This window comes from Platichthys flesus, chromosome 8 (assembly GCF_949316205.1).
Source record: "Platichthys flesus chromosome 8, fPlaFle2.1, whole genome shotgun sequence".
NCBI classification, from domain to species: Eukaryota; Metazoa; Chordata; class Actinopteri; order Pleuronectiformes; family Pleuronectidae; genus Platichthys; species Platichthys flesus.
Window position 1 is genome coordinate 25,790,377 of NC_084952.1, and position 143,304 is coordinate 25,933,680.

The window sequence follows — 143,304 nt, forward strand, 5'->3', positions numbered from 1 at the left end:
TGTGGTACATAACCTGATGATAATGACAGATTGATAATGTTAAGTAACGAACTATCAATTAGGGGCAGAATGTCTTTAAGTAAGTTGGTAGGAATGGGATCTAAGATACAGGTTGTTGGTTTAGAACCTGAGATTAATTTGGTAAACTGATCACGGGTGATCAGAGAGAAGCTGTCTAAGTAATGGGTAGGATTCTCAGCCGTTTCTGAGATCTCTGTTGTTGGGAGGGTATTAGTGCCAATTGAGGGCAGGAGATGGTTGATTTTATTTCTAATAGTTTGAATTTTATCATTAAAAAAGGTCATAAAGATATTGCTATTTAGGGATGGAGGAATACTGGGTTCGGTGGAGGTGTGACTCTCTGTCAGCCTGGCTACAGTGCAGAAGAGAAACCTGGGGTTATTTTTATTCTCTTCTATTAGTTTTGAATAGTAGGCGGCTCTTACTTTGTGGAGAGCCTTTTTATATTCTTTAACACTATTCTTCCAGTCTATGAGGTTTTCAACATTGTTGCCGGAGCGCCACTTCCTTTCTAGTTTTCTTGATAATTGTTTTAACTCATTTGTCTGGGAATTATACCACGGAGCTAATTTACTATGTTTGACATTTTTCTTTTTTAGAGGCGCTATTGAGTCTAATGTTAATCGTAATGAGTCTGCAGAGCTATCGACGAGGTGGTCGATCTCAATGGAGCTCAGGGTTTTAAAGAATTTGTTGTTTATATCTACTGCTAATACGGGTTTAAATGTAATTGGGATTATTTCCTTAAATTTAGCTACAGCACTATCAAGTAGACATCTAGAAAATGAATTTTTTATTAGTGGCATATATTCAGTTATTGAAAAATCAAAGGTTATTAAATTATGGTCTGATAGAACTGGATTGCGCGGAAGTACTGTTAAATTTTCAATTGCGACACCGTACGATAATACAAGGTCAAGTGTGTGGTTACCACAATGAGTAGGTTTGTGCACACACTGACTGAAACCAATAGAGTCTAGTATTGAAATAAATGCTACGCTAAGGCAATCTTTATTATTATCAACATGAATATTAAAGTCACCAACAATAATAATTTTATCGGTCTTTAGGACTAAGTTTGATAAAAACTCAGGGAATTCCTTTAAAAATTCAGTATAAGCCCTGGGAGCACGGTAAACTACGGCAAATATGATTGGCTGTTGGTGGTTCCTGGATTGGCGTGGAAGACTAAGAACCAGACATTCAAATGACTTGTAGCTGAGTTTAGGTTTAGGATTAATTGATAGACTGGAGTTAAAAATAGCAGCAACTCCACCTCCTCGCCCAATTTCTCTAGGAACCTGTGAATTGATATGACTGGGGGGAGTAGATTCATTTAGACTGACATAATCATCAGGATGCAGCCACGTCTCAGTGAGGGACAATAAATCTATGTTGTAATCAGAGACTATTTCATTAACTAAAAGAGCCTTTTTTTTCCAGTGATCTAATGTTTAAAAGACCACATTTAAAAGTCTGGGTTTCCTGTATTGTTTCAGAGGTTGTTTTAATTTGTATTAAATTTTTGTGTGGAGTTCTCGCTCTATTATTGTTTAATTTCAATAATTTAATCGGACGGTGAACAGACACAATCTCTATGGGGTTTTGTGACTGATCCAGAGGGAGCGCAGAGAAGTGTTTAGCACTGCAGCTCTGCTTCCTGGTCCCAACTATGGGTTGTCATGTTATAGACTTAGTAATATTCCTAGATAAGAGAGCTGCTCCATCCCAAGTGGGATGAACGCCGTCTCTCCTAACAAGACCAGGTTTTCTCAAAAAAGTTAGCCAATTATCTATAAATTGGATTGCATCCCCCAAAGTGTTTTGGGGGATGCAATAAAAACTTTTGTATCAAGCCTTGTATCATAGCTTATCTACTTTTCTATATGAACTGGCTGCTTTGTGGAATTGACTACTTTAATCCAAGTTATACTATATCTACTGATGAGAGAGTTATCTGGAGACATTAGCTGACAAATGTTCTCTGTGGCCCACCAACGTCCTGTGATTTTCCTATTGGGCAAACTTGTTGTAGAGGTTGAATAATCCTGCCCTACTCGTTCTCACCCTCTTTGTTGTTCCTGCACCCGTTTTTGTATCAAACTTGAACAGATGTTACTCTATGTAGTAGAGCGGATGGATTTTATTTCTCAGAGCTCTGTTAAAAAATGGTGTCTAAACAATCTACTAAACAGTCTCTGATCATTCACAATTATCACTTCTTAATGCTTGGACTCTGTGGCCATAAGCAAAACAGATCCATCATGTCCCAAACGACATGACTCACCATTGAAACTTCGTTTACACAATCGGAACTATGTGTAAACTCACCTGGTTTCTTGCTCAATGTGATGCACAACTTTAGAACAAGACTCTGCATTTTGCTAACGCAGATCTTTGTGTGATCTTACAGTCCTTTTCTTAACCTTAAGTGTCTAAGAACTGCCAACACCCTTCTGGCCATGCTGTGGAGTTGTAAACACTCCAGGTTCCTCTCTCTAATTTATCAGCCAGTAATGAGCAAATGGTTAAATCGAAATTATGCCCATTCATTATAATTTAGACATGATTCCATCAAGAGCAACACAGGAAAACATGAATGAAGGGAATGAAAATGCTTTGTCCTGTTGGAATCCTGTTTGTAATTGAAGTTCATTGATAAAGAACATTTTGTTTTGAGACAAAACTCTCTTGCTCTCTCTCGCTCTCTCTCTCTCTCTCTCTCTCTCTCTCTCTCTCTCTCTCACCACATCAGTTGTGGGAATTGTTTGTTTTTCTGTAACTTTAAGGTCTTGACCTGAAGCATGGCTGTTGTTCCTCAATAACAAGACCTGGGGCAAACTGAGCTGAAGAAGCCGCTGTGCAGAGTTTGAATGAAGCGTCAAAGTATGAAGGAGTTTGAAAAACTATATATATATAAAAGCCCATTGTGCAATTTCTGCGCAGAACCCCATTGCGCACATCCTGCGCAGAAGTCTAATGCACACATCCTACGCAGAAGACCATTGCACACATCCTGCGCAGAAGACCATTGCACACATGCTGAGCCGTAAACAAACAACTCCACTCCTGCAGTGTCAGTGTTCAACGATCAAAGGAATCTTTATGTCTGGCAAAGTTGACGTCTCTTTCTCTCTCTCAGAATTGGATATTTCCTCAAACTATGTAAACATTGAGGTACGGCAAAGGTTCATCCGTGGCCAGAGGAGAGGATGTTGTCATAACTCCACTGTGCATTGTCCTATCACCACCAAAGTTCTGTCTCATCAGAGTCCAAGCCTGAACAGCTCTATGTGGAAATATTTCCCCAGTCATTATTAATTTTTTTCAGGCAAAATTATGCAACACTTCAAAATGCATGCGCTCGGGCCAGCTCAGTGATGCTTTGCAGTCCTACAAAATTTCTGAATCGTATTTATATTTATTTTAAAATGTTCCCTTTGTTACCTGACTTTTCAAATAAAATAATATTGATTATTATTTAAAACAAGTTACATTCACATGATCATTTAGAAATAAAGGCTGCAGATGAATACATTTAATTAAGCAGTATGTACATATACAGTTTATGTACGTATATTTTTAATTTGTGTTTTTACTTGAAAATCTTTAGAAAACAGGTGACTTTCCTCATCTTGTCCTTTGCTGCAGGTCCTCTCTTCAGCCTCTGTCTGAAACACATGGTCTTTGCTCCTGTCACAACCCGCAGGGGCAACAGACAGATCTTGGGAGGAAGCATAAACATTATTCTAATTTCCATGAGCTGCGTATACCCCCACCAACCTCCAAAACAACCAAGAGCCACTCAGCTCTGCAAAAGGGAAGACCCGCCCACCTCTCAGTCCGTCTCAACCGAACCCAGAAAGGACAGCACTCATTTTAACCCTCCCCAACCCTTATCCCTGCGCTAAACTTAAACCCAACCCCGACTCCAACCCGTCAACATGTCATATCACATCATTAACATCTAAAGTGCCTTGGCTCAAAATGTAGAGCGGGTTGTCCACTAAGCAGAAGGTCTGTGATTTGATACCAGACTCCTCCAGTCCGCCGAAGTGTCCTTGGGCAATACCGAGAACCTCAAATTGTCCCTCTTCTGGCAGTCTGTGAATGGTCTTTGATGGAGAAAAAGTGAATTTGGTTTGTTCTGAAAAGGGTAATTCTATATAAATACAGTCTGTGAATAATAAAGCTGACCAGCAGAGATGATCTGCAATACAGAATAATCATTGAGGTGAAAAAATCCCAGAGTCAAGGCTAAAAGGCTTAAAGGAATCAGAAGAGCTGTTTAACATCTCTGTTCATCTGTCTAAAGAATAAAGTCATAGTGGCTGTCTGCCAGCTACAGCTCAGTAGAAGCTGGTGAAGCAGAAGAACAATGACGCTTTAATAAATGTAGCACAGAATGACTTCAAACAGATAAAATCCACAGTGGACCAGTCAGAGCTCAAACTTTAACCTAACAGAGAATGAGCTCAGCTGTGGTATTGGCTCAGAGAGCCGTTCACACCAGACATGTGACCGATCTGTTGCCAATATGCTGAATGAGTGTGTTCAATAAAGACTTGACGGATTATAAACTTTTGTGAGTAATTAACCAATTAATAAAAGAGAATCAGAACATTTCCTGATATCACTTACATTTTTTGTTGTGATATTTGAGCCCATAATGAAAAAAGATAATGTATCTCAAAATATAAGGCTATAAGACACAAATTTGATGACCAGCTTACACACACGAGTGCTTCAAAGATATTTCTTCAACCATGAGAAATGTGTCCATCGCTTCAGTGGATAACGCTGAACATAATGATAGGCCTCTGCATTTAAATCATATTTTTTTCACTATTTACATGTTGGCTTCAAAAGAGTCACTGTTCAATGTTCAATAGTTTGCCAGCAAACATTTGAGTAGAGTCAAAATAACTTCCAATGTAAAGACTGACACCACAAGTTTTGGGTAGTTTGCTTTATACAATTCCCCATTGCTTTCAAATTGTATTGTTGAACATTGGTCCATGTTTAAAATACCAAACATGACTAACATATAATAACTTTTGGTAATCTCTGTTAAAATCTAACATAATAAGAGAAGAATTGCATAAAATCCCCAATATCTTAAAAACGAATCTCTTTAGAACTGTGAAGGCTACAGAAATTAAATTCAACAGCTGATCACTTGCAAAATATCTGATTTAGTTGTCACAATATTCCACCATGTGAATTCTGGATTTTCAACTTAACATTTAATTTTAAATTTTAAATTGGTGGGATTTTTATGCATCACCAATGGCACCATGCATTTTCTACAGAAAGTTACAATTATTTATTTCCTGTCACTGTAGATAAAATTGCTCAATCATAGTCTTAATGATCACCCAAAACGCTTTACAGTGCAAGTTTATTCAAAAAAAAGGGGGGGGGGGGTAGCCTTCACACCCACATTTATACAGTGTATCTATGGGCAGCACTATTCCTGTGCAAACGGCACAGTCATCAGGGGCATTTTGGGGTTCTGTATCTTGCCAAAGGACACTTAGGAGAATAAAGAATGGGATCGAATTGCAACCTACTGGTTAGAGGACGATCAACTCTAACCCTTGAACCACAGCGAATATTACTGAGCAAACATGCACTGTTCTTGTCAGTGTTACAGGCACACATCTTCACATAACTCTCAGCTATGTCCTCAGCAGCTAAACTTTTAACGTTAGGCTCAGTATTTTTGTAGCATTGTCCTGAATATGAGTTTTTTGCAGATAAGCTTCACTCCTGTGTTTCTGCTTGTTAAGTCAGATACTGGTTGCCCTCAGCTGTATCAGAGCTATGTGGAGTTACAACCGCTGCAAACCCAACCTTTCCTAATCTTGCTGCTACAAATTAAATGGATTTCTTCAATAAAGCTCTGGGATATCCTGTGAAGGAGTTATAGGAAATGCAGTGAGATTATCACAGTGATAGCAGAACTTTTGTCTAAAACAGGGGTGTCCAAACTACGGCCTGCGGGCCATCTGTGGCCTGCCATCCATTTTAGAGGGTTTGTACCCTCAGGGACCCTTGAATGCATTTATTGTAAATCACTTTGGATTAAAGGGTCAGCTAAATGAATTGTAATGTAATGGTTTATGGCCCACTGTATTGTACTTCTCAGTTTAGACACTAGGTGGCGCCCATCTCATCCCTGACCTGCCAGCTGTCCCTCAGAACGCCGCCACGCCCCCCGCCCTAAGTGACGCAGTTGAGGCGCACTGTCAACGGTCCGCTCCAAGGTAGGGGGGCCTGGCGGCGTGAGTGGCCCAGACCTTCGAATTTTTTTCTGTATGTGGCCCTCGGGAAAAAAAGTTTGGATACCCCTGGTCTAAAACAACCTTGCTTTATGGCCCAGTTGAAAAAACCATGGACCGTGTCACTGCAGCTTAACTGCTCATGTTCGAGTGCTACCACTAGCACTGTTTGTGGTTCTACCAGCTCCATTGAGAGTAACTGCTGAGGTCAGAGGAAACAGAAAAATAAGCATTTCTTTGTTTATTTTGCTGTCCAGACTGATCCATAATAATGGCTGCGACCTCTGCCGTTCCGACAGGTCTCTTTTGTGCCTCCAGGGGTTAATGGATCAAAATATAACTGTGGTGACTCACGGAGGCCACTGGGGTTACCGTAGCAACTGTACTCCAAATGTGTCATCTCTAAGCCCCAGTGATGTCAGTCATCTGAGATTCTAGGAGACTAAACAACAACCACTGTCTTCGACTGAGAGGATGTGTGTGTATGCAAGATCAACCCTCAGTGTAATATGAGCTGTTGCTTTCACCAAACCAGGCCGAAAGAGCTGCTTCAAGTGTGTGGCCATACATGTTGAAACTGGTGTTGCAACCTTTTCTTTGTGTTGATCTGAATCATTTTTGTTTAATTATAGGTGGTACAATTATTGGTCATACCGCACTGCTTCTGAATGACTATCAACAACACTTTGTTTGACTGTGTGTGTGTGTGTGTGTGCGTGTGCGTGTGTGTGTGTGTGTGTGGATGTGTGTGTGTGTGTGTGTGTGTGTGTGTGTGTGTGTGTGTGTGATTTATTTACAGTGATGTTCTCTAAGCATTTCCGGGTAATGTTACCTGTGGGGCAACAATGCCCTCTGCAGGAGAACCTCATGTTGGACTGAGGAATCCATTCTTTAATGATACCTGTATGAAAGTGTGGGTGCTTAGTGAAAAGAAATGGCAGAGGACCCATGAGCTTATTGAAGTGGTGCACCCCGGTTCAATGCAGTTTGCCGGAGACTTGTTAAGATACAGTATTCCTGGAGTACTGCGACAGGCTACAGGATTGTTCTTGCTCCAAGGAGTCCCCCTCGGGAACATTCCATCGAGGAGGACATGGTGACGACAGATGCTTCCCTCACAGGTTGGGAGCAGCCTTGGGGTGGCGAACACATCAATGTTCTGGAGTTGAAAGCGGTTCACCTTGCTTTGAAGGCTCTCCTTTCCTCCATCCAGGGCAGGCATGTCTTGATAAGAACAGACAGTTCTTCGACTGTGTATCATATAAATCACCAGGGAGACAACACCATCACCAGAAGGTGGACTTGGGACTTTGTTGCGTGTTTGTTTGCAAAAAAGGAAACCGACTAAAACCCAGCAATGTGGAAAAGTTATAATTTTTAAATAAAAATGAATAAAATGTTGTCCATCTTTTACATGTTATATGTTGTCCCTAGTAACACAAGCACATTCACATTACAACCCTCTACTCCATATGTTTCCACTTTCCCTTTCAATCCAGCCATTGTATCATAAAGACAGACACCATATTAATAAGTTAATAATTTATCGATTAGCATCACAAAGATCATTAATTAATTTATTCAATTCAAAGCTTCACACACCAAAGCCATGGTGTCTTTATAATCACTCTGCCTATTTCACATCATTGTCCGCTTGATGGTGCAGTAGAGCAAATGAAGCATTATGAAGCTTCGGCCCATAAGTGAACCAATAGTATGGAAAGTTTCACTGCTTCATGAAGCTTCATCTTGCCATCACTAGTATTTATCATAAGTTGGAATAGATAATAGATTATCTCCTGTTCCACCTGTTTACTCCTTTAGTTATGTTGTAGTTGTTTGGGAACTGAACCCAGTGATACTCTATGGAGGCATTCCTGTCACACCAGAAACAAAAAATCTGTATCATATTTAGTTCAATTTAATTTGTAGGCACCAAATCATAACATACAATATCTCAAGGCACGCCAAAGCAGAGAGCTGAGAAGTTGCTAATAAGTTATGGAAATCAATCAGACTGGATTGTTCGTGGAAAGAAAATGGCTCAACAGCGCCCCCTAGAAGACAGCCCCTGAGTTCCCATTGACCGATCTTCACAAAAATCGATACTAAGGTGTAGCATGACCAGACAAACAAAAAAGTCTGAGGTGCATTTGAAAAACGCAACAGAAAGCCCACAGTATTGCATTTAGTGGCCATTTTGTCAAATTTTCTAATTTTTAATTTGACGAACTTGTCCCAGGGCTTTCATCAGATCAACTTCAAATTGAGATGAGTGTCATCTAAACAAGATGGAGTTTGAAGTTTGATTACACGCCATCAAAACACAAGGTTCTGTATCTCGGACATACATGGACCATGAATCCTTTGATGCTGACAATGCTGGAGCGAAGTTGTTTGTTGACGCCTCAGCATCGAAGAAGGCTATGATATATGATGTCGTGATATGTGATATGTGAGGTTGTGATATATGATGATGATGGCTTTACTGGTGCCATATACTTGGCCCTATTGTATTTCGAAGGATTTGTATTTCCCTTTTGGGGCTTTGCTCAGGCCTAGCCATTTCTCAAATTTTTCATTTTATTGTTATGTATTTTTTACATGCAAATGAATTGGCTTTTTGAGGGCTTTAACATGCTCAAATCGTTACCAAAGTTTGAAGAAATGTATCATTTACGTATTCTAGAGTAATTTTAAACGGGAGTGGCAAAATGGCTCAAGTTCTTCTTATTATTATTCTCTGCCAAATTAATTGGCTTTTACAGGGCTTAAATTTGGATGTTTTTGGCTTACAGATAATAAAAACCCACAATTCTGTATCTCAGAAAATTTGAATATTACATAAGATCAATAAAACAAATTATAAAAAAAAAAGAAGTCAGCATCTCCATAAACCTTGTCAGCGGAAGGAGGCATGAAGTGCTCTAAAATGTCCTGGTAGACGGCTGCTTTGACTTTGGACTTGTAAAATCACAGTGGACCAACACCAGCGGATGATATGGCTCCCCAAATCATAACTGACTGTGGAGACTTCACACTGGACGTCAAGCAACTTAGATTCTGTGCCTCTCCACTCTTCCTCCAGACTCTGGGACCTTGATTTTCAAATTAAATGCAAAATTTACTTTCATTTGAAAAACGGACTTTGGATCACTGAGCAACAGTCCAGTCCTTTTTCTCCTTAGACCAGGTAAGACGATTGTGACGTTGTCTCTGGTTCAGGACTGGCTTGACACGAGGAATGTGACAGTTGTAGCCCATGTCCTGGATACGTCTGTGCGTGGTTGCTCTTGATGCACTGACTCCAGCCTTAGTCCACTCCTTGTGAATCCCCCCCAAATTCTTGAATGGCCGTTGCTTCACAATCCTCTCAAGCCTGTGGTTATTCCTGTTGCTTGTGTACCTTTTTCTACCACACTTTTTCCTTCCACTCAACTGCATATGTTTGGATACAGCACTCTGCGAACAACCAGCGTCTTCAGCAGTGACCTTTTGTGGCTCACCCTCCTTGTGGAGGGTGTCAATGACTGTCTTCTGGACAACTGTCGAGTCAGCAGTCTTCCCCATTAATGTGTAGCCTACTGAACCAGCTTTAGATACCATTTAAAGGCTCAGGAAACCTTTACAGGTTTTTTGAGTTAATTAGCTGATTAGTATCTATTTTCTGAGATACTGAATTTGGGGTTTTCATCAAAATTAAAAGAAATAAATGCTTGAAATATTTCACTCTGTGTGTAATGAATCAATATAATATTGACTTTTTGAAAAATAAGCGAACTTTTCCATGATATTCAAATTTATTGAGCAGTACCTGCAGACGATAGCAGTATAATAATAATAATTTTCTTCATCAATTATTTTCCTTCTCTTTTCATCCATATTTTCATCTGAACAAACTGTCTTGTGGGCAACATGCAGCCGGGTGACCAGAGGTACCTACCTGTGTTGTGAATAAAAGATCCAAGTAGTTCTTCACAAAGCTAGTGCCACTGTAAACTTGTATTTTCTTTCTCCCCTCGTTCTTGAAGTGAAGCTGCAGGACTCCTCTGGACCTGAATGACCCTGCTGTGAAAGCAGACATTCTGAAATCAGCAGGTTTCCAAAATCCACCCTGAAACACATTCATATACCCAGGACAGATGTAATACACAGTTTGATGACATCAAATAACCATGAGGGAGATGAGTGAATAAAAAGAACTCCTGCCAGAGAGGATTTACAATTCAGGCAGTCAGACTAATGAAAAGAAGAGTTTTCATGTTGACCCCTTTGAATTATTTCAGGATGTCGAATAATTATTCCAGGTATTGCTGTTGTAGAGCTGCTGTTTTTGGTTGAGATCAGGAAACACGCAACATGCTGGAGCTGAGTTGGTGAAGACATGCTTCAATATCCAATGGGGTTAAGCCTGAGGATATACAATTGGGTAATTCAATTTTATTTGTTTAGCACCAAATCATAAAATAGATTATCTCAAGGCACTTTACATAGAAAAGTTGAGACATTTTAAAATTATAGAGAAACCCAATTTTTCCCACAACGAGCAGTCCTGACGACTGTGGAGAGAAAGTGAGAGAGAGAGACCAGGAACTATTGTCAGCCTGGTTGTTATAATGAAAATAATGCATAGATGATAGCAGTATAATAATAATAATACTCAACATAATTTTTCATCCTTATTTTTATCTGATCTACGTATTGGATGGAATTAGAGGTGATCACAACATTAATAGAGAAACATTTCAAACATCCCTGTCACAGAGGTATCATCGGATCCAAGGTGTGAGCAAGACAAACAGACATTCATGCACTCACCACCTGCACAGGGGAGGAGGCAGAGACCAGTTTGAGTCAGATAGGATCCGAATCTGCATTTGCATAGTGAGATGCCTCCAGAGATAAACAAGATCAAATTTGTTGGTAGCATGTTTGACTTTTTGCATAAAGACTTCAACAGAACACTGACTATTTTCAGTAGAAGAGGAGGAGCTGGTGTTACATTTCCCTAAAGCTGCACTAGAACTAGTTAAGTTAGGTGTTAGTGGTGAACACTGGCACAGACAGTCCACAGAGCAGCATCAGGATGGAAGGGATCTTCACTGGTGTCTTGTGTCTCTCAGGTCAGTGAATTTCACTAATTGTATGATGTCTAACAGGAAATCTGAATTGAATATGGAGATTCATTTGAGTCCTCAAACATAACCAAAATAACTGGTTTCATCCTCAGGGTACCTCACCTTCTCCACATGCCTCCTCCATTAGTACCACTTTGTGCCTGATGCAATGAATTGGAGTGAAGCTCAGAGCTACTGCAGAGCGACGTACACAGACCTGGCCACTATTGAAAACACTGAAGAAATTAAGAAACTTAATGACACAGTTTCGGCCGCTGGTCACAGCTGTGATGTTTGGATTGGCCTATATTTTGAATGCAATGAGACATATCCATTTGTCTGCTACAGAGGTAATGATGTGCTTTATATTGATCTTTACTATACAACATAATGTATAAGATATGATTTTGAAAACCATTGTGTGATCTCAACTATCCCTCTTTTGTTCTCAAACTTAACTGCAGGAAAATTAGAGGATTCTGACTTAATACCAATTAATATATTTAAGACTTGGTCTGAGGCTCAGAGGCACTGCAGAGAGCACTACACAGATCTGGTCAATGTCAGGAACTACGCTGACAACAAGAAGATACATGCATCGATAAGACATCTTGTATGGGCATGGATCGGTTTGTACAGAGATCCTCAGATTTACTGGTCCGACGGGAGTATATATTCATTCAGCTCCTGGTATCAGGGTGACAACCCACTTGGCTTGATAAAAGTCGGATGTGGTGTTGCAGATTTTAAGAAGGGAGGAAAATGGACGTTATGTTCCTGTGCAGAAAGAAAACCATTTGTCTGCTACAGCATCCGAAGTGAGAATCTTTTTTATATATCTGTGTCTATTCTTTAGTTTTCTGACGGGCCTGATCAAACTGTCTTGTAGGCAAGAAGCAGCCCAGAGACCAGAGGTTCCTCAAACAAGGTAATTGCTATAGAAGCTGGCTGTTCACAGAGTGCTGTATTCAAGCATATTCATAAGGTTTAGTGGAAGGAAAAGGTGTTGTAGAAAAAGGTGCAGAGCAACAGGAATAACCGCAGCCTTGAGAGGATGGTGAACCAACGGCCATTCAAGAATTTGGGGGAGATTCAAAAGGAGTGGACTGAGGCTGGAGTCAGTGCATCATGAGCCACGACGCACAGACGTATCCAGGACATGGGCTACAACTGTCGCAGGAATAACTGTAGGTTTCACAAAGCTATACACCACATAAAAAGTGTGTTTTGTTTCTCTCCTTGTTCTCTGTCTAAGCATCAGTTAAGACGGTGGTGAAGGTGAGGGTGGAGCTACAGGACTCCTCTGTGAAGCTGAATGACCTTGATGTGAAAGAAAAAATTCTGAAAGAGGCAAGTCTCCAATATCCACCCTGAAACATGGACAGATGTATTACAGAGATTGAATGTAGTTTTGCATTTTTTTATTAGAGACCAGGAAACATAAAGCCAAAAAACACCTTGTTAGCTGAGCTCCTGCTCCTGCCAGGAAAGAGCTGTGTCCATGTAAATATCATCTTTCCAATAAAGAACAAAAATGCCTCAAAAGAGAAAGTTACTTTAGGTCCCTATGCTGTTTGTGTCCAGACCTACAGGATTCAGACAAGCAATTTTAAACCTTTTTATTATTATTATTATTATTATTATTAATATTATTATTATTATTATTGTTGTTGTTATTGTTATTATTATTACCATATTATTATGAATTATTATTGCTGTTATAACCGGTTTCTCTCTGGTGGTGATATTCTCTGCGTTGTGTCTAAAAATGGATGACCAGGACTTGTTCTTTTCTTGACACAGGACTTTTATTTCTGTTCAGAGGTTCAGCAAAAGAACAGAAAACATTCATCATTTGGTCACATGTCTAATAAATAATTCTCGTGTCTAATAAAAACAAAAAGACCTATATAAAAAAATAATAAGTTCCAAAATACTCAAAGTATTCATAAAAATAAATAACAAAACTATAATTTACAATTGCCTATTTACAAAAATCAACATGAGTCTTATGCAATAAAACATACCCGTTCAGAGGTTCAGCAAAAGAACAGAAAACATTCATCATTTGGTCACATGCCTAACAAAAAAAATACACAGTTCAGAAGGCATTCTTCAGGACACAAAATGACGGACACCTATGCACTTACACAAGCAAGCTAGCAAACTTAATACATGTTTGCTAGCTTGCTGTAACACTCTGAACTAACTCAAAAATGAAGAAAAACATAAAAGAATGAAGCAACTCGACTAATATGATCGTATGAAACACATGACACATTTTAAACAATTTACAGATTACTTAAATTACAAACTTTACACATTTGTGTCGCGCTGTAAACGATACGTACCGGTCTCAGCCAGATCTAGAACATTCTGGTGAAAACCGGGAGGATAAATACAATAGCCACTCGCGACCAACAGAGGGCGCCAAACACATGTGAAACACACAGTACAAAATCATTAATTAACAAAAACAGAAGGATTTCTGGCGGAATTAAATAATACTTTTAATACATGCTACACTGTCAAAACATCTTTCCATTAATAATTATTACTGTTTGTGTCGCTCTCTACTCTCTCTCCCCCTCTCGTCCTTCTCTCGCTTTTCTATCCCCTCTTTTCCACCCTCCTCTCCTCCAACTATCTCTCTTCTCTTTTCTTGGGTTTCCTTATACATTCTAAAGTCTTGACCCTCTGTATAAAGTTCCTTGAGATGATGTCTATTATGATATATACGCTATATAAATAGAATTGAACTAACACACTAAAAACACATAATTCTTTGTCTTAGAGAGCAAAGGAATCTGTTACAATTATCTCAAATAGCCTCCATTTCTTTTTTTTCAGCTCCAGGACAGATTGAAGGAGAACGGACTGAGTGGCGTTAGCTTGAAAAGGAAAGAACAGGCTGATGGGAAAGTTTTTCACAAGGAGGAAAAAGGTTCTGACAAGAAAAAAAAAACTGAGCTTTAAAAATTTGTTTTCAACTTTTATTGCATGTGCTAATGTTTTATGTCTGCACATGTACACACCACTATCACTGTATTCAGTTAGACCAAACCAATGAATGATGTTGTAGAAAAACTAGCCTTTGTGTGCTTATATGCTTGAACTGAGGAACTTTATGCTGCCTGGGAAGAATGTCTAATTAGCAACAGACACAGGGAAAGTCTCCATCGGAAGGAAAATGTAATTAGTTACTAGGCAGGTTAATAATGGTACAGCTGATTATGTCTTATACTAAGGGAATGACAAAGACCCACAGCACAGGTCAAGCCCATGCAAAACAGACTTTGGTTGCAACTGTACGCTTTCATCAGACAGCACCATATATCCAGCATAAAGAAATGTATGTATGCGCCCTTACTGGAATGATTGTTTTTTTTAACCTATATTACAGTTTTTCACAATTGTTAAACCACGTTTTTCAAAACAATAACGGCTTTCTCAAAACTGCACACAGAAAACTGAAAACCTCACACACAAAATGCTAAACCTGACACTCCCTTTGCAAGATGACTCTTTGCCATCAAATCTCTTACCTGTTCACAAAATGGAACTCGTGTTTTCATTTGGTACACACAGCCATTTTTTCAAATGACACACACATACCATTCATTGAGTACACACAACTAAGCATTTACAGCACACTGAAGTGCAAAACTGAAAACACAATCATCAAAATGGAACACACCATATGAATGACAGTGACTCTGGAGAATGACCCATTTCTCTTTTTGTAAAATGTCCCAGTGTAGGCCTACTTTTTTCATAGTCAAATATAAAACAGCACACAAATATACACACAAAGAACAGTACAGTACTGTTAACCCCCCCCCCCTGTGTAAATGAGGTGAAATTGCTCAACAGACGTGAATGTTTAGAGATTTGTGTATTTGTGTTTTGTAGGTTGATGCTTTGAGATTTTACTTGAGAAGTGTGTGCAACAACTGAGCATTGTGTGTAGTGTTTTGACAACAATGTGATGTGTAATTGACATCAGAGTGTAAAGAATGAAAGTCAGAGTCTAATGCAGATAAGGGAGTGTGAAGTAGTGCCAAATTGGGTCGATTGATTGATACATGAAGTGATGGTTTTGCAAATTGTGCCGAATTTTCGCTTTTTGTGTTTTAACAACTGAGAAAAACTGTAATAGTGTGGAAATGTAATCATTTAAAAAAAATGCAGATAAACATTGCCCGAATCTATAGGAGTCTGGGGACAGGACCTTCTAAATCGAGTAAGGCCTGAAACAGAGGCCTCCAAAACTCCAAAATGTATAATGGTGTAAAAGTTAGACAAGCAACCACAACATTAATAGACCATTAGAATCGACCCTGACGTAACTGTAGGGGGGGACAACGTCAACTTGGGAATGTATTACACCATTTGGTTTCGGGACGAATCAGAAGTTTTGAGCCAATCAGGAGGTGGAGAGATTAGCCTCCTGATTGGTTGAACGGGCAACAGCAGAGACAAGGATGAGCATAAAAGCAGAGGGTTTGAAGCTCAGTTTTCAGTTTGGTTCCAGAGCCAGCTCAAGTATACATCTTGTAAAAAAAATAACCTCTACTGCATTGAACTCTGACCATCTCCAGTGAATTCTTTTGACCGCCAATTGAGACTCCAGTAATAGCAATGTATACGTGTTGGAAAAGAGGTCTCAACTTAGCACTGGCCCCGTATTAGACTTTTTATCTCCAACAATTCATCCTGTAGAAGAGTCTGACCCTCATCATAAAAACTGTTATTTACACATCACAAACAAATCCTTTGTTTTCTCACTCATAGATTTGCATACTCGTAAGTTCAATGCTTTAAGACAGGGGTTCTCAAACTTTTGCAAGCTGGGCCCCCCCAAAGCTGCTTGTTGCAACACGGTGGATGATTGAAGATGTAAAGGTAGGTGTTAAGGAGAAAAGGGCTAGCTGAAGTTGGCAGAAGTTTGCTAGCTAGAAGGCTAGCTCTTGGGGCTATAAGCTTTCTAAAAAAGACTGTGGAGCAAATTACTCCTTAGATTAGGCTACGAATAGGCCTGCTGCAAGTGCAGGAAGGTATTACTAAGGAAGGAGTGAGTCTTTTTTTATAAAGCAATGAACATCTGAATTATAGAGGAAACAAGAGCAAATTCACAAACTCTGCAGGGTGTCGTCTCAGTGAGGGTGAACGCTGACCATGCCTGCAGTTACTTTTATACTCGGAAGCGTACGTGCAACTAGTGTTCAAATGATAAAACTCCTCTTTTGATTGGTGGATCAGGAACGAAACAGTATCTGATTCATTTGTGTCATTCCAGCCTCTTGCGGCTTTCTATTTGACTCTGCGAACCCCTAGGGCAGGGGTTTTCAACCAGGGGTCCGCGGCCCCCTGGTGGTCCGCGGCGGCATTGCAGGGGGTCCGCGAAATTCAATTTGATATTTCAACACATTTCCAGATTACTCAAAAATAATATAAACGTGATGAGAGTAACCTTGAAACCGTCTTGGGGCTAGAAACTGCCAGTAGTTTTCCCCTGTCTTGGAGATGTAGTTTGTATGATAGGAATTTTTAAATATTTATAATTTATAATGAAATTATTAAATAAAACAAAAGAGTGAAAATACTTTGTATTAAAAAAATAAATTGGCATAGTAGCCAAAACAATTAATTGCAATAACAGTCAACTTTACCACGTTCGCTGGTTGAGAAACAATTTCTTAGGAGAGCTCTAAGACACACACACACAGAAGTACTACTCTACCCCCAACACTAGCAGTAGGTGGGATTTGCTGCTGGTGATCATAAGGTTAAACTTAAGTAGGCCTCAATTGTTTGTGTGATCTACATTTAAGTCATGAACGTTATAAATTGATGTACATATGGTTCAGAGATGCAGTACAACTACAAACTGCATTTAAATTTTGTTTTCAATTCTTAAGCACTGAAAATCAACCGTTTTTGTGGTTTTTTACACAGATTTTTCTAGATTTGTTTGAGGTTTTTAAATTAAACCAACATGGAAAACCAAATGTTAAAACTTCCTTCTAACCACATGCACGTACGCAGACACACACACATAAGCACGCGCGCGTGTAGGCACATCAGTGGGCAGTGGATTACTTTCTAGTCAGAATGGTGGTCCCTAGGACAAAAAACAGTTGAAAACCCCTGCCCTAGGGGAATGACCATAGACTGCAGTTTCTATGTATTCAGTTGCAGGCCCATTTACCCAAACATTCCCAAAACAGGAACATACGTGCAAACTGCATCTACAACACACAAACACACAAACACACACGCTCACATACACACACACAAACACACACACATACAAATTTATATATACATACACTACCGTTCAAAAGTTTGGGGTAACTTAGAAATTTCCATATTTTTCAAAGAAAAGCACTATTTTTTTCAATGAAAATAAAATAAAATTAATCAGATATTCACTCTTTGCAATGTTAATGTGGTAGATGACTATTTTAGGTGGAAAAGTCTGCTTTTAAATTAAATACCTACATAGGTGTATAGAGACCCATTTCCAGCAACTATCACTCCAGTGTTCTAATGGTAAATTCTGTTTCCTAATCACCTTAGAAGACTAATAGATGATTAGAAAACCCTTGAAAACCCTTGTGCAGTTATGTAAGCTCAAATGTAAACTGTTTAGCTCTAGAGAGGAGCTATAAAACTGGGCTTCCTTTGAGCTAGTTGAGGAACTGGAGCATCATATTTGTGGGTTCGATTATACTCTCAAAATGGCAAGAAAAAGAGAACTTTCATGTGAAACTCGCCAGTCTATTCTTGTTCCTGGAAATTAAGGCTTCAATGCGAGAAATTGCAAAGAAACTATACATTTTCTACACCGGTGTGTGGGAGGCCCCGTTGCACAACTCAGCAAGAACACAAGTATATTAGAGTCTCTAGTTTGAGAAACAGACGCCTCACAAGTCCTCAACTGGCAGCTTCTTTAAATGGTACCCGCAAAACGGGTACCACGTGTCAACATCTACAGTGAAGAAGCGAGTCCGGGATACTGGCCTTCTAGGCAGAGTGTCAAAGAAAAAGCCATATCTGAGACTGGCCAATAAAAAGAACAGATTGATATGGGCAAAAAAATACAGACATTGGACAGAGGAAGATTGGAAAAAAGTGTTATGGACAGATAAATCAAAGTTTGAGGTGTTTGGATCACATAGAAGAACATTTGTGAGACGGCGAAAAAGGTGAAAAGATTCTGGAAGAGGGCCTGACGCCATCTTTCACACACAGTGAACGATCACAACTTACAGACAAAGGCTGTTGATGACGTGTAGAAAGGACAGTATTTGCTGAAATAAAGTGACACCCAGCGAGTCAAAATGCTTATGTTATCGTTTCTTAGCGCAGCGGTTCCCCAGTCTTGTTTCCAAACTGCGTTGCTAATTCAACAGCTTGAAGCTACACAGAGGCAGCTAGATTCCCCTCCAGCTTTCACACACAGTCAGCAGAGACTCCGGATACTAACTACTACCAAGTGTTTGCTTTTAACCTGACGGTATTTGAGAACCAGTGTCATGATAGCTGTGGAATTAAAGTCGTGACAGCGGGTTTTTGCGCTGTTACCACCGCAGTTAGCATGGTGGCTAGCCCGCTAGCGCCGTTATGACAGGGCGTTATAACCGTATGTGACCGTACACACATGCGGTTAGTGCTCTGACCAGTTATTGTGCAATAAGAAATGAAACAGGAAGTTTGAGGTCTAAAATTACGCTAACGGTCTAAAATTCCTCCCAAGTGGAATTTCAGCAAGGACCCTGATCACTTGTTGTAACACTTTGGTCTTAAGGCATGTTTCTTTGTCTTGTAGGACACTTATGAGAGGAGGACTGCTTCTCTGCTTGGTTCGCCACGTTATGTATCCAGCAAATAAGGTTTCGGGATTTAAGACCATAACTATTCCAATAATTGTTTTGTTTTTAATATTATTTTCTCATATCGTCATACAATCTGGCTAGGATATGTATTTAAGGGTGAATTGACATTTTTCAACCACCAGAGAGACTGCAATGAAAGGATAAAAACCCTGGAAAAATTCTGAAAATGTATTTGTTTATCTTTAGTGTTAATGATCAGAATAGATGTCATTCAGGCTGTTCTGGGAACAACCAATGGACAGAATGGGGGAGGGACTTTGATGCTTTATTTTAGATGATAGTTATAACATGGTTAGTTATGTTAACTATGTTGTCATATGTAAATATTAAAACATTTACATATGACAAATAGCTTATTACCAGAGTACCCTAGGCCGAAGATCAATGATCGATTTTGTGATTGTGTCATCTGATCTGAGGCCGCATGTTTTGGACACTCGGGTAAAGAGAGGGGCGGAACTGTCAACCGACCACCATCTGGTTGTGAGTTGGATCAGGGAATGGGGGAAATTTCCGGATAGACCTGGTAAGCCCAAACGAGTAGTGCAGGTGAACTGGGAACGTCTGGAGGAGGCCCCCGTCCTAGGTATCTTCAACTCACACCTCCGGCGGAGTTTTTCTGGCATTCCTGTGGAGGTTGGGGGCATTGAGCCAGAGTGGGCGGTGTTCAAAGCCTCCATTGCTGAAGCTGCGGTGGCTAGCTGTGGCCTCAGGGTCTTAGGCTCCTCAAGGGGCGGTAACCCTCGGACACCGTGGTGGACACCGGTGGTCAGGGAAGCCGTCCGATTGAAGAAGGAGGCCTTCCGGGATATGATATCCTGGAGGACTCCGGACTCGGTTGCAGGGTACCGACAGGCCTGAAGGGCTGCAGCTGCTGCCGTGTCGGAGGCTAAGCAGCGGGTGTGGGAGAAGTTCGGAGAGGCCATGGAGAAGGACTTTCGGTCGGCACCAAAGTGTTTCTGGAAGACTATCCGGCACCTCAGGGGGGGGAAACGGGGAACCATCCAAGCTGTGTACAGTAAGGATGGGACTCTGTTGACCTCAACTGAGGAGGTCGTCGGACGTTGGAAGGAACACTTTGAGGAACTCCTGAATCCGAATAACACGCCCTCTATGTTGGAGGCAGAGCTCGAGGTTGATGGTGTTTCGTCGTCAATTTCCCTGGTGGAGGTCACTGAGGTAGTCAAACATCTCCGCAGTGGCAAAGCCCCAGGGATTGATGAGATCCAGCCAGAAATGCTAAAGGCTCTGGGTGTTGAGGGGCTGTCATGGTTGACACGCCTATTCAACATCGCGTGGGAGTCGGGTACAGTGCCAAAGGAGTGGCAAACCGGGGTGGTGGTTCCCCTGTTCAAAAAGGGGGACCAGAGAGTGTGTACCAATTACCGGGGTATCACACTTCTCAGCCTCCCTGGTAAAGTCTACTCCAAGGTGCTGGAAAGGAGGGTTCGGCCGATCGTCGAACCTCAGATTGAAGAGGAACAATGCGGTTTTCGCCCCGGACGTGGAACTACGGACCAGCTCTTCACTCTCGCAAGGATCCTGGAGGGGGCTTGGGAGTATGCCCATCCGGTCCACTTGTGTTTTGTGGAGCTGGAGAAGGCGTATGACCGGGTCCCCCGGGAGAAACTGTGGGAGGTGCTACGGGAGTATGGGGTAAGGGGGTCTCTCCTCAGGGCCATCCAATCTCTGTACTCCCAAAGCGAGAGCTGTGTTCGGGTCCTTGGCAGCCAGTCAGTTTCGTTCTCAGTGGGTGCTGGTCTCCGCCAGGGCTGCGCCTTGTCACCAATCCTGTTTGTGATATACATGGACAGGATATCGAGGCGTAGTCGTGGTGGGGAGGGGTTGCAGTTCGGTGGTCTGAGGATCTCGTCACTGCTTTTTGCGGATGATGTGGTCCTCATTGGATCATCGGCTTGTGACCTTCAGCACTCACTGGATCGGCTGGCGGCTGAGTGTGAAGCGGCTGGGATGAGGATCAGCACCGCTAAATCTGAGGCCATGACTCTTAGCAGGAAACCGATGGATTGCTTACTCCGGGTAGGAAATGAGTCCTTAGCCCAAGTGAAGGAGTTCAAGTACCTCGGGGTCTTGTTCGCGAGTGAGGGTACTATGGAGCGTGAGATTGGCCGGAGAATCGGAGCAGCGGGGTGGTATTGCGTTCGCTTTACCGCACCGTTGTAACGAAAAGAGAGCTGAGCCGCAAGGCAAAGCTCTCGATCTACCGGTCGATCTTCGTTCCTATCCTCACCTATGGTCATGAGGGCTGGGTGATGACCGAAAGGACGAGATCGCGGGTACAAGCGGCCGAGATGAGTTTTCTCAGAAGGGTGGCTGGCGTCTCCCTTAGGGATAGGGTGAGAAGCTCAGTCATCCGTGAGGAACTCGGATTAGAGCCGCTGCTCCTTTACTTAGAAAGGAGTCAGCTGAGGTGGTTCGGGCATCTGGTAAGGATGCCCACTGGGCGCCTCCCTTGGGAGGTTTTTCAGGCACCCCCAGGACTAGGTGGAGAGATTATATCTCAACACTGGCCTGGGAACGCCTCGGGATCCCCCCGTCAGAGCTGGTCAATGTGGCCCGGGAAAGGGAAGTCTGGGGCCCCCTGCTTGAGCTGCTCCCCCCGCGACCCGACCCCGGATGACGATGAGTGAGTGAGTGAGTGAGAAATAGCTTATTAAATTTGCCAGCAAAAAAAAATAACCAGAAAAATCCTCGATATTGATGCTGCAATATTGTGTTGGTCATGTATTTTGGTGCCCCTGAGCAAGGCAGCTTACTCCCCCAACATCTGCTCCCCGAGCGCCATACATGGTCGCTCACAGATAGGTCAAAAGCAGAGATTAAATTACCTGCATTAGTTTGCCTTTGCATGTCTGTGCATGTGTTTGGGACAAATAAATGCATCTTAATCATCTTAGCATGCATGGTTTGCATATTACACAGGTCATCATGCAGCTTTATGAGTAAAACATGTATGAAGGAATGCCACTTTGTCTTGCTGTGGTTTCTTTCACACAAACTGCCACTCACAAATCTAACAAAATATAGTTGATATAATTGCCGTGGACAGAAGACATGGATATGTGATGTAGTATGTGTTCATTCGTTTTTAATAAATTTACAATGGAGTCATGCTTGACCAAATATTATTATAAAGGAATTCATGTTTTACACCTTTTATGTAAATAATAGATATAAAATACAATGTAATTGTGTGTGTGTGTGCGTGTGTGTGTGTGAATGTGAATGTGTGCGTGTGTGTGAGTGTGTGTGTGTATGTTTGCGTGTGTGCGTGTGTGTGTGTGTGTGTGTTTGTGTGAACCAAATAGATTGCATAACGGTGCAGACAGATGGGGTTAATAAATGGCAATAAAAACAAAATCTACAGGGCAAATTCAAGATGAGTTCATGGGACTTCCTACATGGACCCTGACAGTGAGAATAACAAGATCCGGTGAATTTATACAATCCTTTGATTACCAATTAATATAAATGTGTCAAGCTACTTTAAAAGTACCTCCATTATTATGTCACTAGTTGTCATTGTCTTAAATTTGTAATATTGTATTATTATTTAATATTTTATTATATTTTTATAATTTTCTGAATACCTTGCGCATATTTTGTTTATGATCAAAAATAACATATACCAATAGTAATTTTCTTGATTTTACCCTGAAGTCACAATCCTGACATGTGTAAATACATCTGTATTTTCTGCTTTCTTTTTTTTCTTTGCTTGTGTTTTTCAGTGTTGTTATGTATACATATGAAAGAGACTGTTCAGAAAGCATAATTTGAAAACAGACCCAGAACACATGAAACTGTGGAGGCTCTGTTTTGTGTTTGAGTTGGTGAATAATTAACAGAGAAAGTGGATCTTGACTACCGACCCTTTGTCTACTTATGTAAGAGCCTTAGGCATTAGTTTGCTCCCAACTAATCCCAGTGATACAGAACATGGGAGACTATTAAACACTTCTCTAATGTTAATGAACTCTTAAAATTCAAATTTTGAGTTAAAATGTACTTATTTCTGGTAAACTGGTATTCAGACAATACAGTTTCTGACATCTTGTAAGAGATAAATAGTACTGATAATAATTATACAATTACTACTAAGAATACATATAGTAGTAATGATTATAATAATAAGAGTAATGATGAGAGATGGGCAACTGATCCTGCTCTAGTTATTCTTGTTTATTCTTTAGGTTGACAGACCAGAGCAGACTGTTCCTTTTATTCCGGGGAACACTGCGTAAATAGCGTCGGAAACGACGCGGATGGCCGTATAGTGTACGTCATTCCCATCTCCCACGCTACTGGACGCTGATTGGCTGGTTTATGAAAGGTTAACACATTATACCCGCCTCTTTGGTATAATGCAGCAGCCCGGCTCGAACCACTAGTCAGGAGGGGGGATTCCTGAATGTAGCTTATTTTAGATCTAGACTTTTTTCCGTTTCCAGCAGAAGAAAAAATAGTCTCATACATTTTAAAGAGTCATATCAATGTGTTTATTATATGGTGGATTTCAACGTATTTTATTCCCTTTTTAAACCGACACAGATTATACCATTGGGTTTAAGCCCCTCCGTAACCGGTGTTCCGTGAGTCACCAGGAAACTGATGTAACTTTAACCGGTTTCTGTTACATCGACAAGTACAAAGAGACGTGAGGCGTCACGTTCCCACTTCTTGTCGAGTCCATGATTTAGTCAGTGCTGACTTTCGCGTGTGTCTTTGGTGGATTCAGCCAAACATGAATCCAGCGCGTCGCTGCTCGGCTCTGTTGAACCAGCTGTGCTCGCGGGGGGGACCGGCAGCCAGAGGACGCTTTCCAGCGGGACCAGCCTCCAACCCGGCGGGACGACGCTGCTCCGGTGTCGGGGGCAGTGAAATAGGAGTCAAGGGGACCGGTCCCCAGCTGAAGCCGAGCGGAACATCCCCCTCGAGTGCCGCAACAGGTACTGTTCACCTCAGTTTACTGCTCAGTGTTATATGGGGCCATAGAACAACATGTTCCGACAGTTGGAACGAGTTCACTGATTCGTATCTGACGTGTCATATTCCATGAGCCAAAACCTGGTTTGTGTAGCTATCTCATCGATTGTGTCGATCATCGGTCATCACAACCCTCGTCCTCCTCCTCATCGTACTCTGATAACAGCGTCTGTCTGATGAGCGAGTGGAAAGGAAATGAGACACGAGAGAAACGTTAGATTGAGTTGAGACCACACGCTCACATACTTCAAACAATCATCATCCAGAATGATTTAAGAGATGTTTCTGTGTATTGATGTCATGTTGAAATATGGTTTTATCTTTTTACACTGACCTCTTTCATTGAGCTACAGAGCTGGTAAATGCTCTGTATTTATATATATATATACAGACCTCTCTACAGTACCGAGAAAGAAATACGCCTATAAGTCAGACACACATGTCAGCCTGACCATGTGATTGTGGTCCACATGTGAAGCTGATGATGTAACAAACCCCCCACCCCCCTTCTCGACCTATCACAACAGCATACAACATATCCTATGTTGTGTTGAGTCCACTTTTCAGAAGACTTGTACGACAAGAAGTCCTCTATTCCTCCCACAATGGGAAATGTACAAACTTACAATCCCTAAATAAAAACAATTCCATCAAAGACATGAGGTAAATACCATACATATAGGATACATATTTATATGCCTCCTCACTTGCAGCAGCTTTGGCTTGGAGGCGTTTTTGTTCAGCATTGGCCGTCTGTCTGTCCCAGTTTTTTTAATAAAATATCTCAGGAACGCCTTGAAGGAATTTCTTCAAGGTTGGTACAGATGTTCAATTGGATTTGAACACGAACCGATTAGATTTCTCACTTAAGAAATCCTACACAACTACACACGTTTAAGAGGAAAAAAATTAACCACGTGCTGATATCTTTTATTAAAAACATGTTTTGCAAATACTCTTAGGTGGTGGACTAGTGGCATGAAATTGGGAAGAAATGTTTGGATTCAGTGATACGCACCTAAACAAACTTTGTCCACGAGGTCAAACAAACATGCTAAATTTTATATAATTCAAATTTAATTGATAATATACTTTTTACCTAGCCCTATGCTCAACCTGTGGATACCTTGAACAGCGAAAACTGTGAAATTTAGGTTAAATGTATCCCATTGTCAAATTCAAAGAAGTGCACTACCTATGTGCACACCTTATGTCACTTGATCTAAATAATTAACGTCCTCATTCCGATCTGTTTAGAAGTCAAACCTTAATTATAGATACATTATGGTGCTGTATACATCTGGGTTACCCTTTTCTGTGACACATTCAGCTTAAATATTTTATCAAAACCCAACCCTATGAATATATTTTATTGGCTGTATTGACAGACAGTAAACATGTATGTGATAAACAGAATTTTTTAAATCTTGTAATCTTATGCGCAACTGTAGGAAAACCTTACTTAAAACAAAAGATCCGTTATGAAAAACTCTAGCTTGTCTAGCACAAGCCAGGAACCAGCGGGTCTTTAAGCAGTTCTAACCAGGTTGTCTATTTCAGGTATTGTCACAAGGAAACAGGTCGGGTCTCAGCCTGAAGTCAGGTCATCCCCACCCAAACACCAGCACATACAGAATCGTGGGCATTCCCTCATGGCCTGGGTCAACTGGAAATGGTGCCTTAAATTAGCCGCTGCAATCGTTCCTCTGTTTCAGTCCACTGGAGGCTAAAACTCTTAATCTAACTCCATGCCGATCTTTACTGGCCTCCACCTGTAATGGGATCTGTCAGGCTCAGTTACATAACCATCCAGTAAAGAGGTCACGGGTCACATACCATGATTGCAGCAATGAGTCAGGCCTATTTTACCTTCTCTTTGTTTTTATGTCTTGGGTTAAAGGTTCAGTATGGAGGATTCAGTGGCATCTAGTGGTGAGGTTGAAAATGTATATGATCTGAATTCCCCTCCCCTCAGTATGTAGCGAAACTTATGATGGTCTTCAGGTAACATAAAAAAGATGAATGACCTTCTCTAGACCCAGAATTTGGTTTGTAGTCAAGCGATCCTAAACTGGATCTGATGACCATGAAGTTAGATGTGTACAAGTATAAAATCAATACTTAAACTAGTAAAAAAAGCATTTTACTGACATTTATAGTGATGATTGTGATTATAAGTCAAATAGCGGTTGTGTCTTTGTTTCAGTGGAATTCAGCCGTTTCAGCTCAGTGTCTGATTAACAGGATATTTGCTCAGGACAGTTGGTCATTCACTTCTCGCCCTAACCTTTAATCTAATATGTCACTGCTGTAATGAAGTTAATTGTCATGTGGTTTCCACAGTTTAGGAGAATATGACCTAGAATTGGATCTGTGTGTAACCAGCAGCACATTCTGGATTATTACTCAACAGTAGCTTGGTCTCTGTCTCTTTTCTTTGGCTATTAATAAAAATAGTTTAAGTGAAGACTGGGAAAAGGTGCTGCTCAGCGTGACACTACCCCTGTTCGTAGGTTTTTAGCTTTCAGTATATTTTTTACTGGGCTTGTCTGTTTTGTTGTTTTAATCTAAAGTGCATGCTAATGGTGAGTTGTTACTTTAACATGGTGTATGCGACGATTGGCTTTTTAGAGTCTGTTTGTACTTCTTGAGTACTTGTTGGTGAGCAGCTATGGCTCCGGAGGTACAGCAGGTCATTCACTGAGAGGAAGGTCGATGGTTCGTTCAATCCACATGGCCATGTGTTCTTATGCTGCAAGAAACAGCTGGAATTTTACCCTTAAATGTGTCTCTTTCCATTTGTCTGTGTCAACAAAGAATTACAAACAAGGAGAAAATTAGATCAAATAAAAAAAAAGCTCATAATATAAGATAGTAAGAGATTAAATAAATTAGGTAGTGTGTCAGTACTTTCTTGGAACATATATGGTGTAAATTAATTCACAAATATAATGTGTGTGACTTCTTAGCTTGTCTGACAGTGACATTCCAGTTTACTGAGAATTCTCTGACTATACCGCACAGTGTGTGTGCATGAGAAAGAGAGAGATGGGGTTTTTCTATGCCTAGAATATTTATAGACTAAAGTCAAAAGCTTTGGAAAAGTAATGGGTTTACATTTCATTGTAGGTAATAAAATGAATTACAAGATGTAACAGTAATCTTCCACATTGCGTCAGTACATGGTAACATTGTGCTACTTCACTTTCACCATTAGTTAACAGCCCACGAGCTGTCTTTATGCTGCTTGGTCAAAAATAATTTCTAGTCAGTGTGAGACATCCTGAGCTAAAAGTTAAATTCATGGCCGTTATTAACTGTGTTTGGATTTGAAAGAGATTCTGTATTGCATGCAAGGTTCGCTGATAGAGCTTCAACATTAGCAGTGTGGGGAAAAGTGTGAGGGAGAGAGAGAGAATGAAAGAAAGAAAGAGAGAGAATTGTTGAATGAGCCAGTCAATGACAGAGTTACTCCTTCTGCTGCATCAGCATTTACTGGGAGTCAAACTGTCTCTCTGTACCCACGTCCAGATAACGGCCTAATCCCACTCAGCTCAGCTGGAAGCAGGAAGAGAGGGGGATGACTGAGGCAGGAGAGAAGTATGTTGTGTATATAACCGCAGACAGGCTGAAAAACTAGTTTTGTGCTTCCAGTTTCCGTTTTGTTTCATGTAAGTACACATTTGTATTCATGTTGTATAAGGCTATCTTTATTTATCATAAATCTGGAGATAACTAACAGAGGGGCTGGATCCTGTTTTCGGCTGAAGTTAGAGGTGTTGTTTTATACTGTGTTCTTTAGAGTTAGCTTGCTCCCATGAGAGGTGTTGGGATGACAGTGATCTTGCTTGAGGTTCGTTGTTTTGGATTTTAACTTAAATATTTCAACAAATTGGCTGCCCCTCAAGGCATTCATAATCTAAAAACTTTGTTTCATCCTTTACTCGTATATTGTACATTATAAGTTGTCAGTACTTAAGCTTCAAATGGATTAGCTGCATAATAGACATTCCTATCATCCTCAGTTGTGTTTAGTGCAAAATATTAGCATGTTAACACACTCAAGTTGAACTTAGCATTTTGTGCACATTAACATTGTCATTGTGATTATGGTGAACATTTGAATCAGTTTTACTCTGAGAGTATTGATGAAAAAGGGCAGGAGATATACTAACCACAACTTCTTCTTAGGTTTCAGCCCATTACCCCAAAACCATATTTCTCCGGGATTTTATAAAGTATTTTTGCAACTCAGATCCAGACAATATTTGACAGAAAATGGCAAACACTGAAATCAGATTAGTGAATTTACCAGGTTATCTCCACCGTATGTGTCCAAGTAAATCATGTGCAGAAAATGTGTCAGTGACGATGAGAACAACCCACGTACTGTCTTCTCCGGTCCTCCTCTGTCCCAAGTTTACCAGAGAACAAGTCCATTGTGTTAGTGTGTGTCTGTTTGTGTGGGTGTGCGCACAAACTGGATAGTCCTGCCATCTCCACAACATGCCCATTCTTATCAAAACTTCACCCAGTTTCCCTAAACATGCCTCCTTGCTTGCACAATCTTAGGATGCATCCTGTTCTTCACAATAAGCATCTATCATCACTATGGTGACTCTGAGACATAGAGGTGTCATTATGTCTAACAGCCAGTGAGTAGGAGGCACGGAGGGTTAAGAAGTGATGATTCAGAGAGAGAGGGAGACTGGTGTAAAATGGAGGATGAGACGGATAAGGGATGAGTCACTTTGTAGATGTACGGAGAGAGCATGATGCTCAGGTAATGAAAGACGATAAAGGGAAGAGGGCAGCAGTGAATGCCCGAGACAGAAGAGGACTGTGCTCATTACACCTAGAAAGAACAGGGAAGAAAGCATTAGAGCTGATATGGAGACCATAGGTAAGACGTTTATTTACAGTTACTTACTGTGTTAAAGTCAGAAAGCAGGACAAATGATGGGGTTCGATATTTGTATCAGGGATTGGACTTCTGTCCATCCTGGGAGAGGAATCCCTCACATGTGGCTCTCTCTGAGGTTTCTAAGTTTTTTTTTACCCTGTTGTAACATTGTTAAGCCCTATCAGACAAATTGGGCTTTGTGAATATGGGCTATACGAATACAATTTGATTGATAAATTACTTATTTTATTACACCCGCCAAAAGCACATATTTGTTTTTTAACATGAACAGGTTGCGGAGAAGTTTGCATATTGCTTCTGACAATTCAGGTACTAGACGGTCACCAGTAGCTACAGATATCAAATGATGCTCAGCTTTACATTTGAAATCATCAGCTTCACAATGTGCAGAGTCGTCATTAAGTCACACACAGGCTGTTCTTACCATGTTTTAGTGTTTGACTTGAATTTAAATAGGATTACAGGATTAGATATTTCATATCTGCTACTCTGTAATTATCCTAAAATATTACTAAACTTAACATACACTAATGAGTTGCAGAAGGCAATCACCATACATTTTTCATTACCCTTTAACATGGATTATCTTGTTTGTTGAAATATTCTTGAAATATAGCCATCAACAAATACAAGTAGTTCAAGTGCTCTCACTGCACCTGACCAGAGTTATTATTGTTCTTAATTATTTAAGGGCAATACGTCTAACACTAAAATGCCAAATCAAAAATTAATAATTAAAAATAATCAAAAACTAACATGAGTCTTTAGGGGAAGAATGAGCACTTTCTTTAGCGACATCAGTCTACTTGTAAATAAATTGTGCATTGTATATAAACATCTGACGTCTGTAAAGTAATGGCACAGGTCTGAAGTGATGTGTATAGTTACTACCCAGGACCTGGTACCTGTCTGTGGAAGGGTCTAGTTGGGTGTCGGCCCAGGTCCTCCAGCTATTGAGAGTTAATCACAATTTCTGCGTTTGGTGTCCACTGAGAGTTGCGCACTTGTTCCCACACTTAAATTTATATATAAAAGATTCCATTCCAGAAGGTGGAATGGTTGCACCTGGAGCATAAACTCAGCACGTAACACATTTTGGGTTGCACATGAACATTTTAACAGGGGTCCATGCGTAGCCTATCAAACATTTACATCACAAGGACCTGAGAACATGCACACTATAAATTTGCCTTAACAATGTTAAAATTTTCTCCTGTCTCACATTGAACACGTCTCTCTCTTAGTCTGAAATGCTCTGATCTCCTTTTGATAGAAAGAGGAATGAGCCTCCTACACTAAACTAAAAGTAGTTCAGTGTACTGTATGACTGTAATCCACTGTGTTATGTTATTCTTATCGTATGGATTCATTACATCAGACCAGTCGGCTTCCTCTTTACATAATGAACCGTTTGTTTTCCCAGCGGTTCACTGTGTGGTCTGATCAAACGTTAAGTCACTATGTTCTAAAAGAGCAATAGAACCTTTGTACTGTTGCATGTCTTTGTTTAAGTTGGCAGTGATAGGGGACAGTCCTGTCAGCTGAACGCAGCATGGCTTACCCTCACTCTAAGGCAGAGTGAAAGGTCATTCTTAAGCTTGATGAGGCTAAGATAGAAAGATCTTCATGGTTTTTGGATGATTGAAGGTAATTTATGGAGTAGGCACTGCATAAAGTCTGGTATAATATGGAAACCAGAATAAAAAAAAAAAAAAATGGTATGATAGCTGATGGTGGCTAATGTTAGCAACAAGTACAAGGTTCACAAAGTTCACCACCATAGATGACCCTTACTGACCATACATTTTCCTTTCTTTGTTCCTCTCCACCAGTTAGTCCAATGGGGGCCAGCAGCAGCAGCAACAGGTTGTTTAGTACTCTGACCCAGTCACTGAACAGCTCATCCTTGGCCCAACCAGAGCTGTACCCGGAGGAGAGCCCAGACCAGGACCTGGCCGAGGTAGACCCAGACCAGCTGCTCAGAGAGTGTGAGGATGCCCTGCAGAGGCGGCCAGCCCGGCCACAGCGGGATCTAGTCCATCCCAGCGGCACAGGGCCCTACCACCACAAGCACAACCCTTCCATACGAGTCATGCAGTGGAACATACTGGCACAAGGTACATTTAACTTAGTTAATGATAAAATACCAGAAAATATAATGATACAGTATTTACGTCATACTCAACTGCACGCTGTTTAGTGCCAGTTACAAATGTTAGCATGCAGGTATGCTAAACAAAGATGTCTTCACCAAGCTGCCAGCATTATAACATCAGTGATTCTGTTTCCAGCTCTTGGTGAGGGGACGGACGGCTTCATCCGCTGTCCACTGGATGCTCTCAACTGGCAGGAAAGGAAGTACTTGATCCTGGAAGAGATTCTCACCTACAGACCAGACATCCTCTGTCTACAGGAAGTGGACCACTACTTTGACACTTTCCAACCAATCATGAACAGCCTGGGTTACCACGGAAGCTTCCTGCCAAAACCCTGGTCTCCCTGCCTGGATGTAGAGAAGAATAACGGTCCTGATGGATGCGCTATATTTTATCGCCATTCACGCTTCTCCCTCCAGTCTGCAGCTCACCTGCGGCTGTCAGCCATGATGCTGCCCACCAACCAGGTCGCCATTGTTCAGACCCTGATTTGCAGGGTAACGGGTCGGCAGCTGTGTGTGGCTGTAACTCATCTGAAAGCTCGCAGTGGATGGGAGAGGCTGCGGAGTGCGCAGGGTGCTGACCTGCTGCAGAACCTACGCAGCATAACATCCCGGGCTGTCAGTCCGAGCGAGTCAGCATCAACCACCGTCCCTTTAATAGTGTGTGGGGACTTTAATGCAGAGCCCTCAGAGGATGTTTACAGACGCTTCAGCTCTTCCTCCCTCGGCCTTAACTCTGCGTACAAGCTGCTGAGCTCTGACGGGCAGACGGAGCCAGCCTATACCACATGGAAAATCCGCCCCTCTGGAGAGAGCTGCAATACTCTTGACTACATCTGGTATACCCATAATGCTTTGAGTGTGAACTGCCTGTTGGACATTCCCACTGAAGAGCAGATCGGCCCTGACCGCCTCCCCTCCTACCACTATCCTTCTGACCATTTATCCCTGCTCTGCGACGTCAGCTTCAGGGAGGAACCCCATAGGCTTACATCATAGCAGCTCTGGACCAATAGGAGAAGCGAGTGGAGAGAATGCTGATCCAGAATGTATATTGAGCACTTAAATAACATGATCAGTTTCTCAGTAGCTAACGGGGTTGACGAGGAAGACAACTGTTGTTTCCAACACATAAGAATCTTAACTTAATTTTTATTTAATTATTATTTATACTTTCATTTGGTTTTACCATAATCAACAGATTTTAGAACAGTGTCTTTAAATTATCTACTTTGCACTTAAGTATTCTAACGTGGTTCTTCCGTTTTACAATGGTAATCATGACAGTGTTGTTGCTGTGACAACTTCATGACGACATGAGCAGTAGTGCTACATTTTAAAATATAAATAAAGAAATGTATTTTACTGTGCCTAGTTCGTGGTCTAGTTATTTTTGGTCAACATACACACAGGTTTACACTCACCATTTACTACCATTCATTGTGAACAGCCTCGTGAAAACCTTATTCCTAAACTTAACCGTGGCCAATTCACACCTAACCTGAACTCGCATCTTGTGATATATACCAGAAAAGTCCTAAGGAGACAACAAATACGAGCATGAATAATTGTTTAGTAGTGGGGGGTGGGGCTTCTGCCTTACATTTTTCAGGATCTATCTCAGAAGCCCCTCACTAAAGCAGCATAGGAACAGATGTGTGGGCGAGTTCATCACTGTTCCTACAGAGCCTTCAACATCTTCGAGTGGGTGCATTTAAAAACAGTCCTATAGACGAGCAGTGGATGGTCTGCATCCTTCCTACCTTGATTGAGAGGACAACGTTTTGGGCAGAGTGTGAGGGGGAAAGGAGACTGATTCATGTGTTCCTTTCACTGTATCACAACAGAGATTTGAGGAATCATGCTGCCTGGTGGGATAACAGCAGTAGAAGTACAGTGCTCATGGCATGCGCAGGATTGGCCCTGGGAAGAACATACACTGTGTGAATTCACAGGGTAAATGATCTGTTTTCACATGGTGCTTTTCTAACGCTTTACAGTACAACCACGTGTAGTTGAACACATCAACAATATTACAATATTTACTACATGGATTAGAAGAAACTAACATAATAAAAAGGTGTGTCAATGTTTATAGTATTTTTTATCAAAAGAAAATGTCTGATAGAGATAAAGGGAGCAGCAATGACAATTGAAATGGAAGAGTTATAACCAGTAATGGTAGAATATGTGAGTAGGCATATTGTATATCAAGCAGTCTTGTTGTAATCATCTGTCCACGATCACCATCCATCACACTCCACCGACATCAGGTAAACTGACAGTCTGACAGTCAGAGGGAAGTTGGCACGAGTCCTGCTCTGTGAGCTAAATCTCTGTGAATGATATGATACAAATGTCTTTAATCCTAAAGACAACAAACATTTGCTAATAGTTCATCAAGTTTGTTCCTAACAGGATGTCTCCTGTAACTGAAGTATTTAATTCTCAATTCAAACTCCTCGGTATGATGTATAAATCTCATCTCACTGACTTTGACTGTGATATGATTTCTGATTAGAGTTAAGACCTCTCCCATCTACACAGAGCAGCTCTGTGGTTTAACTGGTTGGAGCTGGTCAAAAATACTATGGTGAATCAGATTATCACTCTTTACACCTGGGCTTTTTTCTGCTCACCACGGGTAGACCACCCCAGCTGCCTCTCCTGTTAGCCCACCCACCCAGTTACCTCAGGACACCACTGTGTGTACACAGTGTGTGACATGGTCTGACAATTCATCTAACCCCAGTCTGCATGTCTGCGGACTATAGGAGGGTGCTGGAGTACCTGGATAAACACCCACCCGGAATAGGGGAGGGTCACACATCACACATCCTTTGATTGGATTCTTGATAACGTAAACGTGCATACGTACGCAAGTCATTTCTACCAGCTGTAAACTGATCTCTCCTTTTGTTTAGTATAACCAAAAGAGATCTTGGTCTTTTAAGGAGATCTGTTTTTAAAGAGAGTGTATAACAAAGTGTGCACCCAACAGAATGCTGCATCCATGTTTCTATGTGTTAAGTGTTCTGTCATGTTCAACCTTCTTCATTGTGGAACATCATTTGTAAGTCCAAGTGTGTTTCCACTTTTAACGGTACTCTCCCACATGTTGATCCACTGTCGATGTACAACAAGTATCTTGAGAGGTTTTTATTTTCACGTTTTTCTGTTCTGATTAGTGAAGGTAAATATTTGTGGTTCCCTTCAGATTTTAGGGGCAGTGCTGAATACTCGGGATGTAAAATTATGACTTTTTTTGATGAATTTGCTGCTTTTAAAGTTAAACAAGTAAACAGTTATCTCCCAGCACAGAGCTGGTCAACACACTGAGAGTGGGGGTCTCACATAGTACCTGATCAGACCTGGTATTAACATCCATCCCAACGCCAGTGGACTGCTCTAAGCTCACAGTTTGAAAGAACCCAAGATGCACCTAGGACACATTTTATATCTGGTCAGTCAGACCATATTAGGACACATTCTTTTAGCTGGGTGAACATCAAAGTGTCCTAGATTACTCTGGGAATATTAAAGGACTTATAAGCAAGTTATACCACAGCATTACCTCATTGAAGAAGGATTCTACAGACTATGTGAAACAACGATGGGAAAAATAGTTGAACATTGTGATAAGAGGACATGTGGCTGAACGCTTGGGAAACGCAGTCATCCTCCAACAACTCCTGGACTTGGAGAGACTTCTGTTGGAAAAGCTTGATTCGTTTTTTTATAACTCCCAAGCAAAAGGCCAAACAGACTGGTGCACAACTGGCCTGCTGGAGAGAATGCGGAGAGGTCTTTGCTGATCATGCCCATATTTTTTGGTCTTGCCCCTCCATCCAGTCTTTCTGGAGAGAAGTGGCAACAATTGTTTCAAAGATTCTATGCTTTAATATGAATGTATTATTCACAATTATCTATCTTGGGAATATGCCAGATGGTTTGAGTAAATCTGATATATACCTACTTAGGGTCTTGCTGGCTGCAAGTAAAAAGGCCATCACAAAATGTTGGCTCCAGAAAAACGCTCCCACACTCTTTTGTCAATATTGTAAAACTACATGTACTAGAGCAAACGACTTATTCAGTCAGACTCAAAAAAGATTTAGGTGAAAAACAATGGCAGAAATGGCAAGCCTACTTGGCCAATGAGTGAGACTGTATGCACGTACTGGGTTTCATACTTTGTCTTTTGGATTTATTGATCAACCCTGGACATTGAATTTGTGTAATTGTTCAATGTTTTGTATTTGTCTTTTGTTTTACCTCCCTGTACTAAAAGATGAAAATGATCTATAAATAAAGAGTTTAAAAAAAAAAAAAAGTGTCCTGTAAACGGACAGTCAGAACTAAACACTGATCTGAGGTCTCATGACAGATGCTAATTCCAGGCCTGAACAGGGCCATAGAAGTGACTTGAGACCTGCTCATTCCCAGCAGCACAGTGCCTCTGTGTGTATTGACCAGTGAAGGGTAATGAGTTCATACAGCTGCAAAGTGTCTTTAAATAGACATGGGAACATGTCACTTTTCAGATGGCTCAATAAAACAACTTCAGACAGTTACAATTAACATTTGTCTTCTTTTATAATACACATTAAGTAAAATCTACTTCAATACATTGATAGTACAAGAAAAATAGTATATCATACTTCTAATGTGGAGCACACCATTAAGTTCTTCCATCTTCATGCAGACATCCTTTTTACTCTCTTTTGATGACCAGTAGAAAAAGATGCTGTACGTTGGGAGAAGGTGACAGTGCTGTTGAGTAACAGAATTCTGCAGACAAACAATTAGACTGAAAAAAAAGGAAAGAGAGAGATGAAGTCAATCTACGCCTGTACTGTTACATACCTGCTGAGTATCAAAAAATGCTTTTTACATTTTTGTTTACAACAAAGTCTCATTGGGCTTTTATATTAGGTTTGATTACAAAAGGAGCTTTTCATGTACAATCTAAGGCTGGCCCATGTTTTCTGAGCCCTGAACCACCTGTTTAAGTGTGTGTTTACAACAGTCCCTTTAATCCTTTGTGTGGCTTCAGTCTCCTTGGAAACCAACAATAGGCTGAAAGTCTGAGAGCCAATGAGAGAGCAGCTCTGGTCTGAGGCGGGGGATGTGTGGGCTGTGCCCTGCACCTCCACGGCAGCGTCCACAGTCATTTCCTGTACTACCACCCCCTCAGGATGATGGGGAGTTTCCTGAGGCTGTTGGTGGGCTGGAGGGGCGCGGCACCTCTACTACTATAACTTCTGATTGTGCTGCCTCAGGCTGACAGTCGGTGGGCTTCAGGGGCTGAGTGGGGATCTTCACCAGGGTGGGGTGAGGCTGGCTCACCTGGAGCTGAGGCAATCGCTGAGCCACAGCCGCTGGTTTGGCCAGGATGAGCTGTGGTGCTGACCGGCCAGCGATTACCTGAATCGTAGGTGCAGTGCCGGCTGCAGGCTTAGTGGTGACCTGCTGTGTCAGCTGTGTGGCCAGATGTTTGGCCTGGATGAGCTGCGTGAGCTGGCCCGTAGAATTGGCCTGCAAGAGCGATGCGAGCTGGTTGGCCGGGATGGTGATGATGGTGATCTTCTCTCCTGCTTTGGAGCCGGTGGATAGCATGGTGGGCAGAGCCTGGATCACCAGTTTTGGGGGGGTGCTGGCGGAGGTGTTCGCTACACTTACTGGGACTCCTGTGGTTGTGGTGAGAATGGACGAGGAGTTTAACGTCACCTGACCTAGAGAGTTGGTCATGACCACTGGCATGGTTCTGAAAGGTCTGCAGGAGGAGGCACAGGGCAGAGAAGATGACACCATATCAGTCATCAGTACATTTCTTGCTGGTTAAATGACAAGATCAATTATCTCTTGGCTGAACTTTAAACACAATCATGTTAAGCATTTCCTTCTGAATATTTAAATCGATAAAATTGTATCTTATAGCCCAAATTCACAAATCAGTTTGTGTGATAGAGCTTAACGGTGCGACATCCGCTGGCCTTAACCCTCAGCAAGAGTAAAGAAGAAATATGAAAAGCTAAGCTCAAAGATATATAAGTGTCCTCAGTCTTCGCATCGAATACAACAGCAAGTAAATTTCAGTGAAGTTTCAGGTTAAACCCAATACATCTGTACTGACAGGTTCATATTATTTTAAGTTTTGATGGAGAATGGAGTAATTATTGTGATCTTCTAATGTAATAACAAGTAAAGGGTTGGTACCTACACATGACGAACTGGGCTATATCAATTAATTAAAATCACTTCTTGGCTGCTGAATTGTAGTTTGAGTAATATAAACTAAATAAACCAGTTTTACAGATCAACTCTGAGCTAATCAGATTCAACATGTGGTATGAACACATGTGAAAGCCAAATAGACTTCTCATACCTTGTGGTGGCATTGCTGGGGATGACAGTGACGTAGGTCTGCTGGGTTGGGATGACAGCAGTGGAGTGGGCAGGGCCCTGCTGGTGAGCCGGGTGCTGGGCCACGCCCTCGCTGTCTTCCAACTCTTCGCCATCCTCCTCGTCGATCACGCGAATATTCTTAGGCATGTCTTTGAACTGGTAGGCCAGACGCTGACCCTCCACCTTTGCCAGGATGCCACGCTGGTAGTAATACCTAAATACATACACACGCACATCAAAGCTGAGTTATTACGAGTGACAGCAGAAACAGCATTCAGCACTATGAGGCATTTGTGTAGAAGAAAGTGTAACCTCAGGGCTCGGCCCATGGTCTCGTAGTTCATGTCGGGCTTGTTCTTGTGTTTCCCCCAAAGTTTGGACACGGCCTTGGAGTCGACTAACTTGAAGATTCCCTTCTCTCTCTGCATCCACTTAATGTAGCGGGGACAGGTGTTTTTATCCTGCAGCAGCTCCAGCAGGAACTCCCACAGATAGGTGGTGTTGCCTGGAGGACACAAAGCACAGCCACATGAACTTCTGAAGCTCCACAACATATACTGTAGTTATTATCACTTCATTGATGGTCAGGGGCAAACTGTAGAAAAAGACTCACACAGGCTAACTGCACCTTAAAGATCCTTTCAGTGATTAGTAACAAATGAATTAAAGGGAACAATGTTTTTCCTTGAGTTGGTTTTCAGGCCTGGTTATGTCACACTATCACCAATAAAAGAGAAAATCAAGGTGTGAGCTGAACATACTGAAAGCACTGTAACAACCGCAGGTGATTTTTCACTCACTCACACTAACTTTCTCCCTCTCCCCCTCTGTGTGTCTCTCTCTAAAAGCAGCAAAATATCCATCTTTATGGCTTTCGTCATAGTTTTGCTGTGCCTGTTTCTGTGAGAGGCGTGCAGTTCTTAGTAGGCAGGCACTTGCCGTCTCTGTATACCTCTCACTTTGAGTATCTAGTGCATGACAGCGAAATGATGTAAAACCCCATAACCTGCCAGGACAGATGGAATGGAATTGTGTGCATTCAAGGTTTCTCACACGTTTCCCACTCCATTTTATAACATAGACATCTCCTGAGAGAATTTAGACCAGCAGTCAGAATGCCGCAGGCTGTCAACTTCACACGCACAGCTGATACCAACCTTTGCCCTCCCTCTGTCTCTTCTTGATCCCCAAGTCAAAGGAGCCATTGGAGGCAGGCTGTTGTGACTTTGGCTTACGTCCGCCTACATTCAAAACAAACAAACAGGGACAGTATTGAAAACAATACCCAGAAATTATAACACGCTGGTTAATGAATTTATGGATTTGTCTTTAATCTCATGAATGTTATTGTAGAATAATTACAGACGCGATGAATTATCTAAACAATAACTATTTATAACAGGAAAAAAAATATTCTGTTTTATCTCTGTTGGGTCCCCCCTCACATTGAATCCAGAAAATGTAGACAATGCCATTCTATTAACAATGATCTACAAATGATCATCCTTTATGTTATTTAACTATCCCACTGAGTTGGGTTCACTGTTTGGTTCATGTGGAGACATTGTCTAACATGGTGTGAAATGATAATCTCAGAGCTGAACACAACTGCAGGTTAGAATGGTTCCTGTGTGTAGCAGGGATACTGACTTCCTCTCTTCTTCTTGGCAGCAGGTTCACAGTCAGGAGGGATCGGGAAGGATTCCTCCTCTATGGGCCCACACTCTGTTGACACCTCCACCACCGTCTCCATCATCACATCCTCTGCTGGGGTTAAACAACAGTCACACTATTACCTCTGATATGGACATTGTATCTGTGTTTTTATTATTATTATTAACATTGCTGAAAAGCCACTAGACCTGTAAATACTGACGTAGAAGTGTTTCTTTTCATATGTATAGGAGAGACATCCATGACAGCAGATCTTTACATTAAATATCAGCACAAGTCTCATAGTCATAAACTACTACTTCGCAAGACACGGAAAACAACTGGCTTAGATATTCGCCATAACAGATACTTCTTTTCAGATTGCTTGTTCAAATGCACACATGGACGTGTCCACAAATTTATATTTCATACAGCCAATGAGACATATTTTATCTTTATTATATCCATTAACTGGATGAATTAGGACAATAGATGGTGTACAGTGATGAACCCTGATGTACTCAGCCTGATTCATATTAGATATGTCAGATAAAGCTTTGAATAGATATACTTATCTACCTGTTAAATCCTCATTCATGTAATAAACATCAACAAAAAACACAACCACTCACTGCAGCTCAGGCTCCTGTGTGTTACTAACTGTGTGTTACCTGTGTTGCGTTCACTGTGGAGTCCTCCAGGAGACTCCATGTGAAGAAGAGCTTCTGCTGCTTCAAACGTTTTGTCAAAACACACCATGTCATGACCTGACATCTCCACTGAGAAAAGAAACACACAAACCTTTGTCAGCACATGGCACACTCAATGAGGAGACAGTAAGACCAGACCTGAGTCAACTGGTTCTGGTGTGAAAATGAAACAAACACATCCAGTAATGCAGTGCTGCAACCTCAGCTACTTTGAAATGTTTACTTCCTTGTTTTGGGTTTGTAGTGACAATGTGTTCCTCCCTTCCTGTTTCCTGTGATCTAGTCTAAAGGGTCAGGCATAATTCCAGCCAGCCGGGGGCGCTGTACTGCTGTAATACACAACAGCATCAGTTGAAGTGCAAAGACAGAATTTCTGCGTGAAGCATTGCAAATGTGGATGAGTATGAAACAATACTAAGCTTGTGCAGATTTCAGACAGTAATATGCTGTTTATTTTCCGACCTGGAGCTGAATTTAATATATAGCATTAATATTATCATTATTTAATATATACTAGAAAAACTAAAGCTAATGACACAAGGCTTATGCAAGACCGATGTGGATGGAGTAGGATCTGACTTTTGTTTGAGTCTGATGAAGATCATTAAATCTTACTTACAGCAAAATGCAAAAAAGCTAGACGGCCCAAAGTGTGGCTGTATTTCACACAAAAGATTATGACACCAACACGTGGATCTAATGATTGTAAACAATTCAGTGTAAAGGGAGGAACAAGCATCAGTAGTGTGGCCGCCCCACGCCACAACGGTAGAGAGAGACAATTGATAACGAGTTTGGAGATGGAGTATATTACTGTATTACACTGAAACTGTTATTTTTATACATTTGCAAAGAGTTTTGTGCCTACTCATATTTGTATATTTAAGTTAAGTATACTTTAAACTGTTAACAGCTCACTTTTTATATTAAAAACAAATGGGAGCTGGAATTAAATATTATAATTGAGGATGGGGAGTGGGAAACAATGTGCATTGGATGTCATAAAGGTATCAATAGTAACATGTGGAAGGAGTTTGATTGGAAGATGAAGACTAGATTCATTAAGACGCCCTTCGTGGTCTCTAAATTTGCAGATAATCCGGAGGCAATATACTGCTGGATACGATGTGGAATGGTTGGCGACCACGCACACATATTTTGGGATTGCCCAATGATGCTTCCTTTTTGGAAGGGGATAAAGAGCGAGATAGATAAAGTTTTGGGAATTACTATACTATTCACCCCAAGTCAGTTTCTTTTCGATCTAACTCCTGAAGGCATGTACACAGGAGACCAAGTGCACTTGTTACATATATTCTTGATGACTGCTAGGAAAATGGTGACAATAAAATGGTTGAATCCACAGCCACCCACAGTGGCACAGTGGAAACAGAAGCTGAAGGAGGTGTATGGAATGGAGGCTTTAACTGCTTAATTACAATTAAGGTCTGATGTTTTTGTGAGGAGGTGGCTACCTATTGCAGGATACCTCACTAACTGAGGGGAATCCTGTGGTACGATGGAATGTCTAAACTGTCCATTTATCTATTTATTATTTTTCACTAATCAGTCTGTCATATATAACTTGTGATGTTGTCAAGGAATGTTTGCGTTTCTATTCAGTAAAAAAAACTGTTAAATTTCAATATCCAATTTGCCATAGCAATAAAAGGCTGATCATAAACTATAATTTTGAGTTTGTTGTGTATTTTTCAAGAAAATGTGCCGGTTCTGGCACTGGAAGTGTTTTAAAAATGTAAATTTAGCACCACGGTCAGAAAAAACTCAAACAATATTTAACAGGCTCAAATTCAATATGTGTTTTGCATCCTACACAAGAGACATGTCAGAAAGTGTGGTGATCACAAGGTTTGAATTTGAAATGGCTTTGCTGGATGTGTGTTACTAAAACAGAGAAAATGACTTCTCGTTGTGTTCAATCTGGACAATCAATAGATTCACTTCCAGCATTATAATCTCATTAGAGGGAACACAAGCAGAAACAAACAGTTCTTACTGTTGTTCATTTTGAAAGCGTTTGGGTCTGGAAATAATAACTGGAGCTGGAGGGTAAATTAAATGTGTGTGAATGGAAGTGGAATTATTCAACAGAATTTGTAGCATGAATGTCTCTAGCATATGTAAAAAAGTTAGAATACATCCCATTCCAACCCCACAGAATAATTTCAACAAATACCCATAAATCAACCCAATATTTAGCAAACTTCACATTACAAAGATTCAACCCACTCACCAGTCTCAGACACTTCAGTGACCACCTCCTGCTCATCAGCCACATCCTGCATCAAATATGTTTCGTCGTCATACACCAGGACCTGAGCTGAGTAGCACTCCTCCACCTGGGCACTGGGCACCTCCTCCACAATCACAGCTGGACAGCCCTCATCTTGCAGCACCACGCCCTCCTCCTCATCCACATCTTCCTCCACCTCCTCGCCACCCTCCACGATCACCGCCTCTATCTCCTGCTGCACCACCTCTTCCTCCTCCTCCTCAATTGGATGCTGCTCACACTGAACACAGTTTTGAAAGAGACAAAAAATATATATATATTTAGTGATGTCAACATGTTGGCAGTACTCAACAAAAATAAACCTCACAGAAGTAATGAATAAACATCTTCTAGAGAAACCCTCCCAAGTAACTGAGTTAATTATTAAAGGCCTCTATTTAATGCTAAGCTATAACACTTTTTGAAGTTAATACAGCCTCAAATCTTGAGTATGACTCTTAAATCCTCTTAAAGGATTTGGGGATTTGTTTTTGCCATTCTTCTCTGCAGATGCTCTTGGGCTCTGGATGGGGACTGAAAACAGTTATTTTCAGATTTCTGCACAGATGTTTGATTTCAGGGCTCTGGCTGTGCCACTTGAGCACATCCACATCTCTGTCTCTAACCTGCTCCTGTGTTTTCTCTGCTGTTAGCTCAGGATAGGTGTCCCGTTGGTTGGAGAGTCTTTGGCCCTGCCTTAGGTTTTCCTTAAGGACTTCACTGTACTTCCCTTCAATAAGCTTTTCCTTAACCCTGACCATTGCCCCTATTCCTGCTGCTGAAAACCCCCTTCACAGTGTTCTGTCACCACCATCCTTCACTGATTGGATGGTATTGAGCAGGTGATGAGATTTCCTTCAGACGTATATTTAAATCTCAGGCCCTGTTCAGACTGGGTATTAACATCCATCCTAAGAGATTCGATAGTAGGTAAACATTATTATAGTTTACAAGGTAAATAATCACATTACTTAAGGCTCCATCTAAATTGAGCACAACTGGTTTGAAGAACTCTTCCATTTTGATACATCACAAGAGAACAGAGACGCATTCACTGTACTGTTAACTTCTGCCCTTTCTCATTACTCTTTCTAACCTGGTGTTGTGCTTATCTGCCTGGAGCTGTTAAGATGTATGGAGTGGACTCACCTGCTGGGGCTCCTCTATGACAGTGACATACTCCACTAGGTTCCCTCCACCGTCTGACACTACCACAGAAGTCATTACTCATTCCTTCCAACAAAAGAGAACAGCATACTGAGTCAGGATGGAGAAGGTAGCACGAACGATAAGCAATATTTACATTATGAGTAAATTAAAAAAAAAATCTCACATGTAAACAAGGTTAGAGTGTGTTTGTGTGTGTATGTGTGCAGAGCAGTGATCATGTGAAAGTTCCAGGGGCGCCTGCTCTCCTCATGACCTAGTACAAGTAATGTTGTGGTCTTTCTAGTGACTACAGAACAACAATTTATATCCAGTCAAAACAATATTTTTTAACCTCAGGCTCATGCTTAATTCAACTCACAAGTGATCTAACAACAGACATTTATTTCCATCAATAATTGATTAAACTTGCATAATAATTATGACTTTTATAATTATGGATACATATGTTATGTTATATTCTCGGACTTGATGCCTGCTAAGAAAAAGGAACTAAAGTGCTGGATTGCAAAGTGTGATGGGAATTCATGGCACACTAGCAGATATTCCTGAAATCGTCTCTTCTGTTGCCACAGTGTGGTGGGTGAAGTCTAAACATAATAGATTCAACTAAAAAATATAAGATCTGAAATATTGCTCGGAAGATAATAAGCAAATTGGGGGCTGAGAGGTCTAGTGTACAGGATAGTTTATACTTGGACACAAACTGAATGGCTGAAAGCAGCAGCCGGTATGGGTTTAGGCTTATAGGACAGAGGGGCTTTCTCTGACAGTTCCTCCTTCACTGTAAACAACCAGCGCGGGATGCAGAGAGGAGAGGGGTTGGCTTAAGCCAGCTAGGCTTGATTCAACAATAACATACGGAGAGATAAAAAATGACTCTTGAAATGATTCTATAATGTGTAACCCGACTGGTTGCTTGGACATGACAGAAGCTGACCTTTCTCCTCACATAGCCTAATGTTTACTTTCTCGCCTCGCTGGGAACCTCCTGCTAACTAGTTATCTAATAATTCCGATAGTTAGCCAAACGAATCCAACGTAGCTACTATATAATGTACTTTAAGCACCGCAAGCTAATCAATAAAATACAAAACAAACCCCGCTACTTCTTTAACGAGGAGACACCCCACTACAACCATATAACTCAACGGCCGTCATTAGGGTTAGTTGTTGAGCTCGAATTGGTTAGCATAGAGCTAGCGAAAACACATTTTAAAGAAGGAGAACACTGTGGCTGACCGGCCAGCAGAGCAAATCACATCTTTGTGTTGTGAGTTTGTGGGAGACAGGCGATACAACGAGTTTCCCCCCGCTTACCTTGTTTTGCTTTTGGTAACGGGAAAGTAAGCTCCGCGGCTAGCACTAGCGGGGCCTGATGCTAGCTACTGTTAGCCGAGTTGTCGAGGCCAGAGCGCTGACTCGTGTAAACAGGCGCTTGCAGCTGCTCCGTCCGACGGGAATGACTTCAGAGACACCTGAAGAAGTAACGCGTTAACCTGGAGCCGGGGAGCGTCGCTGCACACCTCCAGGTTGGGTTCACACCTGCTAGCTTCTTCCTATCCTGTAGCTTTCCGACGCGCCGCCTCTTCTCTACAACACAGGGTCAGAGCGCAGACGTTCGTGGCGTCATGAGGACAAACCCCATCAGAAGCATCGCATGTGTGACATCATCACAACGACCAGCAAAAGCTGGTGGACACAAATATTATTATCGTAAGTGGCCGTTGAGATGATTTATTGTTTAGTTATGATCAGTTACTCATGTAACAAGCAGGTAATTCTATAATGTGAGCCACGCGGTTCCTTTTGGTTTATCCCATCTAATCAAAAGTCATCTTCATCAGAGAACAGAATGATGATAAGTGGTATTGACGGAATCTGAACCCTCAATGGAATAAACATATACCTAGTACAATTTAGGAGAGAAGGGGAATAACTCCCAGAGGAGAAGCTTTTTGGATAAAGATATTTAAAGGTACAGGAGGTGGTATATATAGCATGGACAGGTCGCCAGCTTATCACAACAGAGACAAGACTAAATCAAGAAACCAAAATCAAGAAAAAATGTACCTACTTCTCACACCCCTGCGCTAACACTGCTCAAAAAGAAAACGGAACACTTATTCATCACAGTATAACCCAAAGTCAATTGAACTTCTTGGACAGCAAACTCCATTTAGGAAACAACCAATTTCACCTGCTTTGGTACAAATTAAAAGTAACAACAAGTGGTTGTAGAGGTAACAGCAAGACAAACCCCAAAAGGGATTGGTTTGCAAGGATTGTTACAGATCATTTCTCTCTCCTTATCCTTCCTGTTGGATTTTTCTTTAGTTTAGCACTTTGCTAATGCCATTTTTGTAATTGATAGCATGATAGCACCCAATCAGGTTGCACATATTGTCCTTTTCCTCCAGGATGGCATCGCAATCATTTGAGTTGACTGTGTCTATCAGCAAAGTCTAAAGAGCATGGAGGAGATACCAGGAGTCGGGCACCAGGATGGAATCCGCAGTGCGATTGTTAGACTTTAAGCTGCTGCAGTGGGCCCTGGGTTCCTCCTGGGGCAGGACAATGCACGGCCTCATGTTGCCAGAGTGTGTAGGCAGTTCCTGCACTGATGCAATTGACTGGCCCTCACATTCCCCAGGCCTGAATTTGATTGAGAACTTCTTGGATGTTATATATTGTGTGTCCAGTCTGTAAACCACAGACTGTCCAGGAGTTGCAGTAACTGATGCCCCGATCCAGGTCTGGGAGGAGATCCCCCTCAACATGAATATTTTGTTCAATGTGATCCTGTTTGTGAATTGTTCCCTTAATCTTTTGGAGCAGTGAATATTAAACTGACCTGAATAAACTTGAATTGTATCCAATTCCTTTTTTGTGACTCATAGCCTAAAAGGAAACACAAAAAACTGATTGTCTTCTGTCACCATGCATTAAGCTGAACACTGCTCCTCCTTGTAAGATTATGGTTATTATTATTATTAATAATCTTCGAGATTAATTTACTACTAGCTTTGGCCTTATCTATCAAGTGGAGATAAAAATGACTTTCGTTGTTCTATGAGGGCCAAAATCAGGGTTCAGCATCTTGCCCAAGGACACTTCGGCATGCAGATGGGGAAGACTGGTGACCAAACTACCGACCTGCAGGTTGGAGGACGAACGCTCTACCCCTCAGCCACAGCCGCCATGGGGTCCTTTTAAAGCTGATGTAGCCCATCAGTGACAGGTAAATCTCTGTATTTCGCTTGTTTTAGGTCTAGTTGAGGTAAAATTCTCTTGCTGGTGCACAAGGAATGCTGAGTTTCTTGTCAGCGATGACTGGTTTGCCAGAGTAAGAGATGGGACTGACGATATTGACAGAGGGAAAGCTAAAGTAACTAGGAGTATAGTGGAATGGTGTTCATTATTTTTCTTTGCTTTTCCCCCCCAATGATGTCAAGGTGAGATCCACTTTTTACCTGTTGGTTGGTCGACATCAGTAAACATTTATTAAATGTTCATGATTAAGTAACCAGCATTCATTAAACATCTTAATGTATTTATTTAAGTATAAAAAATAGATCCAAAAACTAAGCTTGACACTCTTAAATGTAGCTTTTTTCCAAAAGATGATCAGAGCAACAGATGATCACAGTAAGTGGATTCAAGTGTTCGTTGAAAAAATGACAATGAAAGACAAAATATTGAATCCCTTTTTATTTACTGAAACAAGAAAAACAGTAATGTCTCACAGACACAGTTGTTGCCCTAGGTTTAGTCTAAGGCTTCTACTCACAGCTCACTACAGAAACCTGCCTGTGAACATTAATGACAGAAAAGAGGAACTTTCTGAAACTCATTTCCATTTTTTTTAATTTACACAAACAATCATGTTCAATCCTCTCACATCAGTTTAACATTGTAGATGCAAAGCTAAGAAAACAAGAAATTCAATATAAGAGCTGAGAGCACGTGAAATAGGAAATCAAAGACAAGAAAACTAGGACAGAGCTTTCAAAGCATTTCACACCGGAGACTTTTCTTCAGACATACTGCAACACTTCCCAAACACACGTTTCATGTCACACTAGCACATCGGTCATAACTGTTCACTCTTGCTGCAGGCCTTGAAATGACATCCAAACAGTCGGACTGCCACAGCAAAACAACAACACTCAGCAAGGACAGAAGCAATAACTTACACATCAGCTTGATAATTATACTCTCTCCTGCCTTTTCCTTACTGACGAATGCTGCTGAGCTAAATCTTCATGTAAATTTGGACATTCACTGTATAGCCATCAGATTATCTACAAGTAAGAAGGAACAAACTCACTTTATGCAGTGAAAAACGGAGGTCTGAAGTGTCATTTCAAAGACTGAGGAAAAATGAGGTAACAACACAACTACTCTGCACATTTTTGCATTTCATCATGAAAGATAAAACGAGTGTTTCCATCTGTTCATTTTCACATTGATAGAAGCAGAGGGAAGACCTGAGGTTGGGTCATGTACAGATTGCTGGTGACTCACTTGAAGAGGTAACACTGCAGTGGCGGGCCAGTGATTGGGTGAACAGAGTGCAGTGGTGGGTATTAGGATTTTCCACTGTAGTGATTTTTGAGGGAGTAAACTGTAACAGTGAGAATAAAGGGAGACTGAATGGCTCAGTTACGTCCACATCTGTAAACAGAAAGTAATAAGAAGGGTTACTGAATGATGGATCAGAGATCTATTATACCACTGACTGGGCTCATCGTGACACTATAGAGTCAAGACATAAAGGTCAGTGTGGAGTGTCACAGTAATGGGCTATGTGGACCGCTTCTAATATAGTTGGATGACAGTTCCATAAAGAAAGTATTGATCTAAACACATTCTATTCTGTGTCTTTGCAGTAAAACTGCACAGGTACTTGGGTTTCAGGGTAAAAGGACAGGAACATGTTGGAGAAAGGCACATCCTCATCTTCTGTACGAGACAGTCGTTCAATCTTTCAGGAGCCGTTTACTGTGATGGAGGACAGTAAAACATATGTGAACAGGATTGTACAAAGTGTCTATATAAACACATCCAAGATAGTTTTCTGCATTCCTAGTGCATATATGAATCCACAATGAGGAAGTGAGGGGGAGGGATGTTAAGGTACATCATGTTCACAGCCGTCTCTACCATGGGAGAAATAACCAAAGGCTCAGTACCTTAATTGGAACTACTGCATTTGCATCCTAAGAAGACGTCGCCTACCCTGAGTAACAAAATAAAAAATCCACGTTAGAGTAGGTGTAGGAGGATTTCATTAAGTTTCTTTACAGCAAGTATATCTTAGTTATACTCAGGTATACCTATAGTGAAAACTGGCCACTTGAACCTTTTTTGTTATACTGTAAAAGTAAGGCTGGACGATGTACAAATTATGTTTTGTTACTTTGAGTACATAGTGGAAGTTTTCACATTTTGTTACGTTGCATCCTTATGCCAAATCCAACATGAATTTTTTCCTCCTCAATCTACACTTGATAGCCTATAATAACAAACTAAAATCAGATTTTTGCTAAATGTCAAGTGGCAAAAATGAAATTTCGACATATATTTATACTTTTTAAAATATATATAAAAAATTCTGTTTCTGTTTAGTCATTACATAAGTTGTTAGAAAGTGAGGGGAGCTGAATATTTTCTAAATGCATAACACGTACTGATCAGCATTCTCATTGAGCCCAAGTGATCAGTCTGACAAAGTTACCTCAGTAGCAGGGAGGTCGTCATCATCTGGCGCTGGGATGATTCTACCACTCATTGGCCCCACTCCGAGCACCCTAGGCCTCTTCTCTGCATTTGGTGTTCCTTCCAGAACAACAACAATGTACTCTCTCTGAGGCTCTTCTGCCAGGGACTCAACAGGGGCTGCCGCTGCTTCCTCCACCACAGCACTGGCTACTTCTGCAGTGACGGCTACTGCAACCCCTTCTACAGCTGTAGCAGTGAATGGTTCTTCAGCTAGAGCTGAGGAAATTTCAGGTTCTACTTGAGCCGGTGCCTCTTGCACCACCTCTACTGGTCCAGCCTCTTCTACAACTAGTGCAGGAGCCTCCACAAGTGGTGCCAAGATCTCTTCAACTGGTTCAACCTCCACAGGTGCAGGGGCCTCCACAATAACTGGTGCCTCTTCTAGAGTTATGACCTCAACTGGTGCTTGGGCCTCCTCAACAACTGGGGCAGACGCTTCTTCTGCGGGTGCACCTTCTACTGGTGCAGGGGCCTCTTCAAGCACAGATTCAACTTCCACTTGTGCAGGAACTTCTTCTGCGGGTACCAACTCGTCCTTTACTTCTGTCGTCGTCAGTAACTCTTCAATTGAGGCAGCTACCGGCAGCACTGTAACAAAAAAATCCAGCCATCCCAGGTTTAGCGCACACAACTTGAGGTACTTGAGAAACCCTAATAATTGTGTGAGTAGGTGTTTTGGGATAGTGAGAGCACATGCAGGTGCAAGGTCAAACCCCAGAAGAGAGTTGATGAAAAACAAAAGTGTTTCCAGGAAAGGTGCGATAGTTAGCAGGGTCCCAATAGTGCCAGAAGGTACTGGCAGACTAATGTGATGACACTTCATCTTTGTCATTTCAGCATTGGAATTTCTAGGACAATTATACAGCATTTCTTATATACATAGCATCTGTAACAAAGTACAAAACACCCAATATATCAGCAAAACCGATTTAAAATGTTAATGCCAGTAAAGCCAGACTTTCAGCTTGATGACCAGAGGTCCCACTGCGTCGGTACTTGTGCAAGAAAGTGTCATGCAGAAAGTGTGGATAGGAAAATGCAAAGGATGGCCTCAGTTAAAAATTTAATTACAACATGTGGTGCAAGATGATAAAACAAGTTATTTCAATTATTGTAGGAAAAAAGTCAAGACTAAATGTCTAATAACTCATCACTCTTCCAAAATAGCTCATCTTTCTTCGTAAGGGAATGGGAGATGCCACTCTGCTTTGTAAATAAATATTAACATGTTGCAAACATTAAGATCGACCATGATCTTCATCACCAGCTCTCGCTTGGCTACTAAAATACTGACAATGAGCAGAGCCTTGTTCTCTTGTTTTTTTGTTGCTGCTGTGGTGAAAAGAAGGGACCAGATGTTTGTTTTGATGGAATGAAAGGAACAGTGTCCTTACTAACAAGTAGTGTAAAAAAAGATCAAGTCAGACAAATTACAGACGGCAGTATATCTTTCCAGTTTGAGAAAAGCTTTATTGTATGGCTCGATGTATTACCGTTAACTCTTCACAGTGCTCCTTATCCAGTTATAAGCAAAATAAAAATATGATCACATATTGTTTCAGTAACTTTCTTAATTGATACGATTTTTACCAGCTTCCCTGATCATATGATTTCTCCGACAGTCTTACATTACACTTACGAAAAAAAACAACCAACAACACTGTAGCGGTTACAGAGTTTGTACAAAGCCATCTACTTTTACCGTTTGATGTAACTAACTGCACAACACTAAACAGATGTGTACCTGCTCTGTGGTACCTGGCAAAGTTGTACAGCATTACAAAGGTTAATATCAAAGACACAGCGTTTTATCGAATATCATAAAACCTCTGAACATAATGAAACCGACGATGTCACATTTGAGGGGATTTCCCGCTTGTTATTGTCCTCGCGTTTGATGTAACCTGAAATAAGGTTGTCTCAGATGAATAAGCAAGTTTACAAGTAATCTGCTTGATGTAGTGATCACATTTATTTCACCCATAACTGCAAATGAGCGTTGCATAAAGACCTAACTGCCACTTTGGATATGATTTACTGGGAATGCGTTACTGTGGTGTGCAGCTGTAAATCACGAGCCCGGCTGAGAAGATGATCTCGAGGCCATATAATAAGTGGAACAAATATAGACATCATACACCGTGATCTATGCTCAACACACCACAAAAATCGGAAGGTAACTTGAGATCCCTGAAGAAAAGATTTGCACACAGTGCTGCCCTTCACACCCACTTCAATAAATAAATGAGAAAATATACATTTAAGGACAACATAGGATAAGAGGTGATCCCAGGCACCTGAGGAGTAGCAGCTAACCTCTAGTGGGTCTAAAGCCAGTGACTGCAAGTAACTAGTTTTATTGTTCTCAGTGTTAGAGGAAAAAGATCTGTCTGGGGCTCTTTGCTTAGTGATTACGAGTTAAGTGTTTATCTGGTAGTGTGCGTATCTCCCTGTCACAAATCTGTACTAGGTCAGACTTAAGAGGTAGCTGCCTCCTCCTCAGATGAAGAAGTCGTACCATTTCTTTCTGGCTCCTCGGCAGCGATTGCGGGTTCTGCAACAGCTTGGGCGGCCTCCTCAATACTTTCAGCTACTTGGGCTATTTCTTCGGCGACACTCTCCACTTCCTTCGCAGCCTCAGCAACACCCTCCGCCACCTCAGCGACCACTTCAGCAGCTTCAGCGACTACCTCTGCGACTTCCTCCACAATGGTTTCAGCCTCACTCTCAGCAGCTGGAGCGTCCTCCGTTTCCCCGACCTCGGCCTCTCCTTCTGCAGCCACAGCCACTGCATCTTCCTCTGCTGCCTCTTCTACTCCCTCTTCTGCTGCCTCCTCTTCCTCCTCCTCCTCCTCCTCCTCTCCACCTGGAACACAATGACCACAAGAGTATTGTCAGACCAGACACATTATATCATCTGCAATAGTGAGCAGACAACAGTCTTGAAGTTCCCTCTACAGCTCTGCAGCCACCCAACCTAGAGTATTTATCACTGGTGCAGCCATTGTGTGCATTTTACAGATGCATGTAAAGCAGTTAAATGATAAATAAAGCAAAGCATCAATATTTTTAAGTCTAATATGTCTTGATTATATTCAAAACCAACATAAGAAAACAATATTTATACATTATCAGTAGCTGAATTTCCATCCAAGGTGTTAAACTTCAAAATGGTAAAATTTGTTATTATTATAAAAACAGATTAAAATGCTACATTTGATCTGAAACTCAATTAACTTAATACCAATCTAAAATGTCGCCTGAAATCGATTGCATGTTCCACTTTCTTGTGAATGACCAGATAATACTCTAACAGATAATCATTACACTGAATAATCTTATAAGCTTCAAGTTGAAGAATTTTGAAATATGGCAGTTTGATACCATGATAAAACTACAGCCTGATCATAACATTCACACCTCTTTCTGGCATCAGGCTGCTGTATCATGTGGGAATTCATTATAAAAGCTACATGTTCAATCTAATCCAAACTCATTTTTTAGGAACAGCCTGAGAAAGTTGAGGACATGATGCATTTAGTTATATTACATGTCCACGTCCACCTAATGATGTCCCATGTCTCTGTAGGATTCACTGGTTTATCAATGAATGCAATTCTCTGGTGAGATATCCTTCAGTTGTACTGTTAGACTGGAGTCAATATGAAACACTGTCCATATGAGCAGAAGGAGGACAGTTGGATGGAAACATATCTACCAGCAGTCATTCACTCTCTTTCTTTACATGCCGCCCGAACCTTACCAGCCCCGCGGAGAATGCTTCATCTAGAAATACAAAATCACCACACAACACGCATGCAAACTGAAAGACAGGAAAAAGCACAACAGACGTTAGGGAGGTTGGGGGAGGAGGGAGGGCTAGGAGAGGAGTGGGGGGGGGGGGGTTGAGGTGTGGACAGAGGGGGGAAGTTGAATCTGGTTCTTACCATCCAATTAGCAAGCTATGATTTATCTGGAACTGTGAAAGTGAGTCTGACAGTCAAACAGACACTGAATTGAAAAGCCTTGATAGGTTGTGCATTTTAATGTTTAACTCACAATTTGTTCCAAAATTAACCATCAACACAAAAAAGTATTGTGAGACACATCCAGAAATCCACTTCGACTCTTCTGCTAAACACCTGAGCGTCGAATGGTGTGAGTGACATAACCTCCATGTTGGCTTGTGAGATTTTATTAAAGATGGGCTGAGCATAAACACTTACACACCTGTGATTTGCTGAGTTAATGTGGAGGGGATGCTAGACCTAGGTCTATTCTTCTCCAATGTGAGTTTCTATTTGACTCCAGTGCTCTTCAAAAGTCTCCTGGACAAAGTAACAATGGTGTCTACAGGTTTATGTTACGGACATTAGTTTAAATTACTTTACCATCAGTCGGTATGACAAGGAAACAATACCCATAGGACTATGGTGAGGAAAAGGCTAAATCTAACCCTAAGCCTAACCCTAACCCAGAAGCACACTGTTGAAATCTACACAAGGGCCAAGGAATCATGGTTAGAAGGAGGTGGCATGCAGTAATTGTATCTGCCAGCAACCTCATCCTCCATCTCAATGTCATTTTATTTTTTTGCTCACAGTCAGAGGTACAGCTGCTGTAAAAGATTAGCTAACATAAAAACAATATGATTCACCGCTAGATAAATAAAGCTTACTTTGGATTCAAACTAGTGAAACACTATCCCTCACAGCAGTGGATCCTAATGTGTTAGCAGTGATCAACTGACCAATGTCCCACAGAAAGAAAGATTTGGTTAACATTGAAAATCTGCATGATGTTAACAGTAATATAGTCCATTGAAAAATAAAGGACAGAAGTAGTTTGTGGATATTTCTGTCCAGTCCAAGTATTTTCTTCAGATTTCATTTAGCAGTGTGAGGTAAAACGAGTGTAGAATCAATATCCTTCACAGTACTGTCCAGAGGTTTTAGGCGGAGTAGAAGACTCTTTGATTCTTAGGAGTACAGGAGAAGAGGAAAGGAGGAGACAGGGATTTTGATCCAAAGATTCCAGTTCTATGATGAATATCCTTTGCGGACACAGAGGACCTTAGCTTTAGCATTACACTGAAAAGAGTAAAGACACAAAGTTAGAGAAAGGGAAGAAGGAATTTAGATTTATTTAATTAAGGTTCAATTTACACAATGTCACCGTCAATCTAAATTCAAACACAGAGACTGTGTAAATGAATGTGAAAAATGGATAGAAGCTGCTGGAGAGATACACTTGATGTCAATGGTGAATGTCTTATGAGAAAAAGTCTGGAGGCCAAATGCATAGGTTCCACATAAACATAGATGCACATGATGTAAATTCCATTCATTTGCCTATGTCAGGAGGTTTGTAGTAACATCAGTGGAACATGTCTGATTGTATAATAAGCAGAAATTTTAATTTGTCTGACTGCAAGCCAAAAACACAAACTGGCCTTTAGATCTAAGGCAATTGTAACAAGTCTGTAGTTCGACTGGGAGCACAGGGCCTTCAAATTCAAAGTTGGATCAAGGATTAAACTTTAAAGTATTAGTAGAGACAAATCCAATTGAAACAAGAGGTTTAAGGAAAAGAGTGAGAGGGAGAGAGATGAGGAACTGAGTGGTGTCAAACGAGGGGATTGGTTCAGGGACCGAGCCTTTTGGTCAGCACAGTCAAATCAGTAGAGACTCTGTTCACAAAGGATGACAAGTTTGTCAAAGTTAACAGTGTAAGTGTAATCAAGCACTGGAGGAGGATTTCAATGTGTGTTCAGACAAGCAAGTTCCTAAACACTGCTGCAGATAAAACCTACAACCAGAGGACAAGGATGAATTTGACTGTGGAAAGTCAATCAGATCAGTAACTGAGCTGGTTCAACAGAATTGGGAGGCACCAAAATTATTTAGAGCATCTTGACAATTTATTATCTAGAAATATACATTTGCGCAATGTGTGTAAGTGGCTGTTACACCTTTGCTTTTGTCCTTAAATGTTTGAAAGATACGAGCTTTGATGTTTTTCATATGCTCCTCCGGTTGAGGTTTCGTTCGAAGATTTATTTAGATTTTCTAACCTTGCTCCGCTCTTTCGAATAAAAACATTAAAACACAGAAGCCGTGATCCACATGGCATCGCTGGTCTACTTTTAGTCATTTGTGTAGTTTCCTTCCCACTGATGGCTGTCATTTTGGAACCATGACTGATTCATGAGATTATTTCTTGGTGCTCATTCAAACTCAATTAAGAATCCAAAGATCAAACCCATGCTGTCATTTCATTGAAACCATGTCAAACATTTCAGTGAGTGATATCAGGCAGTGATGATGATTTAAGAAATTATCAGTGACGCCATAACTTACCCTCTTCATCATCCGCACCTGCAGGCAAACACAAACACGTGTCAGTGTCAATTAGTTACAGTCACTCAGTCACACATTGAGCTTTAAGCAGTCATGAAATGCTCAGTTTAATGTGGAAGAATATACACAGGTTTTTTTTTTTCAGGCAGCTTAAACACATTTTCAAATAGCTTTACATACTACAGTGTATTTAGAAACTAAGTTAAATGTGAGATCAATTGAAAAATTGTATTCATCAGAAACAACCTGAGTATTTGGTCAGTGGACTGGCTATACTAACTATAATAGTGAACATCATCTTACAGCTTATAAAAGATTATATAGAAGTTTTAACCAGTTGAAATAACCAAACTTCAGTAGCTTTTTTTAATAAAAAGATAAAAGTATGTCCCTTGCAATATAACATTCTTATTTTAAATTGAATTTGGGCTTACTGTTCAGCCCTACATTTGTTTTCATTTAAGATAAAGTCACAGGTCAAAAAATGTTTGTCTGTGGAACGTGTTTTTTTTCTGTTCTCAGTCCTGCATGTGATTGTTTTTAATTTACGGTGAAATATACTTGGTTCCTTCTGATCACAGCAGGGGGCATGACTCTGTTGAAGTCAGATACCTTTACGTGGAATCATCCTCCTCTATGCAATAGTGACTGTGCTGCTGCAGTGGTGATTTCTTTATTTACTCTATTCAGAGTTATTTAACTAGATCAAATAAAGTATTTTTCTTAAATACAACAAGGAGCAGATAAGATCCAGCTAGCAATAACAAATCTTATACAAGTATCACAACAACTGATATATAGTCAGACAGTGGCTGCTGGACCAGATTATGTTTACATTCAGCAGGAATCAGTGCTAGTGAGGAGCTTGGTTTATAAAAGTCAAATGTGCTCATTATAGAGGTGGTGTATTCGCTACTAATCTCTTGGCAGCAGTTCACCATCCAATGGTAGTATATTCAGCAAATTCGTAGTTTATTCAGCAGCAGTTTTATTTTTTGTGTCACTGAACAATGCTTCCTAATAGACTCCAGCTAAGAATCAACTTAATAAGAGATTAATCTGAGGAGTATTTTAATCATTTGGTCTATAAAATTTAAGAAAATGCTCATCACAGTTTCCCTAAGCCCAGGTTGATGTGTTCAATCTACTTGTTTTGAATGACCCAACAGACCCAGGATATTCACTTTCCTATCATATCAACCAAATCAGCAAATATTCACAACTGAGTAGCCTAATATTAGAAGATGTGCTTTTAGAAATAATAGTAATTGTCACTTTAATTGAAGGTTGTGACTGATCTGGTTTAAAAACAAGAAAAAAAAATGTAACCTGAATGTTTTGAACATGAAACAATAAGGGAAGAGAACATTTCACAAAGGATTCATTGGCTTCAAATGCGGATACTTTTAAGTTAAAGTGGGTGCCCTGAATTAAACCTAAATGACAAAAACAAGAGAGCACAGACGTATCAGATTACTTTGCTCATGCTTTACGATCACTGCTGGTGATAGCCACCTGTTTTATGGTAAAGGAGGTGAAAAATCCATGTAGCATGTGAAGGATACTTACTCTTTGGTGGCCATGGTTTAGGTTCCCACTCTGTCTTGGGCCTGGCTTTGATTTCTGCAACATTACTATTGTACCTATCCTTGTCGCCGGTCATGGTCATGTATGTCTGTGGACAGAGGAAAAGTCAGAAACCATCCGAGGCCATATAAAGTCTGAAAAATTTCAGGAATGAGACTAAAATATCAGGTTAATGCTTTTTTTAAGGCCTTGTTATCATCAAACACAACTTACATATGACACAGAAGCGACAAAGGCTCCACCGCACAGTGCGGCGTATAGTATGTTCTCCCCGGAGCCGCCAGGGAGTGACGACATAGGCCGTCGCTGCACAACTGAAATGGGTAAAGAAAAAGAAAAAAGGTCATACGTTACATCGTTCTCAAATCGGATTACTTGATGACTCAAAAGATCTAGAATTAAGCATGTGTTTTCACTAAAACACCATCATATGACAAACTTACAATGAAGAAACAAAAGGTAGGATAGAAAAAATAAAGTAATAAAAAGTTGTATCATAAAATATGTAACAGCAATAATAGAGGCTTGTGTTTTGAACGAAGAAAAAATATAAAATACTCAAAGAGATGTATTTAGGCGAGTAAAAAAAACAGAAAAGTCAGGTGTCCAGAAAAAATTATATTTAAGGATATACAAAAAAAAGGTAGGTCTTAAGTTCATTTTGGATAATAGAAGACCTGATGACAGTAGGTGGTTCACATGATAAAAGACAGACGGATAAAGAGGTAGGAGTTGGAGAAAGACTACTGAGAGTTTTATAAACAAATGAATGGATGTCAAAATCTCATAATCAGACAGGTGGACAGTGCAGAGACTTGGAACTGGTGTAATATGTTCCCTAAACCTGGTCTCACAACCTCAGGACGGTACCACCATCAACTACCTGAACGAAACAAAATGTGCTGCACTGGTCCATCAGCTCTCTCAGTCTCAAAGCTCTCTGAGCATGCAACTGGCCCACGATGCCTCTCCCTCTTATTGGATTTAACGCATTTGATTTAGATTTCTAAAAATATGCCTGTCAACACTTGTTTAAACCTGCAGGGTTATGCTTCCTGCTCCACACCCTTGAAACCAAAGGGTACAGTTGGGTTTGTCCTGTTGTACTAATTGAATGAGCTCTAATCCCTGCAGAAAGGTACGGTGAATCCAATTCTGTCATTACAGGTGAAAAAAGTGAAGTAAAGAAAATTCAAGTCAACTCATTCTGGAGCAGACGTCACATTCGGAACAATTGGACTAGGTGCTACCCATGAATTCGATTGGCACATTCCTTCTATGATGGAATGTTTGGCAACAAAAAAAAGCAGGCAAGCAAGTTTTGTTTTCTGGCAGCACTCATGACATCAACAGGTTTCAACAAAGTGTCTGCAAACCTGGCTGTCAGAATAAAACACTATAGACCTGGTGGACCAGGGAAAAATGTATCGTGAACTCAAGGATGAAAACTGAACGCTGCCGTTTGTAAACCAAACAATACTGGAGAAAAACTGGCAATTCAGTTTTACTTATATCATCACTTAAAATTTGATTTTACTTCAAAGCTCATACAGCATAAATTATTTAATAACCTCAAAGTAATGAACACTTTGACTTAATGTCCTCAATGCCTCCAGAAAACCCTGTAAAACTAATTAGTAGTTTAACAAGTGTACAATTTTGGCCACTGGAGGGTTACTGTGGAGTATTGAGGGTATTAACTTCCTAATATTGTCAGGAACAAATCCAGAGTCCAGGCATCTGACACTATTTCCATCACAGATATTTATACTGGCTAATCGGCTCAGGGCTGAAGGCACGAGTTGAGAGGATAAGTTGGAGAACACTCATCCAGGACGAGTGGAGGGGATGCAGTTCAACAAGTCACAGGATTAGACCATGATACCCTCCTCTGGTTAAGTGGGACCAGTGCAGAGGAGCAGGGATACAACCTCTGGGTATGCTGTCCAGTATGTGGTTGTCTATATCGGATAGGAGTGGATTTTACTGTGATGTAATCTGTTAAGGAGGTGCCCTGTAGTGTCTGGCAGCAAGACAATGTGCATGTGCTGCCATCTCTTTTAGGCGTGGGCTTTTTGTCAGCATGTGAAAGAAAAAGCAGCAGCAGTCACAACATGGCCCTGTCTCAATTCACCCCTTAGTCCTGCCACTTGGCCAGATGTTGGGGTAGTGGCCATCTAGCCATAGAGTTTTTCTGGACCACCCTAGAAACAAAAGGGTACATGGAAACTCCTGAATGTTTAACATACGGATGAAGCAAAACAACATGTGGACTGCTGCGGGTAAAATTGCTGATAAATACAAGTATGATATCTTGCAAAATAACCATGAAATAAATCTGTGGAATATCTTAGCTCAATCCAGAAGCCAATGAAAATATCATTGAATCTCTGGGACAAGCATTTCAGGAAAATTGCTATTCATGCCGTCAAAACTCTCAGAGAGTAACAGGGAACATTCGTTCCCCCGTGTCCGGGATATGAAGTCTTAATACAACTTCCCTGATCACGTTTTCAGTGCGAGGCAGATGTTTCCTTGGACAGAACTAACGTGACATTGCCGTTGTAAACATGCTGACCATGTATTGATCAATAGATCAATCTGCCCCATCTGTCCTGCAGATGTCAGTTTTGTCACTGTTATAATGTTGGTTTGCTGCTGATTATGTAGCGAGTGGTTTCCCAGTTCTAGGGGAGAATTTTCTCTCCCTCTCCCTTGTGGCTCCACTAGGAGGGGAACACACATCATATCAAGGGGTAGGGGCCAAGGGAGAGCAAATGGGACAGGGCATTAGTCAGTGAAAGGAGGGGATGTGAAATCATCGTCAGCTCTTGGCTCATCATAGATGTGGCTATTCAAAGGTAGACCTCTAAAGTGTTAGCCAACCGCAATGGTGACCTTTTGGGTGCAGGACTCAAGGACAACTTACCTTTTCCTCAGCTGAAAGCTCCAGAAAACAGATTCTCTAATGAGTGGACCTTTAATATTAGTCATTGACAGCTATTTCCGCTCATTGTTCCTGCTTCTGTTAAGTCAGCAGCGAAGGCAGCTGTCACCACCCACCGGCTGGTGGCGCACGCTCACAACAACCTTAGAGCCACTAGCTCGTGCCTCGGCTCTTTTGGAGCTTGCTCACAGGCGAACACCACGTGACTGACAGCGGCAACCATGTCTCCACGCGACACACAGACTAACGAAGGTCACACACGTGTGCACACGCAATGCATTGCTGTTACCCATCAAGGACATGTAGAAGACAACCACGTCCCGAAGAAGAGACTGACATGCCCTCTACCTGTCACGTCAGTGTGGAGGAGTTTACACAGGTTTGAACTGTAGCACACATTATATAAAGCGAGGACACAACCAGTGCTACAGAGGACATACAAGGGTTTGTTATGTCATCATGAAAAGCTCAACACGCTACACACACACCTCGTTGTGTTTGCTCTACAAATGCACAACATGTACATATATATTTAACGTTAAGTGGCAAATGCATTTTAAACCAAAACTGTCCAAAAATCAAACATGATCTTGATGTAAAATAAAATGCAGCCTTTGTCATTGTGTGTTTCAGGACACGGTGTACTATTCTCCGGGTCCCAGCCAGGAGGGGGAACATGACAAAGAGAGAACACGTTACACTCCAGAGCTAATGGAAAAAAACACATTCATCCGTGTGAGTGTGTGTGGATGCCCCTGGTGAAACTCACCATCCCGCGGCAGCCTGTAAGCTGCTCGGCGGGCTAAGGGTCCGCACCTCTGCCAGGCCGCTCTGCAGGAGAACATCGTTGATCCGCTCAGAGCCGGGGAGAGAACTGCAGCTTCAGCTCGGCTGGATGAAGAGCTGCGGTGTGTGTTCAGACACGTCAGAGGAAGAGGAGGGCTAGCACCACACCGGCCCTATCTGGGGCAATATATTTAGACTACCGCCGTGCCGTGGGTATGGAGGGTAGTTAATGCCACAGCAACATAGCGTTTATGAGGAGTGGTTAACACCCTGGGAGAGACAAGGGTAAAGTACATTTGTTAGACATGAGCCCTTTTCAAACATGTCCGGCTGAAGATCTCCTAAGAATTGGGTCCTGACCATTGGCGCACTGCACATCGGGAGACATTTCCCAGTGGCCTGATGGTCTTTTTGGTCGGTAGGTTTGGTGAAGAAAATATCATAAAGGTCATTGAGAAACTACCTTCTTTCACAGACTAATTTCCCTTCACAAAGACAGTCTCACTCTCACAATATCAGGACATTCTGATGTAGAATTCCAAAGTAAAAGCACTTGAAATATCATATATCATCACTGTTTTGGTTATGGCAACACAGAAGGAGATTCTTATGGCACTTGTTAATAATAATGTCATTGAAAAGATGAGAGCAGTGAGTTACTATGTGTGTGTGTGTGTTAACTAGTGTGGTCACTGTTACATCAACAAATACGGTAAGCCTACAAAATTAGAGGTCTGTTGCTTTGTGTGAAAAGGGTTTCCTTGAAATAAGTCAATTTCCCGGGCTGAATTATTGTCCCAGGTTGCCCCTGGTCTGGAGTTTGCCTTTCACACATACACAACGCCTGAGGGGTTCTCTGCACAGATGTGTTCACAACAACAAACAAATCCTTCAGGTGAGGTCTGGTGCAGAAGACAGAGACAGGAAGTAACATATTAATTCCCTTTGCAGTTGTAGTCGCCTATAAAAAAACACGTATTACAGCAAATTGTTGCATAAAAAGGTGTCAGAGTACCACTAATGATTCACTCTTACTAAGAAAGTATAACAAAAAAACATAACAAAAACAAAAAATGACATTGAAAATAAAAACAAACAAAAGAATTTTTATATATTTATAAATGCATTATGTTATGATGATGATTCAGCAAATTATGAATTCAATATGCTGGTCCTTCTCTCTCTCAAAATATGACTTTTTTAAATATGTTCTGATATTACCTTGTGTGTACACCAGTAGCAATTTAAGCAATGGTTGGTTTTTCTGGGAGAAGAGCAACTGTAGTTACAGGGTGGCATTGAAACAATGACAAGTTTGGCATTGAGCCTAAAAGGTGGCCATGTTTCTTGTTAGTCTACCTCCATCAGATGTGACATTAAAGCAGGTAAATTATGAGCAGTTTAATACATTAATAAATCTGCAGTAATCTAACTGTAGCCTATAGTGATATTTTATATTCTGACAGGATTTTCTCTGCTTCATTAAATACTTTCTTTAACATTATCAGATGTGTCCGATTTCACCAACTGCATTTTTTTAAACCAAAATATTGTCAGTGTTCAATAGTGACACACATTCCAAACGTTTGAACCATCGGGTTACCTTATTTGAGTTGAACACTGTATATTGGGCTTGGTGCTGACATGTTTGTTTGTGTATTCTTAAAGTGTAGTTCCTGTGGTAGAATGGCCCCCGAAAGGTACAAAGTGCTATAAGTAAGTGCCATTTAAGTGCTACTAAATTGTTAGTTTCAAAATTTTATTCAAGGTATAGTCAGAAGAGGTGTGTATTTAGATTGAGACGGAAGATGTGTTAACTTTCTGATGTCCGAAAGTTCATGGGGAGCTCGTTCCAACATTTAGGAGCCGTGACAGCAAACAGTTGTGATTTTGATGAGTGTTTAGCTCACAGTGAGTGAGCAACAAGCCGATTGGCCTAAGCAGAGCGGAGTGAGCGGGCTGGTGTGTAACGTTTGACCATGTCCTGGATGTAGACTGGACCCGATCTGTTCACAGCACGGTACACAAGTACTAATGTTTTGAAACGGATATGGGCAGCCACTGGTAACCAGTGAAGGGAGCGGAGTAGTGTGGGTGAATTTCGGTAGGTTCAAAACCAGTTGAGCTGCTGCATTCTGAATGAGCTGCAGAGGTCGGATGACACTAGCATGTATACCTCCCCAGAGGGAGTTACAACAGTCTAGGCGTGAGATGACCAGGGCCTGGACCAGAACCTGCACGTATTCTCCTGATGTTGTGCAGCATGAATCTACAGGAACGTATTGTTGCAGTAATGTTGGCAGTAAGAGAGAGTTAGCTGTCGAGTGTCACACCCAGATTCCTAGCAGTCTGAGTGGGGGTTAACATGGAGTTGTCAAAGTTAATAGTCAGGTCATGGGTGGGAGAGTCTTTCCCTGGGAGGAAAAGTAGTACAGTCTTGTGTTGTGCAATAGTGCTTAAAAAGTGTTACCATAGAATGGTGTGCCTTTAGGCACTCAATAAATTTGGTTATCAAAATAAAATATAAAACATTAATATTTAAAATATTAATATTAAATCATAACTTTAACTGGTTAAAGTTCTTGCGGGGCACCACCCTTCATAGAAGGGAAAAGATAGCCAATTTATTGATTAAGATCAGTCTCATTTAGATCTAGTTCAAATAGAAATCTCAATATTTTACCATTAAAGATTATATAATGAACAATGAAGGTTATTGAGTTCTTAGCAGTGTAACGGTTGGCAAGATTCACTTATGCAATATTAATGACAGAACATTTGTGAAAGAAGAACATTTATTATGAACATAATAAAGTATAAAAACACAAATTACTAAACAATCAAACTAACTAAATAGGAGGTGTGTGCGTGTGTGTGTGAATGTAAATTAGCATGCTAATCCAGAATGGTCCCTAAGATAAGAGCCCCCCCCCCTTCTTCTGAGGTTGCTTTACGGCACAGGGGGAAGGTTCAACTAGGTGAGATGCTATGCGTGTCTGTGTGTATGTTAATCACATAATGATAGAGTCAGGGACAAAGCCTGTGGCGAGCCTAACTATTAACCTTCCTTTAACTTATGGCTACAATGTCACAGCATATATCAAACTTATAAACACACACCGATCAAATAAACAGTCTTGCTTAGCGTAGTATAATTATTAAGCCCAGATTATATTACCAGTCCGAGGGAAAGAGGAAAAGAAGTTGCTGTTCAGTTTGCAGTTCTGTGACGTCTCCTGGCTTTGTGGTCGTAGAGTTCTGCATTCGCGGTTCTGTCGAGCCGTGTGCTCAGATGCTGGTTGAAGTCTTCCTGCAGGACATCGCGTCGACTGGTAGAGCTTGAAGGGCGAGGAGATTTCCTTGAAGAGTGTGGGCAGGGAAGCTGCACCTCTGACCTCCGGTTGTGGGTTGGATAGAGAAGAGAGCTGGATCAGCCAGGCCCCCCCCCCCCCCCCCCTTGGCGATGTAGGAGAAGAGAGGCTGGACAGCCTGCTGGCCGTCGAAGGATTGTAGAAAGACAGAGATCTTGGGGAGACCTCTCCTTATATTGGCCCCGGTGACCTCACAGGTCTTGGACCAGAGTGACCAATAGGAGTTGACCCTGGTGGCTCTTGACACCTTTGTGTGATATTGCCCAGACCCCAGGACATGCAGCATCCTGTTACATCCTCTGGGAGACTGAGTTCCTTGACTTTGTAAGATCAATGGAACCTGTGGCATCTTGGGGGATTGAGTCCACTCCAGCACATGCGGCATGTTTGTTACAAGTTTGACTGAAAGGAGGCCTGTGGTTTGCACAAAAACCATGTCCCAACACTTGTCAAGGTTAATTTTCAGGTAGTGGGCAGTCATTCACTGAGAGATGCAAGTCAGACAGGCAGAGATTCGTGCTGCTACATGTGTTTCAGATTGAGGAAAAGACAGGATTAGTTGGGTGTCATCAGCATAGCTATGGTAGGAAAAGCCAAGGACCCAGGACAAAACCTTGAGGGACCCCAGTAGTGAGAGGAAAAGGTTCAGACACAGATCCCCTCCAAGTGACCCGATAAGTGCGGTCATTAAGGTAGGATGAGAGCAGGGAGAGAGGAGAGCCTGAGACACCCAGGTCCTGAGGGGAGGGAATAAGGATCTGGTGGTTCACTGTGTCAAATGCAGCAGAACGGTGTAGAAGGATAAGGACAGAGGAGAGAGAGGCTGCTCTAGCAGTGTGAAGCTGCTCAGAGACAGCAAGGAGGGCAGTCTCAGTTGAGTGACCTGCCTTGAAACCAGACTGGTGAGGGTCAAGAAGATTATTGTGGTTAAGATAGGAGGAGAGGAGATTAAAGATAGCTTGTGCAAGAGTTTTTGAAAGGGAAGAAGAGAGACAGGTCTGTAGTTCTTTACTTCAGATGGGTCGAGGGTGGGTTTCTTTAGGAGAGGATTTACATTTGCCTCCTTCAGAGAGTTAGGGAAACAGCCTGTTGACAGGGAAGATGGGTGAGAAAAGGAAGAAGGTCAGGAGCGATAAACTGGCGAATGTGAGATGGGATGAGATCGAGGGGGCAGGTGGGCGGGCGGGCGGAGTCACCAAGGTAAGAACTTGATTGGGAGACGGGGGGTGAAAGAGGATAGTGTATGCAAATTAACAGAAAATAAATCAGTAGCAACACGTACAGCAGCATCAATATGTACAATTATAACCTAAACTGCCAATAAGTTGTATTCAGATTAACTTGTACCAGAAGTGATATGTGATATTCCAGCAGGATATGTGATATTTCAAAAGGTCTAACATTTGATTTAAGCCACACTTGCAAAAAGAATTTGGAATATAAGTATCTCAGACATTTATAATACATATCACTTGTAAAATACCAGCAACTGGGGGTTTGTGTGAACACAATGATCAAGCCTCCTATCTCATTTGACGTAATATATCTTTATTTTACAGGGAACAGTAATCAGGAGCAGTGGAAAAATAAACAAGTGGAGAAACAGGTGAATCCAAGAGGATGCGACGAGCCCCTGCACAGGAAAAAAACACATCCCGTATCATGTTTTATTTCTTCATCCATTTATACACCAAAGACAGAATTTGAATAATACTGTTTGGCAATATATGCATCAGATTTAAGAATGAGACCTAGAAGCATTATTCATGCAGTATAAATGCATTATGATCAAGATAAAAAGGCGCTCACATACCAGCATGTTGGGTTATTCCAGTCCATTTCTAACTTTGTATTCATGCACGTCTGTGATGTGCTGCCTGAAGAGCTGCAGGTAGAAGACAATGCCACAAGGAATTTAATGTTTCATCTGGTTCCAACACATCATTATTCATACTTATATTTCCATCATAATTCACAAATCTTTACTGTCTTCCTGTTCTACATCACTGAGTGTTTGTCTTCAGTGTGGTTGCAGATTTCAAAAAGGACTAAATGGAGGCATCTGCCTCTGTCTTTTTGTCTCTTGTCTCACTTATTGATTCAAACTTTATATGAGAATTGTTGAGGACACAGGCAAATGCAGTGTTGATTGTGTCTCTAGGTCAAGCTGTTCTTGGCTGGGGTCCAACATCAATGTAACGATTACATCTTTGCTTCGTCATTGTAAATTTGGATTACGTTGTTGCAAGGATGTGCAACAACGTTAAAGCATAGATTCCCCAGAAAATAAGCTACAAAACTCTCAGGATCATTTGAGGCCTATAGTAGGCGGCAGGATTCATGGTTATGGTTCACTTGTCAAAGGATTACATTACATTGGTAACTTGTTTTCCATACCTAACTTGCTCCAGAGCTTATTATCAGAGGATCAGACCGAAAACTGGCGATGATCGACTCTTACTCTGTCAGTGCAGCTCAGAACAACATGATAAATGTTGACAACCTTGAACCATCCTATCATGAATGGGATGGTCAAAATATTAGGAACACATCTCAGTATAACCTAGTGCAGTTCAACAGCTACACAAACTGCAGTTTAAAAGACAGATTTAAAATGATTGAAGATTGCTGTTCATTGCTGCCCTCTCCTGGGTGAGATAATGCTAGACGCTCTGAGAGACAGTTGGTGCTAAACCACTATGTAGTATGATTCAGGAAAAAAGGTATATTATCAAAAAAGTATAATAATTAGGTATGTAAAGGTAAATTATGGCATGTTTGAAGTATGGACAGAGTAAACTGAGAGAAACCCTGGAAAACATCATGCATTGAGCTCTGCAATTAATATGTTTAGTACAATGCATGTCGAAATCACTCTAAAATTGCTTACTGCACTTCCTCAGGCCATTCAAAATACAAATGCTAAGTGTTATTAAGCTAAATGGTTCTTGAGATATGTGTTCCAGATACAGACAAACAGAGATTCCTGGAATTAGTATATCAGGTGTATAGCTGAGTATATGTTATCATTTACCAGGCCCCAAAGGAAAACCGAACTTCCAATGGCAAGTCCAACTCGCAGCCAGTTGGGGTTGACAGTGTCCGGCTTGCTGCTCGTGAACATGGACCTGCATCCAACTGAAAAAGAACACCACAACAGCATGAATATCATACAGACTATAATGAAAATAGAGATTAACCCTAACCCTACGTATACTGGATAGTGACGGGCAATAAAACCGTATCAATAATTATCACCATAACATTTCCATCAATAGAACAATAGTATAGCTTCAATATAGACATATCAATATAATGCTTATGCATTGTCAGTACATGACACAGCCATGAAGGGGAACATCATAATACATCAGTAAGATGTGATATGAATGAACCACTGTGAAACTGGGGTCCCATGTGATTGGCCTGACTGTTCTTCCATATTAAATCTCAATGGGTACGAGTTATCCACAGCTCTGAGTAGCAAAGTGGGCTGTTTGACTCCAATGCTACAGCAATGCTAAGCTAAGGTCAGGCTTAGAAATAACAACAACGACGTCATTGAGATAGAACACACACTCTTAGGAAAACTGCAACTATGCGAAAATGATTATTATATCAACTCACCTCTGCTGTCTAGAGCAGCTCTAAGTAAAAACCGGTTGAAAACCATTTTGGCTGAAAAACAGACCCCTGCGTACCGATGGTCGATCCTGCAGCTCCGCGGTCGATTAACCTTCCTTGAAAGGCTTAGTAGATGATTCAGAGATCACAGATAAATCGAGCGGCCACTCGGGAGTACGAGGTTTATTTATGTATTTTATATTAACAAAAGCCCGTTATTTAATGACAGTTGTGAAATATAACTAAACATTTACATTAATTCCTTCTTTGAAGCGAGTGTATCTCATGTAACTTGGTTTGATATAAGTCATGCCTCTAAATGAAATCCAAGCATGAATAATATAAATATTGCCCCCAAAATGTTTGTCTGCAAACATAATTATAATTGTATCCACTAGAGCTTTAACTAAACATTTTTACAATGTCTTAATATCGTTGTATTTTATTCAATTATAATGTTATTTACACTTCAATTTATTTTATTTGTATTTCTTAGGAAACATGGGGGCACTGGTATTTATATCTAAACCTAGAAAAGTTGTGTTTTTGTGATTAAATGTATCATAGAATAAATCACCGAGGCTAGGTACCATCTGTCCTCCGAGTTCTCTCTGACAGTGACAGACACGCAGACTCAGAGCAGCCTGGCATGCACGTCGGCCATTTTGCTCGGAAGGGGGCCTCGGCTTCAACACGTGAGAGAGGAGCAAGAAGAGACAGAGACAAACCAGGACCCCTGACTCCTGAAGGATATTATTCATGTGTGGAGCGACGGAGGCGTAGGAAGCCAGCACCATGCCCTCAATCAGCCTCCCGCCGAAGGAGAATGCCCTCTTCAAGAGGATCTTGGTAGGCTACATGCCTGAGTTAACGTTAGCTTGCAGGCTAAAGCTAAGGTGGCCAAGTAGCCACCAGTTGTGACAAGTAGCGAGGGAGTTGCTCGTGAATTAACCAACCCTATCCAGTGCATCAAACTCATTGTAACCACCATTTCTCTGTTAGTAAGCAGTAGTTGTAGCAGTGGTGTTAATAGAGCAGAAGGGGGGGTAGCAAACTGACATGTGTTGTCCTAGCTGTGCTTTGGCCTTGTTTCATCTGAAGTGTGTGAGTCACAAAGCTGCTTGACACATGACAGCCACACACAACTTGGCTGGAGATAACTCGGTAGTTAAGCAGTACTTCATACCTTCAGCCTGAAAACGTGTCGGGGAAGTTTATTCATATCTGTCCCGTGTATCCCACAGAAATGGGTGTCGTTATTACAAGTGTAAAGTCAGGCAGGTACCGTCCATCTAAACTTAATGCCCTTAATTAGGAATGTTATGTTGATCTGATGCTCTTTTTTGACATGATTGGAAACAAATTAAATTTGACAAATATTGAACACTAACACTGTGACGGTCACTTCTATACTGAGGCATTGCTTTAATAGATCACACTTTTAGTTGGTGAGTTCCAACGTGGGCAGTGAGCAGGGTTTGAGTCCCCGGTGTCTGCGCTCTGGCCACTCTGATTCAATCTCATCAGCAGCCCTCCATCATGTGCACTGCTCTCTCACCTGATGCTTCCCTCATTTACCTCAGGGCCACAGTCTCTTCTGATGCTTTTTCCTGCACTCTAACCCGACTCTCAGAGGATCAAGATGACAGACGGTTGGCCTCAGACGCCCCATGTAAAATCTGCACTGTCTTCTGTTGCAGAGATGTTACGAGCACAAGCAGTACAGAAATGGCCTGAAGTTCTGCAAACAGATCCTGGGCAACCCAAAATTTGCAGAGCATGGAGGTAAGAGAAGAGCTACTTGTTTACTGTTAATAAACTGCTGAGGACACTGTGAGAAACATAATGCTTCACTGTCGCCTTGTTCCTGCTGTGTTTGAGTAGAGAGTAAACGAGTGGTTACACAACGTTACTATTAAATAAGCTTATATCTATCTTCACTGACTAATGTTACTTTATGTATGATCATCTATGCAAGTTAGGCTGCTGCTCACCTTATCCATTATTTGCTACCTGCTAATCTGAGTTGATGGTTCCATAATCCAGAGTTGGTGGCAAACATCTATAATTCTGCTCTTTTCTGTTATTAGCTTGGCGATGCGCCGCTGGATCAAAAATATATCAGCTCGATCTAGCTCATTTCTAGATTGAAATGATCCTCAGCCAAGTGCATTTCAACGTGGAACAAGGACTGCAGATTTTGTCCCCCATTACTTACAGTGTAGTAGCATTCTCTTGGAAAAAGCCTCAGTCCCATTGTGGAGAGTAGGAATACACACAGCAACCAAGACCTACTCTCAAATACGTGTTCATCTGGGTTTAAGACCCACAATTAATTTCCGTTTCTTATAAGGATAGGGACAGTACAGTGTCATACTGGTCATTCTCTGATATATTATATTTAAATTGAGTTTATCAACATAGTCCATGTCATTCTTGATAATTCTAATCAACCTGGATTTTCTCTTTATGTCTTACTCCTCCCCACCCCTCCTCCCCTCTTTTCCAGAGACTCTGGCCATGAAGGGTTTAACCCTCAACTGTATTGGAAAAAAGGAGGAGGCCTATGAGCTGGTGAGACGAGGCCTGCGCAATGACCTTAAGAGTCATGTCTGTATCTTTTCATCACTCCTCCAGCTCTCCCAGCTTTCATGTTATACATTTCCACATAACAGTTTGTTAGAACTTACTGCTGAAAAAAACCTTTGACATTGCACGTTTGGCAATCTTCTTCATTGTAAAAAATAGGATTTTGATCCATTTCTTACTGAAGGCATGAATAAAGCAGACCAATAGGCCCTCAAGGAATGGGAATAATTTAAATAATGTCAAAGTAAATAGTAGATAAGAGGAAGACAGACTATGTAATGAAAAAAACTAATGAACACATGCTGTTGGGAGGTTAACATTGTCTTGATAATGGATGGTCGCTCTAACCGTTATCATCCAGATATCATCAGCACAACCCTAGTTTGCAGGATTGCTATCAACTCCAGGTATTGGCTGTTGTTATTGTGTTTTGTGTGTTTTTTCCTGAACTCACCCCACCAGGCTGGCATGTGTATGGCCTGCTACAACGCTCGGACAAAAAGTACGATGAGGCCATTAAGTGTTACCGCAACGCTCTGAAGTGGGACAAGGACAACCTGCAGATCCTACGAGACCTCTCCCTGCTGCAGATCCAGATGAGAGACCTAGAGGGATACAGGGTGAGGATCACCTCACAGAGATTAGTGTAAAAAGCGTTGAGATAAAAAAGACTGGATAGAGGGCAACAGGATCAGAATGGACAAATCGGGTCGGGATGCACAACTGTGGTCAGACAGAGATTCATCCTTCTGCACAAGATGGCAAAGATAGATTGGGAAGATCGACACAGGAGAGCCTAAGAGCTGACGAACTTGAAAATGTATCATAAATAACTGCCTGTAATTTGGTGTATTGTGATGTTTGTCTCTCTGCAGGAGACTCGGTACCAGCTGCTGCAGCTCCGTCCTGCCCAGCGCGCCTCCTGGATTGGATATGCTGTGGCCTATCACCTGTTAGAGGACTTTGAGATGGCTGCCAAGATCGTGGAGGAATTCCGCAAAACACAACAGGTAGGAAAAAGTGGTATACTGCTAAGCAGAACCGAGGAGATTTCTTTAAACATAATTCAAGGCAAATATCAGATCCACTCTTACACAGATAGAAAGAAGACAAGAGAGGTCCGATGCTGTTGTCGATGTGCTGTAAACCAAGACACATTATGTCCTGCCTGCTTCAGAGAATCTCCTGCTGCCTTGTTCATATGTGAAAGGCAAACTCTGGCGCTCGTGTCTGAAAACGACTAGTGTTTCCAAATTCTGAGGGGTGAATTAACATTCTATAGTATATGGTTTCGACAAAAATAAACAGTCTCACAATACTTGGCCCTTTTAGCGATGACACAAACTGATAATGTGACATGCTCCAGAAGTACAGCTTAATAGTGAATTCACACTAAAGCTAATGTGAATTTTTCACGTAATGAGATTGCATACAAAATCAAAGCAAAGTTGTAAAAAGATAAACATTTCACGTCTCCCACATGGGTGATGCGAATGGTGTTGAAATATTTGAAATTTTCTCACCTGTAGAAGGCTGTGAAATATCCAGAGGTGTGTGCTCCATGGAATGGTCTTGTTGACTCAAAAAAAACATTGTTTTCTCTGGGGTTTCCACAAAATTTACAACACAATAACTCTAACAAACAAATTATCCTGTAAATAGTCAAAGAAGTAAAAAAAAACTATTCTACAAGAATGACTTAACTCACCCGTTTCTTTTACCCTTTTCATTTCTGTGTGTGCCTGCATGAATGTGTGTGTCAGACCTCTCCAGACAAGGTGGACTATGAGTACAGTGAGCTGTTGCTGTATCAGAACCAGGTTCTGAGGGAGGCCAGTCTCCACAAGGAGGCTCTTGATCACCTCAACAACTATGAAAAACAGATCTGTGACAAACTGGCTGTGGAAGAGACAAGAGGTGAGCTGATTTGTTGTGTGTCATACAGCAAAACTATGTGTGTATGTGGGATGTCCCGAAGAGCATTAATCCATCTGTGTGTATTGGTGTGTGTAGGAGAACTGATGTTGAGGCTGGATAGGCCAGAGGAGGCTTTAGAGGTCTACAGGAGACTCCAGGAGAGGAACCCTGAGAACTGGGCCTATTACCAGGGCCTGGAAAAAGCCTTAAAGCCAGGTGAGCACTTTCCTCATGCAACACTGTGTGCTTCCACTTGATTCTTGTAAATTTGTCACTTGTTGTTGCATTTTTAGGAGGTGCAGTCTGCACTGGACACCAGAATACCACACACCTGCACAACTGATTCCAATCAGATCACTGTTTGCACGTCATCGCACCTACATTTCATCATCTTTATTGGTGATCAAGATGACTTCAGTTTGACTGAGGATGTTATACGCATATGATATATTTTCTCCTCACACTAAGTGTGTATGTGTGTGTGTGCGTGTTTGTGTGTGTTTCTCCAGGCAGTATAGAGGAGCGACAGAAGATTTATGAGGAATCGTGGATAAAGTTTCCTAAAGGCCTGGTTCCACGAAGGCTGCCTCTTAGTTTCCTCACAGGTAAACATTGACCATCCTGTAGCACCACCATATGGACTGTGTGACAGCAGTGATATAATGAGCTGTAAAAATATTTAGTCTCAGATGACTAACGTGTACATAGTGAGAATTCCATCTGCTGATAAAGGCCATGAGATATGATTGAAAGCTCTAGAAGTGCTCTCAGTGAATAGCTACATAGCCGTTATACTCCAAGTAGCAAAAGACATGTTTTTGGGTTCAATGTATTATGAAGTAAGTGTTGATTGCAGCATCTAATGGCTAATGAATGACACCATTCATGTTTAGATGGTGCAGCTATGCTGAAGTAAAATAACGTTCTCTTCATGTCACAGTTGTTTGATGTGGATCAAACGTACAAGTGTGTCTTTTGTTTACCTTTACTGTGTGTTGTGCTGGCCAGGGGAGAAGTTTTGTGAATGTCTGGACAGCTACCTGAGGATGAACTTTAGTAAAGGCTGCCCGCCCGTTTTCACTACCCTCAAATCCCTCTACACTGACAAAGAAAAGGTAAGCAAAATGAAAGTAAAAACTTTGGCTCCACATTTAAATCCCAGTCCCTCATGGTCTGAAACACATAAACAATTATACTTGTTTTTTTCTCATGCAGGTTACACTCATTGAGGATTTAGTAGTTGGCTATGAAAGCTGTTTAAAAAGCTGTCGGATGTTTAGTAAAAATGGTAAGTGATGCTTGCTTTTGAGTGTATTTGTAACACCAAACCATCTAAAACAGATACAGAGATTAACATTTGTGTATCTGTCCTGTAAATCCACACACTCATTGTTCCTGACGTGAAATGTGTGTACAGATAATGGAAAGGAAGAGCCCCCTACCACCCTGTTGTGGGTACAATATTTCCTGGCACAGCACTTTGACTTCATTGGACAATCCAGCCTTGCTCTGGAGTACATCAATACTGCCATTGACAGCACACCAACACTCATCGAGCTCTTCCTCATAAAGGCAAAGATCTACAAGGTTACTACAATCTCACACATGAATTGCACACATTTTCTTACCGTTTCTGGTGTTTAAACGTTCACCATCTTCAAAAATGTGCCCCTGGATCCGCAGCACGCAGGCAACGTAAAGGAAGCGGCTCGATGGATGGATGAGGCTCAGGCCCTGGACACAGCCGACCGCTTCATTAACTCTAAGTGTGCAAAGTACATGCTGAAAGCCAGCCTAATCAAAGAAGCAGAGGAAATGTGCTCCAAGTTCACACGGGTAAGTGTGTGATTGTTTGAAATATTTATTTTAAAATCATTTTGATTCAATTCAATTTTATTTGTTTAACGCCAAATCGTTATATCCATTATCTCAAGATGGATAGTTTTGAGACTGTGTCTGTGAATGGAATCAAGGTTTTTCTCTCCCCTGTAATTAACACTGTAAGTAGAGCTGTGCATAGCTCCCTGGGTGTCTGCCCTGGACCTGGAGGCGCCTTCTCCCTCAGGCTGTGGAGCTGTACGTCATATCAGCATCCATAGCCAGGGACTGTTCATGGTTATTTATCGCAAGTGATATCGTTATTGCAATATTAAACAAGGTTTAACCCCATCCAAATGATATATACAGCCTACATGAATGAACACAAGCAAACAAGAAAACAATTGTAACATAAACTACAATTTAGTTGAGCATGTAAATAATGAGCATAAATGACATTGTAAGTCTGGCATTTCATGGTGATGAAGCTCAAATCCAGGATCAGCCTGCACACTACTGGTAGCCTCACAGAATAATCAGAATAACCCTCTGGAGTGACAAATTTATCACCATCATTGTTCCAGCCCATTTTTACCACTCAAGCCTGGGACCACTGGCTCAGATAGAGTTGCTCTTTATTCACAAAAAAGTATCTGTATTGTAATTCATGAGTTGGTAATCAAATCAAGATTTTGATATAGTGACAACACTACAATCAACACTAACACTAATGAGAAATTATAAGGACCTGAACAGTACTGAAGTTTACTTTGTGTTGGTTGATCCGCTTTTTAGTTCATGAAGCAAGTATGTAAACTGGTGCACACGTAGTTACATGTCATTTATCTGACGCTTTTATCCAAAGCGACTTACATTTTTAGAACACTCAGCATTTATGAGGGGCCATTTGGGGGTTCAGTATCTTGCCAAGGACACTTAGGCATGCAGATGGGATAGAGTGGGATTCGAACCGACAACCTTCTTGTTGCAGAGCCCCCGCTCTATCCCCTAGGCCACGCTCTCCCCCCCATAGTTGATCTGCTACACACAACACATAAATTAATAACTAAAAACATGTGGTTGTCAGTTTTTGTTAGTAAAAGACCCACACACACCCACACAAAGGCAGCAGACAGGAGAGAACTACTTCTCACAGATAATCACACAACTTCATTGTCGCAGAAGAAGCGATGCCCCGTTTATCCAGGAAAATAAATATGAACTCTGCAGGATTTTTTAAAGACCAGCTAGAAGTGTGAGTGTCTGTGAAAGCTTTTCCTGGTGCATCTTGACTCCTGCTCTACATGATGATGTCGGTGTGTTTTTGGCGTAGGAGGGGACCTCTGCAGTGGAGAACCTAAATGAGATGCAGTGCATGTGGTTCCAGACTGAGTGTGCCTTGGCCTACAAGGCCATGAACAAGTATGGAGAGGCTCTGAAGAAGTGTCACGAGATTGAGAGGGTGAGTCTCTACAAGAATCATCTATCAACACTGTCTATATTTGACTACTTACAGTGCTGTTTATTTAGGTCTGACTCTTATATACAGCTTGACAGCTCTGTTGCCTTCTGCTCGATCGTATATGTTGGAGCAATTTTCTCCCTGTCACTTGAATGAGAGGAAAGATGATACTACTTCTCTATATTGGTCTGTTATAGAGACCAATAGAGTCCACTTCTGCTGTATGCTGTTGGCTCGACTTTGGTTTACTTATATGGGATCAATTCACTTATATGGGATAAATTCATAGGACAAATCAGATGGTGGAAACAATCTGAATCCAAGCTACTATCAGAGGTCAAATAAGCTATTCAAGCCATCGATCAAAATTCAGGTTTAAGCAGTAAGAACATTTGATTTGAATTAAAAAATACATCCAGAAATATTCAAGTGATTCCTTAGAAACTAATGGACTTCTGTTTTCCTTGCTTTGGAACTTTTGTATGAAATTTATTCAAATCAAAATTAAGTGGTAAAAACTAAAATGTCACTTCTTACACCTGCATACCTAAAGAAAGTGTTATTCCTATTTCTTCTCTCTCTCCTCCTCCTCATCAGCATTTTGTGGAGATCACAGATGACCAGTTTGACTTCCACACCTACTGCATGAGGAAGATGACGTTACGTTCCTACGTGGACCTGCTGAAGCTGGAGGACATCCTGCGGCAGCATCCCTTCTTCTACAAAGCTGCTCGAACAGCCATCCAGATCTACTTGGCCCTACATGACAAGCCTCTGACTGACGACAACAAGGAGAGCCAGGCAGACAACGGTCAGACTGTGTGTGTGACTGTGTGTGTGTTTGTGCGTATAGTTTTTAGTCAACATGTGATTTCATGTTTTCATAATGTTTAGAAAAGTTACTGATTGTCTTGAGATCAGAATGTAGATAGATGACAGGAAAGAGGACAAAGACATATGGAGGGAAATTCAACTACTCTGGTCAGAAACCCGCCGTCATCATGCTGTTTAGCTTTTTCTTATTTCCATGAAGTTCTTGGCCCAACAGATTTTAAAGTGGAATGCACAGAAATTATGTTGAGTTACTACTTTATTTCCTGTGTTCTCAAGTTCCAGGAATCTGCAGTGGGTCAATTGGCTACAGTAGTGTCTTAAAAGTAGCACTGTTATAAGAAAATAAGTAACAATGCCTTTCAACATTCTGCCCTCTGTAGAGAACCTTACAGACAAGGAGCTCAAGAAGCAGAGAAACAAACAGCGACGAGCCCAGAAGAAGGCCCAGCTGGAGGAGGAAAAGAAGATTGCTGAGAAGGAGAAGCAGCTGAAGAACCAGAAAAAGAAGAAGGAGGATGATGATGAGGAGATAGGTGGGCCAAAAGAGGAGTTAATACCAGACAAACTGGCCAAGGTGGGCTCACATTCACCAGCTCTTTCAGAAGCTATGCTGTGTAAATGCACATGCTTAGTTCAATAGTGGGAAATGTTTAACTTGTTTTACCAGACGGAGACTCCTCTGGAGGAGGCAGTGAAGTTCTTGATCCCTCTAAAGAACTTGGTGCGCAACAAAATTGAGACTCACCTCCTGGCCTTTGAGATCTACTTCAGGAAAGGTCAGTTGTGTACTGAGAGCTTTAAAACATACTGCTATGATCAGGAAAAAACATGAGTTTCCACCTTTACCTATTCCAACTAATTTCATGTTTGATTCTCTTCTCTCCTCCAGAGAAGTATCTGTTGATGCTTCAGTCGATAAAGGGAGCTGTAACCATAGAACCTTCCAACCCGTGGCTGCACCAGTGTCTAGTGCGCTTCTTCAAAGGAGGTGAGCATAAGGGGAAACACTGTACACCTAGTAGGGCTGTGGTGTGTGGATTATTTTTGGCACAGTAATAAAGCAACATATTATTGCATGGTCCCTCCTGACTGTTGGTGCTCTGCCTGGTGCAGTGGAGCTATGCATGGTTCCCTGGGCTTGGTACCCCACTGGTTATGAGCTCAATCCTGCGGAAGCATCTTGTGCAGTATTGCGATAATGCTGTTACTTTCACAGCCCTAACGCCTAGTTGAAATGCTGTTGTTATCGGTAAAGTTCATCTGCAATAGATAATCAAACTTGGTGAACAAATGTTAAAACAGGAACTATGTCTGGAAGTTTATCTGTCCCTCACAACAGGGTCTCTTGTTTATCAGCTCCACTGCTCTGAATGCATGTCGGTACTTATATAAACTTCAGTGCTGCAGTGCCATTTCTGTCAGCTTTATACATTTTGCAGCCAACCATCTTCTCTGAAGGTTTTTATGTAAAGTGTTCCCACACTGTTGACAACTTGTCTTTGTCTCTCTAGAGGAGACAACCAGGTCAAGTGAGCGACACAAGGCATATCATTGGCTCAATTACTGCTGGCACCGCAGGAGGCGGTGCCACAGTGTATTCATTCTAAAAGATACGAGTTTTTGATTTTTGAAGATTTTTTTTTAAAGATTGATTGGGTTTTGTGCAGTGAGTGAGGGATCAGACTTGGCCGAGGCGGTGAGGACGGTGTTGAAGCAGGAGATCTCCAGATTGTTTGGGGTGAACAACCCCCAGAGCTTCAACAAGAGCTATCTGAGCCAACACTCCAACTCCATCCCACATCGACTGGCTGGTACGTAACATGCACACACGCTAGTGACATCTGACAGCAGAGATCTGATCACAGGAGACACATTCAGGACGCACTTTATTGCCAGGTGTGAATAGATGAATTTAATACGGTGATCGAACCTCAATATTGTTATTATCAGATGTTATCAGGGCCAAGATGCTGTCACAGTGCCATGGCCTCTCGTCCAACATGTAAAATCGCTGTCAGTAAAAGGTGTGTCTGTGTTTCCAGCTGCTAAGATGATGGTCTACCTGGAGCCCTCCTCTGATAAAATGGCATGTGAGATTGCCATGGCCTTGGATGAGTCATTGTCTGGAAGAAGCTCCCAGGTAAAGGATTAATGAAATATTAAATAGCCTACACGTATGTCTGCACATTGACTTAGCCAAATAAGAAGCTTTATCAGCTAATAAAAATTTTGATGTTACTCAGTAAATTTTTAATGGTCCACCTTCCCTTAATAGTATCCATAGAATGGAATGGTTTTGTGGCCACCACAGGTTTCCATGGGGATCTACCACCGGTTTGGCCTAAAGCCAAGCTGGCTAACCCACTGATCTCATTTCACTGTTCAAGTTCCTGATACAGTTGAGAACATGTCCAAATGAATTGTGATGAACTGTGGTGTGTGTACTGCAGGTCTGTACTGAGGTGCTGGAGGCTTTGCGTGGGGGGCAGCTGGGCGAGGGTCAGAAGAAGGCTGCTGAGACTTACCGAGCCGCCTGCCATAAGATCTACCCCTACAGCTTGGCTTTTATGCCTCCTGGTTACCAAGACAACAGCACCACAGTCAGCACCAATGGCGACCTTTCGGCAGGAGAACACGATGACATGGTAAACGAAATGTGAGGCCGCTCAAGAGGAATGGAGGAGAAGGAAGAGGAGGTGTGAACACGCTGCCAGACGCCTTAGTCCGCCAACACACCACTTTCCCCATCCCCACCCCTCCAGCTCCTGGGCCTTGGCTGCTGAGACTCGCCCCCCCCCCCCCCCCCCCCCCCCACACTGCACTGATCCGGATGGACTGATCACCACAGGAGAGACAGACAAGGGAGCTGGCACATGCAAGAAGGCAATGCCCACTTAACTTTTTTTAAACAATAAAAAAGGCCCTGTCCACTGTTTGTTCTGTAATGGAAAGAAACAACAGAAAAATATGATATGCAGAGACAACGAGGATGGTAGGAGAAGTGGACATTGGCTGGCTCTGATGGCTTCTGTAAACACAGATTAGGTTTTCTATAACTGTGTTTTCATGCCATGTCTTTCTTGTAGGTGCATCTGCTTCTCACGTTTTTAAAAGTAATTTATATATTACAAACTGACAAATGGATTAATAAAGCAATGTTTGCAAAACTTAACGGTTAAATTGTGGTGGTGATGTTGAAGGGAAGTTTTTCAGAATATGAGCTGCTGTTGAAAAGGTTACCAGCAGTACTCCTCCTGTGATTCTCTTCTCGGCTACATGGAGGATGGTTAAACAGTTCACTCAACCGTCTCCTTTTGCTTCTGTTACATATCTCAAATACATCTGTCCTCACTGAGGAAATCCTTAGGCAATGAACTTTTTCTTTTGTGTAGTTTTGTTAAGATTTAATGAGTGAACTAGTTTTGAGGGCTTCTCTTGATGTGGTACTTTATTTTCATTCAAGACAAATAAACTACAAAAAACTGCAGGTCAACGGTTCAAATGTGACAGCAGCCACGAGTCCCCTCAACGTGCTAATGTTCAGAACCATGAATACACAGTTATTTATGGCACTGGTGTGATCATGTGGTAAGATGGGCTGTATCTATCGAAGGTGTTGACATAAAGCTGTGTTTCAGCTCGACTATCACAGGTTGGAACGGTGCACATGTCTATCCAGAGCTGCCGCCGACGTGCTCTGACACCTGAGAAAGGTGTGGTCCTCATTCAAGTAGGTGGTGATGAACTCTGGGAAATCTCTCTTGAGGACCATCTCTAGGAACATCTCTGCTGCTGTGAGTAACCTCTGCTTATCCCTGAGGAAGACATACCGACAACCTGAGCAACTGGCTAAGAACAATCTTTAGGAAAATACAAAACAAAAGTCTGGGTGTAGGATATGTTCAAGGTGTTGAAATTAAATCTATATAAAATATTATGCAGGCATCATACAAGTCAGCATGTTATTCCAACCAATGAGCTCAACCATCAAGCTTGGGCGTCATTTGGATCTCAACAGCACATTCAGAAATGTGTACATAAACACGGTCCATTTACCATCACACACAGTTGTGATGTTATCCCCTTGATGAAATCTGTGAGGTCAGATACATAGACACCTCAAACATGAGGTACTCAAAACTGACTTGCTAGTGAGTCTCTCCAAGACCCACATAGTGTGAGCTGGAGAGACAGTGTGATGTCAACACAACATGGTCTCTGCTGTTCTGTTGATTATGAGATACCCTGTGATTACAGACTTACTCTTCATGAGTACTAGTGCAGTTCACTCAGCACCACAGGGGTACAGGATCTAAAGTTAGTTTCATGGTAATCCTTTTAGTCCTCAGAATGTCCCTGCTCTGGGAGTAGACCTCAGTAAAATACAGGAACCTTTCAGGTGGGCTCTTGCAGCACTGAAGATGGTCAAGTACTCCAATGTTTTATTTCCATCAGGTAATCTTCACAATATCTACTAAAATCAGTTTCCACACTCTTACTCCTCTCCTTTCTGATCAACAAATCTCCGCCATGTCTTTGTTATTGTTTGTGTTGTGCTCTTTATATGCATTAGAAAAGCTTGTTATTTATTGTTGAAAACATCAGCAGATTAATTTGGTGTGTAGACCATGGTGAAAATCCAGGTGAACACTGATTCTTAGGATGAAAAGTACCAGATAATCTTCCCCATTTTATGTTTGAGCAAAATAATGATACTTGTAACATCTTGCTTCCAAAAAATCTTTTGTAGGTGCACAATGTACTCGATAAAAGTATCTTTAAGACCACAAGTGAGGACCACTGAGCTTTTCACTGTGTCCTGATCACTCAAAGATGTTATGTACGGACTACTTACTTAAAAGAATGGCACAGACTGCTGAGCTCCACCATGACCTCCTTTAGGAAGGCAGTCACCAGCTGCCTGTTCACCACCTTGCTGTCATCCTCCAACTGAGAATGATGACGGATCCACTGCCACACCTGACACACACACACACACACATCACAAAGATCACAAAGTATTATAATGTTGCTGCAGCTTGATGATGGTGGTCCACACATGCTTGATTATAATTAAACTTCAACAATCTGGTGCATGGGACGTTCTTGTGCTGCTGTGGTATACAACTGATCTAGATCTTTAAAGTCCATAGGACATAGGACAAAACAGTAATTCTGCACTGTGACAGGCTTTTAATCTGTTCGAATCAGCAGTGAGGTGAACATGACAGCCAAGTGACTTTATAGCTTTTATACACTGTAATATCTTTCAGAGATACTTAAACACAAATCACCTGCTTACTACTACTGGCTACAACATAAAAACACACGGGAACAGGGATTTAAGTCATGGGAAAAAGATAATAAAGGCCAAAAATAGAGCCTTATGTTTTATTGACTTTTAATTGCAGTGTTTCCACCACAGTGTGTCCCCAGAGTCAGTGCAGGCAGTGTTTCAAACCAAAGCTCATTATAGAGAGAGAAAAATGTCATCTCTCATCCAAGTGGCTTTTTCAGTTTGAAAGGTCTTGTTAGTAATGAATAGGGGCTTGACGCAGCACAGCACAATGTTAGCTTACAAGATACTCCTGCCTACTCATTTTGCATTGAGACAGTATTTCACCTCCAGGTAAGATCTCAGTTTTTTTTTTAGGCATATACAAAATCAGCTCAAATGAATAAAGATGCATACATGGATCCAGAGCCAGCTGTTAAACGTCATAAGATGAAGTATGACATTTATGTTAATAAAATATGAATATACATGCATTTTTATTAATAAATATTTGTAACAAAATAAAAAATAACTTCTAGGATCTAAGTAGATGCTCTTTAACTTGTAAGTTATACCTACAGCGATGCTTTTGGGAATGTTGATAAAGTTAGAGAGGGCATCATTGAGTTGAAACCCCAAAAAGATTTATTTAGAAAGAATCTCCTCTGTGGACTAAACCCACCTGGGATCTGGAAATCTCTGCTGTGGCTGAATCTTCGACACTGCCTCTGTAGAAAAATACACCTTCACCTACAGGAAACAGAGCACAATAACTTTGATGTCCCTCTTCATCTTGTCTGCTAGTGAATATGAGAACTAGGAGATGTGAATGCACTAACCAGAGAGCCAAGCATTAATAAAGAGTACTCCAACTGCGATGTTATACTTCAAACCATCAAGGGTGATTCCTCCCTAAGGGAACACAGACACACTACTTTGTTAATGGAGACTTAACCACCCTATCAATATGTCATTATTACATTTTTATCTTATCAAAGTCTGAGATGTAGGGCATGGCTTTAGTATGTATGGTGGGTTTTGATTTCCTTGGTCTATATGTTTTCTAAGGGGATTTTCATTTCCTACGAATAGCATCTACAGAAAGTATAAGATTCAGTTTTTCCCAGAATTCAGTTCAGATTGACTCACCAAAGGTATGGAGAGTAGATCATCAGGAGTCACAGTGACATCATTTCGAAGCTGGTGGAGTTGATTATCACCTTCAGTGTGGAGTTTGAAGAGCTGGACGGGGTGACGATTTACAATTAACATACAGTCAGACCTTTTCCAAGTTTTCTCTATGTTGCAGTCTTATGCTGAAAGATTTTCTCTCATAATCAATTTAAATTCAATGCCCAATAGCAACAAAGTGAAAACTGATTTTTTTTTACTATTTTTATTTCCCAACCATTTACTCAATACTTAACTTAAGCTTTACCTTTTCACACCTGTATATGGGGATTTTCATTTGCTGTTGCAATTCTTCTCTGCCATGACGCTAGCCAAGACCTTTAGGTGCTATTCTAGCAATCTCATTCATGTGTCTATCACTGAGGAGAGGCATCTGATCGGATACTCTGGCATTAAGCCCAGATCAGTGTGTTCTAGATAGGGAGAGACAGCTGCATCAGGAGTAAAAATCGATTCATTTGAAATAAAAGTATTGTATCTGTAATCAGGTTACTGGATAGATGATATTACTGATTATTGGTGAAGCTAATAAGACCCTGGTTGCTCAGTGTAAGATTTAGATGGATGTTTTCTCTGATAGCATATAATCAGTCAGCTGCAATACATTATAGGTTTGTGTGTCTTCCAATATCATTTCCAGTCTGGTGAATTAAAGCACAGTTTGATCCCAGTCAAGGTTTAGAAGCATATCAAAGATGCTCAAGAGAAATGGGAGGCACTTTCCTGGTTTCTCTGTGTTTCTATGGGGCTTTATATGGCTCCTTATCCCGAACTTACTGTCTGCATGGGCTCTATCAGGTTCAGATCATAAACCATGAAACCATCCACACCTGCCTTGATCTCTATCAGCTTCAGTCTAAATCGTGGGTAAAAAACATATTTCACTTGAAAAAAACAGGCACTATGAAGATATCCTCCGTCAATAATATACAGACGTAAATGTACATTGGTGATACCTGTATACTATGTTGGTACAGATAATGGCCATATGCAAACTTTGACAGCCACAGTACATTTATCAGAACATTTGCATTTCTCCCCTGCAATGATTTTAACATTATTTGTATGGACATGGATGTGTGTGAAAAGTTCATACCTGGTGACAGTAGCCAACACTGTCCTGTGGGACTCAGAGAGTGGGTCCTGAGGTAGGAGGATAGCAGACATGCCTCCTGTGGCCAGTGCTCCCCGTCGATGACATGTTTGGATCAGCAGGTCCATGTAGCTACGCAGGAAGCGCGTCTCAATGTTGACGTATTTACTGCGGTCAGGCAGCAAGAAGGCCAGTCGGTGTCCTGGAGGAAAGACACACAACCACTTCACTTCAGTCAGAAAGACATGGCCTAATATGGGTCCTGTTTGTTTATTACAAAAATACTGCTAAAATGCCAGAATATTTGTCTCACCAAACTTATTGACAAAGGAGGCTGAATAATCCCAGACGCCACAGTTGAGTCCTGCTGAATGGTCCCGAAGCTCATAAAGAATCTCCTCCATCTCAAAGGCTGCTAATATGTTTTCAATTAGCACTGTTGCTTTAATGCTGCCAATTGGAAGGCCAAGCTACACACACACAAACACAAACACACACAAACACACACACAGACACACACACAAACACACACACACATGCACACAGAGAGATAAACACACCCATTCACTTATTCACCAAAGTTCACATGAGGCATATATATTTTTATCCAGCTACCAATAGGATAAGTATGGTATTCATAAATGTAAAAAAGAAATTAAAAACAGAATTATATAAACTTGTCAAACATATCTAATGAAAAGGCCATTTAAAAATAGAATTGCTACAGGTGACCTGTACATGATGCTAGATCGACTTGAAATAGCATGTGATGCAAGTTGCACAAGCACCAGAGAGAGTCTGCATCCTAAGTGTATGATTAAGCTCATGTAAAGGGCAATATGAGGGACTACTAGGGAACAAAATAATAACCTTAGAACAAAGTTTTTAAAATCCATAAATATTATAGAGTTAAATGTTTTACCCAAAACATATTATACTGTATTAGGAGAACAGGGTTGTTTTAAGAAAAATGTTGTGCGTTATGATATGATTAGGGGTCGAGATGTATGTGTGTACGTTTTTCACAACTATACAGTAACATTTTCTTTTTGCAAATAAACCTGTACTTGTATGTTTAACGCTCTGACTTGTGCCTGCAGGCTAAATCAGACCAGTGACCCCCTCAGTTGACAACATGTGTTAGATGCATCTGCGATGGACTCCCAGTTTTTCTATCTGTTACAAGCACATTACAAGCAGAGCACGGACATTCACTCAGTTATCTCGGGCTGCCTCCCAATTTCAGGAGCATGCAGCTGACTGTGCTGTAAATCCATTTCCGGCTCCAAAATTTTCTAGTGATTAAATACTTCTTGATAAACTTATAACTTCAGGTCTGTGTCATCCCTCACTTGAAACAAAAAGTACCAGACTGCTGTCAAATTCTTTTTTTCTCATTACATTATGAATTGTAGCTCAGGTAGTAGGTTGGATCGTCCACTAAATGGTTCAATGTCTCAGTGTCCCTGGGGAAAACACCCTGAATGACTGTGCTGTCAGTGTGTGAATGGGATGTATGAGGGAAAGAGAAGCGCTACACGTAGAAGAACTACATGAACGTATGCATTACTGGCTGAAAGTGGCTACTGGAGTTTAATGCCTTGTGTAGTTGTTAAGACTAGATACCTGGACTATATTTTATAAATGCTGTCCATTTACTTTTCTCTCAAAATATTATTACACAACTCTTTAATATAACATCTAACATATTATTATTTTATCAAATATAGGACTAGATGGTGAGAATCCCTAATACACAGGTAGTATTTCCCATTCTTTGAAAAAGGTTGCAGATTCTTTTTTCATAGAGACTAATACTGTGAGCCTTCTGTTGCCACAAAAGAATAGATACACTTCAATAATCAACGTCTACCTGTCTGACAGTCTGGGAGATGTCCAACAGCTAACATGTTTGCTGTCTTTCCCTTTTCCTCTTCAATTTTGAGACATAGAGGCCCTTTCCGAGATGTTTGGACTTATTGCCAGAAAAGCTGAACAGCATGTTACACCACAATATGTGTATAAACTATGTATACATTAAGTAACTATAACTTAATCAAATTTGGTCATGTAAAACAAAAGTTAGTATTGTGTGGAAATTTGATGTGTGCAGACCTTCTGTTGCGTCCAAACAAATATCTTGTTCCATAGTCTGGCCTCCATGAAGCTCTCTATCTGAAACAAGAAACAGTTGATGACATTCAAATTCAGGGTTACATATATAAATATGTGTGTGTGTGTGTGTGTGTGTGTGTGTGTGTTTTACTTTTGAGAGGTAGAAAAAGGGTCCACTCTTGTTTTCGAACAGTGTCCTTCCACAGTGAAACATGAGAAGTCCAAAGTCAAAGAGAGGACCAGGAGCCTCCTTTCCCGCCACCTGATAAACAGAATAGATGATTTTATTTGTATCAACCACGCACAGATCTGTGTTTTGTTGGACAACATACAGCTCAAATGAGCTCAGACAAGTCATACGCCCACGGTCAGAATTCTGACATTTCTTCAAAATATGTAAACATTGAGGTGTGGCAAAGTTTGATCCTTCGTCAAAGGAGAGTCCAGGCCTGAAAAGCTCCATATGTCAATATTAACTTATGGTCATAGCGCCACCTACTGATTTGCCATGGAACAGGAAGTAATTTCTGTGCATTGTCTGTTCGGCACCAACATTTCTCTGACTGCCCTCCCTGGCTACCTCATTAAGTATCCAGTTTGCAAGTGCTCGGGCCCACTCAGTTCTGCTTCGCGACGCTAGTTTTGTGAAGAATTTTCTTTTTCACTAGACTTAAATAATATCTACAACTGCAATGTATGTCCAGTCTGGCTATTACATGTTAACTTGATTTAACTTCCTGTCATAACTGATCACAGTGTGGAACAAGAGATTCTGCATGTCATAGATCGAACCAAATAGCCAATCAAGGCAATCAATGGCCTGTAGCTCTCATGCTATAAGACAATCAAGCCAGTGATGAAGGACACTATCAAATAAACCAATTTATCAGACAAGTTTGCCGTCAAGCCAGTGTAGAAAAAAAGGTTGGATTCAAGAATCAATAAATTATTGGAGTGGAAGACGCTTCACTACCATCATGTTGTGCTCCACCATGTTCCAAGCTCGGGGACGCAGCATTAGCACAGGAGCCTGAGATATGTGTGGAACATCTGTAACACGTGGAGGGAAGCAGATGAAAAGAGAGGTGCGTTCAAAACTGGGTTTGGGTCTGTTGCTCTGCTCCACATCTCGAATACTCACACCATTCATCCGCACGGATATTCTTGTCCATGCAGCATAGTTGTACCACTATTAACTTAAAGTGAACCACTTACCAGGAAACTGGTTGTGCACTGCTTTAAAAACATTGTGAATGCCTTTGATCTGGTTGTAGTATGTAGGGCAGTTCCCATCATCAAAATCAACCTGTCAAACCAAAGAGAGGACTTCAAAACTCCCTATCTACCTGTTCAGGCTGTGGTGACAGAGGACACAGATCTGTTTGCTAACATGTCAACTAGCAGGAACTTTTTTCTTCTCATTTAGATTTGATTTTGATAGTTTCAGGATAAGGTTGCAGTTACATTTTTTTCACTGTCACCAAATCCTATTAAAAGACAAAAATCTATGATGTTCAGTAATTAAGACCATTCACACATACAGGCTCAAAGGCTATGGCTATGACCATGTTCACATTTGGTGCTTTAGTATGTATTTCTGCCTTCGCGGCTGTTATTCAAAATCATTATTTTGCATTTATATTATTATGATTATTTTTGCATTAATATTGTGATCTGCATGGGCAGAGCATGGGTATGTTTAAAAGTCGGAAGGGAACTTGAAAGATATAAAATGCTAAATTAAAACAAATTTCCTGTATTTGTACACCACCTAACCTCTAGGATTAAGTCAGGAAACAGCCACCTGCAGTAGTTTAGCTTATTTGAACTGCTTTGTGTGGTCTTTCTGTAATTATCTCAGTCCAGATAATTCCATTCCATAAAATATCAAGTAGACACAAGCTTACTTCTAAGCACTGGATGCTCAGATTAGCAGAATTAATCAAATTGAGACATTTCATGACTAAACCATATAGCACACGATACAGTTACTGGGTTAGTCTTATATGGTCACATGAATGTCCAATGAACCAATACATGAGGTTGGTACCTGTATGCCTTGTGCTGGTGACTTGAGAGCTTTGACAAAGCATTGACTATTGCAGGGGGCTAAATCCCCAATATCCACATGTCTTCTCTGGAGTCTCGGGGGTACGGGGAGCACCCTCCACGTCGGGTCTCCTCTGATGTGTATGGTGTCTTCCAAGAAACCTGGCAAGTCACCTGACAGTTCCAAGTTGGCCTTTCTGGCAACTCGTAACCACAGACACTGAGGGGAATAGAGAAGAGCAACACCTCACCCTGAATTAAACAAGTCCTCCATTCATTCAATAGAAGGGTTTTTAAATTTGTCTCACCTGATTCACCTCCTCATCAAATGTGGAGATGAGCTCATGAAGGAAGAGGAGAGCATCAGTGGTGAAGAGTGTCTCATAATCTGCTTCAAGGCCTGAGGGAGGGGGAGACACTTCTATGTTGACTGAGCCCTGTGGACAAAAACTTGTATTTAGGTTGTTCTTCATAATAGGAGAAAGGTTTAGGGGCCCCAGAGATAGAATAACCATTCAAAATCCAAGAGGAAATTTGAATTAAAAACCCATATGATTAGTTGTGAATGTAAATATAACAGACATACTAGTGCTGGATGACATTGACTCACTGTATGATGGGAAGTATTTGAGAGTTATAACTTTAAGCCAATTTGACACAGAAGCACCTGTTTTTGATTCCCCAGGATATGGGGACCTCAAATGTTTGAGGTTTGCGCCACTCCACAATGATTTAAGATTTATCTTGCATTTATTACATTGGCCACATGATGGCAGCTAAACTACCTGCAGAGGACAGACGTGAAGTATTTTCTCATATGAAAGACTGAGCAGGACTGCAGGAGAGTGTTGGTCAAAAGCAAGACTTGTGAAAAGCTGGAGCCTGTACCTCTGAGTATGTGTGCGAGTTTTGTTTAAGGCAGAACCAATACCAATTAGTTTAGCTATGCCGCTGGCAGTTTTTTCTTCAGGCAGGCAAAGGTTTTGTGTCACTGAGGTTCGAAGTTCAGCAACATCTGATAGAAGCACTTTAAAACTGCTCTGAAATCCACGATGCAACACACTGTTAATTCATCCTCTCTTTGTTGTTCATTTACCAAAGTATAGTCTCTTGTAGAGTTTAGAATGTCTATTTAAGTACAGAATAAAATAATATGGTGGTACTTACGGACATGCTGATGGTGATCTCTCTGCTCACTCCACTAAAGTGGACTTTGGTTATGGCATACTCTGTGGAATGTTTAAACAGGAGTCTGTTTGCTCGTGTGAGGTGGTGTGAGTTGAAGGTCCAATACAATTACTTATTATTCTAATAGCATTTTTGCATCTCTAAATATATGAAAATCACTTTGTATTAATGAGTGTCTTTAATCCAAATCACATTACCTACAGATAATTTACAAGTGGGCTTTGGCTGTGTCATTGTATGGCAGTCGTTTGTTTCCAGGAGTGAGCACAACTTGCTCCTCATGTCTTAAACAATAGTGTAGTGTCAGTGGTTCTCAGCCTTATTGGCATGTGGTCCCTTAAACTGAGGCTATGGAGACTGCTCATCACAAGTTATATGTCCTTTGTGTGGTTGTGGGTTATGAGGAGTGATTTCCCCCTCAGATTTGAACGAACATCATCATTATACATAGTAAGTTTGGGGCATTACATTATATTTGTGTGTACTAGTATATCTAAAAGTTTTATCAGCAAAACGACGAAAGTGGAGAGAAAGAGGGTTATTTCCCCATTTTAACAGAAAATATCCAACAGAACTAGACATCTTATTTGGGAGATGATGTTCCCACAGTGCTGACTTAAAAGTGTCTGGTAGGTCTGCTATTATTATCCAGCCTGAGCTAATCAAATTAGTTGTCCTGCAGGCAAGATCATTTGATGAGGATTGGACCAAAAGAGTAACGCGGCACATATTTATGGAGAAAATAATAGGTCTAACTGCCGCACAATGATTTGCGCCGCAGGATGATGTGAGCAGCAGGACGATGTGCGCCGATGTGCGCTGCAGGATGAAGTGCGGCGCACAATGATTTGCGCTGCAGGATGATGTGCACCGCACAATGATGTGCGCTGATGTGCGCTGCAGGATGAAGTAAGCTGCACAATGATTTGCGCCGCAGGATGATGTGATGTGATGATGTGCACTGCAGGATGATGTGCCCGCACAATGAGGTGCGCCACAGGATGATTTGAGTCGCAGGATGAAGTGCGCCTCACGATGATGTGCGCAACAGGATGATGTGCAGTGATGATGATATGTGCCGAAGGATGATGTGCGCCACAGGATGATGTGCAGTGATGATGATATGTGCCGAAGGATGATGTGCGCCACAGGATGATGTGGGTCGCAGGATGAAGTGCGCAGCACGATTATGTGCGCCACAGGATGATCTGAGCAGCAGGACGATGTGCGCCGATGTTAACTGCAGGATGAAATGCACCGCACAATGATGTCCGCTGCAGGATGATTTGCGCTGCAGGATGATGTGATGTGATGATGTGCGCTGCAGGATGATGTGCCCGCATGATGAAGTGCGCCACAGGATGATTTGGGTCGCATGATGAAGTGCAGCGCGCCACAGGATGATGTGCGTGATGATGATATGTGCGCAGGATGATGTGTGCCACAGGACGATGTGCGGGTGCGCCGCAGGATGATGTGCGCCACATAGTGATGTGCGTAGTAGGATGATGTGCACTGCACGATGATGTGCGCCGCAGGATGATGCGCGATGATGATGATATGCTGCAGGATGATGTGCGCTGCACGATGATGTGCGGTGATGTGCGCTGCAGGATGAAGTGCCCCACACAATGATTTGCGCCACAGGATGATGTGTGCAGCAGGAGGATGTGCGCCGATGTGCGCTGCAGGATGAAGTGCGCTGCACCATGATTTGCGCCGCAGGATGATGTGCACCGCACACTGATGTGCATCGCACACTGATGTACATCGCAGGATGATATGCAGTGATGACGTGCGCCGCAGGATGATGTGCGGCGCAGGAGGATGTGCGCAGATGTGCAGTGATGAAGATATGCGCCACAGGATGCGCCACAGGAGGATGTGCGCCACAGGACGATGTGCGGTGCAGGACGATGTGAGCAGCAGGATAAAGTGCTGCAGGATGATGTGCGCAGCAGGACGTTCCCCCTTTGTGCAGAAATAATAGAAGGACAGCCCTATTATGATGTCCTTCTAAATGCTCCTCAACCTTGTCCTTCCTCGCTGGTTTATATTGTGTTTCGTTGCTCAAAGGACAATGAAACAATTTTCCATCTTTGTGTACAGCTACTTGCACTTCAGTCGACTTTTGAATAGCAATGGGGCTCTAAAACGTCAGAGTATAACATAGTGACATTAAGACATTTAAACGCTAAATGCAACTTTAAGACTCATCAACTCATATTCTTTATATAGGGACAAAAAATCCTATTCATTGATCTCAATGACATGACCTGATTATAAAGAGCTTGTACTGTCTATAAAAAGGGAATAGGACAAGGTTCCACAGACTAGTAAGGAGAATTTAATTTGCTGTTGAGGCAATCTGTGACTCTACACTATGATACCTCACACCTCTATTTAGTCAGAAGGCTTTTCCTTTATTTGCTAACCCAGTTTGCCATGTGTTTGTTTTCAGTAGTGCCACTTTTCACTATCATGAACCACACGGACATTTGAGAGAACCCACACATATAAAGACACTGCTTATTATCAAAGCTAACTTTGATCACAGGAGAACTCTTTATTGATGTTTTCTCAAAACATGGCCCTAACTCTCAAACTTTGAATAATAAGTTAAAGTCATTTTTGCAACTTTATTAAATGACATTTGACAAGCTTATGTGTACGATGTTTGATGTTGAATGAAAAGTGCTGTGATTTAAATCAAACTCTTTGTGTGTATCATGCCGACACGACAGTGAATGAATGAAGTCTTTAATGCTATTATATCCACACTATTGATAGCAATTCATAAAAAATCCTGCTGAAGCTAGTCAGCTCAAACCATCTCAACATAACAGTAAATTAAGTAAAACTTTACCCCGAAATATAGAGATAAAGTTTGTATTGCAGTTTCATTCTCAGTTGGATAATTGTTATAGCTCTAAATAATAAGCTTAATAAAATAAAAATAAAAAAGTTACATGTCTTGGTTGAGTTAGATTTCAATGTCCAACAGTGACCATCAGTGTCCTTACTATCAGTTTGCCATTTGACCAACCAATTGGGAGAAATGTGTTTTCCAGAAAAACAGTGTCTGGTAATTCAGAGACTGTGGCGACACATCTTCACTAATACGTCTCTGATTTGGAAAAAACATCGAACGGAGTTTCACATATTTCCGTTTCCGCTTTACGCCACCAAAGACTTGACAGCGGCTATTCTTGGTGGAGGCGTGAAAATCGTCAGAAAAACAGACCAGTGAAAAGAAATGGAGGACAAGGCACAGATACAAGACGCGATTAAGACCCAAGGCGAGGTGGTCCGGAAACTAAAGTCGGAGAAGGCGACCAAAGAGCAGGTCAGTACTCAGGGTGGATGCTGATGTTCTCTGAGCATGCGTTGAACAGCGTGTCCATTTGGCAACTGTAACACAGCTAGCTAGCTAACAGCTCCGGTACATGCAACTTCATTCATAGGTCGTAGCTAAGCTAACCGGTAGAGTCACCACCAAACGAAGGATGAAAGTGTCTGTGTGTCTAAGTTATGGCCTCTCTTCCGGTACAGTGATTTTATTAGTCATCTCTCTCCCGAGCAGACATGAGGTCCACGGACTGTTGCGTCATTTAGTGAAACGCTCATTATAAAATGTGCTGTTTTCTCTGAAGCGAGGTCGACTCTATTATTTGTGTAATGTGTAGCCGTTATTCTCAAACTACTTTAAGGCTGAGAGTTTGATGGATTTGTGTTCAGTGATAAGTGAGTCAGCATTTCTTGTCTCTAAATATGAGCCATGTTTTTAGGTCCTCGTCTCTGTCAGCGACCTCCACACGCTGTTTGTCCTGAAGTCACATTCACGTATTAATGCAGCCTTCACGTAGGAGGAGCTGCAGTGTCTGACCTCCACTGTTTCATTTGAAAGGTGGCTAACCCGCCTCTTTTTGTAAAGTCGAACTCTCTCACTAGTGCTGTGAGAACCTCCAAAACGAGTTATAATAAACTTAGTTTGACAACTCTTATACGATGGGCTTGAACAATGTCTTTCAAAATGCTAACCATTGACTTCTTCACTCGCATTAACAACAAGTTGATTGGCAGAAATTATGTTTAATTAAGTTTGTAGTTAATCAATTTTTTCAGTTTTCTCCCTAATATTTGACAAGCTCTGTCAAGATAGGACCAAAGGAAAAATAGATTGAACCGCGTAAAGCTCTCTATTATCTGCTTCCGCAAAGAATATTAAACTATTTCAGTGCTAGGCTTCACAACAGCAGTTGTGAAATAAAAAATATACAGCATTAATCTCAAGGTTCAAATAAGAGATCGGCCTCTTCATAATGTTCCGAGTCTGCTTCTGAAGTACATCAGAGAGGAACTTGCAGTAGGAGTCAGTTTTGTGTGAGACAAACTTTTTAATAGTTAAAGTTTAAAACTGAAATGAGTTGGGAGAAATTTGTTAGTTTTCTGTAATCTTCTGGACTAAAATTTAAAATGCCACACAGAGTAGATAAACACACACACACACATATACACACACACACACACACACACACACACACACACACACCCACATGTCAGACACAGCCCTGTCTGCCTGTGTGTGTGTCTCTGTGAATTTGTATGTGTGTTTATGAGGGTTGTATTGGACTGGCTGCTTTGATTGACTTGATACATCTCATATTCTATCCTCCATGCTGTCATGATGATGATGCGTCATGCCCCGCCCTCCCCTAGTGCTAGGGTTGCTTACTTCTTTTCTCCTGTTCTTCCTGCTGACTCTGGGTAACCCCCCGCCTTCCTTGACCCTCAACATCACCATCATCACCACCATCCGGGGAATCAAACACTCCTGGACGTTACTGCACAACTCTACCTCTACTCACCATTGGGATTCGCTGCCTTGGCTGGACCTGGGAATTACCATTGGACAATGCTGTACCTTTGATGTACTCCTGAATTTGTTTTTGTTCAAAACGTTTTTTTAAATATTCACCTTTCTGTGGAATGTACACGCTGGGCATGTTTTGTGTTCGTGCTTGCTCTGGTCTGGTGGCCATTCGGACTGCATCACATGTCCGATTTCTCCATTCTTTTCCGGGGATCACTGTGGCTCAGGTAGGCCTTGGGCAGAATTTTCTGTAATAAGATGTCTTCTGTAATTTTACAGGTTTTTCACTAATGGTTCCTGAGTATTGTAGGAGGTTCTGATCTCCATGTGCGTGTTTGCTGCAGATTGACGAAGAGGTAGCCAAACTGCTGGAACTGAAGGCTCGGATAGGAGGTGATGATGGAAAACATCAGTTTGTCCTCAAGACAGCAAAGGTAAAGCTGCTGTTTTCACAAACAAAGCACACACATATTACAACCACCAAAAATAAGTCTTTGTCCACAGATCTCATATTAAACTGAGAGTTGTGTCTGAGTATCTTATTTGGATATAGAAGTACATTAATGCAGGTATACATGTTAACCTGCATATGAACCATAAGTGAGTGTATAGGCTCACGTTGCAATGGCATTTAAAAGATGTAGTACTGATTCACTATTCTTCAATGCTAACAAACATTTGCAAACATCACTAGCATCACATTAACAATTCCGTTTTGAAAATAATCAGCTGCATTTGAAATTAAAATGCAGCTGTTCCACACACTTAACACAGGCAGTGTATCCCACACCTAATTCACTAAATTTCTTCAATATATTTGGGTAAATTCGGACGGATCACAGTGAATATTTGTCGTTCTCAGGGAACGAGGGACTACAACCCCAAGCAGATGGCCATCAGAGAGAAGGTCTTCAACACAATCATCAGCTGCTTCAAACGTCACGGAGCAGAGACCATCGACACACCTGTTTTTGAACTGAAGGTATATTTTCAACACAATTAAAGCAAAATAACAATCAATACGTCTGACCTACCAATTTGAAAGTTGATAAATGTTCCTGTTGTGTGTAGGAAACATTGACAGGGAAATATGGAGAAGATTCCAAGCTCATCTACGACCTTAAAGACCAAGGAGGAGAGCTGCTGTCCCTCAGATATGACCTCACTGTATCCTTCATATGCAGATTATATTTTTATACACACTTATTGCTGATGTCTTTTATTTGATAGACATCAGAACCCCACACTAAATGTATTTACCTACAGGACCCATATTTTAATCTTCAACCCGAATCATTGGCATGTATGATGATAATTGCTGTATATTTGAAGCTTGATCAGTACTTATAACCATTTTTCGAACAACTAATGCAAGAACATCAGGTCGTTCCGAAAAGATGAAGGGAGCTGCAAGGACAGTTGTAATGATAGCGTTATTGCCAATAATGGTATCACGATGGTAAGCATATTGTAAATCTAAATAATGGCAAATGCTCTCTATTTTTAAGGCACTTTTCTACCCTGATGACCATTCAAAGCACTCAACAGCATAGTTTATTGCCATCACCCATTCATTCATACAGTCAATCTATTGGCAGCACTTTTTCTATGAAGTTAAATTCGGGGTTCAGTATCTTGCAGATAAGGAAGACCGTCCAACCTTCTGGTTAGAGAATAACTGCTCTACCCCTCAGCCACTGTTGCCCCCTACTTGTAATCATAATTACTCTATCAGATACCAACACTGACAACGATTAAATCCGCAATGTGGCCGCAGCAGCGTTCCATGACTACAGCGATAAAGCACAAGGACTCCAGGGAAGATGTCAAGTTGGTAACATGTATTGATGAGACATTAATGTGATGAAGAGGAGGAAAGACAACCCCCAAACTAAAACTGGAAGATGATTCCACAGAAAAAGGAGCCTAAAGCTTGTTCTTTAGATCTCAAATAGTTTGATTTTTTTGTGCTTTAATTTCAGAAATACCAAGACATTGACTTGTGCTACTTTGAATGAGATGTTTACCTTTTTATAGTGTGCTGCCTGCCTGTTTCTATCCTTCCAAAGCTGAGAGTGGCGTTTTCCTTGACCCAACCTCTTTCAGGTGCCCTTTGCCCGCTACCTGGCTATGAACAAGATAACCAACATCAAGCGCTATCACATTGCTAAGGTCTATCGCCGTGACAACCCAGCCATGACCCGTGGACGCTACAGAGAGTTTTATCAGTGTGTACGTAAGCAGGGCCCTTGGCCATCGTGTTGCCTACTGATTTGTTAGAATATAGGCAACTGGTTTAATACACTTAAAAACTTGCTGCAACATTGTCTGCACCACCTAAATAAATAATTTTGTTTGTCCTATTTATGTTTCAGGATTTTGACATAGCAGGGCAGTATGATGCCATGATTCCAGATGCTGAGTGTCTGAAGATTGTCCATGAAATTTTCAGTGAGCTGGAGCTCGGTGACTTCTGTATCAAGGTTAGCCACATCAATCAGTAGAATAACTGGTATTTTGTATGAATGACTTCAGCTCTGTAACCATATCCTCTGCTTCCAGGTCAATGACAGACGTATTCTGGATGGTATGTTTGCTGTGTGTGGGGTTCCAGATGACAAGTTTCGTACCATCTGTTCAACCGTGGATAAACTGGACAAGGTATTGAGACTTACTGCTACGCACATACTGAGATTTGCAGTTCTAGACTAACTGATCCTTCATTTACAGGAACAAGTTCAGGTAGATATGCATGTACTGCAAAGTCAACTATTGGCATGATGAGGGCAAGTCCCTCTTCAATACAGTGTCTTTCACATTTCACCAGTCGTTGTCTGACTCTGACCCAATTGTTCATGCTCCTCCTCTAGATGGCGTGGGAGGACGTAAAAAAGGAGATGGTGAATGAGAAGGGCTTGTCAGAGGAGGTTGCTGACCAGATTGGGGAGTACGTCAGCATGAAGGGTGAGTCTAAATTCACTCAAGATCCAAGACATCAGTTGCTAACTGGAATGAGTAAAACTATCCTGCATCTCTGGAGTCAGTCACATGCAGAATGAGGACAGGCAGAGAAAGAGAATGGTGCCCTGTGCATCATGTGAGTTTCCACAACAGTCTAGACCTGTTGGCTAGCAGCATAACTAATGCTAAACCAACACTTTAACGTTTTCATTTGAAAATGCATCAACTACTAGGGATACACCTGGAGTCAACACTACTCTGGAGTTTTAGAGCTGCTTAATTAAAATAATAATTGGAAAAGCTGCCACAAAGGCTGGGACTCCCAGTCTGGGCGGGCAGAAAGAGAGCTGTCGGAGACTAAAAACGGTTTATCCTTAACGGTTCAATTCATCAAGTGAGGACAAACACAACTCCAAATAAATTTCCATGTGTAAATATGCAACTTTGTGTTGTAGGTGGAATGGACTTGGCAGAGCGCCTTCTTCAGGACCAGAAAATGTGTAAGAGTAAACAGGCCTGCGCTGGCCTCTCCGACATCAGGCTGCTCTTCAGCTACCTGCAACTCTTCCAGGTCACAGACAAGGTGAGACATGCATTATAGTTGTATTGTAATAATTAATGGACAGTGTTTGTTTACATTTAATTTATTTCATCATACCTTCTACTTGATACTTTGTTGTACCTTGTACTTAGATCTTTCTTTTCTTACATTTCCAGGTGGTATTTGACCTCAGTCTGGCCCGTGGACTGGATTATTATACAGGAATTATTTACGAGGGAGTGCTAACTCAGGCAGGTGTGACCGTAGTCTCCAACGAAGCCCAAAAAGGGGCCCCTTCAGAGGAGAGTGTCAGTGTAGGCAGCGTGGCGGGAGGGGGTCGCTACGATGGCCTTGTCAGCATGTTCGACCCTAAGGGCAGGAAAGTGCCGTGTGTGGGCGTGAGCATCGGGATCGAGAGGATCTTCTCCATCATGGAGCAGAAGGCTGAGGTAATCCGAAATATATTGTACCTTCTTTCTTCTGACATTTAAAATGTCCCCTTATGTAGAATATAGAGAAATCTGTGGCGGAAATATAATATTCCTAATTATGTTTTCATTTGTGTGTATTCAGAATCATACAGTCCTTGTAAACTTTGTTTCAGTGCCATTATTCTACAGTAGACCAGAATTTAAAGGACAAACCAAACAATGGCTCTACAGAATGTCTACATTACAAATTGACTAATCTATCAATTAGACAGTTTTATTTTAATATTAATATACCGATGTATCGGTGTAGATGTTGACTGAAATGTGTTTCATAGAACATGCAGCAGAAAAGATGCTTGGGGTGATTATAGGAATGTTTTTTATTCGTCCAGCACAACCTCCTGTAAACACTGTTTATAGTCCTTACAGTCCCTGGACTCTATTTTTTATTGGATGGCCACACGTTGAAATGGCCTTCATATTATGTTTTTGGATTGTCTGCCATTAAACAGTTGGTTGCAATAGGCATCACTGCTAGCTGCCACTACATCCTACCAATCTGTTTGAGTTGTCTTCCTCATTGTTAAGTGTGACAGTGATGTATTGTCTTTGTCCGGACTGTAACCATGTTGTGTTGTTCAGGCGTCAGCAGAGAAGGTCCGTACCACAGAGGTTCAGGTGATGGTCGCATCTGCTCAGAAGAATCTGCTGGAGGAGAGACTCAAACTAATCACCGATCTCTGGAATGCTGGCATTAAGGTGTGCTCATTACACCCAACTTAACGTGGTGTTTCATAGCTACTTACCCACTTACTTAGTCATCTTCATCCCTCGAGGGGCAGGCCTTGACAGTCTGTCCTTTGATAATTACATTTGGTTTGTTTGTCTTATTATATGGAGACAAATAATTATAAAAAAAACAAACATCCAGTTTTATATGATGAACTGATTGGGTTTTAAATGACCTAGTCTGATATAAGATATTTAGTTGGTATTTTTTTTTGATATGGTGGATTTAAAAGGGATTTACTTGTATAAGTTGTTAAAGAAATGTACTATATTTACAATGACATGGAACCCTAAAACGTACAATAGTAATGGACTTTATGGGTGCATGTCCAGGCAGAGGTTATGTACAAGAAGAACCCCAAACTGCTGAGTCAACTGCAGCACTGTGAGGAATCTGGCATCCCACTCGTGGCCATACTTGGAGAACAGGAGCTTAAAGATGGAGTGGTCAAACTACGCATTGTGGCCACCAGAGAGGAGGTATAACACACACACACGCAATTTGAAATTATAATCAAATACACATAGATGCTAAATGCAAAATATTTAACACCAACCCTTAGTAGTAAGTCCAGCTACTTGCTTTTCTGCGCCTACTTTTATATTATCCAGTCCAGTAGTCAGGATGTGGCAATCTGGAGAGCTCATGAAGGTTAAATTTACACTTAAATTGTTATCAAATTATGACAAAAAGCTGTTTGATAATCTTGCTGGGTTTTTGCTCTTCATACCATATAAGCATCATGAGCTTGGCATTGCAAGTGAACCGTCCTCCCAGTTGCTAGTTTCTCAGTCAATTAACAAAAGACTGTCTATGTCAGAAGATAATATACCTCCTTCCACATAATATTCTCTTCCATGAGAATTCAATGTTGACATAGGATTTTACTCTTAGCCTTGTTATTTAACATAATGCTATACAGAGCCTGGGAGTTTTGTCAGATACAGTACTGGGGTTGAATTGTCTGAGTGATATTGATCAGGATGGTTTAGTACTAACTGCTCTCCCTCTTGATTGTGTCTTTTCTCTCCAGTTTGATATTTCCAGAGCGGATCTTATTGGGGAGATCAAGAAGAGGACATCTGAAGCCTAATTATAGCTTTATTCAACATCTGAACTTCTACAACATCTGATGGGTGTCCACACAGACGCTCTGCAGAATCTCTTTTTTTCTATCTATTCCTTTACAGAGCATGATGGACATCAGTGCAGCTCTGAGAACACGCATCTACTCATTTTCACAGCAGCCACATGGGTGTGACATGGAGCAGGTGGTGCTTCTGTTACACGATGTACAGTTGCAATCAGACATATTCAACCCTCTTAAGGTTTTAAGGATCTATAAATTAAAGTTTTTTCAAAGAGCAAGATTCTGTTTCGGGTGTCTTCTCTATGAGTTGAGTGATACATAAAATCAACACAGAAAATGCATGATGTAGTATTTTTGTGTAACAGCATATTTTGTTAAGATAGCCAAGTCACAATTATTCAACCCCTATATAATATTGTTGTTTTAAAGCTGTATTTAAAAACAGTTTTTATGGCCTAAAGTAAATGTAAATGGTAAAAGGTTTTGTATTTATATCAATCAATCAAATTTTATTTGTATAGCCAATATTCACAAATTACAATTCATCTCATAGGGCTTTAACAGGGTGTGACATCCTCTGTCCTTAACCCTCAGCAAGAGTAAGGAAAAACTACTAAAAACCCTTTTAACACGGTAAAAATACGTAGAAACCTCAGAGAGCCACATGTGAGGGATCCCTCTCCCAGGACGGACAGAAGTGCAATAGATGCCACGTGTAGGAGAACATCATCAATAATCAAAGTCTCTAGCAGCATTTGATGAGGGTAGACATCCCGAAGGACAACCCCAACATGACATGCCAAGCAATCCCGCTGCAAGCACAGTCCATGCTCGGCAACCATCCAGACCACGATCCACCATCCAGACCACGATCCACCATCCAGACCACGATCCACCATCCAGACCAGACCCCACTCCAGTCCTGTCCAGGACCCATCACAAGCCACCACCGCGGTCCTGGTCCACCGCCCGTGCCCAATGCCAACGCGACACAGGGTCCGCCACCAGCACCACGATCAGCCCACATGACTCAGAATCCGCCACACTGGATCCAACACCGCGACCCCCGGTGCGCGATCCACAAACCAGAATCCATGGCGCGGCCACAGAGGCCCTGGATCTGCGGGTGATAAAGCAAAGGGATTCCGGGGAAGGGGGATAGGGATGGAGAAGAGGAAGGAGAAGCTGGAAAGAGAAGCTCTGTGTCATGTGTCATAAAATATAACAAGTAACTTACTGGCACACTAATTAGCTCTAACTATAAGCTTTATCAAAAAGGAAGGTTTTGAGCCTACTTTTAAACGAAAAGATGGTGCCTGCCTCCCGAACTGAAAGTGGTAGATTATTCAGCAGCCGAGGGGCTTGATGGCTAAAAGCTCTGGCTCCTACTCTACTTTTAGAGACTTTAGGGACGACAAGTAGGCTTGAATTCTGGGAGCGGAGTGCTCTAGCGGGTTTATAAGGTACTAACAGCTCTTTAAGGTAAAAAGGCGCTATATTAAGGGCCTTGAAGGTGAGGAGGAGAATTTTAAATTCTATTCTAGATTTAACTGGAAGCCAGTGTAGCGATGCTAAAACTGGATAAATGTGCTCTCTTCTCTTTGTTCTCGTCAGGACACGTGCTGCAGCATTTTGGACAAGCAGTAGAGTCTTTCACGACTTACTGCTGGAGCCTGATAATGATGAATTACAATAGTCCAGTCTCGATATATAGCGCTTTTCTAGTCTTGATGACCACTCAAAGTGCTTTACAGTACAGTTTTACATTCACCCATTCACACACACGTTCATACAGTGCATCTATTCGCAGCACTTTGTTGTTCTATGGGGGGCCATAAAGTGGAGTTGAAACATAATTAAGTCTTGGGGAACTCTGTAATGATCCTTCATTGGCTTCAGCTGTGATGCGTGTATAAACCCCACCCATGAAGGTTTTCAAGGTGAGTTGCAACCCTGGGAAAGACAAAGGAGCTTCCACAAAAGCTGAGAGAAGAAATTATTTCATCAAACCTGAAGGTTTTGGTACGAAAATGTATATTCCAAGAGACACTGTGGGAGGATTATAAGGAAGTTTAAAATGTATGGAGCAGCTTCAAACCTGCCTGGCCCAACATTTCATCAACAGCCCTTCGAAACTTAGTCAGAAACCAAACTGGAACTGTTTGGACGTATGGACCAGCCGTATGTCTGGCGTGCGAAAGGCCAGGCTTAGGACCAGAAGAATACCATCCCCACGGTCAAGCCTGATGGTGGGTCATTGATGATGTGGGGCAGTTTTTCTGCGGCAGGAACAGGCAATTGGATTGAGATGCCTTCTGTTGACAAATTAAACCTTGGGGATCATTGGACATTCCAGCAAGACAATGATCCCAAGCACACCTCCAAGTCAACCAAAGCTTGGTTGAGCAAAAGATCCTGAAGTGGCTTTCTCAGTCACCAGATGTATACCGATTGAAAATCTTCAGTGGGATTTAAAGAAGGCAGTTGCAGCACGGAGGCCATCAAACGTCACTGATCTAGAGGCGTTTGCACTTGAAAAATGGGCAAAGAGTCTGATCGAGAGGTGTGAGAAGCTTGTCAGCACTTAACGAAAACGTTTGTTAGATGTTGGAAAAGCTAGAGGATGCGCCACAAGTACTGTAGCTGGGGGTTTAATAATACTGCACATGTGTTAAAAGAGCTACATTTTTCATTTTAAATTCAAAGATAAGTCAACTTCTGTTGTCAAAATAACTCATATGTTTCAATAAATATTTCGTCATTATCTTTCATCCACATCACAATGTCTTTTGTGGTGAGGCGGTTAAATATTTCTGATTGCAACTGTAACAGAGCATGAGGCCAAAAGCAGTGAAGCGATCTTAGATGATGTGCCTCTTTAAAATTGAGAGAACATCCAATAAAATATGATAAACCTATAGTGAAATGTAATGTGTCTGAAAGATATTTATTCACTTTCAGTATCATCGTACAATTGTGTTCCATCTGCTCAGGATTCTGTCAGACACATCTAATAGTAAATAAGATGCTGCAGTTCAACTTCAACTCTTAACAAAAACAATCACACCAGTCAAAACAACATATGCTCCAGACTACAAAGTAGCACAAGTTAGTTAATCTTTCATCCAATTCACGTCTATATAAAAGACCATCGCATTCTTTAAATTCTCATTTATTAAAATGAGGAACAATCCAACACTTACACACACAGAGAGCATGCATTAAACAAACCACACATTTGAAACAAGACAAACTATTATTCTAATAAAAACATGCAGAAATAAACTACCAAACCTCGACAACATTAACATTTGTCTTGAACAGTGCTTACAGGAGGAGGCCAGCTCTCGTCTGATGAGCTTGTCACTGGGAGAACTAGTTGTTGTAAATTCCCTGCAGGACCTGTTTCGCTGCAGCCTGCCGAGCTTCCTCCTGCACGGTGCTGGCAGTGGGTCCTGGAAGGATCATGACCAGCCCTTTGAATGGAGTGGTTATCCTGGGGATACACACTGTGTAGGTGAAGTGGAGGAATCCATTTCTTCCAGCGTGGGTGTAGGACATCTCATAGCGTGGCTGACCAACCCCTGTCACCTCACACACCTTACTCAGGAGCTTCACCGGGGATTCTACAGGCACTCGATCTCCCTGCGAAAAGGAACATTTGAACTGGTGGGGACAGGGAGGGTACAGAACGGCAGTGGGTCCTCCCACTGCTCTGCAGAAACCTGGGGGGCTGGGTGGACGAGAGGCCAGACATGGATGTAGGACTGAGGACTGTGGAGCCTTCAGGATGTGGCATGGCGGCCTCAGGGGAGATGCCAGGAGGCTCTTAGGAGGCTTGTTTGGAGTCAGTGGTTCATCTGGGTGCAGGTTCCCACACGACTGCCACATGATTGAGACATTCAGTGCAAACTCCTTCTTGAACACTGGACACAGGAAGAAGAGGAAGAACAGCATTAAGGAAGACATCTGTTCTCTGCACAACCTGAGAATAACTCAGAAAGTCACAGAAACTGTCATCCCTAGCAGGATGCTTTAAAAGTATTTTACTCTCACAAATATTACTTTAACTTATTGCATCTCTTCTTACTACACACACTTTTTATATGTTAGTTATAGACACTGCCTGAGGACTTAGTCATGCTGGATAATAACTAATAGTTGATAGTCTCAAAATACATATGTTTTAGCGGTGGGGGAAAAAAACAATCGATTGTGTTCAGTATTGCAAAATTTTGCACACGCAATTATATTGATACAATAGCACAGAGTATTGTAATTTTTTTATTTAATTATTATTATAACGGCCCCTGGCTGGCAAAGCATGACGAGGAGAGTTTCAGAGTTTAAAGATACCTGAGCATTCCAGGCATTAGTGAAAGGGTGTTCTCCACTGCAGGAGATATAGTAACGGCCCAGAGGAGCAACCTAACATCTGAGCATGTTGACCAACTCCTTTTTCTGAACAAAAATGCCAATATTCCCAAATGAATTTAACATTTTGGTTCATGACCTTGCAGCCAACTGGACTGGACTCTAGCAGTACACATTTTTGTTTATTTTTCTCAATTTGATAGAAGCTCTAAGTTACTCAGGTTTATGTTACTCTATTGTGTCTGCTTTATGTTACTGTAATGTATTTAAATAATTTTAAGTTATGTGCTGGGAGCTCAGCGTTCATGTGAGAGGTCTCCTATTCAGAAAATAATTACAAAGGTCCTGTGTCCTGAATGTTCAAGGACAAAGTTTTTGCACTACCCTTTCTTAGTTTTTGCACTTCAGTTAATGTGAAGAAGACAATGTTGTTCACAGAATTAAATGTGACATTTGAAGTGAGTTGAGCGGTCTTATTTTCCTCATTTTTTGTAATGCTTTTGAATAATATGAGGGACATGAATCGCAATATATCTCAGAATCGAATCGCAATACTTGCTGTATCGCAATATGTTAAGAATCGCAAAACTATTGAATCGTGGCCCAAATATCGCAATACTATCGAATCGTCACATTTTTGCCAATTCCCACCCCTAATATGTACAGTGAACCATCATATAAGAGTCTGATAGATCTTGCTCTTTTTCAGACAAACAGGGGTTTGGTTTACTTTCTAGCAATCCTATGAGCTTTTTCTTCCAAACCTCAACCTGACCTCCACAGTTCCTGTAAACCTTTCATTCGTTACATTACAAACTGACAAATCGCTGTCTCCTAAAAGCCGCCTTCTGCTCAGTGCTGATCTGCTACCTTCATAGTCAGTATTTTTTTATTCTTTTCTTTTAAATTTGCACCACAGGCAGTAAACATATCCAGTCTAGAGAAATTGAATAAGCAAATTATGAATGTATAAAAATGTTATTACATTTGATGAGAAGTGGACAACATACTGTACTGTAATCCACTAACTCCATGGATCACTCCATCAGCTCACCTACCTTCAACCAGAATCTTCTTTGCCATAGAAGCAGTGTAGTGGGATGAGAAGCTAACTATGGCCGACACCCCCTTGATACCAGACCCAGCTGTCAGTGAAACGTTCTGCACACCCTCAGCCATCACACGCAGAACCTGCACAAATCAATGAGTTTCATGAGTCGCTTTTTTATTTTCATTTCAGAGATGCAAACCTCCAACAAGGCTCACATTTAAATGCAATATTTACAATTTGCACACACTAGTGTCTCCAACATGACTGATTTTTAAATCAAAATCCATTAAATATTCTTTGAGCAATCCTGAACAATGTTGAAAAACATCTCACCATGGTGAAGTGAAATAAAAAAAACTCCCCCCTGATCCAGACCTGCATTGAAATTGAATGGGTTCCTTCCTGACTCGTACCACATATTTCCACCAAGTTTCGTGGTTGTCCATACAATACATTTTGTGTAATTCTGCCTACTAACAGACAAACACATCATTGGCGGAGATAATGATGCAATGGAGCAATATTTCCATGGTAAAAACCTGCGACACCTGGTGATCAGTGGTACTAAAGGACAAAAAAGGAAGGCAAGGCTTACTATTTAGTTTTTTATTATTATTGACTATTACAATAGTTAATGAAGAGTTGGCAGAAGTCCTGATGATTTATTACAGGGCTGTTGTATTAGGCTGAATTAGCATCAGCTCAGTGTACCTTCGAAGTTTTGCCTTACTCTTGATGAGGGTTTAGGGCAGAGCATGTCACACCTAGTTAAGCTATGAGACAAATTGTGATTTATGAATATTGGCTATACAAATAAAATTTGATTGAATGTCATACTATCACAAAGGTAACTCTGTGTCCTTTTACCTTCAGCAGGTCCTCTTGTCTGGTGGTGGCCGGCAGCTCTTCAATGCACAGGTGTCTCTTCTCTATACTCTGGCAGACCTTGATGCAGGAGCCGGGCTCCAGCATGTAGCCATCCAGCATGCAGATTGCTTCTGTAGCTAAAGCCGATGAGCTGTATTTAGCATATGCAAAGCCACGGTTTTGCCCGCTGAAGTTCATCATAAGCCTAAACTCCCAGACAGGCCCCACAGAGCTGAACAGGGGAATCAGCTGGTCCTCGTAGCTGTCCCGTGGGATCTGGCTGATGAAGATCTCACAGTTTGCTCCTGGGATGGGGCCATGCCACACTGACAGCAACATGGACAGATGGGAGCATGATCATTACATAAGGTACACCGGGTACACTTTCTCATCAGGTCAAGTCAATAATGAAGGCATTGGATTTACTACTTTTTGAGCTAACATCTCCATTTACCTTTTTTAGATGTAGGACCTGTCTAACGATGTCCAGACATCTAAAGAGTACTTACATTCACTTTAGCACCTTTCTCAGTTAAGTATCCCATCATGCACTAAGTATACCAGTGCATCACAATATATATGGTCACTGCTGAGTTTCAAACATTATTCCATTTTAGAAATTATTTTTAATGGAGCAAAAACTAACTGTCTCATCAAAAAGGATCATTACCTCAAGAAAATACACATCCTGATAAGAACATGTGCACAGGACAGGAGGTTAAATGCAGAATAATACTCAGAGAGTGTTCTTTCCATTGACTCTCTTTCTACCATTGCCATTAGTAATAACCACTGCAAATTCATTAATTTAAGATCTGAAATCCACATAGAGCTCTGTGTGGACTGATGGAGATTCTGAGGAAGACAAGGGTCTTCAGAGACAAGCAAAATCCTTTTAACTACTCAGATGAGTATCTTTACGGAAGATAAAAAACATTCATGCATTACTATGAAGATTGAGCAAAAAGAAGCTGCGACATTGTTCATGACTTTTACTTTGACAGATTGCTATGTCCAAACGAAAATGGCCAAACTTAATGGCTTGGTGATATAAATTATTCCAGAACAGTATTCTGTTTTGAAGTGAGTATTGATGCACCCTTCCTATAGGCTGATCATGGCACAAGATTTTCTCTTTAATATCATTGCAGCAACAGCAGCCCCTTTAAAGGATATATGATCAACTTCACTGTATATTGAAGAAATAAAGTTAAATGAAAAATGAAACGATTTTTGCGTCACTTTGTTACATCCACAACTTTTTTCTGTTTTGTGGCACTATAAATTTGAGCTTAAGTGTTTTCACTGAACAGCAGAAGCTTCTCACCCTCAGGTGGTCCTCCATACTTCCTCTGGCCGTTGATTTGAATCAGCTTTGTGTCCGTGGTTTTCAGCCAGGTTTCCAGCGCTTGCACCCGCTCAGTGTTCATTGACAGCACCTGTGACAGATAATCGGAATTTAGCCAGTTTATTCTGATTCATGTACACTGCAGCAGATGTATAATGAAGTAGTAGATTTAATACTAAAATATAACTGGATTACACATTCATATATTAGTATTGGGTAGACCATAACCAGTTTTTTATTAGGTTGTGATTAGAGTTGGGTATAGATTGTGTGTCTTCAGAAACTGGCACTAAATGGACACCATTAAAATGGTTCTTCTCTGATAACAGTTAAGACAAATTGGAAGTTAAACTTGAACACATTAAACTGTAATTAATTTAAATGTGCAAGGTTAAGTTATTGCCAAACACTCATAATTGTAACAGCACTACAGTTTAGAAAATGTTGAGGATGTCAAGAACATTTTGTCTTACCTGTTAACAGTAGTGAGCTACACCTCAATACTGAGGTGCTGGTTAACAAGCAATGGTTATTGGTGAGTGGGAAAAAAGGTCCCTACTGGGCACATATCTCCAGATGACATTATGGAGAGGATCAGTCAAAGGCCTTGGTCAACAGAAATATCTAAGAAGCACATTTCAAAGATATCTCTGCAAATAATGGAGACACAAGCTGAAGCTGAAAATAAGTCCTAGTCAAAAGTCATATGATAAAAGATGTTATCTAGATCCAAACAATGATGATGATCACTATGAAGTCACAACATGAGGTCATACAATGTAGTAATGCATAACTTTTTTTTGCATCCACCACCAAGCATAATAACATCACAACTGTGTTGTGCAGTCACTAGTTGTTTTGCAATTTGATCGAAATTGTTTGAATCCCCCTTGAGTCCATCTCCTTTGTAGTCTTACAAACTTTTATAAACTTTGTGTCACTTCAGCAGTGTCAACGTGTGTGTGTGTAGAGCAGGAGCCGCGTCGGGCTGAATGTCGGACTCCTCTAAGAACCACAGCAGGAAACATGGCGGTAGCGTCATTAGGGTTAGTAGGGGGCAGGTGTTGGAGCCGCGGGGCCACGGGATGGAACCGGGAGACCCAGACGCGGAGAGAAGCAGACGCGTCGGACGAAGCGACTTTAACAACAAGTCGGTATGAGTCCAGAGCGTGTCGCTCAGCACGTGTTTACAAACAGCTGGGGACGCGCCACACAGGCTGCTGCAGGTGAAATGACCCGCAGCAGCTTCTCGTCCACAGCAACAGGACTGAGCCACCATGTGTACCAGAGGAGATGACCTGGGGGGGGGGGGGGACATTACCTGACTCTGCACGGCCTCCATCATCTCCACCATCTTCGCTCTGTGCTGTGACGCCACTCTGTCGCCCCGCGGATGCATCTGGAGCAGTCCCATTATTGGTCAGTGACACCCTTCACTCCTCACGCACTCCTCACTAGGCCCTGTGCCCACACCCTCAGGGACTTGACCCGCCTTCACTTCAACGTTCAACAGGCAGAAGGGAGCAGGAGAGATCACTGTGGTTAGGTAGGATCTGAAGAGTGGCTGCACATGATCACATTCAATCACAAAACACCAAACTGTCTGTTCACACAACCTTTACTCACTATGATGGCACCAAGCTTCCTTTGAAATAAAACACTCCGTTTTGGCTCAGGACACTAATTCCCTATCCAGGAGTTGCAGAAATGTTCAGCTTGGACGCAGGAGGCTGAGGCTTTCTAATGAGCTACAGCTAAATGTAGGTCAAGGGTCAATATGACGTTCTGTCTGTGCTTCCAAGACAATTTGTATCAATATGAGTATTGGATGTTGAGTCAATGAAACTGACATATTCTTCTTGTTGGAACCAGGTTTCAGTCATTACAATAAATCAATGTGATGATCAGATATCAGATCATGGTTAAGATGAGTCACCAAATATTCAATCATCCATTTTAATATTTTATTGTTATTGTAGTTGTGTCGATTTTTAATAGGTTTGTATCTATTACTCCTCCTCTGTTTACTTTTGATGTAATTAATTTAGGTGGTCGGGGGCAGGAGCAGTTTCCACAGGGGTTATACAGAAGTGAGTGAGACTGAAACTCTGCCTCCAGGTCTCAACTCTCGACCGTCATGGTTTTGACAGTTTAATCAAATCAGTCATATTCAGATATGAGAGCCGCTCCATCCACAGTGGGATGAATGGCGTCTCCAAGTAGCCCAGACAGCAGACGCATTGACTCAACTTTCGTTTTTGTGACCTCAAATTGGCATAATCAGCTGTTGTTAATGCCAAAATAACTGTGACTGTATTATGTTTATCCACAGCCAGCAGTTTTAAATAGAATTCAGTGCCGCCCGCACTGGCCCCAGGAATATATCTGACTATGGTGAAATTACCAGAGCTGGTTTCTCAGCGGCTCCGTTGCTGAGTGGTGAGAATCTGTTTGAAACATGAAACGTCCCAGAGTGGGTGAGTGTTTTATTTACACAGTAAGTGACCATAGCTAATGAGCCACCAGTTCCTGTCACACTCACTCTGTAGCCTAGATTTTCTTATGCAAAGTATTTTCAGCACATTAATTAAATCAGTATCCTTCTGAAGGATGGCAGATGCTGCGTCAAGCATAACAAATACAAAGTGATAGTCAACACTAAATATAGTGAATATCACCCCAGACAAAGACGATATATCTCATGTGTGATCTTTGAATGCAGATTTGTTTGTAAATCAGTAATGTTGCACCATCACTGATTTATTTGACCGTAATCAGCACTACTTCTGTTCATGTACTGCATGGCCAGAATGAGGCAGGTTCACAGTTGCTGAACTATAATAAGATTGAAGAGGTCACAATATAAAGTTATAAAGCTAAATGAGAAGGAAAAATCAATCAGAGAATCAGTGGAACATGATGTTCTGCAGTATTCACTCATACACGTTTTATTAAAATGACATCACATCAAATAAGACAATATTCAATAATAACTGAAGAAAGTTGAAACACTTGAAGTTGTGCTTCAGACAAAAAAGTACGTAAAAAAAATAATAATGTGGTTGCTTATACTTTGTTGAAACCCTTTTTGAGATTGTGACAGCATTTAGTCTTCTTGGATAGAAGCCTATCAGCATGGCACATCTTGACGTGGCAAACTTTAACCACTCTTCCTTCCAAAAGCGCTCTAAATCTGTCAGATTGCGAGGGCATCTCCTGTGCACAGCCCTCTTTAAGTCATCCCAAAGATTTCCAATTGTATTCTGGTCTGGGCTCTTGCTGGCCAATTCCGAAACTCCAATCTTCTCCTGGTGAAGCCATTCATTAGTTGATTTGGAGGAATACTTTGGGTCGTTGTCGGTGGTTTAAAGCAGAGGCCTGAAGGTTTTGTGCCAAAAGGGTTAATCATTTCCTCCACCTGGACTAATATCCCAGTTCCAGCTGAAAAAAGCCCCAAAGCATGAAGCTTTCACCACAATGTCTATATAAACCTTTTGGAATTCATGCTTTTGGGAGACTTGATGAAGGTTTTTGCTGGCAGTTTTCAGTCTTGCCACTATATCCCATAGCCCTGAACTTGGCAGAATCACCTGCTGCTCCTTTAAAGTGGACCAGTTTTCTTCTAGTCTTTTCATCAATATTGGAGGGAGGGATGTCCTGTTCTTGGTAATGCCACTGTTTTCTCCACTTGTTGAGTCTTCACTGATTTCCATGGTACATCATCTTTTTTCCAGGACAGCAGCAACACCAACAAAGTTAAAAAGGTACAAGAAACAAGACAAACAAAGTTACAACAATAATTAATTGCAAAACAGGCAAACAACCTCTAACATTGGTCAATATCGACATCCTAGTGATTCTATTTCCTGGTCTTTTAAAATGGATTTAAATGCATTCAATAATATCAAATCTAGAGCCGTGAAATTGTTTCTTGTACCCTTCTCCTGACTCATGAAACAATGAGATCATTTTGATGCTTAGTACGCTCTGTGTGGACCATGAGTAAGATGCAACAAGTAAATGTCAAGAAAATCTGAACATTATCTCTGGTTAATTGAAAGTCCCTTTAATTGATGGCAGTTCGGTACTGACTGAGTTAAATCGAGTTTGACTTTGAATTCTGAACAGAGCCACACCCCCAATCATAGGGGGGACATAGATTTTAATTTGTTTTTCATTTGAATTGTACAGTTTATTGGTCACATCACAACAACCTGGCTTTTAAACAGAGGTGTGTAGACTTTTTAGATCCACTGTAGCACAATGCAAGTTTTACATTAGGAAATATACTACCAATACTACTACTACTGCCACTGCCATTTCAACTACTATGAGATGGGAATGTCATTACATGTAATGTATGTAGAATTCCACAAGGTGTCAGTGTTGAATCATGTTGGCAATGGGAAATGCCTGGCAGGAAAGTTCAGTGACAATTTGTATGAGTGACTTCATAACACCCAAGTTCGTACTGCACACTGTACCAAAGTTTTCACAGAATAAATGTTGAAGGTTAATGATACTATTTGGATTTGCAATAAATTGTTATTGAGAACTACATATAAAAAAAATATATATATATAGTTCTGTGCTCAGTCATTCTAATCAGTCTAATACATGTGTATTGTCGTTGATTGATACGCATCACCTGTATTAGTCAAGTGAGATAGATGTAGCTTTATAATATAATAATATACCAGTTCTCTGAAAGGTGAAAACAAAGTTAAGAAAGTATAAACAATACTAAACAGAATGTATGTCTAGAGTGAAGATAACCAGATTGTATGACATGAAAAAAAAATTGTAATAGCACTTAAAATTAAGGCATGCTGTAATACATTTTGAGATTCTGTGATATTTGACAAAAAGTCATTTTATATAAATTTAATAATGTTGGACTTCAGAATGAAAATAGCATTGTATCTTTATTTCTGTTGCCACCTATCTACATATCATTTCTAACCCTGTTTAAAACTAGTAAAATAAAAACTATTTTTGACAATTCCAATATGCACAACTATTTCCTAAAACGTTGATACTTTTCTTCTTTGTTAATTTAAAAACAAAGGTTAAATAAAATAATTATCCAAAATAGTTGGGCTTCTGTTACGATGGTTCAGGCCAAATCTGAAATCATACTAAAGACAGGAGAAATGCGTCCAGAACTATTGCAATAAATTTAGATTTCACCAGTAATGTTTTCATTTATAAAGTGCAGAGCACTGTGGGATTGTGAGCTGATAGCAACTTCCTTGCATTGTGGAATTTTGTAGGTGCTGTATAGTAGATAGATTTGCACACTATGTTTGTATTGTCCATTTATCCACTGTCTGATTGACTGACTCTACTTAGAAGATCATATTTGCTAGGTACAAAAATGGATGTACAATATGACCTTGACACCTGAAGAATGGCATCCATGCATCAGACAAAAGAGTTTGTAGCTTCGGTGCTGGCAAGAAGTGGCAACAGTAAACAGCAATGACGATAATGTTCTGAAAAGTAGTCTTTGATAACATCATGTTGAGCATTAATTCATTTGGCTACAGGCAGAGTGAGTCATTCAGCTTGAAACTTTGTTGTAGCCTAAAATAGCAATAAACCCTCATTGTAGTTTGAATTGTCTTTTGGGCATTTTTAATGAGGCGTGGATCATAGGACAAATCAATCTGGCAGAGGAAGTTAATACGATCAGGCTTTGTAAATCCTTTCTTACATTGTTATGTTGGAAAGTGTATTCATTTAGGACGTGTTTTTTGAAAAGTCCTGATCATTTCCTTTCTTCACAAATTTGTCTACGCTTCATCCAGGGTTTCTCCTCTGCACACATGCTCTGCCTCAGTCAGTGGCTCGACCTCCTTCACCATCACAAAACCTCAATGCTTTGGCTATCCTCTAAACCATGCCTCATTCCGAACCAGTGGCGGCTGGTGACATTTTTTTGGGGGGGGGCGCACTTGGGCGGCGCGATTTAAATAGCCCACCGCAATGAGAAAAAAAAACTGAGGTTTTGATTAGAATATTAAAAAAAAACATAGCTTTATTTCAATAACATACAGTGCTCAACACTAGTATCCAACAACAATAACCTGTTACTTTGGGCATGACAGTTCAGAGCAGAATGGTAGGGACATAGGTAAGAGACATTGGGTAGGGTTTCAGAGATGAACAGAATAAAAAAGGTGCCCACACCCTCACACGAAAGAGGTTTAGAGCAGAAGAGACATAACATTTTACATTTGTTGTTTGTCAAGAGTAGGCCCCACTACTTGTAAAGAAACTTAGCCCTCCTCTCTTTCAAGCTGGCAAATCTCTCTATCACCTTCTGGTTAAAGTCAATCATGTCTGTGACAAGCCTTTTTTCCATTGAGAGCATGGCTAAGGCATTCATTCTGTCCTGAGTCATTGTGTTCCTGAGAAAGGTTTTAACCCTTTTCAGTGTTGAAAAACACCTCTCAGCCTCAGCAGTGGCCATGGGAGTTGTGATGATGATTTTAAGCAGTGTTTCTGTCTCTGAAAATACCTCAGAAAGGTTATTGTCTTTGAACAACTGGTAAAGATCCACAGCACCACGACAGGTTCGGAATTCTACTGAGCCATAGATGAGGGTAAGCTCTGTCTTCAGCCTACTTCCATCGAGCACAGGATAGGCCTTCAATGTTGTGGCCAGAGCAACTTCAGGGAATGCATCGAGGTAGTGGTCAAACTGGGGGCTGTCCAGTAAGGTGGCACTGATGAGGTGGTCCTTGAAGGCAAAGCGTTCCTTGGTGTGTCCAAGTATGGTGTCGCATACCTACAGATAAATATAGAGAGAGACAGACAGATAAGGTGTGGGGCATTTAGATGCTAATAACCTTTGACTTCAACCATCTTGTCCTGGCTGCAGACAAAAGCCAACAATCAGAGTCTAACAGCTCTGGCTCTAGACACACAAAGCCAGGAACTAGCCTGGTGCTATGAGACACACACACCCCCACTCCATGACACACAAAAGCCAGGAATTAGGTCTGATGGCTCATCAACATTTCGAATTGGTATTTTAGATAAAGTATAGTCTGATATGATATCCACACAAATCTCACAATTTCCAACATGTGTTCTGCTGTGGGAAAGACAAAACATTGAACTTTAACACAGGCATCTGCTGATTCCTTTTAAGCTCATCTTGATCGATAGCCCGGCGCTTCCTCGGCTGCTCAGAGCCACTTCTGTGCTCCACCACCATTGCATGGACTGAATCTCTGTAAATAAAAATAATAATAATTTAAAAATCACATTTGTCTTATTACTATGGTTAATGTAAAATAAGAATGGTATGACTAAGCTTACAGAATAATAACAATAATGAAATTACCTGATTTTTTGTATGTCCTCTTGGAACTGCTGGATGCAGCGATTTATATGGACTGAATCTATGTTTCTGTTCTGGAGCTTGGCATAGAGAATGTCCACGTGTGGCATTATCCAATGAAACAGTTTAAGGAAGAAGTTGAAATCAGGATCCTCCAGTAGCCTGATGTGGCCTCCTGCTTCGTGGCTGGTCTTGTCATCAAAGCCATCTGATGCTCGAATTCTTTCAAAGCAGTCAATGAGGTCATCTCTGTGCTCAAACACAGTATTGACGGCACGGCTGCGAAAGTTCCACCTCACATTGCTGGCCGTTGGCAGTCTACGGGCCACTGTTTTATCAAGGACAACGGTCCGCTTCGGCGATCTTGAAAAGAACGCAGCTAATCCACCCAAGTCAGAAAAAAAGTTCTTGACTTTAACAATGTGAGAGGTGGCCTGTTGCATTATAAGATTGAGCTGATGGGCATAGCAGTGGATATAGTGGGCAGTTGGGTAGTCGTCCTGGATTCTCTTCTGAACACCTGAAGAGGTACCCCTCATTACACTGGCACCGTCATATGCCTGGCAGATGAGTTTAACTTTCTGCTCACCTGGGAGGATGGCAGCAAGGCGTTCTTTTAATGCCATGGCAATGGTCGCTGCTGTAGCTGACTGCAGAGGGATGAACTCCAAGAATCTTTCCTCCAGGTTAGCACCATTTAAGTAGCGAAGCACAAGCACAAGCTGGGTTTGTGTGCTAATATCCGTGGTCTCATCTGCTTGGATCGATAGAAAATCGCTGCTTTGAATCTCGCTTACGATCTTTTCCCTAACAACAGCCAGCATACGGTCAACAAGTTCATTCTGGACCGTTTTGGATGTTCCCTTGAACACAGTCGCGCTGTCGAGATGGTCTTTCAGTGCACCGTCGAGTGAGGCAACAACGTCCACCAAGCCACGAAATATCCCTGGGTTATCAGAGCTCTCGCTCTCATCATGACCACGCAGTGCCAACTCAAATGCACGACAGAACTTAATACAGTCTATAATTCTTGAGAGAATGTGCCTGTTCTTCCTTACTTCCTCATTGTGTTTACGGATGCCAATTTGGTACCCTTCGTCGAGCTGTGTCTCCCAAAGAGACTTAGCTTCATGCTGTTAGTAAGATGGCTGCGAGACGATTCGTGTTTCTTGCATTTCTGGGTGAAGTGCTTTAGATCCCTCATCCCCGTCGTTGTAGTCCAGAGTATTTCAGTCCCAGTACATTGGAACAACAAGCAGGGGAAACAAAAAAACGCATTACTCACTGCACAGCCCGCTTACCAGCTCCGGTTAGCATAAAGGCTGGAGGAGAAGCTCCGCTTGTAGGTTCTTCCGCAGTCAGTGCTTATCTGTTCAAGTTTTAAATCCGGACGGTCAGGTCCCATTTCTTTTAGTTTCTTTTTATTGACATCCGATCGTCGATTGAATGGTGTTCCGCGAATAGCTACAATAGAGTTTTCATTCACCATACTCTCAGATTAAAACAAGTATCTGCTAAGTGCTAAGTTAGCACTTAGCAGATACTCGTGCAGCATAGTTAGCTACTGCACCTGTAGATATGTGGGCGCAAGGTACGTGCGCCCATGGCTCGAACTGTCATCCGCCAATGAGAACTGTCCTTGCTCAAATGTTCCTGCCCCTTTTTTTGGCTTCCATAGACTTCCACTTGCCCGGAGCCCACAGGGAGGAGTGGCTTCTCTCTCAGTGACGTTATCGTATGTTATCGTATGTCAACGAATGGCAATATATTATATTTGGTCACATTTAAGTGGTTTTTGACAGGGGCTTACGGTCTCCGGCACACATTTAACGCTTTAAAACAGTATATATCAAATAATTTAATAAGGTTATATATAATGTTTTTTGACATGTCATTTTTTTTTTTTGTTTTTCATCTCAAAATTGTAGGGTGGGCGGCGCCCCAGCGCCCTGTATTGACGCACCGTCACTGTTCCGAACTCATACCTGCCTGAATACCTGACTGTATCCTGTTGACTCTCTTTAATGGGAATCATCCATTCACCTCCGTCTGCCAGCCATTCTTCCTCACTCTGCCTCTGGAACTGGACTCTCCGGATCCTGTATCTGAGTTGATAAACCTTTGAGAACTCTCTGTTGACTCTAGCCCAGTTTAACACGTTTGATTAAAAGTGTCTTATTTTTGTATATTTCTGTGATCTAACTCATTGATTGACTTGTGACTTTCTGCCAAACTTGGTATCATCCACATGTTGTTGATAACATACATACAAATGCAATGTGATGTAGCATAGCATTTGCATAACATAACATAAAAAATACCCAGTAATAATATTATTTTCATTCCATGGTTATTTTTAGTAAGCTATTTTGTCTATTAATATATATGATGATAATAAAAAAATGCCTTATTTATCTGAACAGTTTGGTCTTTAACACGTTAACACAGTCCCTTGGTAACCAATTTGTGAGACCACCACATCATCAGTGTTGTGTTTGGCTCGGAGAGAAAGTTAATATTTTACAGTAAAATAGTAGAGGAGGTTCCTGTCAGTGTGCAGCGTGCAGCAGGATAAAGTACAGACGGAAATGACTATTGCTTTGTCAGCAACACAAACATTTTCAGAAAGCTAAATGCTGCATAAAACAAAGAACAGGAAAGCAAAATGCAGCCATACCACTGACTTTGATTTTCAGCTGAGCTATTTGTTTCAGTCACCCAGGCCATCTCTCTACTCTTCTTCAGTCACACACACACACATACACACACATTCATGCTCATCTTTACGAAGTGAGAACCCAGAAAGAGAGAGTTTTGATTGATTATTATCTGTGTGACAGAAACATCACATCCATAATTAGATGATTCCTACTGCACTGTATTGTTCCACAGTGAGACAGAACATAAATGAAGTACGGAGTCAGTTTAGACAGCACTGAAGGTGAGCTTATGTTGACTGATTGGCTCCAGTGGTTTGCAGCATTCTCTACCATGACTGGTTTAATAAACATAATACATAAACATAAACATAATACCCAATACCAACACATACCCTAAATGAGTAGGCTAATGAGCACATTTCTAAAAGTAGTGCTCTCTGATCTAAGCCCGCTGTTTTGAATGGACTGTTTGCACTGCCTGTTGTAATGCTCTTCTGAATTATTGTCATTTCGTGTGTCCTTCTCAAACAGGCCTAGAATATACTTACAGAGTGTTTGTGTGCTATTTATAAATATGTGCAGAGTAAAATTGGAAAAATGTGTGCTCATCCCCTCTCCTTGAACCGTCACCTTATCGTGGTGGAGAGGTTTGCGTGTCCCTGTGAACCTGAGGGCTGTGTTGTCTGGAGCCTTGTGCTCCTGGTAGGGTGTCTCATGGCAGACTGGTCTCAGGTGAGGGGCCAGACTAAGAATGGTTCAAAAACCCTCAATGAATATCGACACAAGAGGAGATGGGACCCAGCCCGGAGGAAGCCCGGGGCCCCCTCTAGAGCTAGGCCCAGACGGAGGGCTCGATGGCGAGCGTCTGGTGGCCGGGTTTGCCACGGAGCCCGGTCGGGCATAGCCCGAACAAACTACGTGGCACCCCCCCTCTCTTCATCTCATGGGCCCACCACCTGTGGGAAGACCTGTTGGGGTCGGGTGCGCAGCCACATGGGTGGCAGCGAAGGTCAGGGGTCTCGACGGACCAGACCCGGGCGGCAGAAGCTGGCTCTGGGGACGTGGAACGTCACCTCGCTGTGGGGAAAGGAACCGGAGCTTGTGAGGGAGGTGGAGCGCTATCAGTTAGATCTGGTGGGGCTTACCTCCACGCACAGTCTCAGCTCTGGTACCGTACTCCTGGATAAGGGTTGGACTTTATTCTTCTCCGGAGTTGCCAAGGGCGTGAGGCGCCGGGCGGGTGTGGGGATACTCATAAATCCCCGGCTGAGCGCCGGGGTGTTGGAGTTTAACCCGGTAGACGAGAGGGTCGCCTCCCTGCGCCTAAGGGTTGTAGGGGGGAAAACTCTGACTGTTGTTTGTGCGTATGCACCAAACAGCAGCTCAGAGTATTCGGCCTTCTTGGAGACCCTGAATGGAGTCCTGTATGGGGCTCCAGTAGGGGACTCCGTACTTCTGCTGGGTGACTTCAACGCCCACGTGGGCAACGATGGAGACACCTGGAGAGGCATGGTGGGGAGGAACGGCCTCCCTGATCTGAACCCGAGCGGTCGTTTGTTATTGGACTTCTGTGCTAGCCATGGATTATCCATAACAAACACCATGTTCGAACATAAGGGTGCTCATAAGTGTACCTGAGTACCCTAGGCCGAAGATCAATGATAGATTTTGTGATCGTGTCATCTGATCTGAGGCCGCATGTTTTGGACACTCGGGTAAAGAGAGGGGCGGAACTGTCAACCGACCACCATCTGGTTGTGAGTTGGATCAAGCCGTCCGATTGAAGAAGGAGGCCTTCCGGGATATGATATCCTGGAGGACTCCTGACTCGGTTGCAGGGTACCGACAGGCCCTAAGGGCTGCAGCTGCTGCCGTGTCGGAGGCTAAGCAGCGATAGTGGGAGAAGTTCGGAGAGGCCATGGAGAAGGACTTTCGGTCGGCACCAAAGTGTTTCTGGAAGACTATCCGGCACCTCAGGAGGGGGAAACGGGGAACCATCCAAGCTGTGTACAGTAAGGATGGGACTCTGCTGACCTCAACTGAGGAGGTTGTCGGACGTTGGAAGGAACACTTTGAGGAACTCCTGAATCCGAATAACACGCCCTCTATGTTGGAGGCAGAGCTCGAGATTGATGGTGTTTCATCGTCAATTTCCCTGGTGGAGGTCACTGAGGTGGTCAAACATCTCCGCAGTGGCAAGGCCCCAGGGATTGATGAGATCCGGCCAGAAATGCTAAAGGCTCTGGGTGTTGAGGGGCTGTCATGGTTGACACGCCTATTCAACATCGCGTGGGAGTCGGGTACAGTGCCAAAGGAGTGGCAAACCGGGGTGGTGGTTCCCCTGTTCAAAAAGGGGGACCAGAGAGTGTGTGCCAATTACCGGGGCATCACACTTCTCAGCCTCCCTGGTAAAGTCTACTCCAAGGTGCTGGAAAGGAGGGTTCGGCCGATCGTTGAACCTCAGATTGAAGAGGAACAATGCGGTTTTCGCCCCGGATGTGGAACTACGGACCAGCTCTTCACTCTCGCAAGGATCCTGGAGGGGGCCTGGGAGTATGCCCATCCGGTCTACATGTGTTTTGTGGATCTGGAGAAGGCGTATGACCGGGTCCCCCGGGAGAAACTGTGGGAGGTGCTGCGGGAGTATGGGGTAAGGGGGTCTATCCTCAGGGCCATCCAATCCCTGTACTCCCAAAGCGAGAGCTGTGTTCGCGTCCTCGGCAGCCAGTCAGTTTCGTTCTCAGTGGATGCTGGTCTCCGCCAGGGCTGCGCCTTGTCACCAATCCTGTTTGTGATATACATGGAGAGGATATCGAGGCGTAGTCGTGGTGGGGAGGGGTTGCAGTTCGGTGGTCTGAGGATCTCGTCACTGCTTTTTGCAGATGACGTGGTCCTCATTGGATCATCGGCCTGTGACCTTCAGCAATCACTGGATCGGCTGGCGGCCGAGTGTGAAGCGGCTGGGATGAGGATCAGCACCGCTAAATCTGAGGCCATGACTCTTAGCAGGAAACCGATGGATTGCTTACTCCGGGTAGGAAATTAGTCCTTAGCCCAAGTGAAGGAGTTTAAGTACCTTGGGGTCTTGTTCGCGAGTGAGGGTACTATGGAGCGTGAGATTGGCCGGAGAATCGGAGCAGCGGGGGCGGTATTGCGTTCGCTTTACCGCACCGTTGTAACGAAAAGAGAGCTGAGCCGCAAGGCAAAGCTCTCGATCTACCGGTCGATCTTCGTTCCTATCCTCACCTATGGTCATGAGGGCTGGGTGATGACCGAAAGGACGAGATCACGGGTACAAGCGGCCGAGATGAGTTTTCTCAGAAGGGTGGCTGGCGTCTCCCTTAGGGATAGGGTGAGAAGCTCAGCCATCCGTGAGGAACTCGGATTAGAGCCGCTGCTCCTTTACTTAGAAAGGAGTCAGCTGAGGTGGTTCAGGCATCTGGTAAGGATGCCCACTGGGCGCTTTCCTTGGGAGGTGTTTCAGGCACGTCCAGTGGGGAGGAGACCTCGGGGAAGACCCAGGACTAGGTGGAGAGATTATATCTCAACACTGGCCTGGGAACGCCTCGGGATCCCCCCGTCAGAGTTGGTCAATGTGGCCCGGGAAAGGGAAGTCTGGGGCCCCCTGCTTGAGCTGCTCCCCCCGCGACCCGACCCCGGATAAGCGGATGAAAATGAGATGAGATGAGTTGTGCTCATCCAACCTGGATTATTTGCAGTGAAGATTTAACTGTGTGTACCTCTCTTATCAGATATGATGAAATATAAATAATTAAATCATCAATATGACCTGGTGGCAATTTTGACCTGTGGTTTGTATACATATATATATATATATATATATATATATATATATATATATATATATATATATATATATATATATATAAATAAATTTATATGTAGAATTTATCCAAATGTCCAAATCACACCAAATTTGACAAAGCACTTCCCAGGGAATCTAATATAAATTAAAATACAGAAAGAGAGACGTTTCTTGAATTAGGAGGTAGGTGATTTTCACAAACACTTTATTTACATATTCTTAATTTTACAAACCACTTGTTTTACAGCATTATTCAATAAATAGAAAAAATGCTGCTGTTAAAAAAAACTCAGTCTGTTAAAAAGTGTGGAAAGGACAGCTCATTGTTGGTGACGGTGCAGAGGATGTCATTAAAACACCAAATTCTTTTAAAAGACTCAAGATCAGATACCATTGTGATAAGAATAGATTAAGAATAGAAATAAAAGCGTTGGAGGTCGCCTGTTCTTTTCTTAAGGGGAGGTTTGTATAAAAGCCTCCACTGCGGGCTGGGTCCATGATCCCCCCACCTCCGTGACCACACCATGGGGGGTCTGTTGCTCAGTCCGGTCTGGTGGATGCTTTTCACACAGTTTCTGTACAGCATCTTTGTCCGCTCTGTGAATTGTTAGTTTGTGTGTGTTTATTTCAGTTAGTAGGGGGCCGGTCTTTTCTCCCAGGCCTGGGCTCAGGATAATTTCGGGGTAGGGGTCTGCAGCCTCTGGTGTGGTTTCCCCCCTCTGGTAGGCCCTCAGGAGGTCCTTTTCCCGGATGGAGAGCCTCTGGGTCCAGAGCTCCAGGATTCTCTGGGCCATCCGGGAAGACTGCAGCCCCAGCAGGGGCTGCAGTCTTGGGGCCTGGGTGTTGTTGCCGGCCCCACTGCATCCACCAGCTGCTGTAAGGTCACTGTTCCAGACCGGGTCAGCGCCGCCATAAGGGCCGGGTGTTGATGTGCCGCTGACGTCCAGTCTGGCTCCATTTACAAGTGGTTCTCTCAGCAACCGGTACAGAGAGTCTGCTTTTAGGCACCTTTTTTGTTAAAAAGGGACCATGATTTAAAAACGCCTTGATAAAAAGGAGGCAACCCACTTAGTTTTAATAATTTAGAATCTGTTAAGAACAGAGCATCATCCAACCCCAGGTTATTGGCACGCCTAAGGATGCTGCTGGCCACATCTCTCCACACCAGATCTGCTGGACCGGTTAGATATTTTTTAATGAATTGCAGTCGAAAAGTTGCAGTCCGGCTGGCCAGGTGGACGAGGCCTTGTCCCCCCTCCTCCCTGGCTAAAAACAGCACCCCCTGTGGCACCCAGTGTACACCCCCCCAGAAAAAATCCACCATTTTCTTTTGTACATTGGAACGCAAGCCAGGGGGGGGTTCCACACACATCAGGTGGTGCCACAGTTGGGATGCCACAAGATTATTTAAAACCAGTACCCTCCCTCTAAGAGACATTTTTGGGAGCAGCCATTTCCATTTTAACAGTTTGTTTTCTATTTTTTCTGTGACGTTCTCCCAGTTCTTCTTACGTATATCGTCATTTCCTAAAAACACCCCGAGGTACTTTATGCCCTCCCTCTTCCATTTCAGGTTTTGGGGGAGAACTGGGAGACCGCCAGGCCACTCCCCGACCGCGAGGGCTTCGCTTTTTTTCCAATTGACCCTCGCGGCCGATGCCACGCTAAAATCATATAAGATTTTGGCTAAAACATCTACATCCGTCTGGTCTTTAATAAAAACAATAAGATCGTCGGCGTAAGCTGATAAAATCATGTTGCCACTAAAACCAGGATAAAACACACCTTGAATGCTAGAACGTATTCTGCGGAGGGGAGGTTCCAAGGAGAGTGCGTAGAGCATCCCCGACAGAGCACAGCCCTGCCTGACCCCTCTACCTACCCTGAAAGGAGCACTCAGACTGCTGTTGATCTTTAACACGCTCTCAACGTCACTGTACAGCACCTTGATCTTAGCTATGAAGCCAGCGCTGAACCCAAACTTCCCAATTACTTGCCACAGGAAGCTGTGTTCAACGCGGTCAAAAGTTTTTCTTGGTCTAGGGAAATCAAGCCTATATCTACATCGAATGAACTGGAGACATCCAAAAGGTCTCGAATGAGGTGGACATTGTCCACCATGGACCTGCCGGGGACGCAGTAGGTCTGGTCCCTGTGAATGACCTGCTCCATAGCCTTCCCCAGCCTGGAAGCCAGTGTTTTGGACAGAAGTTTGTAATCCACACATAGCAATGACACAGGGCGCCAGTTCTTGATGTCCTGCAGGTTGCCCTTCTTCGGGAGCAGTGTGAGGACCGCCCTCCTGCAGGACACTGGCATGGAGCCAGACGCCAGACACTCATTAAAAAACCTGTAAAAGATCGTGTGATAAAATGCCCCAGTAAGCTTTATAAAACTCCGGGGTCAGTCCGTCAATGCCAGGAGCCTGCCGTCCCTGCATGCCCTGCAGGGCGGTCAGCAGCTCCTGCATCCGGAGGGGGGCAGCGAGCTGTGAGTTGGACTCTTCCGAGATCTGAGGTAGTTCTGTGCAGAACTCCTCCCTGCCTGTGTTTTTTTCCTCAGAAGAGTACAGTGCTTCATTAAAACTCACAGCCCGCTCTCTTATCTGCCGTGGCTCCATCAGCTCTTCCCCTGTGTCTGAGAGCAGGGTGTGGATTACTCTGCTCTGCCCGTTCTTTTTCTCCAGACTGAAGAAGTAGCTAGTTGGAGCATCCATTTCAGCAATGTTCAGGAACCGAGACCTGACTAACGCGCCCTGTACTTTACGTTCTAACAGGTCAGCTAAAGCCATTTTTTTTCTTTGAGGTTTTCAATATAACCTCGATTTTCGTTGGACTCACTTAAATGTTCTAGTTCCACTATGTCGGTCTCTAGATCTTTCATAGATCGGGTGGCGTCTCTTGTGACATTGAGGGTGTGTTGTTGACACAATAAGCGTATTTGTGTCTTACCATGGTCCCACCACTGCCTAAGATTACTAAAATCGCCCTTCCTCTGTCTAAAAACACCCCAGAAATACATAAGAACATCTGTAAAAGTCTTATCGAAAGTTAAAACAGAATTAAAATGACAATAGGCGCTCCTGGGTAAAACATTCCTGATAAACACATGACATAAAAGCAGGGAATGATCACTAAAACCAGCCGGCATGATGGCGCAGCTTTTAAAAATGTTAAAATGATGTTTAAAACAATAAATCCTGTCTAACCTGGCTGAGGAGATCCTACTCTCTCTGATGTGGGACCAGGTGTACTGTCTGCAGTCTGGGTGCATCCTCCTCCACACGTCCACTATGCCATGAGAGCGGACCAGCTGCTTTAAGGCGTGCTGAGAGGCTGGATGAGGCTCTGCGTGGTTGCGGTCTAAAATCGCATCTTCAGTGCAGTTAAAATCCCCACCCAAGAATAAAAAATCCTCATTACGAATCTCACTTATTTTCAGTAAAAAGGGCTTCCTCTCTGCACCGGTTGCTGGAGCATAAACGTTAATAAAAACAGCAGTAAAATGGTCGAACTGAGTTTTGGCTAAAAGAAGCCTCCCCTGGATCACATGTTTGACCTCCAGCGAGTTTGGTTTAAAAGCCATGGAGAAGAGTAAGCCCACTCCTGCGCTCAGGGAAGTGTTGTGACTTAAAATGGCCTCCCCTCCCCACTCCCTCCTCCAGTCAGACTCATTGTTAAAATCACTATGCGTTTCTTGTAAAAACATGACATAAATTTTTTTCAATTTCATAGTTTCATAAATACCGGTTGTTTTCTTTTGATCTCTTGCACCGTTCACGTTTAAAACCCCAACTTTAAAAACATCCATGTTGTTTAAAATGTTAGAAATTAAAAACAGAAAACAATAAATTAATTAATACACACATTGCTGTCCTTTCCATCGCTGCTCAGTTGTCTCTTTGCTCTGAGCACCAGTTTTTTTAACCTAAAAACTTCCTGGCCCCCTCTGGCTGACGTGGAGTCTGGCCGAGGAAATAAAAAGACCGAGATCTGGGAAGTGTTCTTCGAGTATGAGTTGTTGATTTTTTGTTTGATGTAAAAATGATTTAAATTTGTCTACTGTGAACATTTTCTTTTTTTGACTGCTGTTAAATGGCGGAAAGTCGCTGCTGTCAGACACACACTCACTTTCACTCACATCACTCTCCATTTGCACTTTACTATTCTTTGCTTCATTTAAAACTGTCCTGGTTGATCTCCTGCGTTTGACTGTTTTCTTTTCTTTTATTGCTTCTTCCTCCATCTCCTCCTCCTCCACCTGCTCACTCCACACCATCCTGCCCTCAACTGCTTCTCCTCCTCTCCTTCCACTGTCCCCTCCCTCCTGCTCAACGCTTTTCTATTCACCCGTTTTCTCCTCCACCTGTTTACCTCCACCACCCTTTTCCTCACCTTTATCTCCCCCCTCCCGTTCCTCTTCCTCACCCACAACATCCTCCACCACAACATCCCCCTCAACACCCGGTGTATTAACAGAACTCATCCCTCGTGATGGCGGTGCTGTGCCCGCCGGACAGCGGGTCTCCGTCGCTCCGGTACCGGAGGAGCCTCGGGGGCCCCCGCCCCAGCGCTCGTAGCCGCATCAGGACCGGGCGGAGCCGGGTCACTCCGCTTTGGACAGGCTCTCACCGTGTGTCCCTCCTCCCCGCACCCGAAACACTTCATCACCGATGAAGTGGCGAAAATCACGTAGTCGTAATCATCTACTTTAACATGGAAGCAGAGGTTGAGCTCCTCGTCCCGGTTGTTAAGTATCATATAGAGTTGTCTGCGGTGGGACACTACGTGTTTCAGTAATGGAGACTTACATCCAGACAACAGCTTACGTATTGGGGACGCTACCTTCCCGTGCCTGGACAGCTCTCTACTGAGGAACTCATCGGTGATGAACGGAGGGACATTGGACAGGACCACCTTGGTAGCGGGTTGGGTCAAAGGCAGTACCTGTACAAAACAGCCGTTCACGGTGATCCCTGTCTCGACCACAGAGTTCACCTTCTCCACGCGGTCCAAAAACACGACCACGGCGCTGTTCATCCGAGCGACCGACACCACACAGCTGTGACCGACCTTCTCCCCCACAGCTAGACCGATGCTTTCCACGCTGCAGGGGAAACTCACACAAATCTTAACCCCGTGCTTACGTGTAAGTGATTTCAAATTACAGCCGGCCATGGCCGCTGCCACGACACCAGCAAGACGCTGGTGAGGGGAAAAACACCCAGAGAAAGTCCCAAACCACCAGAAAATAAACTGCTGTGAATCTAATGTGCTATGTGAATGAAAAAAATATAACATTAACAAACAAACAAAGAGAAATATAGAACGAAAATCGCACTCTGCCACTCGCTCACGCACCAAACTCCCAGAATGCACCGAGAGAGAGAGAGAGAGAGAGAGAGAGAGAGAGAGAGATTTTGAAAACAACTTTATTAGATACTATTGGTTGACACAACACATTGAAACACCTAATAAGTTATTTTAAAATACACGTTTAGCTATTAATAAATAAATAAAATCACACAAGAAAATCAGCATACAAAAGTTCTCTATCTGTCACAGAACATAAGACATCTTGAAAACACCACAGATCATTAAAAGAGTCCAGGTCACCTGCTGCTTTATAAAAACTAAAATCAACCAATATTCTTGATTTGATCATGTTGATACAGACAGGGACCTGCTCAATGTGGACGTCCTGCTCTACCTTCCTCTTCCTGGTTATATACACAGCCATCTTAGCCTGCCCTAAAACAAAGTTTAAAAGCTGGCTTTTATGTTTTTGTTTGCGAGTGTATTTAAAACCATAAATAAAACCCTGCTTGTTAAAAACCTCTTTAAAACTGGTAAAAACAACTTGTAAAAACAGAAACAAATCAGACAGACGGCGACACTCATAAAAATAGTGAAAGAGAGTTTCTTTTACATCACAAAAAGGGCATTTGTCTTCCATCGAGTCCTTAATTATTGATAAAAAAGCGTTCACCGCTATTATTCCGTGGAGCAACCTCCACTGGAGGTCTCCATGTCTCCTACTCAGTGGAGGTTTGTACAGCGACCTCCACTGAGGTCCGGTTTCTTGGGCTCTGGCAAAATAGCTCCTCCAAGGAGTGTCTTTCCGTCCATTCAGGTTTTTAATGTTCAGTGTTTTTACCATTAGTCGGTATAGAGTCTTCCCGGCAACTCCCTCACGGGAGACCGGGCGAGCAGGCTGTATCAGAGGTCCAGCACAGTCCTTTAAATCCAGTGCCAGGAAAGTGGCGGGGAAAGGGTCCTCATGATTGGGGGAAATGGACCCATCTTTAAAAGAGTTTAAAACGAGATGTCCTGATCAGCGAGTCTTGTCCTCCAGTGGCCAAGCACCCTCTCCATTGTCCGTTCGAATCTGATGCCAAGTTTTTTGGCCAGCCCTGTGGGGTCCTCCAGTTCAGGACCGGCTAGCTCCACCACCTGATCAAGCGTAGAGACCCCGGCAGCCTGCAGCAGTCTGAAGAGGGTGCCTTGTGCCCAGCGGGGGGGATCTAGAATGGTCCCGTACAGGACAGGCTCTTGCAGCAGCCAGTGCAGGGAGTCCCCCTGTAGCCTTCGCTCTTTTTTTAACAGGTTCCACACTCTTATAAAAACCAGGAAGAGATGGTGAGACTATTTTGTTATCATTCCTTAAAAACAGGCTAAAATCCAGACCCAGGCTGTTAAAATGTTGCAGGATGCACCGGGACAGAGGTCTCCACAGAGCGTCCCTTGGCCCGGTCAGCAATCTCTGTAAGAACTGAAGTCGGAAGGCAGCGCCCCTGCTGGCCAGATGGACCAGGCCCTGCCCCCCCTCCTCTGTAGGAAGGAAAAGGACACTCTGTGGGATCAAGTGCATCCTGCCCCAAAAGAAATCTATTAAAACCTGTTGTACCTCTGCCAGGAGAGAAGGTGGAGGATCGACACAGGCCAGCCGGTGCCACAGGGTAGATGAGACCAGATTATTTATTATTAATGTCCGGCCTCTGTAAGACATTTTGGGCAACAGCCACTTCCATTTTTTAAGTCTGCCTTTGACTTTTTGTAGGACATTATTCCAATTTTTCTTGATGTGGGTCTCATCTCCCAGGAAGACACCGATATACTGGAGTCCTCCTTTCTTCCAGGCCAGACCTCCAGGCAGCCTGAGCCGATCCCCCAGCTTCTCTCCAACCATCAGAGCCTCGATCTTCCCCCAGTTCACCTTTGCAGAAGTGATAAAACCAAAGTCATTTACAGTATCAGATAAAATATCAATGTCTTTTTGTGTGTTCACAAGTATAATGAGATCATCTGCATAAACAGATAATTTAAAAGATACACTGCACTGGGGGAAAAACACACCTTTTAAAACCTTCCTTAGCTTATGGAGCAGAGGCTTGATGGCCAGAGAGTACAACATCCCAGAGAGAGAGCAGCCCTGCCTCACCCCTCTCTTAATGTTAAAAGGAGCACTCAGCCCACCATTTATTTTAAGAACACTCGCAATGTCTGTATAGAAAACCCGGATCATGGCTATAAAGCCTGGGTTGAACCCGAAAGCAGCCAGAGTCTGCCATAAGTACTGGAGCTCAACCCGGTCAAAAGCCTTTTCCTGGTCTATGGAAATAAGACCAGTCTCTATTGCCAATGAACTGGAGAGGTCCAAAACATCTCGAATCAAAGTGACATTGTCACTTATGAGCCTGCCGGGCACACAGTAAGTCTGGTCAGGGTGGATGAAGGACGCCATCACCTCCCTCAGTCTGAGGGCCAGAGCTTTGGACAGGATTTTGTAATCCGTGCACAACAGAGAGACCGGCCTCCAGTTCTTTACTCTTGAAGGTCTCCCTTCTTCGGCAGCAGGGTGATGACGGCCCTCCTACAGCTCAGAGGTAGCCTTCCATTCTGAAAACTGTCGTTGACTACCTTGAGCAGATCCGGTCCTAAGATGTCCCAGAAGGACTTAAAGAAATCAGCAGGAAGGCCATCTATCCCTGGAGCTTTGCCGCTCTGCAGGCTCATGGTGGCTCTGTGCAGCTCCTCCTTGGTAATCTGTGCGGCTAGCTCCGAGTTGTTGCTCCTGCTAACCTGAGGGAGACCATCCAGAAAACTGTTGTGCACATCTGGATTACTTGACCACTCACTCTTAAAGAGGTCTCTATAGAAACCGGTAGCACACTTCATGATCTCAGACGAGTCTGAGACTTCAGAGCCGCTACCCGTTCATAAACAGTGAATGGTCTTCCTTTGTCCATTTTTTTGCTCCAACCCCAAGAAAAACTGGGAGGGGGCATCCATCTGTGAGATGTTCATAAACCGGAACCTGACCAGAGCTCCCTGTGCTGAGACCACCAGCAGGTTGGCTATAGCCGACTGTTTGGTCTTGAGGGAGTCTAAATGCCCTCGATTTCCTGTAGAAGCTACTAAAGACTGTAATTCTTCTACCTGTCTCTCCAGATCCCTCATTGTCCGGGTTAAATCTCTGCTGACATTGCAAGTGAACTGCTGGCAAAGTTGTTTTATTTGTATTTTTCCGATGTCCCACCACTGCTGAATGCTGCTGAAGGCAGGCCTGCTCTCTGTGTGGGAAAACCAAAACAACTTAAAAGCATTTCTAAAAGCCTGGTCGTTTAAAAGAACTGTGTTAAAATGCCAATAGGCGCTCTTTAAACGAACATTCCTAATAAAAACAGAGCAAGAGACTAAACAATGATCAGTAAAACCCACAGGCTGAATAAAACACCTTTTAAAAATATTTAAATGGTATTTAAAACAATAGAGTCGATCCAGTCTAGCCAGGGATAAAACATTGTCTCTGGCATGGCTCCAGGTGTATTGTCTCTGATTACTGTTAAAAACCCTCCACACATCAGAAAGTGCATGTGCCTCGATCAGTTGATTAAGCCTGAGACCTGATGCAGGATGTGGCTCTAAATGATTCCTGTCTAAGGTGGGATTTCCTGTGCAGTTAAAATCACCTCCTAAAAACATAAAATCATCACTACAGGCTTCAACAGTATCATCTAAAATGTTTAAAAGGGCCATCCTGTCCACCCTATTTGTGGGCGCATAGACATTTAAAAACACCAACTTGACATTTTATGCATTAGATATCGTTACCTGCGTGGCTGGGTTCACGAGTGGGAGAACAGGATTAAAAGTATCGTGGATCACCACTCCTGTCTCCACCACCTCGCTCACCTTCGCCGTGCTATCTAAAAACATGACGATAGCTCCGTTCATCCTGGAGGCCGACTTGACCGCGTCCCAGCCGACCACCTCTCCCACAGCCAGCGCGGCCTCTCCGTGTAAAATCCTCCACTGCAGGTCACCAGTCCTCTTCCTTAAAGGTGGTTTGTATAAAACCCTCTACACCGGTTTGTCATTGATGCCCAGATCCAGTCTCCTCCTCCACACCGTGTCAGGCCTCACATCCAGCTTGCCTCTATTCAGGGTTAAAACACAGCATTCATAGATGGCTCTTCCTTTTGCTTTGTACAGGTCCACTTCTTTCCAGTCTGTTTTATTTAAAAAAGGGAGCCCATCCAGATTTGAAGTAATCCTTCAGCATTTCCACCTCCTCGTCCGTGAGTCTTTTAATCCATTCGTTTAAATTCCGTTCTGTCTGTCGCCTGGACCTCTGTCCGATGAGGGTCGCCACCGCCGGGATGTCTGTTAGTCCAGGGCCTGTTGCATTGACGATCGCCCTCAGGGTCACAGCTCCGGCGGTGCACAGCCTGCTGGTGAGGCCTGGTGTGGAGCTGTTCTGGACATCCAGCCTGGCTCCATTGATAAGCGGCTCTTCTAAAAGCCAGTGCAGAGAGTTTGTAGGTTCCAGCCTCTTCCATTTAAAAAGGCTCAATGCCTTAAAAAGTGACTGATAAAAAGAAGATAATCCATACAGTTTAAAAAGCTTAAAATCCATTAAGAACAGTGGCATGTCTAAAACCAGCCCAGTTGTCCCCCTCAGGATGCTGCTTGTCACTCGTCTCCAAACAACATCCTGTGGCCCTACGAGAGAATATTTCTGTAAAAACTGTAATCTAAAAGTGGATATTCTACTCTGAATGTGCACCAACCCTTGCCCCCCCTCCTCCGTTGGTAAAAACAACACACACTGGGGCACCCAGTGCAACCTGTCCCAAAAGAAGTCTGTTAAAATGGCTTGTAGTTTCTGTACTAAGCCTTTCGGTGGTTCCAAACATGCCAGCTGATGCCACAGAGCAGAAGCCACCAGGTTATTTAAAATCATTGTTCTGCCTCTGTAGGATAACTGTGGTTTCAGCCATTTCCACTTGCTGAGCCTCCCTTGCATTTTTTCGGCCACACCCACCCAGTTCTTCTGAACCATGGACTCATTGCCTACATAAACCCCGAGGTATTTGATACCGTCTCTCCTCCACGTTAACCCCCCCGGCAGACTTGGGAGACCCCCTTCCCACCTTCCAACTGCCAGCGCTTCACTTTTCCCCCAGTTCACTTTAGCAGCTGACATGGTTTTAAAATCATTGACAATTTTTCCAAGTTCCTGGACGTCCTCCTGATTTTTTACAAAGACGATGATGTCGTCCGCATATGCTGATAAAATGTGACTTTCTTTTAAATCACTTAAAATCAACCCTTCAATGTTTGCTCTTATCTTCTTTAGCATGGGTTCAATAGAAAGTGCGTATAACATCCCTAAGAGCGAGCAGCCCTGTCTCACCCCCCTGTATACTTTAAAAGGTGCACTAAGGCCTCCATTGATCTTTAGTACACTCTCAATGTCCTGATACAAAACCTTGATCATCGCTATGAGACCTGGGCTGAGGCCAAACCTCTCCAGAGTCTTCCAGATGTAAAGGTGCTCAACCCGGTCAAAAGCCTTTTCCTGATCCAGAGAAATGAGCCCAGTTTTTATGCCTAATGAACTAGAGAAGTCCACAATATCACGAATCAAGGACACATTGTCCAGGATAGACCTACCAGGCACACAGTAAGTTTGGTCCTGGTGTATCACTCCCTCCATCACCTCCCTCAGACGGTTTGCCAGCACTTTGGACAGGATCTTATAGTCTGTGCATAGCAGCGACACCGGACGCCAGTTCTTGATCTCCTGAAGGTCTCCTTTCTTTGGCAGGAGAGTTATCACTGCCCTCCTGCAGCTTATTGGCAGCACCAAGTCTCTAAAACTCTCGTTAAAAACAGTTAAAAGATCTTCCCCCATCTCACTCCAGAACTCCTTAAAAAACTCGACTGGAATGCCGTCGATGCCTGGGGCCTTTCCTCCAGCCATGCTCTGCAGGGCTGCGTAGAGTTCCTGCATCGACAGGGGGCCATCCAACCCAGTGTTCACGTCTTGGGGGACTTTGGGCAGCTCTCCACAGAAGGATTCATACAGGGAAATGTTCTCAGTGTATTCTGTTTCATACAGATCCTTATAATCTCAGGTTCTAAACCAACAACCTGTATCTTAGATCCCATTCCTACCAACTTACTTAAAGACATTCTGCCCCTAATTGATAGTTCGTTACTTAACATTATCAATCTGTCATTATCATCAGGTTATGTACCACAGTCTTTTAAAATAGCTGTCATCAAACCCCTACTCAAAAAACCCACCCTAGACCCAGAGGTTTTAGCCAATTACAGACCAATATCTAACCTCTCCTTCATTTCTAAAATCTTAGAAGAATTGGTAGCCAATCAGCTGTGTGAGTTTCTCCAGGAAAATAATATATATGAAGACTTTCAATCGGGGTTTAGAGCCAATCACAGTACAGAGACAGCCTTGGCAAAAGTCACTAATGACCTTTTAATAGCCTCAGATCAGGGACTTGTGTCTGTCCTCGTTCTGCTGGATCTCAGTGCAGCATTCAACACAATTGACCATCAAATTCTATTACAAAGACTCAAACTGTTAATTAACATTAATGGAACCGCCCTTAACTGGTTTAAATCGTACTTTTCTGATCGCTCCCAATTCGTGCAAATTAATGATGAGTCATCTGTGCGCACCAAAGTAAACCATGGTGTTCCTCAGGGCTCTGTGCTCGGCCCAATTTTATTCTCATTATATATGCTTCCACTAGGAAACATTATCATGACACACTCGATAAATTTCCACTGCTATGCGGATGACACCCAGTTATACTAATCAATAAAACCTGAACAAAGTAATCAATTAACTAAACTTCGAGCATGTCTCAAGGACATAAAAACCTGGATGACCTGCAATTTTCTCTTATTAAACTCAGACAAAACAGAGGTTATAATACTTGGCCCCGAACACCTTAGAGATACATTATCTAATGATATAGCTGCGCTAGACGACATTGCCCTTGCTTCCAACAAAACAGTCAGGAACTTGGGAGTGATCTTCGATCCTGATTTATCCTTTAATAGTCACTTAAAACAAATTTCTAGAACTGCCTTTTTTCACTTGCGTAATATCTCAAAAATCAGACATGTCCTTTCGCAAAAAGATGCAGAAAAACTAGTCCACGCCTTTGTCACATCGAGACTGGACTATTGTAATTGATTATTATCAGGCTCCAGCAGTAAGTCGTTAAAGACTCTACAGCTTGTCCAAAATGCCGCAGCACGTGTCCTGACGAGAACAAAGAAAAGAGAGCACATTTCTCCTGTGTTAGCATCCAGGGCCGGCCCTAGCACATTTGGCGCTCTAGGCAAGCTTCACTCCTAGCGCCCCCCCTCCCCCCCCCCCCCCCCCACACATTTTATTTTTATTTTTCAAAACGATTTTCCACGAAAACTTAACATAAAATTATTTCTTTCTTCATCTGAGTTGCTTGGACACACACACTCCAGCCATAAGCCTCAATTTGCTAGTGTGTTCTGACAACACCAAGGAGGTACGTACCTCAATTTTTGCCTAATTTTACCCTGATGTTAGATTAATTTTTTTTATGTCAAAATATTGGTTGGAGATATATGTTATGAGTCCCAAAATTGATACCACAGCAGCAAAGTATATCTGTAGAATACAGCATGAATGCAGCAGCAATAACGACACGGAGCCTTCAGTTCCTCATCCAGACTGCATCTTATTCAAAGTAAACACAAGTACACAGAGTGTAACTTCATTTTAAAGTGGATAAAACATACATTCAATTATTATGGTGTCTCTTTCCTCCAACATTTTAATATACATTATCACTCATAAAGAAAAATAAACATTTAAAATATAGACCTATTGAACATTAGCTTATAACTGGTCTTTATAAGGCACAATACCAATACATGAATTACAGAGTCTGTGTGTGTCGGAGATGAACTACACACTTTGAAGTAAACAATATACTATCGCGACCCGCCTGCAAGACGAGGTGCAGGTAAAATAAACACCTATACAGGCGAATGTAGCCCCGCCCACCTAGTGCGCCAGTGTCTCCAGCCTCACTGCCCAGTCTAAGTAGAAAATCAAAACAACATCAATATGTCTCAATGAAACTCGTGGTGATCCAGCGGATCTTTAGGAGTTAGGTGACTCTCACCCACTACTAACCTGTAGAATACAGGATGGATGCAGCAGCCGTAAAGACACGGAGCATTCACTCCCTCATCCAGACTCTCTATCTGGCCAAAGAGACAGGACGAGTTGAAACTGTTGAAACGTTCCACCTGAGTGCTGCTGTCATTTACTGATTTCTCTAATGAAACTAGTTAAATTACTGTTAAAGTAATTAAATACAATATTTTGGGCCATATCACATATAGAAGGGGGCGCAATTATTTTTTTGGGGGATTTTTTTTTTGCTCGGCGCAGTTTTTGGCGCCCCCCTCTGAGTGGCGCCCTAGGCAACCGCCTATGTCGCCTGTAGGAAAGACCGGCCCTGTTAGCATCACTACACTGGCTTCCAGTTAAATCCAGAATAGAATTTAAAATTCTCCTCCTCACCTTCAAGGCCCTTAATAATATGGCGCCATTTTACCTTAAATTCTGAGAGCACTCCGCTCCCAGAATTTAGGCCTACTTGTCGTCCCTAAAGTCTTTAAAAGTAGAGTAGGAGCCAGAGCTTTTAGCCATCAAGCTCCTCTGCTGTGGAATAAACTACCACTTTCAGTTCGGGAGGCAGACACCATCTGTTCGTTTAAGAGTAGGCTCAAAACCTTCCTTTTTGATAAAGCTTATAGTTAGAGCTAAGTAGTGCGGCAGAACGTTACTTGTTCTATTTTATGACACATGACACACGGAGCGTCTTTTTCCAGCTTCTCCTTCCTCTTCTCCATCCCTATCCCCCTTCCCCGGAATCCCTTTGCTCTATCACCCGCAGATCCAGGGCCTCTGTGGCCGCACCATGGATTGCGGTTTGTTGATCACGCACAGGGGGTCGCGGTGGTGGATCCAGTGTGGCGGATTCTGTGTCGTGTGGGCTGATCGTGGTGGTGGTGGCGGACCCTGTGTTGCGTTGGCATCGGGTACGGGCATTGGACTAGGACCGCGGCGAAGGCTCGTGGTGGGTGGTGGTGGACGGTGACTGAGGACTGGAGTGGCGTTCTGGTCTTGATGGTGGATCGTGGTCCTGCTGGTTGCTGACCATGGACTGTGATTGCAGCGGGACTGCTTGGCATGTCATGTTGGGGTTGTCCTTCGAGATGCTTACACTCATCAAATGCTGCTAGAGACTTAAATCTTTAATCTTGAAGACTTTAATCTTGATGATGTTTTCCTGCACGTGGCATCTATTGCACTTCTGTCCGTCCTGGGAGAGGGATCCCTCACATGTGGCTCTCTCTGAGGTTTCTACGTATTTTTACCCTGTTAAAAGGGTTTTTAGTAGTTTTTCATTACTCTTGCTGAGGGTTAAGGACAGAGGATGTCACACCCTGTTAAGCCCTATGAGATGAATTGTAATTTGTGAATATGGGCTATACAAATAAAATTTGATTGATTGATTGACTATATAACTATAATCAGAATTATCAATAAAGAGATCAAAATCGCACAAACCGCTCATTTACCGCCACCGCTCTCAACTCGCACGCACTACACCACCAGAGAGAGATGCAAGCAATAAACAGCTGCTTCTAGGACACATCTCCCCCCACAGTGAGAGGAACAGATGAGTTTGGCAGAGCAGATATGAGTAGCCAAGATGATGGCAATAATGAATAACTAATATGTGTATAACTAAAGTTACTGCATCCATTGAAAAGAACAGACATGACTAGGAGGCACTGGAATATTTACATGATATTATGTTAAGTATCTACATGATATCAATCATTTAAAAAAAGGAGTTATCATTGTAACCTGCTTACTTACAGTAAATAACAATAAACTGAACTGTCGACTTTTTGCTGATAACATTGGTACACATAGAGGAGCTGTGGTCTATTTTTGTTTTATTTGAACAGAGCCTTCATCTCCTCTATTATAAATATTGAAACTAAGCTAAGCTAACTGGCTGGAGCTTCTGATTTACCAGGCTGATATGAGTAACGTATCAGTCGGAACATCTAACTCTCTGCTTGAAAGACAATCAATGAATTTTCAAAACTTAGGTCTAATATTATATTATAGCATTATAGCAAATGTTTGACTTGTCTGGACTGTCTGTCTGCGTGTGGGACTGCTGTCTCACAGTGACAGTGTGAGGTGAGACAGAGTGCTATCTTAGTGTCTGCACTGAGAGGGGAAAGTCTCCCGCTGTTCATTCAGCTCCCCGTCACATCTGCAGATCTAGGCCCAAACCGCTCCTGCAGCCTGGCTTCAGCTGGTAAAAAACCTCTGTGTGCTCGTGTCTCAAATGTTTTTTGAGTAACAACCGTCTGTGCTCGCCGGTTTGTGTACGTTTGTGCTGTGTGTTTTTCCATCCTTGTGAGATGACATTTTGGACACAAGTCAAATCTTAACAGGGTTGAGCTCATGATCAGTCCCAGGGTTTAGAGTTGGAACAAGAGGATGATGCGGAAGTTAGTTCAAGATTAAGAAAAGTAGTATTTCTAACTAGAGATATCAAAATAAAGTCAGCAGACTCATTGATTCAATTTGTTTCATTGTTTGCATTCAAACTAAAACTATCATCATAGCAGGAATCATGACATGGGAGTGTTGGATGGATCTGTGTCAAGAAGAGTTTTAAAAACCATCAAGTATAATGGCTCTGTTATTGTGCCAAACAGAATTCTTGGAGCCTTAAAACTTTTCTCTGTGTTGATCTTCTAAAACACTTTGCTCTGTAACACCTATGCTGGATTACCCACAAAGCAGAGCTTTCCTCAGCTGGCTCCAAAACTCCAGGGGCCACAGTTTGGTATTACTGTCAAACCATATGCAACACTAAAACACAGTATTCGTGAAACAGGATGATATCATGTCTCACATAGTTGTTTCTCATCTAAGCTACTACATATTATCACATGGCCAACGGTTCTATGATGATCTGATGATGAAGATTAAGAGATGCAGTTGACAACTCTAGAAAGATCTAGTGACTGTACCTGAAGTTGATTTGTCACACTAACAAAAGAATGCATTTATTAAGAAAAGTATTTTTTTTATATGTGAGCCTCTGCCAATAGACAGAGGCTAACATTGGCCTATTGGCCCATGCCTATAGGCCTCTGCTTTTACTTTTACTTTTATATGTGTTTCAAGAAGTAAATTTCCAATTCAGCCACAGGATGAATCGAGTACATAAAATATTGAATTCCATACCAGAACATTTTGGGGGGAAAAGCAAACAGTACAAGACTGTGTACCCAATTACTTTAATAGTGAAGAAACTGTGCATCCCATAAAACATGTGAAAAATCCCTATCCAAAGAAGTCAAGCGTGTTTCTTCTTGAATTTAACCTTGTTGTTATTATGGTGTGACAATATATTGTAGTTTGTATCTTGTATCTATATATAAGAGCTGTGTCTCAATTCCGGGAACGCATCCTTCAGAAGCCGCATTTGTAGACCAATTACGTAAAACCTTGACTCTCCTAATTCGAAGACTCTTCCATATGCAGCCGACAAATGTTTCCTTCCACGCAAAAGCAACAGAGGCATCACCAGGTGGATCCGTCTCAGCTCAGCATACATGTATCCAATGATTCGTTATTTTTCACTGACAAAGTGCTTTTCAAGGAGGAAATGGCAGCATTCATTTTGTAAAATATTATAATTTTATGTGTTTTTCCTCACTCTTGTTGAGTGTTAAGAGCAGAGGATGTCACACCTTCTTAAAGCCCTATGAGACAAATTTTGATTTGTGAATATCGGCTATACAAATAAAAGTATAAGTTCAAAATATAGTTTGTTCACCGTGACACCTGTTTCCTGTTCTAAAGGAGATAAGTAAGGAATCACTGAATGTCTTCCTTATAATTTAGAGGATGTAACATGTTATGTACAACCCATGGTCACTAACTAAGCACCATACACCTCTATGCATTGCACTCGCAGTGGAAAGCTGACACGAAAGACCTGTCGTACAATGTAAACATGAGTAAAGCCACGATCACAGCACAAACGGCACCAAATAGGTTATTTCTATGGCCATTCAACAAGCTTTCTACATAAAAGTATTAATACTATGTTTAAAATAAAAATAAAAAATCGTTTTTAATCTCTTGTGGGATTTTCGAAAGGCCAAGTCGTTTTGGTATGTCACAATCCTGCAACAATGACGTAAATACTGGTGCAGAGAAAAAATGTGCTGAGTAAAGTTTGAAAGCGTTTTCGTTTTGCTGTTGCGTAGCTCACAACATAGTTTGATTTCATGTGTTTATGTCATCATTTACTGTTAAAAACCCTCTTCCCAACCATAATTGGATCATCTCAATAGTTAGTTTGACACATAGGAATATATGATGTTTTGTAGATGCCCATTAGCCTGACGTTGTCAGACTCACAATTCAAGTCAGAATGTGAGTCTGAGACCGCTCCATTGGGCTGTGATTATGGGGCGTGTTTCAACTGACCAGGAAATAAAATTCCTCTTCGCTCAATTGGATAGACCTACAACCAATCAGAGCAACGTAGTATGTGACGTATGTTAAGCAATGCATTGTGACTTATTTACTTACGCCGGGTTCACACCGGACGCTGAAGCGATGCCGAAGCGACGCTTCAGCGCAGTGCCAAGCCTTAAATAACAGCTGGCTCCCATCCACTCCCATGTTAAAACTTTGTGCAGGTCACACCGGAGGCTGAAGCACCGCGCTGCGCCAAGGCTGCCTCGCATCGTGCAGCGATCGTTTCGGCGTCGAGTCTATATTTTGCGCTTGACGCGAGTGTATCGCACCAGGAAACACACTGAAAAACGATTTTAAACGATATTGATGACATATTTTATATGATATAAATGATCAAATATGCATCCCATACTTTGAAGTCCCCTTCTGTTGTCCTGGAGTTTTAATTTGACCAATGACATTATTAAATGTCCCCCTCTGCCCATCGACTACAGCCACACAAGCAGTGATACAGATAAAAAGAGAGAGAGAGGGGGGGGCTACATAATCTCCACATAGGCTTGAGTGGAGAATACGTAATTTACCCTCCACACCCTCCGGAGCAAACAGCGAAGTTCTTCAACATGGATGACATTAAATTAATAATTGAAGTGGAGAAGTACAGTGAGTTGTCTGATCCTCGGAACATGTTGTATAAAGACAACACCAAGAAAGACAAATGTTGGGACGCTGTTGGTTAATGTTGGAGCAACAAGTAAGTATATGCTTTTATACTACTGGATCAACGGGTGATATTATTAGCGCTGCCCGGCGGTTCAGTATCGCTTCAGTGTCCGGTGTGAACAGCCAAGCGACGGCGCGATAGGGATTAGCGCGGTGATTTGGCGTCGCCTCCACGTTCTCTGTTCCTCTTTCAAAATGAATGCGCTGTCGATGTCTTCTAAAACGGACTCAATGGCAGCATCTATACATCTCAGCTCTCCAGCGGCAGGCAATGTTTGTTGAAAACAAATTCAACCCAAGGGCACTTTGATGACGTGGTTGATTACGTTACCGTTGATCATCTGTCCATCATCGTATAAAGCCCGCCCTGACAATCTGATTGGCCCGGTCGGGCATAATTTCTCCCCAACGGAGCGACTCCAGACCGAACTTCCCGACCTCAAATGTTGTGGGCGGGGCTAAGTTCGTCTGGCATCCAGGCTAGATGCCCATATTACCCTTCTATGGGTCTACCTGGAGGGAGCTATACTTATACTAACTTACATACATACTTATTCTGCCACAAAACACATTTGTATTGGGGTTCTATAATAAAAAAAAAAAACATTACTTGCTGTTAATGTTTAATGAAGCAGACTCAGGTTTTAAAATGAGCCTCTCACTGCTATTTGATACTGTTTTTTAGAGTTGGGCCTTTTTACATTAGCAGTCCCAGCAAATATCTTTCGCCACGGAGCAGGAAATACATGTCTTTTGATTTCATGAGGAGCATGAACACATTATTGTGGCCTTGAAGAGCCATAACCATAGAGTGGAAACACTGAAATAAAACTGCCCCAAGGGAGCTCTTCTGTGCAGCATGTACGCCTCAACTGATCAGTATTCGTGTGTATATTACAGTGTTGAAATCGAAAATGGGCTTGTACATGTTCTGAGAGGCTGCTGGAGAATTATGGGGATGTGACTGTAAGCTGATAAATGGAGACACACACTAGATATTTTTATTTTTCATTTTATTGATTATTTTATTTTTTATTAAAAAAATGTACTATATACTATACTATATGAGTACTGACCGATAGTGGCCTCAATGTGTGAGTGTGAGGATTTATCATTGGTGATGCTCAGAAGTTTTACTGAAACACACACACACAGACACACACACAAACACTCACAGACACACAGACACACACAGACACACACAAACACACACACACACACCACCCTCCTTTCCTTTAGGGGAGGATAGGGGGACTGACGGAGCGGACTAGTAAGAAAAAAACGCACCAAACACTGATTTCTTTTATGGATTTTTATAAATAATGCCTTTGCTGAATGAAGTTGTTCGCTTGATTTATTGTGGAGAAATAATAGAGAGAGAGATGCAAGGTTGGAGATGAGGAGGGAGAGAAGGCAGGACGGAAGAAGACACTTCATCCATGAGACAAGGAATGGTGTTTGAGTGAGGTGATGGATAGGAACTTAGATGGGAAAGATAGCTTAGAAAAGAAGAGAAGGAGGGGGGAAGAGGACAAGGTTTGTTACAGACGATACTGCGTTGGGAATACAGTGTTTCCTCCTGCCATGTCTGTCTTGTTGTTGTTGTGTTCCCAGCAGGGGACTCTATCTGAAATATCTGGGATCTAAGTGAATTACTGTAGCCTATCTCCACGAGCAGATAACAGCCCAGGCCACTTTTAGGACAATCAGATCTGCATCAAGGTCTCAGGGCATTTTTATTGACCATCCGAGGGTCCCTACGGAGTTAATATAGAGATTAAATTTACAAGTCAGTGCATGTGTGTTTGAGTGTTTGTGTGTTTGTGGCGTGGCCTAGGGGATAGAGCGGGTGCTCTGCAACAAGAAGGTTGCTGGTTTGAATCCCACTCTATCCCATCTGCATGCCTAAGTGTCCTTGGCAAGATACTGAACCCCTAGATGGCCCCTCATAAAATGATGAGTGTTCTAAAAATGTAAGTCGCTTTGGATAAAAGCGTCAGCTAAATGATATGTAATGTATTCATTTCCTGCCCTTTTCATGTTGTTGCTAAGTTACTCCGCCACAAATTCACATCAACACTTGGTATTGCCACAAGCACACACACACACACACACTGTCAGCCTTGTAATTTCCCACAAGAGGGGCTGGGTGAGTGTTGTGTTGGCTCCTCGGTTGTGGAAGTCCCAGTCAATGTGTTTCTGGTCTCGTTTCTTTGGCCTCTATGCCTCACAGAGCAGTGAGGCCTGAAACCTATAGCTGCTTTGCAAAGGGATACAAATGAGTTTTACTGTGTTGGCTGTGGTGAACTTTCTTTAAGAACCATTTTTAAATGTCTCCATCTTATATATGAAGCAACCTCTCTTGCTGGTTTTATTTCATCACATATTCAGTCATATATGTGGAGAGGCGGTGGTCTAGTGGCAGAAACTTGGACTATGGACAGAGAAGGTCTCTGGTTCGTCTCTTGTTCGACTCCACGGAGAGACAACAAAAGATGAACCTGGATTGATCTGTCCAAAAATCCAAGAGTCTCCCTACCCTGTCTAGTGCCCCTGACCAAGGCACCTTACTCCCCCAACATCTGCTCCCCTAGCGCCATACATGGTCGCTCACTGCTCTGTGTGTCCTGCACCAGATGGGTCAAAAGCAGAGATTAAATTTCCCTACCTGCATGAGTGTTTGGGACTCATAAATGCATCTTAATCTTAATCTTAATGAGGGTATTCATAGTGCTACCGTTGCCTTTGAAAGGCACAGTGCATAGAGTTCTGGTTTTATTTACCGTATTTTCCGCACTATAGGGCGCACTGGATTATAAGGCGCACTGTCAATGAATGGTCTATTTTCGATCTTTTTTCATATTGTGGCATCACAAGGGGGC

At 42.1% G+C, this 143,304-nt stretch overlaps 8 protein-coding genes across 13 annotated transcripts; 3 read left to right on the forward strand and 5 right to left on the reverse strand.

Annotated features, from left to right (window-relative positions):
* Positions 1-23,723: 23,723 nt before the first annotated feature.
* Positions 23,724-32,782, forward strand: nocta (nocturnin a). Its single transcript, XM_062394432.1, has 3 exons — positions 23,724-24,293; positions 31,087-31,371; positions 31,546-32,782. The coding sequence occupies exons 1-3, from the start codon at positions 24,089-24,091 to the stop codon at positions 32,409-32,411; spliced, it is 1,356 nt and encodes a 451-aa protein (XP_062250416.1). The 5' UTR covers positions 23,724-24,088; the 3' UTR covers positions 32,412-32,782.
* Positions 32,783-35,989: 3,207 nt separating this feature from the next.
* elf2a (E74-like factor 2a (ets domain transcription factor)) lies at positions 35,990-45,226 on the reverse strand. 2 transcript variants are annotated; one of them, XM_062394431.1, is made up of 9 exons: positions 44,964-45,226; positions 43,626-43,709; positions 42,438-42,717; positions 40,145-40,252; positions 39,471-39,584; positions 38,978-39,061; positions 38,133-38,325; positions 37,801-38,034; positions 35,990-37,188 (listed from the first exon to the last, which is right to left on the reverse strand). In XM_062394431.1, exons 2-9 carry the CDS (start codon positions 43,698-43,700, stop codon positions 36,606-36,608), a joined length of 1,671 nt encoding a protein of 556 aa, XP_062250415.1. In that variant the 5' UTR covers positions 43,701-43,709; positions 44,964-45,226; the 3' UTR covers positions 35,990-36,605. The 2 variants fall into 2 exon arrangements, with proteins under 2 accessions (XP_062250415.1, XP_062250414.1); XM_062394430.1 differs by having other exon boundaries at positions 39,471-39,587; positions 44,964-45,225.
* A 2,113-nt stretch (positions 45,227-47,339) lies between these two features.
* On the reverse strand, positions 47,340-61,272 carry mgarpa (mitochondria localized glutamic acid rich protein a). 4 transcript variants are annotated; one of them, XM_062393363.1, is made up of 8 exons: positions 61,090-61,272; positions 57,587-57,687; positions 57,356-57,461; positions 55,787-55,804; positions 51,946-52,293; positions 49,384-50,015; positions 48,839-48,885; positions 47,340-48,647 (listed from the first exon to the last, which is right to left on the reverse strand). In XM_062393363.1, the coding sequence occupies exons 1-7, from the start codon at positions 61,163-61,165 to the stop codon at positions 48,850-48,852; spliced, it is 1,317 nt and encodes a 438-aa protein (XP_062249347.1). In that variant the 5' UTR covers positions 61,166-61,272; the 3' UTR covers positions 47,340-48,647; positions 48,839-48,849. The 4 variants fall into 4 exon arrangements, with proteins under 4 accessions (XP_062249347.1, XP_062249348.1, XP_062249350.1 ...); XM_062393364.1 differs by lacking the exon at positions 48,839-48,885 and having other exon boundaries at positions 61,090-61,271; XM_062393366.1 differs by lacking the exons at positions 47,340-48,647; positions 48,839-48,885; positions 49,384-50,015; positions 51,946-52,293 and adding an exon at positions 53,444-54,517 and having other exon boundaries at positions 61,090-61,263.
* Positions 61,273-66,003: 4,731 nt separating this feature from the next.
* Positions 66,004-68,612, reverse strand: ndufc1 (NADH:ubiquinone oxidoreductase subunit C1). The gene is made up of 4 exons (XM_062393728.1): positions 68,105-68,612; positions 67,512-67,615; positions 66,291-66,362; positions 66,004-66,110 (listed from the first exon to the last, which is right to left on the reverse strand). Exons 1-3 carry the CDS (start codon positions 68,148-68,150, stop codon positions 66,303-66,305), a joined length of 210 nt encoding a protein of 69 aa, XP_062249712.1. The 5' UTR covers positions 68,151-68,612; the 3' UTR covers positions 66,004-66,110; positions 66,291-66,302.
* A 137-nt stretch (positions 68,613-68,749) lies between these two features.
* LOC133958765 (N-alpha-acetyltransferase 15, NatA auxiliary subunit-like) lies at positions 68,750-79,893 on the forward strand. The gene is made up of 20 exons (XM_062393726.1): positions 68,750-68,950; positions 69,802-69,886; positions 70,611-70,715; positions 71,153-71,310; positions 71,566-71,700; positions 72,454-72,607; positions 72,704-72,823; positions 73,117-73,212; positions 73,616-73,722; positions 73,823-73,895; positions 74,025-74,194; positions 74,291-74,443; positions 75,759-75,887; positions 76,485-76,698; positions 77,102-77,295; positions 77,389-77,497; positions 77,611-77,709; positions 78,389-78,532; positions 78,764-78,861; positions 79,172-79,893. Exons 1-20 carry the CDS (start codon positions 68,897-68,899, stop codon positions 79,379-79,381), a joined length of 2,607 nt encoding a protein of 868 aa, XP_062249710.1. The 5' UTR covers positions 68,750-68,896; the 3' UTR covers positions 79,382-79,893.
* A 258-nt stretch (positions 79,894-80,151) lies between these two features.
* ugl (ureidoglycolate lyase) lies at positions 80,152-89,693 on the reverse strand. Its single transcript, XM_062393727.1, has 15 exons — positions 89,612-89,693; positions 88,753-88,881; positions 88,446-88,664; positions 87,611-87,701; positions 87,369-87,445; positions 86,547-86,657; positions 86,396-86,455; positions 84,594-84,750; positions 84,284-84,482; positions 83,965-84,043; positions 83,146-83,238; positions 82,836-82,908; positions 82,679-82,746; positions 81,577-81,701; positions 80,152-80,536 (listed from the first exon to the last, which is right to left on the reverse strand). Exons 1-15 carry the CDS (start codon positions 89,615-89,617, stop codon positions 80,368-80,370), a joined length of 1,656 nt encoding a protein of 551 aa, XP_062249711.1. The 5' UTR covers positions 89,618-89,693; the 3' UTR covers positions 80,152-80,367.
* Positions 89,694-92,798: 3,105 nt separating this feature from the next.
* Positions 92,799-100,598, forward strand: hars (histidyl-tRNA synthetase). 2 transcript variants are annotated; one of them, XM_062393749.1, is made up of 14 exons: positions 92,838-92,978; positions 94,352-94,732; positions 94,850-94,939; positions 95,368-95,487; positions 95,577-95,672; positions 96,612-96,737; positions 96,881-96,988; positions 97,068-97,166; positions 97,376-97,469; positions 97,922-98,049; positions 98,184-98,456; positions 99,081-99,197; positions 99,561-99,707; positions 100,262-100,598. In XM_062393749.1, the coding sequence occupies exons 2-14, from the start codon at positions 94,622-94,624 to the stop codon at positions 100,319-100,321; spliced, it is 1,569 nt and encodes a 522-aa protein (XP_062249733.1). In that variant the 5' UTR covers positions 92,838-92,978; positions 94,352-94,621; the 3' UTR covers positions 100,322-100,598. The 2 variants fall into 2 exon arrangements, with proteins under 2 accessions (XP_062249735.1, XP_062249733.1); XM_062393751.1 differs by lacking the exon at positions 94,352-94,732 and having other exon boundaries at positions 92,799-92,978.
* Positions 100,599-103,246: 2,648 nt separating this feature from the next.
* Positions 103,247-109,445, reverse strand: dnd1 (DND microRNA-mediated repression inhibitor 1). The gene is made up of 5 exons (XM_062393929.1): positions 109,280-109,445; positions 107,938-108,049; positions 106,611-106,936; positions 105,751-105,883; positions 103,247-104,244 (listed from the first exon to the last, which is right to left on the reverse strand). Exons 1-5 carry the CDS (start codon positions 109,370-109,372, stop codon positions 103,694-103,696), a joined length of 1,215 nt encoding a protein of 404 aa, XP_062249913.1. The 5' UTR covers positions 109,373-109,445; the 3' UTR covers positions 103,247-103,693.
* Between the last annotated feature and the right edge of the window lie 33,859 nt (positions 109,446-143,304).

Bases quoted from the DNA above. Each gene is read 5' to 3' on its own strand.
- nocta (XM_062394432.1), top strand. From the start codon at position 24,089: ATGAATCCAGCGCGTCGCTGCTCGGCTCTGTTGAACCAGCTGTGCTCG. The intron at 24,294-31,086 runs GTACTGTTCACC...CCTCTCCACCAG, and splicing joins CCCCTCGAGTGCCGCAACAG to TTAGTCCAATGGGGGCCAGC. The intron at 31,372-31,545 runs GTACATTTAACT...TTCTGTTTCCAG, and splicing joins GTGGAACATACTGGCACAAG to CTCTTGGTGAGGGGACGGAC.
- elf2a (XM_062394430.1), bottom strand. From the start codon at position 43,700: ATGACTTCTGTGGTAGTGTCAGACGGTGGAGGGAACCTAGTGGAGTAT. The intron at 42,718-43,625 runs GTGAGTCCACTC...AACTGTGTTCAG, and splicing joins TCATAGAGGAGCCCCAGCAG to TGTGAGCAGCATCCAATTGA. The intron at 37,189-37,800 runs GTATGAGAAGTC...CTCCTCCTGCAG, and splicing joins CCCAGCAATGCCACCACAAG to ACCTTTCAGAACCATGCCAG.
- mgarpa (XM_062393363.1), bottom strand. From the start codon at position 61,165: ATGTTCTCCTGCAGAGCGGCCTGGCAGAGGTGCGGACCCTTAGCCCGC. The intron at 57,688-61,089 runs GTGAGTTTCACC...TACCCATTTCAG, and splicing joins TTACAGGCTGCCGCGGGATG to TTGTGCAGCGACGGCCTATG. The intron at 50,016-51,945 runs GTACGACTTCTT...TTTTTGTTACAG, and splicing joins CGAGGAGCCAGAAAGAAATG to TGCTGCCGGTAGCTGCCTCA.
- ndufc1 (XM_062393728.1), bottom strand. From the start codon at position 68,150: ATGGTTTTCAACCGGTTTTTACTTAGAGCTGCTCTAGACAGCAGAG. The intron at 67,616-68,104 runs GTGAGTTGATAT...GTTCTTTTTCAG, and splicing joins AGCTGCTCTAGACAGCAGAG to TTGGATGCAGGTCCATGTTC. The intron at 66,363-67,511 runs GTAAATGATAAC...TTCTACCTGCAG, and splicing joins CGGTTTTCCTTTGGGGCCTG to CTCTTCAGGCAGCACATCAC.
- LOC133958765 (XM_062393726.1), top strand. From the start codon at position 68,897: ATGCCCTCAATCAGCCTCCCGCCGAAGGAGAATGCCCTCTTCAAGAGG. The intron at 72,608-72,703 runs GTGAGCTGATTT...TGGTGTGTGTAG, and splicing joins GGCTGTGGAAGAGACAAGAG to GAGAACTGATGTTGAGGCTG. The intron at 77,498-77,610 runs GTCAGTTGTGTA...TCTCTCCTCCAG, and splicing joins TGAGATCTACTTCAGGAAAG to AGAAGTATCTGTTGATGCTT.
- ugl (XM_062393727.1), bottom strand. The intron at 87,702-88,445 runs GTACCAACCTCA...TTGGTTTGACAG, and splicing joins CACCAGCACAAGGCATACAG to GTTGATTTTGATGATGGGAA. The intron at 82,747-82,835 runs GTTAGTGCATTC...TGTTTCCTGTAG, and splicing joins TATTAATGCTTGGCTCTCTG to GTGAAGGTGTATTTTTCTAC.
- hars (XM_062393749.1), top strand. From the start codon at position 94,622: ATGTACACGCTGGGCATGTTTTGTGTTCGTGCTTGCTCTGGTCTGGTG. The intron at 97,167-97,375 runs GTATTGAGACTT...CTCCTCCTCTAG, and splicing joins CCGTGGATAAACTGGACAAG to ATGGCGTGGGAGGACGTAAA. The intron at 98,457-99,080 runs GTAATCCGAAAT...TGTGTTGTTCAG, and splicing joins TCATGGAGCAGAAGGCTGAG to GCGTCAGCAGAGAAGGTCCG.
- dnd1 (XM_062393929.1), bottom strand. From the start codon at position 109,372: ATGGGACTGCTCCAGATGCATCCGCGGGGCGACAGAGTGGCGTCACAG. The intron at 108,050-109,279 runs GTAATGTCCCCC...TATCTGTCACAG, and splicing joins TGGAGGCCGTGCAGAGTCAG to GTGCTGTCAATGAACACTGA. The intron at 105,884-106,610 runs GTAAAAGGACAC...TGATTTGTGCAG, and splicing joins GACAAGAGGACCTGCTGAAG to GTTCTGCGTGTGATGGCTGA.